General features: G+C 43.6%; 2 protein-coding genes across 3 annotated transcripts; one reads left to right on the forward strand and one right to left on the reverse strand.

Annotated features, from left to right (window-relative positions):
- Positions 1-28,426: 28,426 nt before the first annotated feature.
- On the reverse strand, positions 28,427-34,166 carry LOC129508676 (uncharacterized). Its single transcript, XM_055323606.1, has 3 exons — positions 33,879-34,166; positions 32,601-32,873; positions 28,427-28,798 (listed from the first exon to the last, which is right to left on the reverse strand). Exons 1-3 carry the CDS (start codon positions 34,164-34,166, stop codon positions 28,427-28,429), a joined length of 933 nt encoding a protein of 310 aa, XP_055179581.1.
- Positions 34,167-71,275: 37,109 nt separating this feature from the next.
- APCDD1 (APC down-regulated 1) lies at positions 71,276-102,547 on the forward strand. 2 transcript variants are annotated; one of them, XM_055323552.1, is made up of 5 exons: positions 71,276-71,414; positions 83,836-84,019; positions 86,898-87,429; positions 98,654-98,975; positions 100,439-102,547. In XM_055323552.1, exons 1-5 carry the CDS (start codon positions 71,357-71,359, stop codon positions 100,888-100,890), a joined length of 1,548 nt encoding a protein of 515 aa, XP_055179527.1. In that variant the 5' UTR covers positions 71,276-71,356; the 3' UTR covers positions 100,891-102,547. The 2 variants fall into 2 exon arrangements, with proteins under 2 accessions (XP_055179527.1, XP_055179528.1); XM_055323553.1 differs by lacking the exon at positions 71,276-71,414 and adding an exon at positions 71,475-71,997 and having other exon boundaries at positions 86,898-87,459.
- The last annotated feature ends 34,027 nt before the right edge of the window (positions 102,548-136,574 follow it).

Genomic DNA, 136,574 nt, shown 5'->3' on the forward strand with positions numbered 1-136,574 from the left:
GCTGGCTTTTGGTCACCCTAGGTTGGTGTTGGCTGGTACCCTGCAGCTTTGATCCGTGGGTCTTTGAGCTTCCCACAGGCTAACTCAGGTGCGTTCTCAAGACAGTGAAAGAACAATCAAGCCCAATCATCCAAGTGTCTTCCAAGCCTTTCATCTGTCCCATTGGCCAAGATAAGGCCAAGCTCAGAGTCCAGGATTGCAAATATACTTGAAGTCCCAATGGAAGAAGCTGCAGAGTCATGACAAGAAGCTGCACAGAAGAGAATGAAGCAGGCTGATGCAGGACTGCCACCCATGAGGGCTCCTTAGCCAGGGCATTTCTGGTCTCTTCCCTTTCCCCATTCAATCCCTGCTTTCAGAACAGGTGCTAAAGCGCATTCATAAGCAGAAACCAGTTTGTAAGGAGTAACAAAAGCTTAAAATACTGGCTTTGTGAGTAGTATTTAAAGTTTGGGAGCAAAGCGTGAGTTAGGGCATGTCACTCTGATGGTGGAATGTCAGGCAAGCTAGAGACAGTGGTTGGTAGGCAAACTGTAGAAGAAGAGAACCTGCCTCCTCATTTCCTTGGGGGGTATGCAACCTGGGTGGTCCCCCACTTGGCCAGCTGGCAGCCAGAGTGGAAATGGGAACTATTTACTCAGGGAACTCTGACCACACGACTGTTAAAATCCCTTGGAAACCCTGACAGTGCTCGCTACCATTAACATGGCTCGAGCTCCCTTGCCAGCTGGTGGGCCTGGGAGTGACCCTCTTTTCCCACCTCTTCCCACTTCAGAATTCTGCCAAAAAATACATTTGTTTTCCAATTGTCATAGAATTCACTGATCTTAGAAAACTCTCCAGACATTCAATTCACCCACTCTTTCAAAACCAATCTCTTTGTGTGGCTGAAGCAGTGTTCAAGCTACATTATGTTTCTCTGCAGTGTCTCTTTCTCTGTATATGTTCTGCATCTATATGGGTAATACTGCTGCTCTTTTGCATATTCACGTCCAGTAGTGGGAGTAGCAATAACTGGGTCTCAGAATTCTGTGTGTAAGACCGGGAAATCATGTGCCTATCGGTAAATAATTTTTCTTACTCACATGGCTGAGAGGTCCCCTGCAACTATTCTTGTGTGTTCTCTATCCCACCCTGAGCCATTCACTTTTTTGGATTCATTAAAATTAAGCACACTTTTATTGTGCAACTAGCATGATTAGCCTGTTCTGTGCTAGTGATCCGGAGACAGAAAAAGGTGTGGATTTGTTTCCTAGAAACGCAGCCCACTGAGCACAGCCAACAAAAGAGAAGTTTTTAGACTATCTCTTCCTATGCAGCCAATAGCTCTCCATCTTTCTGATGTTGGGAGATGCTTACTCAAATGAAACCATAGCCTTGCTGAAAAGATGGCCCATTTCTTTTCCTTTCCTCTTGAGGAAGATGGAGGCTTTTTTGATTGTCACAGGTTGTCCTGTAAATCTGTCTCTGTCTCAGGTATCCATCCAGTTCCCTTCACTGCTTCTATGAGAAGATTAAAATCTCCACCCCTGTATCCAAACTCAGCCAGAGTGCAGCCCCGGTCCAGCAAGTGAACACTCATTGTGCTACGTGCTGGGTCCAGGTGCACAAGACATTCTCTTCATCATCACAAAGCTCAGAATCCATGGGGGAGACCCAGTGTCCTTTAGTAAGTTCAGTGCTGCATATGTGCATAAAGTCCTGTGTAGGGACATAGATGAGGGAGGGGTTGGTGCAGATGGAGAATTAAGGACTTAGCAAAGTTCCACAAAGCCTTTGGAATCAGCTCTGATTGTTTCCTTTAGTGAAATTCACTCAAACATGCAAGCATTTATATAAACATCAGTGTTTCAGTGATTCTGTGGGATTTCTAAAATGTGCATCTATTTAGTCTAAGATGAAATGCTCGTTATAGGATGAAAAAAATTAAACATGCATTCCTCAGTGCTCGGACCTCAACCACAAACTGAACTCCCAAAAAGAGTCATTAAATCACAATGTGTGCTTAAAATAACAAATTTGAAAGAAAAATGTTCCAAGACATTAAACTTCAAAATGATCGACCGTAATCCCTTCTGCTCATGAGTCTGGACATCATTTAGGCCCCCTTAAAACATCAAGGGAGAGATTGGCAGGGGGTCCTGGGAGGGAACACACATGGGTCGTGCTGAGTGGGAACATAAGCAGTTGGGCATTTGGTGTTCCCATGGGACACAACATTCCTAACAGTTTGTGTGTGGACATCAGAGCCCAGAATCAGCTTCAAAATTCACAGACAACTTTTTCTTTTTTTTTTCTTTCCTGAAGACTCTGAGAAAGTGGTTCAGTGAATATAAGTAGGTTCTGGTGGGTGAGAAGGATTCCTTCATGGGATCCAACCAATCAGTTGCCTTTCCTCCAAGGGGAGAACAATCTTTCCATCAGGAGTTCTCAATTCTTGCAAGGGGTACATGCGTATCAAGGTCACCGGAAGCCTTCCATGAATGTCTCCTCGCCTCCATCCCCCTAAAGAAATGGGCTTTCCAGCTGTTCCCTCACCTCACTTCACTTCACCTCCGCTGCAGGGTAATGCCAGCTGAGCCCATGCACACTACCTTTGCAGAAGGAGAAGTGATAGCAACTAAATCATATAAGATTTCAGAACACACATCTCTACCCAACTACGGATTAACCAGAAAATCATATACATTTCCATAACCTTTTAGTGATAATATTATGTTCCAATACAATTACTTTCTGACTTTAATTGGTGGCTAGGTACTTCTAGTCTATCAGAAGAAATTCAAGGTGAAGGGGAGCCCTTGTCTCTGGACCAGGCCAAACCCAAGGACAGGGCAGGATGCCCAGATTGTGCAAGAACTCGAAGCCATGTCTTAGAAGAATTGCTTAAAGAACTAAATGTTTACTAGAGACAAAAAACAAAGGGTGGATGACAGAGCTTCCTTCAAATGTTTGAAGCACTATTGTCTGGAGGAGGAAAAAGCTTTGTTTTGCTTGGCTCCAGATGATGGAATTAGAACAGATAGTAAGAAGCTATAAGGATCCAGACTTTGTATCAATGAAAAAGGACATTCTATCAGAATTGTTTAGAAAAACAATAATCTTTCTCTAAGGAGGAAGGGATCCTATCTTTGAACTTGTTCAGGAAGAGCTGGAGAAGAACCTGTAAAGGATGTTGGAGGACATACCTCTAATTTGGGACAGTCAGAGCTCCTTGTATGAGGCAAATTCAATGTTTACAAATTTCCCCAAAGAGCTGCAGCTACTTTTCATGATAATACACAGGGAGGGGGAGGAGGAGGTTGATTCATCTGTTTGTCTGCAGGGTAAGTCTTTTCTGAGTTGGCAAATGGGAATGCTATAAACATTTTCCTACTCTGTTCCATGTTTGTACAAACAAATGTGTTTTTACTGAAACTAATGTAAGTATGTGCTTACTAATGAATGCACTTGCCCCAAGCACTGACTAACCAAACAGGCTTCTTTCTTCAATCCAAGTATCTAAGCCCAGTTGTTTTAAACATTAACTAATTAAAAAACAGAGCCAGATTTGTCTTCATTTTTAACTTCAGAAATTACTGTTAACAAATCCAAAGCCATTGCAGTTTCCAGGTAAGCAGGACAGTAGATATAGTCAGGGGAGTAATGGTGTCTCATGAGCATACAGTACAAAGGAAGCCCAGCATTTAATGGAGAACTCCCATGTGGCACAATCCCACAGCATAAACGTGGTTGGCTCATCCCTCTAGGAAGCACAAAAATGCTCAACATCTAGGTCATTGCTAATCCTCTAGCACACCAGTCACCAGGAAGCCCAAGGTGTCATAAGGGTTATTTTTACCAAACGACACCTCAGTCTCCAAAAGAATATAGAGTAAAAGACCATTTGCCCAATAGGGTAAACACCAGAAGCATCCACACATTGGAACAATTCTAAGAGAGTTTCAAAAATGAACAGCAGTTTAAAAATTTGCACCACCATGATATTGAAAGAACAATGTGCTATGGTTTGTGACCCACATCACCCATGATGATGGCTTAATCCACAGGTTGTAAATGACTAGTCGTTGATGCCCAATTAAATCTGTCTAAGAGCCAGAGATCCAGTGAGGTGCCTCACAACAGACGAAAAGTGACTCCATCAAAGAATGCTTTGTGTATTAAGAATTTCACCCAGCAACAGTCATTTCGTACTGAATTGACAAGACTCCAGATTCACACAGAAAAACAGAAACTTGAAATGGGGAGTTGTAGCAAAAGCAAGCAGATGATATTGACAGATCTTTTCTATAAAGAAGTTCGACCATTTTCCACAAATGTTTTACAGCAGGTCCCGATGATAAGTGATTTTTGCCAAATCCTTCCCTACTCATTACAAAGATATCCTAGTGAATAAAATTTTCATACATCTTATGTTATTGCATGATGTTTTGGGGTCATGTTTCAGGAAGTAAGTGGGGGTTGCAAATTATGATTTTCAGAGCGGAAATCTATAAATCAACCTTGGTTATTGACTTGGCATGAGAGAAAGTGTGTACACCAGTTTAGAAAGAACTCTGGACTAGAAGGCCATCAATATGGATTCAAATTTAGGTTCCCTAGGGAATCTATTCAAATTCTTCACCTATTAAATGGAAAGTAACACCTAACCTACCCACATTTGCAGAGTTGCATGAAGCAATACTGCATGTAATGCAAAAGCGCACAGAAGACTACGATGAAAAGGAGGGCTGAGCACAGAGCCACAATAACCTAGGCTGGAATATTCCCACTGACCACTTACTCACTCCTGCTACTTCTATTAATGAGATTCGGGATTTCAATTTAAAACCTGAAGATTATAATCTCTAACTCTTTTGTGCATTAAATAAAGATAATTTTTTAGGTGCTTCCAGCAGGGGGACTTGAAAATGGAAGGCTCTGAACACTAACAGTGTATTAGCTAACATATATTAAGCACTTATTATATATTTCACGTACCATGTTAAATGCTTTCCATATGTTCTGACATTTAATCTTTGTGACGATATTGTAAGTAGGTAGTTTTATCAACTCCGCATCATATACGAAGACATTGAGTATTAGAAGAACTCTATAGCTCATTAAATATTATTTCCATTTTAAGGAAACACAGCAAGAATTCTTCAATTGAGGATAACCACCTTAGGAGCTGGTAAATGTATTTGAACAGTTTACCTCTCTTTTTCTTTGGAAAATATCATTAACATTGGGATATTAACAATACACAGAAAAATTTGTCTTATTGATACTTATTTCTCATATATTTTTTTGCCAAAAATGTTATCACCCAAATTGTTCCCCTATCCTTTATCACTAGACTGCTCAAAATGATTTTATTTTAAATCACGAAACTAGACACCAGTAAGAAAGATTTGTCAGCACTTTAGGCATTCAACAAAACCTACATTAAAGTCTAAAGATTTCTTCACAAAAGAAGTTTTGAGCAATGGAAGCATGACTAGAATAGGCATTAAAGTTTTCCAAGCTGATTTTGATTCCAAAGACCTGATTCTCTTAAAGTCACACATTTCAATTTTTAGCATTCGGGCCTCCTATTTTTCTGCAGGATGTTCTCAGTGACTCCTCCTCGGGGACTGGGCATCTTTCCCCTTTCATTTGTGGCTCTTGACAGGCGTCATTTCAAACACTGATATGAAACTTTTGCTTTGAGCACTATGGATGTTCTTGAGGCAACTATTTCACTTTCCCTACCATGTTCCATTGCTTGGTAGCTTTCTCTGAGATTTCTGTTGTATGGTGTTTATATTGCCATTCAGGGTATTTGTTCTCAGCCAGATATTTCAGTATTGTTTTTGCCCCCTTAGGCTCTCATTTATTATTTTATTCTATTTCCTACTGTCACTTTCTTATTTTATTTATTTGTTTATTTGTTTGTTTGCTTATTTATTTATTTATTTTTAAAGAGAAGTGTGAGTACAGAAGGGCAGAGGGAGAAGGGAGAGAGAGAGAGAGAGAGAGAGAGAGAGAGAGAGAGAGAATCTCAAGGAGGCTCCACACCCAGCACAGAGCCTGACATGGGGCTCCATCTCTTGACCCTGAGCCGAAATCAAGAGCCCAACACCTAACTGCCTAAGCCATTCAGTCACCTGTCATTTTTACTTTAAATTGTATAGACCATCTCGTCAGAATTCCAAATGAGATCAAACATTTAGCTTCAAGGAAACTCATTCCTAAGGTTAGGTATAATTATCTTCATTTTCTTGAGAGACTTGAATCTCAGAGACTTGAATCTCAGAGAGGTTAAGTGATCACCCTGGGTCACACAGCTTCCAACTGCAGGTTCAGAGTAAACTCCTTCCAGGACCCAAGGAAGAGTCCTAGAAATTTGGTATTCATAATTTTGTATTCTTCTCAAAGTCTCCCAAATTTGGAGTGGAACTTGAGCAGACTGTTTTCCTTTCCTTCTCCTACTCAGATCTGAGGACTTCCAACTCCCAGGACATGTGCAAATTCATCACACACTGGAGAGCTAGGATGCATCATCTTGTACACCACAGCACAGCTCCTTTTTGCATGGGGGTTTTTAGTTTACAAAACTCAATAGTGTTGCCTCATTTCATCCTTTCACCAATTCTGCAAAGTAGATTTAACAGATATCAGAATCACAGAGGTATTTTGGGAGGCACCAAGTGGTTCCATATTTAAGACTCAGCTTGGAATTATTCAGACAACTGTGGGTTCCTTAACTTGCTTGACCTCCCTCCCATCTCTGAAGCATACTATTTTTCTGAAGAAAACAGAGACATCAGTGGCACTGAGTGCAAGGTCAGTGTAGATTCATTCATAAGGCTCAGAGAGGCAAAGTAAGTTTTCTAGGACATCCAGATGATGATTGGTAATTCTTCTGGATAATAGCCAGTGCCCTTCCTCAGCAATCTGCTGTCTCTTCTGTCATGCCCACTTCTTTCGGAGGTGAGGAAGTGAAGGATGCCACAGGAGGAGGAAGTGATTTGTTCAGGTCCCAAGTAGGCATGGAGTACATTTACCTCAGTTCACATGCACGTGCATGAGAGGTAGCACTGAGTGATGGTGTCCTGCAGCTCTCAGGAAGTCTCCTGGGTTCACATCATACCTCACCCTTTACTATCAGAGATTGGACCTTGGATGAGTTACCCATTCCACCTCAGCTTCCTTGTATGGGGGACACTAAAAATGCTCACACCCCAGGACTGTTAAGAGCATTAAATGCATTATGGCCTGTGGGACGATTACAATAGTACCTGGCATAGAGCACCCGGTACACATCAGCAATTATTACTGATCACAGTTTTACCTACACCTGGGGCCACTGTCTGCTGGCTCCACAGGATGGCCCTTACCACCCAAGGACCCAAGGTCTGCCAACAAGGAGCTTTTATCTGAATCTGTCTCCATGCTATCTTTTTTTTTTTTTAATGGCAACCACTTTAGGATCTTCCAGAATTCTGGGGTGGGGGTGGAGGAATAAAATATAGTTATAGAAGTGAAGGGGGAGTAACTAATCCTAATTCATCATACTTCAAAAAATATTTGTCACAAACATGGTCAATAGCATTCATGTAACAATTGTGGTCATTATTAATGGGGCTAGGGGGCTACACTATACCCTGGTGCAGCCCAGTTCAGCCTCATGATTCTGGGTCTGCTGGTGTTGGAGAGCCCTGGGCACAGTGAATGTGCTCTGGTCCACTGAGGCCCTCTGTCCAGTTTTCCTTGGCCTCTGGTTGTGAAGGACTCAGGCTCTCAGTAGTCCACTGCCTAGAGTCACACGCCTCACCTTACCCAGGGCCACCTCCTGGCCCCAAGCTTGTGTTCCTGGGCAAAGGGCAAACTTGTGGCCAAATGAAGCAAGAACCACCAAGCTGGAAATTTTGGCTCTGGTTGCTTCAGCGGAGTCTTCTGTACCCCTATCCAAAGTGCCCAGACTCATGGAGATTGCCCAGGTAGCTAGATCCCCTCTTAAAGCTATCTCTTGCCTTCTATAAATAGACATGTGAATGTCAATTGAGTGAACCAGCCTTAACTTAGATGAAGATACTAATACTGCTCATTTTCTATGGCTTATTTTGACATAGGTAATTTATTGCTAATTTTACTATTTAGGGGAGAAGTTATGCCTTTTTTCTCTTATTTATTTAGTTTACTTTATTTTTTAAGAATTTTATTTGTTTATTCATGAGAGACAGAGAGAGGCAGAGACATAGGCAGAGGGAGAAGCAGGCTCCCCACAAAGACCCTGATGCGGAAGTCGATCCTGGATCCTGGGATCAGGCCCTGAGCCAAAGGCAAACGCTCAACCACTGAGCCACCCAGGTGTCCCTATTTGGCTTACTTTAAATGCACCCCTATGAAGGGATTGTTAGCTACAGCCCTATAAAGAATTCCTGCATATTTCCACATGGATGGTTATCTAACTTCTTCAAGTATGACTTCCTTGTCATGTTGAAAGTCTTTTCTCTAACTACTTAAAGAAACAAATAGCATAGGTCATGTTTCCTCCACATTAGCGTAGCCCTCATTTCTCTTAAGGATACTATCTTAGTCTGCTCAGGCCGCTCTAATAAATTACCATAGGCTGGATGGCTCAAGCAAGAAAACCGGAGGCTAGGAAGTCCAAGATCAAGGTGTCAGCTGATGTGCTGTCTGATGAGAACTCTGCAGTTAACAGATGGCCATCTTCTTGCTCACATGGTAGAAAAAGAGGGAGGAAAGGAGGGAGGGAGAGAGAGAGCTTCTGTTTCTTCTTATGTGGACACCAATCCCATCATGAGGGCTCCTCCCTTGTGATCTAATTACCTCCTAAAAAGCCCCACATCCTAATACCATCCCAACACATAAATTTGGGGGAGACATAGCATGCAGTCCATAACAAATGCCAAATACCACACAATATGCCTTTGTATAGAGTCAGGTCTAAATAAGTGTATGTAGGCATCCTGCTAGGCACTGGAGATACAATTAGGCCACTTCAAGTCTTTCAGGCACTTGCAGGGGCTCTGTATTCTCCTCTTGCTTTTAGGGGCCTGAAATCCCCAGACTGGAAATTGGTCATAGTTAGAACATAACGACCTCCCTCCTTTCTTTCTTTCTTTCTTTCTTTCTTTCTTTCTTTCTTTCTTTCTTTCTTCTTTCTTTTTTTTTTTTGCAAAGATTTTATTTATTCATTTGAGAGAGTGAGGGAGAGAGAGAAGGAGCAGAGGGAGGGGCAGAAGCGGACTCCTCATGAAGCAGGAGACTGATATGGGGCTTGATCCCAGCACTCCGGAATCAGACCAGAGTCAAAGGCAGACACTTAACCAACTGAGTCACCCATGTGCCCCTCCTTCTTTGCTCTTTTAGAGCAAAGATGCATAGAAGAGATAATACTTTTATTCTGAGAAGCTTCTTCAACTCTGAGAGTCTAACAAATATATTCTAACATGTTAGAAGAGGTCAAATATATGCAAGATCACTTAGAAACTGGTCCTGTCCCCAGAGTGGTTTTTAAAATGTGTGTAGATTGGGGTTGGGGTGGGAGAAAGAGTAGGAAAGGGACAAAAGGATACAGAGGCAATCAGAACCAGAAGGACTTGACATTGGGAGGAGAGAGATGTAGACAAAGCCTCCAAACAAAGTTGGAAGACCCAATACCCCATGGCCAGTGTCCTCGTTTGAAAGACAAGGTTGAAGGGCATAAAACCACTTTCTCTGACTCAACTCCTATGTGCTTGGACTTTCTTTTCCAATAATTACATCTCTTTAGATTTGTTCCTCTTTTGTCTCCAGGGAATCCTCCATCCATAATCATCACTTTTTTTAAAATCATCACTGAAATATCCAAATAATTAACCTCTTCTGTGATTTATTTGGTCTCTCTCCATTTCATTTATGTTGTCTGATATACAATAATCTGAAACCAATTTTGCAATCATCTCATCTCTAGCAACTCTTCTACTCCTAAGCTATTCATTAGGGGTCAGTGCCATTGTCCTCTTTAATGCATGACTAGAAATTCTAGCCAGAAGATTTCAACCAGTGAGCTCTTCCAAAGCAAATCATAATTGGTTCCATTGCAAAACATTCAAAGAATACATTATAATCCCAACAGCTGAATCATGGCATAAATACCCACAATGTAATACGCAAGATCTCTGTAACTATGGTTATCCTCAGGTAAATCTCCTATAAGGTGCAGCTGAGGTCCCTTCTGAATCTGAGCCTGATAAGTCTTGTACCAGGTGGCAGGAGCTGATTGTTGAACATTAAGAAATTTTGCAAGTTGGTTGTTAAATTGTTGGTAGTGTGAATTTGGCTGTGGTGGGAGTATTTATACTATGGTAATCAGCAAGTGCTATAATGTGAGTCTTTTTTTTTTTTCCTTTGGAGAGCTGGTTGGCCAATATACCACTGAAGTCATCTATTTAATCATCCTTTCTCTAGTGATCAGCTCCCACGTGCATAGGGACCTGTCCGAATGCTCTTTGCCACTTCATTGGCCTTTTATATCTTCTTGACTAGTGCCACACTGTATTTAGTATTGTGTTTGGAAGCTCTTGTAGAGCAAGATACCATTCTGTGCTCCTCTTTTTCTTTTTTCTTTTCTTTTCTTTTCTTTTTTTTTTTTTGCTCCTCTTTTTCGAAGTTGACTTAACTCTTCTTCATAGACAATTAAATATTAGAATATTATGCCACATACATTTTATTTTATTTTATTTTTTAAATATTTTATTTATTTATTCATGAGAGAAACAGAGAGAGAGGCAGAGACACAGGCAGAGGAAGAAGCAGGCTCCATGCAGAAGCCTGAGGTGGGACTGGATGTCGGGTCTCCAGGATCACGCCCTGGGTGGAAGGCAGACGCTAAACCGCTGAGTCACCCAGGGATCCCGGCCACATACATTTTAGAAAAAGTTTACCAAGTGTCTTAAAACTACGTATCTGACACTTTATTGAGATAGTTTTCACACTACAGAACACTGTTGGGAGAATTAATATCTTTTAAAAATTAGTCATTCCATGAATATGACTCATTCTCTATTTATTCAGATTATATTTTACAAAATTTAATTAAATTTTAAGATTTTTCTGAACAGTTTTTCTACATGATTTGTTAATTCTTAATGTTTTACAAATGTTGTTACAATTTTGAATTTCTTTTTTTCTAATATTTTCTAGTTGACTGTTGATCGGCTTGAAAAGTGGTATTGACTTTTGAAATTTGACATTACCAAGCTCTTTTATTATTTGTATTGGGTTTTGTTGAATTTTCTATTATCTTAGTGTCTGAAATAATCATAGGTTTATTTCTTCCTTTTCAATCATCATGCTGCTTTTCCCCACTTTCTTTCTTGATCATTATTGCCAGTACCTATAGCACCAGGTTAAGCTATAGCAAGGAAAATAAACAGTCGACAGACCTTGACCCAAAAATGATATTGGAACTATAGGAGAGTTATTAAATATTTAATTAATAAATATTTGAATAAAGATGTTAAATATGTTGCAAAATCTAGTAGAGCAGATAAACAACATATGTCAACAGATAGGGAATTTGGACAGAAAGATATAAACCATAAGAAGAGTGAAATGTGTGTGCTAGTAATAAGAAACATGATGCCAGGGATCCCTGGGTGGCACAGTGGTTTAGCGCCTGCCTTTGGCCCAGGGCGCGATCCTGGAGACCCGGGATCAAATCCCACGTTGGGCTCCCAGTGCATGGAGCCTGCTTCTCCCTCTGCCTGTGTCTCTGCGTCTCTCTCTCTCTGTGACTATCATGAATAAATAAATAAAAATTAAAAAAAAAAAGAAACATGATGCCAGAGATGAAGAAATCATTCAATGGGTTTATCAGCAAACTAGACATAATAGAATAATAAAAAAGTCAGTGAAAACATATAAGTAAATAGAAATTAAACAAAATGAAACACACAAAAAAAGAAAAAATAACTGAACAAACTATAAAAGTTGTAGGATAATATCAAAACCATATTTGTAGTATACAGTGAGTGGGCAGAAGAAATATTTGAAGAGACAATGCTTGAGAACTTTTTTAATTAATAAAAGTTAACAAACAAGAAGCCCAGGAAAACTGAAGCAAGATTAAAACAAACAAACAAACAAACAAACAAAACAACCTAAGTGCATCAAAATCAAACTGAAAAAAAAAGAAAAGATTAAATCTTGAAGGCAACCAGAGAATAAAGAAAACTTACACAGAGGGGAAAAATAAGAGTTAGAGCCAACGTCTCATCAGAAATTAATCAAGCCTAAAGAAAATTGAGAGACATTTTAAAGTATTGAAAGAAAAAAAAATCAATCAACCCAGCATTCTATGTATACAAAAAATATCTTAAAGAAATTAAGGCAGAACAAAGACTTTTTAGACAAACAAATGCTGAAAGAATTCATTGTCAACAAATACTGAAGAAAGTTTTTCAGGAAGAAAGAGTTGGATTGCAGATGGAAATTTGGATGTACATAAAGAAAAGAAGAGTGATGGATATAATAAAAATGATATTAAATACAACAGACACTTTCCTTTAATATCTATAAAAGATAAATGAATATCTAACACAAAAATATTAACAATGTGGGACTTGTATGTAGAAATAAACTGAATGGCAATAAACACACACACTATAACAGAAGGCTTAAATAAGATCTAGAATGTTATAATGTCCAAACTGTCCAGGATGTAGTTGAAAATTACTCTTCATATCATGAACACAGAAAATCTCAATTTGAATGAGAAAAAGTAATTAACAGACATTAATACTGAGGTGACACAGACGTTGAAATTATCTAAGGATTTTATAGCAGCCATCATAAAAATGCTTCATTGGGCAATTATGAACATGTTTGAATAAAATACAGAGTTTCAGCAAAGAAATAGAAAAAAATACCAAGAAATAAGGAGGAAACAAATGGAAATTTTAGAACTTAAGTATATAATAACTGAAATTAAAAACTTTATGGATAGGTTTAGTAGAAGAATAGAGAGGGCAAAAAAAGCAATCAATGACCTTGAAGATAGAACAATACAAATTACCCAATTCTAACAATAGAGAAAAACCTTTTGTTTTGTAAAAACAAAATAAACAGCGCCTCAGGGATTTGTGGTATTATGACAAACTAATACTTGTGTCATGAAAGTCTCAGAAGAAGAGAATAAAGAAAGTAGAAGAAGAGAATAAAGAAAGTAGAGCTGAATGGCACTCAAAGAAGTAATTAGTAAAATTTTTCTAATTTGGCAGAAGACATAAACCTAAAGATTTAAGAAGCAGAGCGAACTCCAAATAATAAAAACCCAAAGAAATTCATGCCAAGACACAATACAATCAAACTTCTGCAAATTAAAACAAAGAAAATATCTTGAAAGCAGCAAAAGAGGAATAACACCTTAGCTATAAGGAAAACAAATTAAATGACAATGGATTTCTCATTAGAAGCCTAGCAGGTTAGAAGGAAGCATCACAAGATTTCTCAAGTTTTGAAAGAAAAGAACTGTCAACCCGGAACCCTATATATGGCAAAAAATATCCTTCAGGAATATAAGGGAAAGCAACACATATTCAGATAAAGGAAAACTAAGAGAATTTGTTGCCAGTAGACCTACTTTAAGTAATGGTTAATGGAAATTCTTGAAACTGAAAGGAAATGATTTTTAATATATTTTTTAATTTTTATTTATTATTTATGATAGTCACAGAAAGAGAGAGAGAGAGAGGCAGAGACACAGGCAGAGGGAGAAGCAGGCTCCATGCACCGGGAGCCCAACGTGGGATTCGATCCCGGGTCTCCAGGATCGCGCGCTGGGCCAAAGGCAGGCGCCAAACCGCTGCGCCACCCAGGGATCCCAGGAAATGATTTTTTTAAAGGAATTTGGGAAATATTAAGAAAGTGCTCCATGATCTTTAAAAAGCAAAAATATAGGTAAATAGATTCTCCTTTTCCTTGAGTTTTCTAAATTATGTTTGATTTTGAAACAGAAATTATGACATTTTCTGATGTAGTTCTCAAGATATGTAGAGGAAATAATTTAAGTCAGTTCTATTATAAGTGGGAAAAAAGTAAAAGGACTGAAAGAGAGTAATGTTTCTACACATCATTCAAATTGATAAAATGTCAACATCAATAGACTATAATGTTATACATGCTTAATACAATACTCAGAACCACTAACAATTTTTATGAAGAGATACACTCAGTAACACTATAGACAAAAGGGGGAAAAAAAAACAGGAAACAAGGAGAAAACAAAAAAAAAAGGCAGACTTAAACTTTAACATATCAATAATTACACTAAATATAAATGGTTAAATATATAAATTAAAATGCAGATATTGGCAAATTACATTTAAAAAAGAAGAAACCTGCCCCAACGATAGATAGATAGATAGATAGATAGATAGATGATAGATAGATAGATAGATAGATAGATAGATAGATAGATAGATATAGAATAGAGATACACACACATAATCTGAAAGGAATTCTCTTCAAATATAGTATAGGTAGGTTAAAAATAAAAGTATGGAACATCTCTCAACAACTGTTAGGACAACTAGGCAGAAAATCAGAAAGGATATAAGCCACACAGCAATGCCATTAATCAACAGGATATAACCAACAATTATAGAATACACAGTGACAGCAGAAGACATATACTTTCCAAATACTCACAAAGCCCTTACCAAGACAAATCATATCTTGGACTGTAAAACAAACCTCAACAAATATTAAAGAACTGAAGCCATAGACAACACACTTCTAAATAATCCATGGGTTAAAAAAGAAGTCTCAAGGAAAATATTTTTAAAAATATGTTGAACTGAATAAAAATAAAGTAAAATATACCAAAATGTGTGGGACACAGATAAAGCAGTGCTGAGACAGAAATTAAGGCCACTAAAGTTTACACTGGAAAATAACAATTCAACAATAAATAGTTCTTAAAAAATCTTCCAAAAATGAGAACAAGGTGGTATTTCAAAGCTTGTGCAATTTTTATTCTTTCAAACCCCACAAATTTAAGAGATATTATTCTATCAAATGATCCTGTTCAATCATTTCTTTGTTTCAACTTAGAAAATGTTTTCTCTTAGGATTTATCAAAACTGAACAAGCAATAGGTTGTTTTTTTCCATAGTGATCTGGATCATAAGTAAACAAAGATGGAAAGATTGACTATGATTTGGTTTCTACTTGGTGATTTGTTTAAACATTTATTGAGTTACCAGCTCAGAGTATCATCTCCACTACTGTACCTTGCCAATGGTAAGAATGTGAAAGTGATTAATTCAAGGAGAATTTATCACAGTAACATGATGAGCATGAACTGAGAGTGAGTATCTTTATTATAATGAATGCATTTTCTATCTGATGACAGTTTCAAGGGCATTCACAGTCTCATAGGCCAAGATTTTCAATATGATTGTATATTTGTTTTTATTCCTCATCTAAATGGAGAAGGAAGGAATGATAAGTCTCATTTGAAGTGGTGGTCATGACACATTTTTAGGCCAGTTGAGAAGACAACCATCTCTGATTTTTGCTCTGTTTTGCAATTGGTTCCAAACCTGGTTTTTATCAAGAACTTATTATTCTTTAGGAATGCTATCTAAAATATAGAAGTATCTCAATAAATGAAAGCTCTCATTACAGCTGTGGTTGATATTGTTATCAAAGATAATTAGCACATGGAAAAAAAAAAACTCTTGGCCAACGAAACTAGCCTACTGGAAGAGGAAAAAAAAGGAGGAAGGGAGAAACTTGCCCAAGATCACACATGAGCTGAGATCTTAAGATGATGATAAAAATAGATCTAGAATGGTTGCTGCAAGGATGAAATGAAAATATGCATGGGGTGCATTTTTCTAAAAATTTTAATTCCAGTATAGTTAACATACTCTGTTATATTAGTTTTCAGGTATGCAATAGAGTGATTCAATCATTCTGTACATTACTCAGCACTCATCATGATAAGTGTACTGTTTCATCTTCATCACCTGTTTCACCCATCCTCCACCATCTCCCCTCTGGTAACACCAGTTTGTTCTCTATAATTAAGAGCCTGTTTTTTGGTTTGTCTCTTTTTTCCTTTGTTCATTTGTTTTTGTTTCTTAAAGTGTACATTTGAGTGAAATCATATGGTATTTTTCTCTCTCTGACTGACTTATTTCACTTCACATTATAACCTCCAGATCCACCCACATCTTGCATACAGTGTGGCAAATGGCAAGATTTCATTTTTGTTTATGGCTGAGTAATAGTCCATTTTATATATATTTCATATATCATATCTTCTTTATCCATTCATCTATTGATGGACATTTCACTGATTCCATAATTTAGCTGTTATAAATATAGAGGTAAATAATGCTGTTATAAACATAGAGGTGTGTGTGTATATATATATGTATATGAATTAGTGTTTTCATATCCTTTGGGTAAATACTGGATCATAGAGTAGTTCTATTTTTAACTTTTTGAGAAACTTCCATACTGTTTTTCTTAGTGGCTGCACCAATTTACATTTCTACCAGTAGTGCACAATTGTTCCTTTCTCTCCACATCTTCACTAACACTTGTTGTTTCTTTTGATTTTAGTCATCCTGACAGATGTGATGTGGTATCTCATTGTGATTTTGATTTGCGTTTCTCCAATGATTAGTGATGTCAAACATCTCTTTATAGGGGTGCACTTTTAATGAACTCACCACTTTAAACAAATGTAATGAATAAAAGTTAGAACATGTCTCAGAAAAAGCATGGTGAATGGAAAACATACATACAATTTTAGAAATAAATATAAATGTACCCAGTAATCACATGAACTAAAAGTTAATTTAATTTACATGTTAAAATACAAAGATTGAATTATTTTATTTATTTTTATTATTTTTTTCTTTTTTTAATAATAAATTTATTTTTTATTGGTGTTCAATTTGCCAACATACAGAATAACACCTAGCGCTCATCCCGTCAAGTGCACCCCTCAGTGCCTGTCACCCATTCACTCCCACCCCCGCCCTCCTCCTCCTCTTCCACCACCCCCAGTTCGTTTCCCAGAGTTAGGAGTCTTCATGTTCTGTCTCCCTTTCTGATATTTCCTACCCATTTCTTCTCCCTTTCTTTCTATTCCCTTTCACTATTATTTATATTCCCCAAATGAATGAGACCATATAATGTTTGTCCTTCTTCGATTGACTTATTTCACTCAGCATAATACCGTCCAGTTCCATCCACGTTGAAGCAAATGGTGGGTATTTGTCATTTCTAATGGCTGAGTAATATTCCATTGTATACATAAACCACATCTTCTTTGAATTTTAAAATTCAGCTATATATTAAGTATATAGGCGAAAATAAATAGATTTTGAAAATGTAATGCTGAATTTCAAAAATGAATTTTTTAAAAGATTTTATTTATTTATTTGAGAAAGAGAGAGAGCACAAAAAAGAGGGGCAAAGGGAGAGGGAGAAGCAGACTCTACACTAAGCAGGGACCACCCCACCATCCCAATGTGGGGCTCTACCCCCAGGACTCTGGGATCATGGCCTGAGCCAAAAGCAGATGCTTAACCAACTAAGCTACCCAGATGCCCCTAAGAAATGAAATTTTTTCCTAAGATAATATCACTTATACATAATTTTAAAACACAGAGCATTTACTATATACTGTTTATGAGAAATATATATAATGAAAATGTAAAATATAGAAACTAGGGGGACACCTACCAAATTTGTGACTGTGGTTCTCTGTAGAGGTGGTAAGCAGGTTTGTACTTGAGTGTCAAAGCCAGATGCAACACTATCATCTTCCACACATTCCATTTTAATAAAATCCAGAACAACAACAACAGCAAAATGACTAAATATTAACCTCTTAACTTTTAAAGTGAGGATTCAGTTGCTTGTATATTCTGCTTTAAAAAAATCAAAAAGGGAGGAAAAAGACCTCAAGCAGGCAGGTACTTGTGTACTGTCATGGTAAAGAATGCTTACTGTGCTGGGATGATAATCTCAGTAATGCTGAAAATTGGATGTCCTTCTAGAATCTCACCTAAAAATGGGCATAAATTTGCCCTTTTATTGCCCCAGACATTAATACAACCATGTACTATGTACAAAAGGGCACTGTGCTCCCTAGGAATAAAATGTATGCAAGAAAAATGTAGAGTCAGGGTCCTGCCAATTTTAAAATTTCATATCAAGGTATAACACACACTGCAGTAAAGATCGTGTGATCCAGACAAAAGGCACTCACCACTGTGAAACTTGGGAAACTCAATAACCATTCCAAGATAGTTTTGTCATCTGAAAAACAGTAACATCAATAGTTTGTAGGGTTGTATGAGGATCAGGTGACATACTTGCTGAGTTTTCTTTATTTTATAAGCTAACCTGTGTAGGTGAGCAGCAGTCTGACTGATTACTAAGGATTAAGAAGAACATGATGATAGAATAGCCAAGTCCCTAATTTCATTTGTATTCTTTTTTTAAAATTGTATTTATTTATTTGAAAGAGAGAGATTGAGCATGAGCGGGGGGAGGGGCAGAGGGAGAGGGAGAAGCAGGCTTCCCACTGGGCAGGGTGCCCAATACAGGATTGTCTCCCAGGACCCCTGGATTGTGACCTGAGCCAAAGGCAGACACTTAACCGACTGAGTCACCCAGGCACCCTGCATTGATTTTGTTTTCACCTGATAATTTGAAACTATGGCCTTGAAGAAATTTATAAAGCATAGGAAAACTGGTATTTTGGGGGTTGGTATGGAGTACCTACAGTTAATAAGGGAATCATTTGTAATGACTAAGTCACTGGTATTTCTGGGTTCCTAAGAAAATGAAGTTGGAAAATCATATGTAAATGAGAACTCAGGGAAAGCTGCTTCTCAGGTCAGAGCCAACTTTTCCTGGTTGAATGATTTTTCAGAATCACATTAAAGCCTATTCATTATTTTGATATTGAAGGCCAACTTCTCAGACTCATCCACCCTGGGAGTCCTCCCCATCAGCTGTGAGAGCTGGAAGGACCAGGAGGTCTGAGAATTGCTGAGAGTGGATATTATTATCTCTGGCAAAGCATGAGTGTGGACACCATCTGTCTCCTTAGGGCAAGAGATGTAATGAAGAATGCCAAGTGAAGATGCTCCTGGGGATGAGAGAGCCGCTGAAGAGCCAGCTCCTACTATGGGGCTCTTCAGACACACATCCACTCACACACTCACACCTATTCACACACTTCCAAATGTCCACGTGTAAAGCACTATTATGCAAATTGTCTAGTGTGTCTCTGCTTGCACGTCTGTTCTAATAATTTGGTTAAATAACATCAACTTCTATGATCATTTCTTAATAAATAAAACCTATTCATTTTCATGAAGATGTTTAAATGTTACAACGCTTGTATTTCATGTGAATAAGTTAAGCTCTTAAAAGAGCTTCACATCTCCTCTGAAACAGGGATCAGAGGTCTCTTTCCCTCTTTTGGAGGCACAGTGAATGAATATGTGCACTTCAGAAAAGATTATAGGACCTCCTCCCCTCCCCCATGCCCTGAGCACAGTAAGAAGTCAGTGTACATTTCTCACATTTCTCAACTTGGGCTGCTCATGCCAATAAGAAACACATAACAGAAAAATCACTCAGATCAGTAGCCAACCTCAAAACAATTTACATTTGGGTATGAAATAAATTAAAAGACGCCCATGCCATTTCCTAGTGACATGCTCTTTGTATCTATGAAAACAAAATATATCAATGGATGTTGGACTTCATCTATGTAATAATGATCAGAAATGAAAATCTTGAGATCTGAAACCCCTAACATTTCTAGACTTTAATTGTCCTACTTTATCTTTCTCCTCTCCTTTATCTACTAATCTAGTGAATCTGTTTTAGGAAGAAAGTGCCTTGGGGTCAACATCTCTGCCCTCTGCTTCCAGGTTAGGGGAGGGGTTGGTTTCCATCTCCCCTCTCCAGTCTCAATTCCAATCTTTTTTTAAACAAGATTTTATTTATTTATTTGGAAAAAGAGAGAGAGAGAGAGAGAGAGAGAGAGAGAGAGCTCAAGTATAGGAGGGAGGGGGAAGAGGCAGAGGGAGAGGGAGAAGCAGACTCTCTACTGAGCAAGGAGTCTGATGCAGGGCTCTATCTCAGGACCCTGAGATCATGACCTGAGCTGAAGGCAGCTGCTTAACCAGCTGAGTCACTTAGGCACCCCCCACCCCCTGAAAGCATTATCTTTGAGACCAAGTTGGGAGTGGAGGTAGGATCTTTGACATAGGATCAAAGCCAATGCCTGGAGGGCTGCTAAGATATCAAAAATTAGACCACAACACTTTGAGCTACCATAAATCACCAACAATCTGTAACTCTCCAGCATTTTCTGCAACAAATGTTATTTCTAGTGACTTTTTCTTTTTCTTCTTTTTTTTCCTTATTAAAAAGAAAAATTTATCACCCAGTAATCCCCCCCCTCCTCTCCCCTCCAGTGACCCTAGTTCGTTTCCTATGATTAAGAGTCTATTATGGATTATGTCCCTCTCTGATTTCATCTTGTTTTATTTTTTTATCTCCCCTATGATCCTCTGTTTTGTTTCTTAAATTCCACATATGAGTGAGAGCACATGATAATTATCTTTCTCTGATTGACTTATTTCTCTTAGCATAATATCCTCTAGCTTCATCCACATCATTGCAAATGGCAAGATTTCATTTTTTTATGGCTGAGTAGTATATACATATACATATCACATCTTCTTTATCCATTCATCTTCAATAGACACCTGAGCTCTTTCCATACTTTGGCTATTGTGAACACTGCTTCTACAAACACTGGGGTGCAGGTGCTCTTTTGGATCACTACATCTGTATCTTTGGGGGAAATAACCAGAAGTGCAATTGTTGGGTCATAGGGTAGCTCTATTTTCAACTTTTTGAGGAACACTCACACTGTTTTCCAGAGGGGTTGCACCAGCTTGCATTCCCACCGACAGTAGAAGAGGGTTCCCCTTTCCTGGAATCTTCACCAACATCTGATTTTTTTTAAGATGTTCTGCTTGTTAATATAAATTTATATATTATGTCTGGGACACAGCAGTGAACATTGCACTAGCAGTTGGGGGTAATCAAGATATTGATTTTATATCCAGTAACTTGCTGTTATTGCCCATACCGGGTAGAACTGTCCAAACTCCTTGACCTGGCATTCAAAGCCCTCCATAATCTAGTTCCATCTTAGGGCCCTAGTCCCATGTGCCACCTCATGGGACCTGTGGTTCTGTCATACAGACATGATCCATTTGCAAACAAGCCATGGAATATCAAAGTTCTGTGTCTTTGCTTGGCCATTCCTTCACTTGAGGATGCCATTCCTTCCCTCTGTCAATGGGACTCATGCTCACTCATGACCCACACTGCTAAGTGCTTTGTTCCTGGTAACAACACAAAGGATGCGTGAACTCCTGATGTCAACCTCAGAAATGATTAGGGCATGACTCCAAAGCATCCTGCTTCTCTTGAGCAGTACATTATCCATCACTCAGATAATGAGTTAAAAGGAGGAGGTGATGCAAACAAGGAACAAAAAAGTGCACATTAAACATAAGAAGAAACAGTCTCACTCATAGAAATGCTAAATAAAACGCCATTAAGATGCAATTTCTAACTTAGTAGTGTGACAAAAATAAAGTTTGATAAAACACCTATGTTAAGGCTGTGTATGCCACAGACCCTTTGCATGTAGAATTGTGGATATATAAATATGTGCAATGACTGGGAATGGCTATTTGGAAATATCTAGTAAATTGTACATACCTCCATTCTTGCCCTTGGAATTAGACTTCCAGGAAAGTATCCTACAGATACATTGTTGGTATACATAGGAGAAAAAAAATATATATGACATCATATAATATATCACTGTAACTCCAAAAGAGTGTAACAAATCTGAATGTCCATTAGTACGTGGTTGGTGCATTCATCAATTATATTAAATAAATTCCAGTGCTTGCATTCAATGCAATATGACACAACTGCCAATGAAATAAGGGAGCTCTGTATGTGTTGATGGGGGAAAGTCTGTGAGATATATTGTCACATTAGATACCGACATATAGTCTACATTTCAAAAGGGGAGAATGTATATCTGTATTTGCTTATGGAAGGGTGAAGAAAATCTCTAAGAGGATACACAGGAGGCCAATAATTATGGTTACTTGTTGCTTTGCTCTAATTCGGTAAAGGAGAAAACTGGGTAGATGTGGATGTGCTGGGAAGAAAGTACTGGCCATAATTTTTAATATTTTTGGATGTATAAAACATGTTAATGTGTAACCTAATAAAAATTAAAGAAATAAATTTTGAATTATTAAAGTGGATTGGCCAATTTGGAGGCTAACTTGAAACACTAGAAATAGCTGCCTAAAAGGGAAGGAGGAAGAGAAGAGGGGAAGGGAGAGGCGGGGAAGGAGGGGAGTGAAGGGGAGGAAAAATGAGAGGGAAGGGGACGGGGGAAGGGGGGGAAGGGGGGAACATAGCGTTTGCTTTCCTGATAAAGGCTTCTTCTAGGCTGAAATTGCTCCTGGAATAATGAATTAGATAAATTTATTACTACCTGATTTTCTTTTTATTTCAACAAAAGTGACCCATTTCTTGGGACACGATGGTATTACTTAATCATAGTGTTGGGTCATCTGAGCAACAAACATCCACCAATCCCTATAATTAACAATTGTAATAACAAGACCAAGAAACTGAAGGAAGAATGTTGGTTTCGAATTCCAGCACAACTCTTGTGAGCCTCTGTCATGTCGGAAGTCACTCCAACCATCTAAGTCTTCCGTTCTGTTATGAAAAATGGAGCCAAGCCATATTGTTCTTGCTCTTCCTCCCAGGTTGTTGTAGATTCCATTGTAGAGCAGCGGTGAACACCCTGATCCTGGTGTCGCCCCCCAGGGCAGCAGTGCCTTCGGTGCTCCAGCACAGACCCCCTCCTCCCTCCCTCGAAGTCCTCAGGACCCCTCAGCTGTGCTGCCCAGGGCTATGCAGTCTCCACAAGGGGTGCTGTTCCCAGCTTCAAGTTCTTCCAGGCCAAGGTCAGCCCCCAGGCTGCCTCCAGTCTGCCTTCCACAGGACAGCAGAACAAGGGGCTGATGACTTCCAGAAGCACATCTACAGTAGTTCCTGAGGCCTGGGCTCCGAACCCATCATCTCAGAAGAAAACTGTTCCCCAAAGGCATTACTATAGCCTTTGCACACAAAGACTCATTTGCCGTAGTCTCTCGATTTCAGGAGCGGCCCTTTGGTCAGCCTTGGTCTTTCAACAGACATGGGTTCATACACAGGAGCAGCCACTACATAGCCTTCAAAACCAAACTTCTGAACACCCCTGATCAGGTCGGTGAGTTTCCAGCCACCTTGTTGAGTTACTTCACAGAAGTGGTCTCAGGGACTTCACGGTTGACAAAGCACGTAAAGAGGTGCACCCTTGTATCCCGATCACTAAGAGACGTAGACATTAAAGCAAGGGCTATCTCCAGAGAAGTTCAAGGCTCTCTGAATGCCTCTCTGGAGTGAGTGCCATTGGTAAGATGGAGCATCTGCCTGACGTTCCGAATTGCATTCTTATCTAAACCAAAAAGGGAGTAGTAACAATGAAAGATTTTATTTATTTATTCATGAGAGACACACAGAGAGAGGGAGAGGCAAAGACACAGGCAGAGGGAGAACCAGGCTCCATGCAGGGAGCCCGATGTGGGACTCGATCCCAGGACCCCAGGATCATGCCCTGAGCCAAAGGCTGACGCTCAACCACTGAGCCACCCAGGCATCCGGCACACATTACATATATTTTATTATTCTTTTGACTTGTACTTTATTATGTTGGCCTTCCAACAGATAGGCCCCTTGGGTTAAAAGAAACCAAACTGGCTAGAAGTGAACTGCTGAATAAAATAAACCCCTTGCACATTCTTCAAAGGAGCCCATGTATCTTGTCAAGAGAATGGACAGTCCCACCCAGCACACCAGGCATCCTTTGTTCCTCTAAGATGAACACAAGCTCCTTCTCCCCAGCGGCATCACAGGCCAGGGGCACGTCAGAGGGCAGCAGCCCACGACGCCTCTCAGAGAGATCCAGCCCTGGCAGGATCCTGAGGGAATGTTCTCATGTAGCCTGAGTTCTGAAACGGGCAGTGAAATGTCGGAGGCCGAAGAGTGATATTCCCATATGAGAAAGCTCTACCATCAAGAGAAAAAAATATCCCTTCATTCCAGCACGATGCCCTCCTCTGGTGGTAGGGTCACTGGGTGCACAATTTTGATTTTCAGATTAAAAGGTCCTGAAGCTTTTGTGACTGGCTGGGTAATCCTTTGCCACACAGACGCATTGTCCCACTTGAACTCGCCACAAATGGAGAATAAGCTGCTTCCATGAGCTCCTTAATTTCCGCAGAGGCTGAAAAATCTCCCTGGCAACTCGGGGGCAGATTTGCATCCATGCAGGGGGATTTGCACAGCCGGTCCCACCCCCACTGGTCCCAGGCACACAAAAAGACTTCTATTTTTTTTTTTTTCAGGGATTACATGGAGGACAGAGAAAAGAGCAGCCAACGCACGTGACCCAGGGCACGGTGTGAATAGCTGGGCCGAAGCTGGCGCTGTGATTCTGTGGCTCATTTACTGCATGGGGTTCCTTTCCTGAGGCTCCAAAGGACTTGGTTGCACTCCACCCATCAAAATCCTAATAACGCTGCATATCCTTGAATGCTCAGAGCACCTTCCGTGCAAGAACTCAAAAGCACTTTGACTTATTAGGAATGAAATAAAGAGGATGCTCAAAGAAACCCTTAACCCTAAGGTCTACTGTGTTGAGCCAAAGTTTCAGACAAGGCCTTCTAAGAAAATCATCTTATTCCAGCCCTTAGAGCCACTTCCACTTTGACGCTTTGGCCCTGTGCTCAGGCACCCTGGGCTGGCCGGGCTCATCCACTGGAGGGACCAGCCTGCAGCAGCCCCAATCTGTCCAGCCCCCACATGGTGCCCCAAAGTCCCCCCCACCTCTCCAGACGTTTTGCTGAGCGTGGAGTCCTGAGCAGGATAATGAGCCCCGTCTTGTCTTCTTGCCAATTGATGTGATCGGAGCCAATTCCTTCCTCTGTTCCCAGAGGTTCAGGGCAACCCGAGAGAATGGGAGCCTAAGAGGATTAAATGTCCACTGAGGAGGGACTCCAAAAACAAATGGGGCAGGCATTGGAGAGGGCAACGTGGGGCGGGGGGCTTGTACATGTTGAAGGCTGTAGGTTTTTGTGACATAATCTCATCTCCAATTCTAGGGGCAAAGGAGGAAGATGGAGATGCTGAGTTTTAAGTAAGTTCTAACATCATGTGTGGGGGCCAGAGTCCCTAACCCCTTCTTTTGCTCCCAGATGTGACAACTAGGAAAAATGGCTTAAAAATGTGCCAGGCCTCCAGGGTAACTTAAAATATAATATTTACTCATAGGTGCCATCAGTTTTCAAATCGGCACATTTACAACATGAAGCAAAGTCAGACTATATCATATTGCTTCAGAGGTGCAACTAGAATGAGTCGGATGCCTTGTACCTGAGAGCTGTGTCCTACCCTACACTGTCCTCTAGCTTGGAAATGGATTTTAAATATTACATGACTTATTATTTATTAAAGAAATATGAATTTGGAAGCTAAAGACGGCTGGTTTCACATTGATATGAACAGCCCTGTAGTTATCATTGAGTGTGCTATTTCATTCCATTCCTCATATCTGTGAACAGGCCAGCATCTGTCGGTTCCGAGACTATGATTTTTGACAAAAATGAACCCCCCCAGCAGTCTGATTAAAATGGTGCATGGTATTACTGTTTTTTGTTTTGTTTTTTGTTTGTTTGTTTTTAACTAGGAGATAAGACTCGACAGCAGAGTGGTAGGACTTCACACACTGTTGATCATCCCCCTCATTTCCACCTCATCCCATGCTTTGAATGTGGATTCTGGAAAACAGAGTCCTGGTTACATGAGTAATGGGATGCCAGGGCCTGCAGCCTCGTTCAGTTCTCCTGACAACTGCCTGCATCTGGAAAACATTAAATAGCCTCATCCTTTATGTGGATCCATTATGTTCTATCAAACTCATTATCAATTATCAGCTGATGGTGAAGAATGTTTGAAATCAAAATGAAGGAAATAATTAAAGATGAAGAAAGGGATCTAAAATGAAAGCTGAAGTTCTCCGGTTGATATGACAAGGAGACTAGTGCTGTATGTTCTCTTAAATGCAATGGCTTTTGATATACTTTTTTTAAACCAGAAGATAAGAAATTTGGCTCTATTTTACATGATAAGAAGCAAAGCCAAAGTCTAAGTTGATACATATCTTAAACAGCACTTAGAAGGTTTGTGTCATGGCCACAAAGCCCGGTTTTTGGCATATTGCTATCTACAAGGGGAAAACTTAAATAAGCACCACTTCTCTCAGAATGGAACCCCAAAGCAGCAGGAAAATCTTTCCCATGGACACTACCCATGGCACCCAACTCCCTTACAAACCACCGACTTAAGTGCTAGGACCCTGTCAACCTGGGATGGATATCGACCTTCACCAGATGGCTGTTCCTGTGTGAGTTTCGAACACCTTAGAAACTGGTGCTCAGGATGTGTAGTCCTACACTAGGCAGGGAGGCTGGTTTCTGTGCCACGAGGGCCTCTGCCCCATCAGCAGCCCAGCAGAAACAGAAGGTCCATCCATCAGAAGGTACCAGCCCTGAGATTCCAGAGCCTCTACCTGTGTTAACTAACAGGTGTGCACATGATCGATCACATGTGATCACCAGGGTGGGGAGAGGGGACCATCATGTTCCCCTCTTGAGCAGGTCAGAAAGGCAAGACTAAAGTGCTTGAACCTTTCAGGCCAGAAATACAAATCATCAGAGTGGGGGGGGGGGGAGGGGAGAGACTGAGGGTGGAGGAGAGAGAGCCCTGAGCTCATTATCAAGAGGTCTTTCTTCTCTAGCCAGCTTCAGAGAACCATCTGTTAATGTGGCCAGGAAACGCTGGCTGGGAACTCCACAGAGGAGCTGAGAGGTGCTGGCAGCCTGGCACCTGTGTAAATGTCTGTCACAGCAAGAGTGACCCCATAATCACCTCGACCTGTTTAAGCAGAAGCTTCCCATCAACCTGAGCCTGATTTTAGCGCAGTCCACTAACCCCCCGCCCAGGAGAAAGCCAGCACCAGGGTGCGCCATGGAAGTTTCAGCTCTTCCCTGAGGGAGGGGAGAACATCCCACTCACTGGGTCCTGACATCAAGGACTTTACTGGAAGTACCCCAGCTGGGTGCTTTCTTCTGATTCATCAGCACTTTCAGCCAGAATGCTTGGGATCCATTGTTTGTAAAGTAAACTCAGAATCCAAGTTTAAACATCAGGGGAAAGGAGTGTTTGAAGCCCCTCTGGAGTCCAAGCAGCTCTCAAAAGCTCCCATTTCAATATTCCCACCTGCCCTGCATCCCCTTTCCTGCTTCCTCAATCCCCCCATGATGTGCTGTGTTGTTTTCAACTTGTATGAGAAGGAATTGTTATGCACTGAATTTATGCTAGAAGCCAATTTCAGTAAGTCAGTTGATTATCAGGTACGTGTAAGTGCTCGAAAAGCCACACAATGCCTGGGGGACCTCTTGTGTTTTAGCTTTCCTGTAGCCCAAAGTCCAAAGCTCTGTTTGAGCATCGTATAACCTATATGGGGATAAGGCGCATGCTACCATACAGATTGGTACTGCTAGTTTCAAGTTAAATGTTGATTGAATAACATTAATTAACATTAATTAATTAATATTAGTTAAATGAGTACACAAGGGGATCCCTGGGTGGCGCAGCGGTTTGGCGCCTGCCTTTGGCCCAGAGCGCGATCCTGGAGACCCGGGATCGAATCCCACATCGGGCTCCCGGTGCATGGAGCCTGCTTCTCCCTCTGCCTGTGTCTCTGCCTCTCTCTCTCTCTCTGTGACTATCATAAATAAATAAAAATTTAAAAAAATAAATAAATGAGTACACAAGGAAATGATTTCAAAAAGTAAAAACATCACCCTACAGGTGCACACTCACCATGTCCCTGATAATAAAGGCAACACTAACTAAGGTAATTCTAAGGTAGCACTATACTCATTATAACCCTAACAGAAAAATCTAAGAAACATAAAGCCTAGCATTGGCGGGATAGTCAGTAAGCCATTCAATTTTCTGTGGCAGTGTGAATTGCTCTGATATTTCTGGCGCTGTATGCATGAAAGTAAAGCTTGCTGTTCAGATTTAGCCTTTATCATTCCAAATATCAGCCTCCCCATCCAGAAATAGCCTAAGAAAAAAATTAAATGACTTGTGAAAAAGTAGAGGAAAATTAAAATCAACTTCAATGCATTCCGGGCCATTTTTGTACATGATATTTTGCACCATCGAACTGTCTGAATGAAGGTGACGTCATGGAGCTTTCACAGTAATGACGGCGTGCAGTTTCAAGGCCGAGGACGGTGGAGTGTCCAGGTGAAAGCATGAGCTGATGTGGGGAGTGTCCAGGAGCTCTGCTTTCCCCAGCCAGGCCCCTCCCACAGTTGGAATTGAGGCCTAACCCGCAGTGCCCGCAGGGGAAGGCCTCACCCACCAGGGCGGACAGGTAAGGCAGTGCGCACAGGGGTGAAGGGCATACACTTGAACTCGGGCTGCGCGTGCTTGCTTCGTAATTGTGTGACCGACCTATCTTCTTCTGCGCCGCAGTGCTTCCCATCTGTAAAAGAGCAATAATAATCTTGGCCACCTCCTAATATCTTGTGTAGGATTAAATGAGTTAATATTTGTGAAGCTCCTAAAAATCTGCCAAGCTTCTTTTATGAGCTTGTTTAAAAATGTTCATCTTATAAATAAACACTCTTAAGGTACAAACTGGACTTTTCCAGATCTCCACGTGCTGGCCAGGAACTGTGGCAGCCTCTGGGCAGCTGGGAGTGGTCTCTAGCCCATGGCTAGCCATGAAACAGGGACCTCAGTCCTACCAGATGAGGAATTCCATTCTGCCATGAGGCTGAAAGAGCTGGGATGATGACCCTGGGCTCTGATAGAGCTGTGGGGTGGCCGACGCCCTGACTGGGGTCTTGTGAGATCCAGAGCAAAGGGCCCAGCCAAGGAATGCCCTGACTGGTGTGTACAGAAATGCAAGGCAATAAATGGGTTTTGCTTTCAGCCACTACGTTTGTGGTGATTTGTTACACGGCAATAGATAGCTCATAAAGACAAGAAAAAAGTCCACTTCATCAGCAGATATGATCTTTGAGTTGCTTCAAGGGGTATTAATTTTTCTTTTCCATATGGTGTAAAAGCTGGCTGCTTTAGTGACTGAATATGTTCCACGATGAGATGCACACCTAACTACGTTCTTTCTTGGAAATACAATTTGCTAGCATGAAGGTACAGAGACTTTGGATGGTTCGAGTTCCCCAATTAGAGAGGGATTTTGCAAGTGACACATCAATTCTTATTTCTTTTCCCCATAGAATATGAGGGAGAGAGAAAACAAGAAATCCCAGGAAGCTAATCAGGAAAACAGAACCATTTAGTAACCCATGTCTGTAAGATGAAACTTTATATACAAACATTTGTTTAAGATGGACATGTGCAAAGTTTAATAAGAAGTAAGAGCAAATGATCACTGAATTCTGTTTTTATCACTTCCATTTCCCTCTTACTTTTATCAATGCCCAGCCGTGTACTCCTGCATACTGCACTCTGGCTCTAGACTATATGTGAATTTTGCTTCTTTAATTAATGTTATTTCACATACATATGCTGCTCCATATCTCATTACCACCCCCCACTGTGGAATGCCTAAAGAACATGGATTCTGGGTCATAAAACTTGGCTTCACGGATGCTTCTTGATGGCTGTGATCTTTTCAAGCTGGTAACTTAATAGCTCTGAGCTCCCTTCTCCTGAGCAGTAAAAGGGAGCGTCAGTAATACCACACTCAGAGGCGTGAGCATCAAGTCAAATGTGGACGTAACGGATCTCCAGCCTTGTGAACTGGTAAGAGGTCTGCAAGGTTGATTCCAAGTCCCCTTTCTCTGACAGCCTTGCACCTACGCTCACATCGGAGCAGAGTAAGTTCGGCCAACTACTACGGCCTCCGAGCAGCTCTGCACACGTGCCTCACAGTCTGAGGAATGAAGAGAGTGACAGGCCAGCCCCACGAGAGCTGGGGGAGCAGCTCCTGGGACAGGGCCCGGCGCTGTAGGGTGTAGCCTGTACTGAAGGCCAACTGAACAGCTCGTATGGCAGCCACTGGAAACAGGACGGGAGCCCACACTCATCAGCACTGTAAGGACTCCTTTCCTTTCAGGCCAATTCAACTCTGCAATTCTGGCCAAAAAAAAAAAAAAAAATACAAAACAGCCCCTAGAAGAATTCCTCCTCTCCTCTCCAGAAGGTCCATAGGGTGAAGGGGAGAAGGCTGTGATTCTGGGTGAGGGAGATAGCTCCGGCTGCAGGTCTCAGTCCTGCCCCTTTGTGACCGGGCCTTGCCCTGCTTCATGACACCCATCCCATACTCTCCCATATGCCCCGCACCTATGAACCCAGGCTGGTGGCACTGGTTCCCATCCCATCCAAGTGAGGGAGGATATGGGGGTTTACTGGTAACCACGACGTCATTCTAACTTGTTTTAAGAACCATGTAACTTGTAAGGTTTGATGAAGTCCAGCTCCGAGATCAGATTCCGAAGTTTTCTTGCCAGCTCCCTACCACTGGCCACCTGTGCTGGGTAAACAGCTTCAACTCCTCACGCTCCATTTCCTCCACAGTAGGTGGCAAAAAGGATGGACTGTCTTCACAGGGTCCTTGTGAATACCCATCGAAACATAGACATAAAGTGTTCACGGGTCTGCAGTACAGTGGTGCTTTATAAGTGTCACCAACCAGCAGTAGTGACAGCAGTGTGAAAAGGGGGGTCTTGACCCACTGGCGCATCACTGAGCAGCGGTCCAGATGCTGTTCTGAGGAGCATCACTGAAGTGGAACAGAAACTCTTCCCACGTGGAACATTTGAGTCTTCCCTCATCCTCCAGCCCTTGGACTATGTCTCAGCCACCCCACTGCCTCAGGTCCATACGTCCAAGCACTGCACAGTGTTACCCTCATCCTCAGGCTTCACGATGCAGATGACAAAGCCCAGAACAGAGGACGGGACTGCCCCTTGTCTCAGCTCTCTGCCTGGTACTGAAGCATACATAAACAACAGCACGTAGAAGCTAAGAAGGATGCGAGTGACAGTTTGCACCAGGCCAAAAGAGAAACCCGAATTCTTAGTGCACCCCACCTAGCTAATGGAAGCCTTCCTGACGCATTCACACCTCAGCTGTCACCCTGCTGAGCAACAAATCCTCCCTTGACATTGATAATGATAACCCTTAAAGCTTCGCTAGCGCTAGCGAGGCTTCCGTCCTTCATCATCTCGCTCTCGGGTGGCCTGAAGGTCCACACCCACACCATCGACACAATCAGCCCTTTGCCGGAGGCAGGACTTTCTTTAGGGTGGCAGGGTAATATTTTGGAGCGAGCCTCCTCTTGGCTGGTTGTGCATTCTCACTCTGTCCAAGTGCTTACTCTGCATCTCCAGCGCTCCACAACGGCACGGCCGATGGATGGGTCCTGTTCCTCAGGGGGACGCACTTACACACACTAGCTGGTTGTCACTTACATAGCACCTGCTGCGTGCTGCACACCGCTGTGAGCGAGCCACACTGGCTCACTTACTCCTGATACTACATTTTCAAGAAGAGAGAAGTAACTTCCCCATGTCACACAGTGAACGGCATCACGGGCTCAACAGCCTTTCCATTGTTGGATAGGACAGGAAAGAGTCTAGTTTTTATTGTTTACCATGTGTTGAGGGCTTTCGATGCATGTGTTTCCATTCAGTCTTAACACCTCAGGAGGTAGAGATGTTTACTATCACCATACACATCCACAAGCCCACCCACTCTTTACATTCTGTTTTTTGCTTTCATTATACTCTGTGCTCCGCAGCATAGTGCAAATTTTACTTTGTTGCTTGTTCTTTCTCCCCCTTAGAATGCAAATGGTGGGACTCTACCCCTTTTTCCCACTCTACCTAGAACATGGTATGTAATTGGTGCTCCATAGGAAACTATTGAACAAATACCCGTTTTACAGATGGGAAAACAAACTCAGCAGCTGTCTAACTTACTCAGGGTGGCAGAGCTGGTTAGTCACAGGCCTGGGTTTTGAACTCTGGACATCCTCACCCAGAGCCCACACTCTTCACTGCTCTTATCATCAGAAAACATATATATTGAGAGGCACCTTTTCTCTAGTATTTTCACTTATCAATCCACTTCCCATTCATTGATAAAAAATAAGTCTCATCTCCATTCTCCTTAACCATCTTCCACATTTGCGAACAATTATCATTTCCTCTTATCCACCCCTGGGTCTTCAACACAAAGCAGCTTTTCCACCTCTCTCTCTCTCTCCCGGACGTGTTTTTGTCCTTCTAGAAGCATGATGCTGATCTCACCTCAGGGTGCGGAGAAGTAGAAGAACAAGCAAATGGAAGCCCCATTGCACAAGGGGCACTCGCACACTCCTGCTCCCCACTGTCACCTGCTGCTGGCACCCCAACAAGGGGCCCAGCCAACTTGTCTTCCTCCTGCCGATTGACATGGCGAACTCCAGGTCGCAAGTGTGTGTCCACATCCTCCGCGAAGACACCGCCACGTGGGCAGAGGGAAGAAGGGCCACGAGCAGCCTGGCTATCCCCTCCGCGAGGCAGAGGAAGGAGGCCAACCTCCTGCAGCTGAAATCAAGACTGAACAGGCCTGCGCCCACGTCCCGTCCTCTGTGTTCAGGCTGGGTGCTATCACATTCCTCACATAATTTCCCGTCCTCGTGCCTGCAAGGGGCACCACTTTGTGGGAAGTGCACACTTGCCTAATAGCACGCAGTGCCTCGCGGCCATGTGGGCACCCTTTGCCCGGGGCTCCCATAGACTGTGGCGGCTGGAACAGAGCAGACGCAGGTAGGAGACCGGGAACCTGTCCATTAGGTCCCAACCCCAGAAACCCCGAATGGCGTCTGTCATTCTGACTTATATATATTAAAAAACAAAACAAAACAAAACTGAGAAATCTCTCCTTCACGTCTATCTCAGGGCAGCATGGTAGATTTTGCTGAGGGCCAATCTGCACGTAAGTCATCTGCAAAACCTGGAAGGCAAGGCTGCCTGGCCACCACTCATGTATCCAAGATCAGACCCTCCTATCAAGCCTTTCACCATCACCATTCTGGAGACAATCATGCCCATCTGCTCTCCTGCACCAAATCGAGGGTGGCTCAGTTCCTCCTCCATCACCAACAGTGAGCCAGGCTGGAGCAATTTGGGGTGCTATGGGGCATATCGTGACAAAGCACTTCTCTCCATGCTACTATTTATCTTTGAGCCTTGCCTTTCTTGGAGGTAGCCTGCATGACTTTACTAAGTTCTGGCCCTTAGAGATCTCTCTTCTGGAAGCTTCCAGAACATTCTGTACACTATCACACCTCATGGAATTGTGGCTTGGCAGACATTAAAATACCCATTTTCCAAAAGGGTTCTTTGACATTAGCAGCATTCAGAAGCGCTTGGAAATGGCACCAAAGCAAATATTCTAAGTACAAATGACCATTTTGATCTTGACGGTCACCTTCGCAGACCCCGCCGGCAGCTCTGCTGACTGGCTGGTAGTTAGGCACCAACGAGTAAGGGCCGCGGCCCGCCCCAGGCCCCCACGTAGCCACGGTAGCTCTAAGCTCCAACCCAAAGGCTGCCTGGCATGGGAATAGTGCCTGTCCCTTTGCTGAGCAGCGGGTGCACTGGGCGTCCCCCGTTCCCCTCAAAGGTGGTGTTCGTCCAGCACCAGGTAGCTTGACTCATCCTAAGGCAACGGGCTTTGGCTTTCCCTTTGGAAAGAAAACTGTAGGGAGGCCGTGGAGAAGAGTCCCGATGGTGTCCATAGAAGGCAAGCATCACTGCCACTGCTTGACCTGGAGACGAGGCTTTGGCTTCTGCCAGCGTGGACGGGGAAGCAGGTGCCCTCTCAGGCATGGCTGGTCTCCCTCCTCAGCGGGGCTTCTCCGCAGTCCCTTTTACATCCAGCAGCCAGAGTCATTCTCTTGGCACTTGTCTTCTCAGGTCCCTTTTTGCTTTAGCCTGCAAAGGCTTCATACTCCTGTCAGAACACAATTCAAACTCTCTGCCCTGATGCCCATGGTCCTCCTGGCCATGGCCCTGCCACAAATGCCTGCCCCTGTCCTGGGGCTCCTTCTCTTGCCCCCTGCCCCAGCACACAGGCCTGCTTTCTTTTTTCCTGAACTTGCCAAGCATATTCTCACCTTACAGCTTTAACTCACTCTTCCCTTAGCCTGTAGTATTCTTCTCCTTGATTTTATTTATTTTAAATGTATTCAATCAACACTAACATAGCAAGGGATGTAGGGACACAAATCATAAATACCTACTCATCTTCCCTGATCTTCTGGTAATTGTTCCTCTTGCTTTCTCCTTTCTTTTTTTTTTTTAAGATTTGTTTATTTAAAAAAAAAAAGATTTGTTTATTTATTTATTTGAGAGAGAGCAAGAGAGAGAAAGCATGCCAGCAGGGGAAAGGGCAGAGGGGGAGGAAATTCTCAAGCAGACTCTGTTCTGAGCATGGAGCCTGATGCAGGGCTCGATCTCACAACCCTGAGATCATGACCTGAGCCAAAACCAAGAGTCAGATGCTTAACCAACTGTACCACCCAGGTGCCCGTTCTTACTTTTCACATCTCAGCTTATAATGTTAAGCCATCAGAGAGGCCCTTCTGGATCATCAGCACTAGCACTGGATCAGTATCCAGTCCCTAAACCCTGTTTTCATTCTTTGCTTTGCAGCTACTGCTGCTTGCTGGTTTCTTTCTTACTGTCTATCTCTCCTATTGGGATGTAAGCTCCAGGAGGACAGGCCAGTTGTGTCCTTAGAGTCTAGGATGGTCCTGGGGGCATATCCTCAATCATTCATTTTTGTATAATGAATGAATGTATAGAACACTGAGAATTTCCCCCCTAAATTTCAGTGCCCATACGACTTTCAACATAGGCACAATTATTTCTTCACAAACTTGTAGGAATGTGATGGTCTTCTGGTCACACATGGGAAAGAAATTCAGTTGCATAATATAAATGACCATTTGAACCCAGAAAGAGAAAAATATGTCCCAAGAACCCAGTCATAAGAACAATGTTTTTGCCTTCAATGTTTGCTTAACACCACTGTTCTATTCCTTTGGGTCTCCTACTAGATACCCAATTCCTCTGACATTTAAAAACAAAACATGCTTCTATGACAAAAATATCATCCATTCCCTACGTCACCCATCTTTGAAGATCCAAAAGGTATCTTTGTCCTATATATTGATAACTAAAGAAAAATTAATTCTTAGGTCTTAAATTATCATTAAACATATACACAGAACTGGAAAGAAACTTGGGATTGTCTATTTCGCTCAGAGACTTTTTAATACCTTTTTTCTTAACCAAGACCCACAATATAAATTATATTTTATATCAGAATCTGTTACTCATACAAATACATAGCTAAACTGAGCAATTCATAGAACACTCCACACCCTAACCACATACAATGTTCTCCTATATTTATGTTCTATTCTATTCTATTCTGTTCTATTCTACTCTATTCTATTCTTCTATTCCATTCTATCACATCCTTCAAAAGGCTGGCTCTACTCACCAAGCTGATTTCACAACCCACTAAGTTTATAAACTAAAGTTTGAAAATGCTGATTCTAATCCTAACCCCCTTTTTCTTTGCGCAGAAGAAAACACAGCCCAGAAGGTTGTGAATTGCCCAGGGCCCAATAGCTAGTACAGAACTGGGATGGAGCCCAGCATCTGATTAATGCTTCCTATCTGAACAATTGCTTCAACTCTCCAGTGTGAACCTCTGATCACCTGGGAAGAAATTCCATCTGTTAACGCATTGTCTTTTGTAAAGTTTGAAATTTAAGCAGTACTTAGATATTAGCAGTTCATAGACAAGGTCCAGTTGCTGACACTACATCACAAATAGGATGCCATTTCCACTCCAATGTGATCAGTCCATCTGCTGACCTAGTAGACCATCCCCCTACCCAGAGTGAAAGACACTCCTGAAAGGCACACCCTCAGCCTGACAAAGTATGTGTATATGTATAGACTATTGTGCCCCAGAGGGCTAATTACATTGCAAAACAAGTTGTTTTCTCACGTTTTTCTCAAAGAGAAATGACCTGCTCATCTAAGATCTTACATACAGAGGAAAGATGTTTCATGAGATGATAATTCCAAAGGAGGATTTCAGGCTCAAAGTTAAATGGCTAAATACACACTGGAATTAATATCTTCATTCATTCTAAATATGAGGTAAGCTCTAGAACTCAAAAGGAAAGGTTTTAGACATTCCAAGAAGGGATCTGAGCCAATAATGTACGATATTTTTTCTAGGTTTAAGGAAAAGAATAAGAAATACCAAACTTTACATGTACACTCTTGGTGGATGGTTTTGAGAAAGAGTAGCAAGGCCCTCAGAGAGAGACAGAAGTTGCCCCTGATTTATCAGTAAGAATGTACTGAGCTAGGTAAGAGCAGCACCTGCATCTGTGACAACTTTGCACACAGTGTATAAACAGTAAACTAAAAATACAAGCAAGTGGGGCACCTGGGTGGCTCAGTGGTTCAGTGTCTGCCTTTGGCTCGGGTCATGATCCTGGGGTCCTGGGATTGAGTCCCCACATCAGGCTCCCCGCAGGGAAGCAAGCTGGCAGTTGAAACACTCCCAAAGGACAAGTCAACCGGGGCAGACAGGCAGCATGAAAATCCCAAACCAATGAATGGGATGAATTTGGCCCAGACAATGGTGGTCAGTTCACCTGGTCTTTGTACCTTTATTTTTGGCTACTGTCCTCTTCCAGGGTCCCAGACAATGAGCCATCATGCTCAGGGTCAGGAATACTGCTTGCCCTGACTCAGGAAGCAGCAACTAGACTCGCCGTTTGTTCAGCCCATAAGTCACGTCTCCTGCTGTCTGAGCCTTCTTCCCACACAGCAGAACCTGGGGCACCGCACCTGAGCTGGAGTGGGAGGGCCACATGCCAAGACTGGGTGTGGCCCTTCAGGTGGAACTTGCCCCTGGGCTCTGATGCTTAGAGACAAGGGAACCAAGCTGGAGAAAACACCTCAGGTAGAAACCAAAATTAGGAGCAAGGTAGTCCTTCCGAGGGAGGATCAGACTGAAGAAGCCAGGCACAAGGGGAATGGGGCTTGAGGCAGTAGGACAAGAGTATGGTGAGTAGTTAAACTTGGAGGAATTCCTTGAGCTATTCCAAGGCCAGCTCTTTGAAGGATAGGCTAACACAGCATGGTAGAGTATTTTATGTAGTAAAGGTATGGCTTGTCCAGTGAAAAATTTTTTCATGTAAGTGTATGGGTGCTGGGTTGTGACGGCAAACACAACTTCTCCTGGAGGTCTTGGTTAAAGAGATGGACTTTGGTTACCCACTGCCGCATGCCCGGGAAGTTGCTAGGGTACACAGTTCCACCAACAGCACTTCCCCAAGAGGTGACCCAAGTTTGCCCAACACAACACTCCTCACAGCCCCAGGGGCCTTTGCTTGGTGTCGGCTACATTGCCTCCTATACCTCAAAGGGCAATTTTCTGGGTCGGCCTGGCCTGAATAAAGTGTGCTTGGCCCCGTAGACCCTGCCCTGCACCCACCACCCCACCCTAACCCCACGTGGCTACTTTTTCTCAAATTAAGAGCTATGACGTTAGCCAGGAATGGTGATCTGAACAATAAAGAACACGGAGAGGTGGTGCCTGGAGCCCACGAAGCATATTCATTCACAGACAATAATCCAGCAAATTATTATTCTCTCCATTATTCTCAATCATTATTGATAAATCACTATACCTCTTATGGACCCATGAATTTTGTAATACATATTTATTTTTTAAAATATTTTATTTATTTATTCATGGGGGTGGGGCAGAGACATAGGCAGAGGAAGAAGCAGGCTCCCTGTGGGATGCCTGAAGCCGATGAAGTGGAACTCCACCCCAGTCATACCCTGAGCCAAAGGTAGACGCTCAATCACTGATCCACCCAGGTGCTCCTGTAATACATATTTAAATCAAGTTGTACAAATAGGGACCTCATGAAAAATGTTGGTCCAGAGCCCTTCAAACCCCGAAACCAGCCCTAGTGAAAAGGGTGGCTGTCCGATCTTGGCCTTGATCTTATATTTAATCCTTCGCCTTGGTGGCCTCCTTCAAATTGTGTCCATAGTGCCCACATGGTGCTAGACCTAGAGGCAGTCCTCAATAAATATGTTCTGGAAAAAAAGAGAGTTGGTAACACTGGTAATGCCCCCAGTGTTTCATTTCTGACTTTTGCAAAAGCAGGGTATGATAGGGAATTGCCCTAAACAGTGAAATAATAAAAGTACTTTCAGACGGTGAATGTGAAGGTCAGATTATAGGCAGACTCCAGATGGAAGTTCAGTTTCAGAAAAGTAAGGTTCTCAGCATAGAGCCTCTCAGAGAGGCCACCACGAGGCAGAGGGCATGGGGGCCGGGTGTGGGCAGTGGGACACGGGAGCTCTGTCTTTGACCTCCGCCGGGTGGCCGACTCTACTACAGATTAGCAAGCATGCAGGAAACCACAGGGGCAGCCACTTCGGCTAAGAAGGGACACGCTCTCAAATGGTAAACCCACAAATGAACGTACAAGTTCAGAATTCATAAGTGTTCCAGAAAGACAGCACAGTTTAAAAGCAGTATGCATTTCATTATGAAGCAAGTTTACTGATTTGTTTCAGTTTTATGCCACTGGAAGGATATATCTTGGCAGGATTTCCATGTTCAGATCGCTCCCTCATGCTGCTTTTGAGTTTTTCCTTCCTTAGTTATGACCTCTACCAGAACCCTTGACACCAAACTGAGATGTTCTTCAACATGCTGCAAATGCCAAGCCAAGGCACTTAATCAAACAATTGCACTTGAAATTTCTGATCTCTTTTGTTTTTGAAATTTGGGTTAGAAGTGAGGTTTGAGGGCAAAGTATTCTTTTTAAGTAGGGGCCTAACCAGCACCAACTTAAACTGCTGAAATGGCTGTTCTGCCTAAAAATCTGCATTTATAAACACGTGTGGTAGGTAACAAAAACACAACTAGACCTACTGTCACATTCCTCCTTACAGCCCAACTGTATTTCTGATGATCCCGTCTTCCTTCATCTCCCCTCATCTCAAATCCTGGGAAACACTTAGCTTCTCAGAATTAAAGGATTGAATATCTCCTGTTAGACACAGTTTCTTCCCAACTTAGGAAAATGGTGATGCAGACTATTGCCTTTACCAGACTGGGAAATGGCAGCAAAAGCATCCCCAGTGTTTGTCCGCCCCAGTGCCCACAGCCACCTTGAGCCCTGCTCATTGAGGCCACAAATATTCACTGTGCCTGGCCCCATAAGCAGGCACCATTCTGGGTGTCTTTGCTCACCATGATGGTTGTAATCGATATTCCTGCATCCCTGAGGGCTTCCTCTGCAGTGACCAAGGAGGTGAGCATGCGCCTTTTTCTTGGATGAATTAATACATGCACGAAGGCTGCAATAGGCAATTCTCTGCTCCCTGGGGGACAGCCTCTTTGAACTACTGTTACATGACCCAGTAGGTACACTCAGAACAGAGGTGGAGTGGGTGAAGAAGCCCCATGCATAAGGAAGAGCAAACCGTAGCAGCCTTGACTTTCAGAGATTCCTGGGGGAAGAGCTTACTCCTCTGACCCTGTCCTTACTCCTCCATGTGAGGCCACCGAGATACATGTTACCCAATTCTCTTCTTTGGTTTTCATAAGAGGCAGCAAAATGTCCTCTGAAGTAGGAGTGCCAGAGGGTTATTTTCCCCCCAAAGAAAGTCACCTACTGGTGTTGAAGAGTCATGGTGATAGCGAGGCAAGAGGCAGACACAGCAACACAAGTATCCCAAGTGAGTGGGACAAAAAGGGAGTAATTCTGGAGCCCAGTAGTATTTCAGTTCTGCCTGGGAATTGTGGCTTTGTACAAGGTCAAGAATCATGGAATCTTGGAGCTGGAAGAGATTTTTAGATCATCTACTCCAACATTCAGGCAGTCCAGGAATTTCTCTCTAAAATATCCCTGGCAAGATGTACAAAACCTTTGCAAGGATGAGGGATTTTCCAAATGAAGAGGTATCAAGGGCATGACCCTAAAGAGCCTTTACAAAACTAGTAGCTTCCCTCTGAGGGCACATGAGGTGTCACACAGCATGCTAAGTGTCTCACATACATATTCTGTTAGTCTTCATAACAATTTTGTTAGGGACAAACTCCAATGTCCCCATTTTGTTGATGAGGAAACGAGTTAGACATGCTCATTAACTTGCCCTTGGTCACACAACTGATAGCTGGCATAGCCAAGATTCAATAACAGGTCTGGTTGATATCAGAGCTAAACAGGTGACATAAACTGTCCTTTCTCTGTGGCTTCCTATGTCATTTAACAAAATGCCAATTTCCTCTTGAGGTCAAGTGGAGCCTTTAAAGGCTGAGAGAACAAGGATATATCTGTTTCCCAAATATGCTTCAAAATAGCAAGAAATTTGCCCAGAATGGGCTACTCAGAACTGTCTGCCATCCTACATATATGGTATCCCCTGGAACTATGACTTCTTTTGTCTAAGAAATACTCATAATGTAACTCTTGAATAACTTGGTGTTGAGTTTTGCCGTCAACCTTTCTCCCTTCTTTTGAAAGTTGGGGCCAATGAACATCTCTAAATTTTCAGCACTTCTCATATGTTTTTGTAAGATATTGCTAGTAACATTACTAGTGATGATGGCAAAATCCTACCTTCAAGTTTTATATTTTGTGTCATTAGAATCATGAGGGAAAACAAGTTCCAGGGATGGATTTTCCTATCAGTCATTTAAGACTTTCCTAGTAGATTTTAAACCAACTTCCCATTGTGCCGATAAATAAGGGTAAAATCGCACTTATGAGTGGACCATTGCTTTTTAGTTAAGTATTTGAAAACATATTTTACTGAAAATTTTATTCAGGAAATGTGTTGTAAACCAACTTCATTTTGGGCAGCTTGGTTTAACGAGGACTTGAGTGGGACACTTACATTTAAGTGGAGACCATGGTAATAGAACCCACAGTTTCTGTTCGAGGGCACTCCCCTCATCCATACCAATCGGCTTCCCTCTTACCTGCAGGATTCTGCAGAGCAGAATGGTTGATATTTTGAAGATTACTAATAATCCTCAGGAATCAGAACTTCTTTACAATTTGTAGTACACATAGAACCTCAGCAAACATCAGATATAATTAATAGGGCCACCCAAACTAGCTCAGGTGATAAAAGCCCCATATGGTAAGTAGGAGGAGCCCAGGAGAATTTTAGGGCAGGGAGACTATTCTGTGTAATACTGTAACGGTAGATACATTTGTCCAAACCCATAGAGTGTACAACACAAAGAGAGAACCGTGATGTAAATCAGAGACTTTGGTTACTAATAATGTATCAATATCGGCCAGTCAGTTGTAGCAAATGCAGCATACACCAGTGCAAGATATTAATAATGGGAAATTGGGGCACAGAGTGAGCAAGGATGTGGGAACTCTGTACTTCCCCTTAATTTTCCCAATAAACTTAAAACTGATTTTAGGGGCACCTGGGTGGCTTAGTTGGTTAAGTGTCTGCCTTTGGCTCAGGTCATGATCTCAGGGTCCTGGGATCAAGCCCTGCAGTGGGCTCCTACTCTGCTTCTCCCTCTTGCTCTGCCCCTCTCCCTTCTTCTCCTTCTCCTTCTCCTTCCTCTCTCTTTCTCTCTCTTACCTCACAAATAAATAAAATCTTTTCAATAAAAAATCCGATTTTTTAAAGAAGTATTTTAATTAAGAAATCCTCCTTTTAGTATACAAGTCTGCTGCAACAAAGTAATAAGAAGAGAGAAGAGAGAAAGGGAGAAGAAAAAGAGGGGGGGGGGAGGAAGGAAAGAAGCATTACATGACAAAGAGCCCAATCAGGAAAAACACATAACTTAAGAAATGGAAGAGATTTAAATATAACTTAAAGGAAAAGAAGAAATTCCTCAGGTGCTTTACACTATGGGAACTTTGAAAACATACTGTTAACAAATGACTAAAGAATGGCGATGATTGGGATCCCTGGGTGGCACAGCGGTTTGGCGCCTGCCTTTGGCCTAGGGCGCGATCCTGGAGACCCGGGATCGAATCCCACGTCGGGCTCCCGGTGCATGGAACCTGCTTCTTCCTCTGCCTATGTCTCTGCCTCTCTCTCTTTCTCTCTCTGTGACTATCATAAATAAATAAAAATTAAAAAAAAAAGAATGGCGATGATCTAACCAAAAAGAAAGAAAGAAAGGAAGAAAAAAAGAAAGCCAGCCAGCCAGAGAATCCAACAAGTCAGTAGAGAGGTAAACTGAATCGATCACGTCACAAAAAAAATTGGCAGTAAGGTAAGTGCGGAGCAGAATTCCATTTACCAAGGCAGAGATTACCACTTCACATACCAGCGGGACTGGACACCAGAACAGTGTGCACAGGAGGCGCTGGCTGTAAATCTGAATTCCACCTAAAAGTGAGGGTTTGGGGTTCTCTGCTAACCCAAAGCCTTCAGAGAGGAGGCAACACATTCATCTGCGGCTTGGGGCTGCCACTAGCACTCGACCCCCTAAAGCAGCTTTGTACAAGTCAGAAGAAGGCAGGAGCAATAGGAGACAGTTGATGAATAAAGAGAGTGCCCCTCTGGCTGTACAAGTGAGAAAAAGGCAAGGGGCACCTGGCTGGCTCAGTGGGAAGAGCATGGCAACTCTTGATCTTGGGATTTGTGAGTTCAAGCCCCACGTTGGGGGTAGAGATTACTTAAAATTAAGACAAACAAACAAACAGCTACAAGAAAAAGGCAGTCGCCCTGGGCAGAAGGATTAGCGCCGGGGCCCTTCCTCCAACTGACAGCACACCCTTGCTGAGGCCAGGGCTTAGTGTGCAGGCCAGATTTCAACCCCATAAGGCTCCCTTAAAGATACCCTGGTGCTGGGCACAGTGCACAATTGTGTCTTCTGCTCTACTTGCATAAATTTACTCTGCAAGTGTACACCCGGTTCCTGCATCCTCACTCGGATTCCTGGTTGAGAAACAACAGCTCCGACCGATGCCTAGAGTTGTCTGATCCTGGAAACCCCAGTCCACCCGAGGAGGCAAAACCACTCCTCTTGGTTGTCTATGGAAATATATCAATACACGGGGCTTTGAAAAATATAAAGCATAGAGATGTAAAAATATAGAGAAAAGTAGAGACACAAAGTATTTCAAATTTATATGATTAGTTTTTGTGTGAAGTAGATTTGTGGATTAAACTTGAAGTAGAAATTAGATTTTAATATTTGCAATTAGGTCAAATATTCATATTAATCCAAATAACTCATGAATAATCCTTTCTGTATATAAAGTCACTATTTTAACATTAAAAAGAACTCCAGAAAACAATAGGCAAAATAGGATTTGGAAAAAATGCAGACTGAGGTTTATAGAATTGCAGAACTGAAAAAAATAAATTGTGCATGGAAATAATACCATTCCAGAACAAATAAATAGATTAAAAATAGCAAGAAACAAAATAGTTAAAGTCAGAAGTCAATTACTAACATAAAATAACAGATTCAAATAAACAAAGTAAATGGAGAGGAAAAAGACAAATCGCAGTAAAGAGAATGTAATAGAGATAAAAGTTAGTATCTTACTGGAGGGTATTATGCTGAGTGAAATAAGTCCATTGGAGAAGGACAAACATTATATGGTCTCATTCATTTGGGGAATATAAAAAATAATGAAAGGGAATAAAGGGGAAAGGAGAAAAAAATAAGTGGAAATATCAGAAAGGGAGACAGAACATGAAAGACTTCTAACTCTGGGAACGAACTAGGGGTGGTAGAAGGGGAGGTGGGTGGGGGGTGGGGGTGACTGGGTGGCAGGCACTGAGGTGGGCACTTGATGGGATGAGCACTGTGTGTTATTCTGTATGTTGACAAATTGAACACCAATAAAAATAAAATTATTTTTAAAAAGTTAGTATCTTTAAAGGAAAAAAAGTCAGCAAATGAAAACTAAAGGTATTCAAAGCAAGAAATGAATTTTCCTGAAATGTAGGATCAAGGGAACCTCCTATTGATGTGGACACATTTTCCAGAAAATCGATACAAAAATTATGACTGTTGGGATGTCTGGGTGGCTCAGCAGTTGAGCGTCTGCCTTCGGCTCAGGTCATGATCCCAGGGTCCTAGGATCAAGTCCCTCATTGGGCTCCCTGCATGGAGCCTGCTTCTCCCTCTGCCTGTGTCTCTGCCTCTCTCTCTGTGTCTCTCATGAATAAGTAAATAAAATCTTTAAAAAAAGAATTATGACTTTTGAGACTTATCCTGGTTGTTATTAATCTTCCATGCAAAAATCAAGAATTCTTCAGTCATCCAAATAGAGAAGCTTCTAGAGAATATCTGGCCGGCCTCAGACTTGTCCACAACAACATTCATAGCCAAATTGCATTGGAGCAATCTTATAAGGGAAAGAAGGCATGATCCAGGAATGTCACACCCAACCAAGATGTCATTCAAGTACAAAAAGTCCCAAACATGAAAAAACTCAAGAAATACAGCACCCTGGAGTCCTTCTCGAAAAACTATGTATTGATGAAACCAAGGGAAAAATGGACAAACCAAGGTCCAATGTTTAATGCCAGAAAACAGTGAAGCAATGTTTACAAGATTCTAAAGGAAAGTGATCCAGGAATATGATATCCGGCCAAGTTTTCCTTTCAAGCATTTAAGAATGAAATCCAGCCAATTAAGTGATAAATCAAAGTAAAGAAACAAGGAATAGAATAACCACAGTAAGAGAACTGATGGTAAGGACTCACAAAGAGAACTATGGTTACAAAATGAAATAACAATGTTAAAAAATTTAAACTCATATAGGACCTAAGAGAGGAGAAGAAGAAGAAAAGTACACAAATATCCTACTTTTCTCAAGAGAGTATCTATCCCATCTAAAAGTGGGATACTTTAAAATAGTCAATGCCTCCTGCCATTTATAGTTTCATGGTCTTTTTCATCAATCATAGAAGGATCTCTTCAGGAAAGACTCTTTCATGTAGAAAAAATTTGATCCGAATTCCTGAAATCCTTTTTTTTTTTACATATGTTTCTGCTTCATTTAAGAAAGATGATTTTTATTTTTTATAAAAAATAGAACATACACCATGATCTCATGTTTATAAGACAATGTTGTGAGCCTATGTTTTTATTTTTTTTATTTTTTTAATTTATGATAGTCACACACGAGAGAGGAGAGAGAGAGAGAGAGGCAGAGACACAGGCAGAGGGAGAAGCAGGCTCCATGCACCGGGAGCCCGACGTGGGATTCGATCCCGGGTCTCCAGGATCGCGCCCTGGGCCAAAGGCAGGCGCCAAACCTCTGCGCCACCCAGGGATCCCCTATGTTTTTATTTGTATATGTTCCTAGAAAGACCGTTAGAAATTTGCTCACATAATGCTAATAATGCTTAATTCTTTATGAGGAGATTTAGGATATTTTTCCATTTCTTTTTTTTTAAAGATTTTATTTATTTATTCATGAGAGACACACAGAGAGAGAGGCACAGACACAGGCAGAGGGAGAAGCAGGCCCCATGCAGGGAGCCCGACGTGGGACTCTATCTGGGGTCTCCAGGATCATACCCCGGGCCAAAGGTGGCGCTAAACCACTGAGCCACTCGGGCTGCCCATTTTTTCCATTTCTTTAGGTTTTTCTACATTGCTTAGACTTTTATATCAACTGTGAACCATTTTCATAAGAAATATAAAGAAGTCATTTTTAGAGGAAAATAAATTGGCCTCTGGGGGTGAAAAATTAGCAAATCTGGAGGGAGAGGGCTGTGTACACCAATACCCAGTTTAAAAGGAGCTCCCGCAGGCACAGAATCAACCTTACAGACAAGTAGAGAAGACACTTGCCTATATTGTGTGATTTAAAGGACACAAAAAGACACTAGCCCATCAAAAATTATCATCCCTTTGAATTGTCAATTATGGTTACATCCACATGAATTCATTTACCAAATTTCCTATCAGCCGGCTGGTAGGTGAAAGACAAAGATCCAAAGCGATGATAAATATATGCTGGAAGCCTGGACTGAGCTAGGAAAAGCAATAGCCAAAGTCAGCAGCAGATGCCTGGGGGAATGAAGATGCAAGAAAACAGAGCTGGTGGGCAGAAGAGAAACTGGCCATAGAACAGGTGTTCGTAAAGCATAGACTCCGAAGGCTGAATATGTCAGCAACAGAGTCAGTTTGAGAACCAAAATCAATGAGGAACTAAGGGATAGATAGGATGGAAGAATAAATCTGAGATGGGGACACAATGAGTAATTTCCTTTGGGCTAGAGTTGTTGCCAGACCCTTCTTTGGGAGGTCTCTGGCACACATTATAGGCTCAAGTTGCCGAGTAGGGGCCCCAAGGAGTGCAGTCATAAGGCTCAAATATTAGGCATAGTCTGAATTGGCTGACCAGGGCAGGGTCCCACAGAAGCCTCGGAACAGCAGGGGACATTGGAGTCTCCACTGCAAGTGGGGCACAGTGTAGTCTGAAAAAGAGGGGTGTTTATAGAGAAGGACGATATGTAGTCAAGCCCCAAAGAGCAACCTCATAGTCTCCAGGCTTTCCCCTATCTCCAGCTAGCCCTGGCCCTGTTGAAACCATAGGACATGTCCCTCGAAATAAACCAAAACATAAATACCTAAGAGCTACTAGAAAAAGTCTGTTTAGGTAGCAAGCACTGGTCTCCTTTCGATCAGGGGAAGGGGCATATCCGTGCTGGTCACTCTGTACACACAGCCGTTTCCAAGACCTTCACCTGTTTCTGGATTTCAAACTGGTTAACCCTAGCCAAAGGCAAAAAGCCTGCCTGGCCCCTGTTTGCACAGCAGTGGTATAGAAATGGCCCTGAGCTCCTATTAAGCTAGCTGACTCACTCTGAAACTCGGGATTTATTTCCAATTAGCAGGGATGTTAAGTAGAAGGTGCTCCTCAGGCAGCCTTAAAACACTCCCACTGTGTCAACATGGTTCACAAAGGTTGTGTTTGAAAGCATTATTACCCAGTGGGCCAAAATGGAGAAGGGATTAATTCGGAGCAATAGAAATTCATTTAGAAACCAATATTAGTCACTTGAGTGTACACCCAAAAGCTGACAAAGCCTGAGTCTGCATGCTGCCCCACTGATGTGAAACTTGGAACAAAGAGGAGAAGAAACCAGCACGCACAGGGTCACATTAGGAGTAAAAAATCCATAAATGATGTATGATAAATGACGTTCCCTGAAGGGGCAAGAAACCTCCCCTAAATGAAGTCGAGGAACAGAGAGTATTCTGGGCACAGCTGCTGAAACAGCTCCTTACTTCCTCCCCGGCCTGGTACTCCACGAAGAAGGGGCACTGGGGCCCCCGACAGCGACAGCGAGGAGGATGTCCAAGTCACTGCCTAAATGCTCCTAGTGTGGGATCCCTGGGTGACTCAGCGGTTTGGTGCCTGCCTTGGGCCCAGGGCGTGATCCTGGGGTCCCAGGCTCGAGTCCCACATCAGGCTCCCTGCATGGAGCCTGCCTCTCCCTCTGCCTGTGTCTCTGCCTCTGTGTGTGTGTGTGTGTGTGTGTTGCTCATGAATAAATAAATAAAATCTTAAAAAAAAATACTCCTAGCGAACAGCGAGGTGGAGTAGCGTGGTAGCAAATTCATCCTGGGGCGTGGGGGGAGGGGCGGGTGGTAACTCAGTTCTAGCTCTTTCCCAGGTGCACATGGTAACAGGGGCCACTCATTTAAGCGTTCACAGTCTCCCATCCCAGCCTGTGAAGTGATGCTCTCAGCTCCCAGCCACATACCTGGGAGCCACCCTCCCATCTTCAGTGCCTGGAAGCCAGGGAGCGGTCCACTGAGCCTGCCTGCTGGCATACTTGGCATCTTTCCCCTTTACCCATCACAACTCACACATCTTGCCTCAGGTCCTGCCAACTCTCACTGGATCCCCGAATTCACCACAGTAGCTTCCCCTCCGTTTGCCTTCCATTTCTCCCTCTTTTAATCGAGACCATCCACCTGACTTTCGACGTGATTTTCCTAAAACGTGAACGTTTTTAAAATTCTCTGCTGAAGGTCCTTTTATGGCTGCTGTGGCTTCCCGGTTGGAGTTAAAATCCTGTGACTTGGCTCCAGGGAAGATTGGGGTGTGAATTATGCCCACCTGTCTGGCTTCATCCCCTGCGGTTCCCAGGCAAACAACAGTCTAGGTTCACCCAGGTGTGTCCTGGTTTTTAGTCCTGCATCCTGGGACCCTCTCAGTCACTAGACAACCAGAAGGATTAGTGTTCCGACTGGGGCCCTTCTCTATAACCCTAAGGGCTATTTATAGCTCCTCAGAGGCCCCCTCTGGGGGCCTTCACCCTTGGTATTTTATAAGCCTAGAATGATCCTCTCTTTCTCCTACAAAACCCAGCCAAGCCCTTCATCATGTGGGACAGTATCTCTCGAAGGGTGGGCCCCTAACCAGCAGGTTTGGCATCCCTGTGAACATGTCAGAAATGCATACCCTTGGGCTCCACCCAGGCCTACATAGGGAATCAGAAACTCTGGGGCGGAGCCTGGCAATCTGTGTTATAACAAGCCTCTGGCGGGATTCTAATGCTCCCTGAAGTATAAGAACTACTATTCCAGTATAAGAACCACCTTCCCTGAGTGAGGGCCTGTCCCCAAGCAGCCTTGCCAACTACCGGCTCTGTATTACCAGGAGGCCAGTTCATATTTCTATCACTGAACTTAGACACTAAATTGCAATTATCTACCTCCCCAGTTTGACTACAAGGTCTTTGAAGGTAGCCTTGCCACTTTCTGTTGCTTACCAGGTAGTATCAGTCTGTTTATAAATTTGGGGCAGTTTTATTAACTCTTTTATGAAGTGAACAGACTTACTAAATTATATTTAGTTCCCTAAGTCGAACCATGTTATAGAGAAGCATGTAATCCTAGGAGAAAGAATGTCAGAGAATGACAAAGAAGCAGGTGTTTGCATGCTGCCTGGAAGCATCTGTATGAGTACATTTTGCCTTAACTCTCATTAAAAGCCACAGTTCTTGGCTACCCTCATTTAATTGTAATGATAGACTTTCTTTTCCTGCTCAAAGGATTATCACTACTTTTCAAAATATCTTATTCCTTGAGCTCTAAGGCTGCACACTAAATTTTTAGGCTTTAAAAAAAACCTCTAGGGGACTAAAAATTGATTTTAAATATTTCACAGCCTCTGAGTTTGCACCGTCTTTGTGCTATGAAGAACCCACACTTTTGGTCTCAATTAAAAACACTGCCACATGTCTGCTATTAATAATGAGTGCAATTTACTTCTGTTGAAATTAAAAGCCTTCAATTCTCTTTGAAAAGCCTAAATGCAATTCACATGGTTTACAGACATGTTTCAAAGCTTTCTTCCCCTTTATAGTTCTTTTCTTCTTTTTGTTTTTTTTTTTTTATAGACTTAATCTTCCAAGTTTATGATTGCCATTTGGTGTCTGAAGATACAGATCTAAACACACACATAAGCATATTGCGTGTGTGCGTTTACATTGATACTGATATTTGTATGTTGTGGTCAAACAGTCTGCCTTCTGCGGCAACTTGTTATTTGTTCATGTGAATATAATTTAACTGATTTTTTTCCTTAGTGCTTTTACTTGACATTTTAAGAGTCAGTGAAACTATGAAAAAAAAAAAAAAAGAAAAGAAGAAAGAAAAAAAACTTTCAATGAAGAAACATAATTGTTTTCAGCAAACCACATGTGACATTTCAGATGTATGTTTCATATGGTATTGTCTTGAAGTAGTATACATTAGGGGAGATTTTTTTTTTAAGTAAATCATTAGAAGAAAACTTAAAACAACTAATTAACATTCATCAAATACGTAAGACGAAGAGATGCAATTTGGACCACATCAAATGTCCAAATCTTAATGGTCCAGTTTCATACACTGAACATTAGAAAAACAGATTCTGATTCAAAAGGATTATTCCCTCCCCCAAACAAGTGCATATGTTCCAGACTTACTGGTATGGGTTAGGGAGACACATCTGGAAGCAATCGGGGTAAGACTTCCCCAATACTCAATAGGAAGCAAATCCTATGCCAGGGCCCTGGATCTCTGAAGGCCTAGGAAAATTTAGGGTCAAAATTAAGTGGAAAGCTTTTAAGGCAATAATATGAAAAGTTCATTTAAAAAGTATCTTAAAGCCATTAATAGCAATGCTTGAGATTTTGTTTGACATTTGTTCAGCTTGACCCCTGTTCGTTGATATTTGTTGAAAGAGCTTATCTGTCCCATTTTGCTGAACAGATACAAAATAAACTCATATGCAATCATGTAATTACCCACAATATAGCTCATACAGAAAATGTTCTATATCGATGATTGCTCAAATGAGCATTTTGGGGTTTGTTGTCCCTCCCCACCGATAGTTTGATTGATTGGTTAGTTGATTGATTGATCTTCCAAGATTTTCTTTAAATTGAAGCTAGTTAACATGTAGTGTAGTACTAGTTTCAGGTCAAATGAGCATTTTGACTTACTCGTTTATTTGCTCATTGTTGAAACAGTGGTTGGTTTATTATATAGATGCTTGATAGATTGGATATTTCAGCAATTGTTCAATCACTACTGTTAATCCCTAACAGATATTCTCTTGGATTATATATTGCCTTTTTTTCTTTTTCTTTTTTCTTTTTTATTATTATTATTTTTTAAATAAATTTATTTTTTATTGGTGTTCAATTTGCCAACATATAGAATAACACCCAGTGCTCATCCCATCAAGTGCCCTCCTCAGTGTCCGTCACCCAGTCACCCCCAGCCCCCACCCACCTCCCTTTCCACCACCCCTAGTTCGTTTCCCAGAGTTAGGAGTCTCTCATGTTCCGTCTCCGTTTCTGATATTTCCCACTCATTTTTCTCCTTTATTCCCTTTCACTTTTTTTTAAATTTTTATTTATTTATGATACTCACAGAGAGAGAGAGAGAGAGAGGCAGAGACACAGGCAGAGGGAGAAGCAGGCTCCATGTACCGGGAGCCCGACGTGGGATTCGATCCCGGTCTCCAGGAATGCGCCCTGGGCCAAAGGCAGGCGCCAAACCGCTGCGCCACCCAGGGATCCCTCTTTCACTATTTTTTATATTCCCCAAATGAATGAGACCATATAATGTTTGCCCTTCTCTCATTGACTTACTTCACTCAGCATAATACCCTCCAGTTCCATCCACGTTGAAGCAAATGGTGGGTATTTGTCATTTCTAATGGCTGAGTAATATTCCATTGTATACATAAACCACATCTTCTTTATCCATTCATCTTTCGATGGGCACCGAGGCTCCTTCCACAGTTTGGCTATTGTGGACATTGCTGCTAGAAACATCGGGGTGCAGGTGTCCTGGTGTTTCATTGCATCTGTATCTTTGGGGTAAATCCCCAGCAGTGCAATTGCTGGGTCGTAGGGTAGGTCTATTTTGAACTCTTTGAGGAACCTCCACACAGTTTTCCAGAGTGGCTGCACCAGTTCACATTCCCACCAACAGTGCAGGAGGGTTCCCCTTTCTCCACATCCTCTCCAACATTATATATTGCCTTTTTAACCTCGCTTTGTCTGTAGCAGGTGAACAGACTGGGTATTTTGGGTTTATCCAGTTTGGCTATACTTGGAGATACGATATGAAAAGAGCATATAGATATATAGAAGTGGGTGGTGACTAATGAGAAACTAGTTGGAAGTGACAATGAATTGATGGATCAAAAGTAAGCAGGTAAATAGACCAAAAACCCAAATGCTGCTTTTACTAGCTCCATAGAATTCTGTAATTAAAATCAAGTAAAATGCTAATCCTGAATAGCTAAATTACCATAAGTAGATTTCACTGAACCTGCAAAATATATAAATCTTTGTGATGAAGTTTTTTTTTAATTTTTATTTATTTATGATAGTCACACACACAGAGAGAGAGAGAGAGGCAGAGACATAGGCAGAGGGAGAAGCAGGCTCCATGCACCGGGAGCCCACTGTGGGATTCGATCCTGGGTCTCCAGGATCGCGCCCTGGGTCAAAGGCAGGCGCCAAACCACTGCGCCACCCAGGGATCCCTTTGTGATGAAGTTAATGTGGCATAAACATTCCCCAAACTTCCACTTTAGAGCATATTATTTATAAGAACCCTTTTTAAAAAAAAACAGCTCTGATATTTAGTAAACCATAATCTAAAATGTATGGAAGGTAGAAGCTGAAAATAAGTGTTTTAAAGATAAATAGAAATTAAATAGGCTAAAATTCTTCTTATTGTATGCAATTGGTCAATTATATGTGTATTATTATAGCTTGTAATCTACTACCAGTTATTTTGACCCTCACTTGTTTGAACAATGTTTAAAAATATTTAATAACCAACATATTTAGAAATAGTTTGACATGTAAAATTATATGCATTTTCTCGAGTTAATACTCTAAACTTTGTCCTTAACTTTATTTAAGACACAAAATTAGCAGACTTCAGTAAACCCCCTGAGGTTTTAAATTTAGCTTTACATGGTACATGCCTATAATGGACGGGGAGAAAACTATCTTCCATTTGGCTTTTTCCTATAGAAAGGGATCCAATTTCTGCCAGTTTTAGGAAACATCTAAAGCTGAGGTCTTTAAACTTTTTGATCTTACACCCCTATCGGTAAAAAAGAAAATAAAAAGAAAAAAAAAGGTATCACTCTATTACATCCTTGAAAGAACATACATAAAAACGATTTTTTAACAGGATGAAATAAGGTTAAACTAAATAGCATCTTAAAACCATTATTAATGGTATTAATATCTTTTTGCTCTATGATTGTGGGGTTTTTTTGACCATGCTTTTTTGAAAAATCTTTGAAAATCTTGCTTTAATACTTTATGATAAAGACAGTTATATGGTTCTCTTCACCTTGGCTATAATAGCCCTGGCGGCTGAAGAAGGCAATACTCAAAGTTACATGGCTCCAAATGGAAGAAACTTTGTATCAGTTGGGAGTTCTAAATCATGACATTCATTTTTCAATCCTGTCTACCAATTTTATCAAGGTTTCCACTGAAATTGGCTAAAAAATTTCCACTTTATGTCAATCAAGACTTTGAACTATTCGGTTTCACTGCAAACTAATCAGAAAGTTTTGCACTTTAATGTTTGGGCATTTAATTGGAAAAGTTTAGAAACTTTTCTTTCCAAGTGTTTTAGGGATAGAGATATGAGGGTGTTTATACTATTTTAGCAACAAATCATATAGTGATGGAAACAATTGCAAGGATATATTTCCAATATTTGAGGGTAGAATAATCTCTTTTGAAAACCAGTTTCTCCTTCATTTATTATTTTTTAAAGTCACCTTTGCTTTAAGGGTAATAAGTAACTGCTGATTACTTATTTTTGAGTCTCCACTCTCCCCACCTGCTCCCCTCCCCGCTGCCAAAAAAAACTCTGCTAGGCAGCTTTCCACTGACATGGATTTATGGTTAAAGAAAAGGTCTGAGTTTCTGAAGCCCACTGTCCCTTACTAATAAGAAAGATACTGCTTATTTTATAATAGATAACTTTCCAGGGACGCCTGGGTGGCTCAGTGGTTGAGCGTCTGCCTTGGGCTCAGGGGCGGATCCTGGGATCTGGGATCGGGATCGAGTTCCGCATTGGGCTCCCTCCAGGGAGCCTGCTTCTCCCTCTGCCTCTGTCTCTGCTTCTCTCTCTGGGTCTCTCGTGAATAAATAAATAAAATCTTAAAAAAAAATAGATAACTTTCCTAAGAACATTCCCATAAGACTAACAATAAACCTCAGGGTTGTATCAAGGATATGTTAACTCACAATCTTGTTACAGAGTTTTATGAACAATTACCATCTGAAGTTCTTAGTTTGTGAAAATCAAAGGAAATTGAAGATTCCTAGGATGTGAACAGCTGCGCTGCACTGGGCTGCAGCCAGCACCTGTGAGGGTGCTGCCAAGGCTCTGTGTTTGAGACCTGAGACCCCTCACCACACAGACCAAATGAGGGTGAAAGTTCAGCCTCTGTATAAAACGTTAGGAAACCTTAATCTTCTTTCTTATTTTAAACACAAGAGTAAAAGTAAGTTAGAAATGCTGCTATCTAAAAATTTTTTTAAAAAAAAAGGAAAAAAAAAAAGAAAAATGCTGCTATCTTCTTTCTGTCCCCTGATGAGGCAGGAAGTACATAGGGCCCACTTTGGAAATCACTGTCTTGTGGCTTTCCCAATCATGCTTGTATATTCCATCCTCCCGTCTCCAATCTAGGGTCTGGAATTGGCAAAGGTATAACCATGCTGTATGATGGTAAATCAACCCCTGCCAGTTATATCTGGAGAAAGCTGATGTTGGTAACTCTTTCCTCTCCACCTAAGGGACCTGGGAGTAGGGAAAACGTTGGTGATCTTTCATGGCTTTTCCTGGCTCTGCTGGAGTAGGAGTAAAAGTTCCCTGAGCACCCAGTAGGGGCATGGGGAGCTTCTTCAGCCCTCATCAGTACTGCAGGATTGAGACTTAATCCATGCTGGAGCCATGTGACAAGGCATAAACTGCTCTGAGCTGACCTGCTTGCAACCCGGGTGCTCTCCGCCTACATGGGAGCGTAGCCAGTGATGTGCTGGGGATTTTGAGCCTCCCCTGACTTCCTCTCTCAAAATCCAGTGATGTCGTCTTCCATATTCATATTCCCACACATTGCTTTCTATTCCCACTGTTTTCCATCATTTAACCCCCTAGATATCTTCTGCAAGGAGACTCACCAACCAGTTCCCACTTTCTGAGCTTCAGGGAAAATTGAGACCATCACAGATGGGTGGGCTGAAACATCCAGAACCCAGCCACAGTCCAGTCCTCAAACATCATTTCACAGTTCCCAGGTGCTGGATGGACTTGATCCCCACTGCAGAGTTAGGCGGCCCCTAGGGGGGCAGTAGTGCAGACAGCCTGAATAAGAGTGACTTCAAGGGGCACCAAGGATGCCAATCCAACTCACCCACTCCAGATTTGAGGCTGGAGCTCATGGTGTAGGTGGAGCCAGCAGGCGAAGTCAGTCTCTGCTTCAGAGGGGCAGGGCAGCAGTTCTAGTGGCCATTCTCAGGGTCCAGTGGCAGTGGTATCCACAGGGCAATCTTCATGGTCTGGTCCAGTGACAGTAGTGGCTGTGTCTTTACCAGCCCAGCTCTGTGCTTTCTGTTTAAATGAACTAAAGTTGATCTGTGTTGCTTTAGAGCCAAGAACCCTAGCTTGTTCAATTAGTGATTCAAATAGATTTCAAGGAAAATGTGAAGAGTTGCCATGGACTCTCAGACTGGCTGCTGGCACGAGCTAGCACCATTAGGAACTCATCTGCTCATTTTATCTCAAAGGCCGCTCAGCTCTTACCACTAAAGACTCATTTATTGACATTCACTAGGTGCCAGGCACAGTGCACAGAGCTTTTTGTATCATCTCAGCTAATCCTCAGACGATGCTATGAGATCCATACTGCCATCATTACCATTTTGCAAACGAGACAGCAGGGTTTTCAAGAGATTGAACAATGTGCCAAAGCCCCACAGCTATAGTAAAGATTCGAAGCCAGGCCCATCACACACCAAAGTCCACACATTTGCCTCCAGTCCTGCATGTCTCTTTCTCCCTGGACACACAATTATTTACCACCATGCAGACCAGCAACACGTTTCTGACCCCAACTGAACCTCACAACTTGATCTATCTTGTGGCTAATTTTAAAACTGTGAGCAGTTTTCAACCTTGACTATTCAGACCTTTGCCACCAAAATGCAGGTTTGAGAAACAGCCGTTAACTTGCCTAGTTGGTCACTGTAGACATGGGCATGACTTTTGGTGTCACTGAAAAAAAGATTAAATGGCAGAAGAGAAACCTGTCTCCCACCATGCAGTGATCTGTGGTACTCTCTGCTGGGATAGATGACTCCCTTTGGAGAGAACTGCCTCAGGGTCAGATATTCCATCAATAAATAAAGTGGTTGAGTGATCTTATCTGATCCAGTGTTGGAGACATTATCAGAATTTTTCCTAAGCATCTAATCTACAGCCTTCCTGCCTTGTCTGAGCCAGTCCCAACCACGTTGACACTACCTAACTGAACATCTCTTTTATCATCTGTCTTGAGCCGAGCAATGCCATCACTGAAGTTGGGACAATAGAAAATATGCACACTGACTGCTCATTCATTGCAGATATAAGCCCCAGTCATGCCTCCCCATGTACCGGTCTTGCCGAGCAGATGGTTTAGTTTACTTTTATAAAGCAGTGTTGTCTAATCTAGTGACACCATCTACACTTCATACGCTTCGTAAAAGGAGTTGGTTCTCTTCACTATGGTTTTAATATTTTCCCTCTTTGTGTGAATGTTAGTGCCAAAATGCTCACAGGAGATTGTCAACCGGCTGGCATATTAACTTCATCCGGTTCTGTTTTGTTTTTCTCCAGTTTATTCATACAGCCATGTGTATTCTGTGAATGTATTAGGCGGGAGCCCCAACCCTCGCACCCACACAAAGCTTAATTGTTTAGCAGCTGCCTGAAGATGGCTTCATTGTGTAGTAAGATACAATGTCATTTAATATGATTATTATTTTTCTTTGTGTGTGTAATTTCAGGCTAGCTTTTAGCCATGCTGTGCACTCAATGGATTATAAGTAAAACGGAACCCCCAAAAGCAAAGGGGTTCAAGCTAAACAACTCCATTTCTCCGTTGTAACAACTTCGGTTTCCACTTGAAATTACCTGAATAAACTGAAGATGCTATATCTTCAAATTCCTAGAAGCTGTTCTACTTTGAAAGAAGAAAAAACAAAACAAAACAAAAGGGAAATCTTAAAAAAAACATGGACAGCCCACCTCCCAGTGGGAAACAACAACAATAATGACCACACTCTGCTTTGCATTTCCTATCTCATAAAGAATCACGAGGCTTAGTGCAATCCAGAGAAATGTTTTTTGTTTTGTTTTGTTTTACTGGTTTTTTCTGTCTTCTTATTTCTATTTATTTTAACCGCAAAGAGCTTTGCAACCAAAAAGAATAGAAATTGTAAAAAGTTATTTTGGAGCTCTGATATAAAAATGTCTCTGCTTTTATCCTCAAAAGGGCAAACTGCTTTCCAAATGAAAGAAATGATAGTAACTTGTTTGCTAGAGTCTGTTGTTTATTTATCCACTTAAGCCAGGTACACTCATTTTCATAATGAGTTTTAAATAAGTTTGTTATAGCTGATGTTTATCATACTGAGTCCCACATGTAAAAATAGACTCTTATTTTCCTTAGCTAATACTGAAATAGATTGATTTTTTTTTTTTTTTTTTTTTAAGGTTTCGGGCCAGGCAAACCCCAGTCCCAGATTACATCACCACTTTCAGGGTCTTTGACCCATCTTGCCATCCACCAGGAGCCTGCAAAGTCCATCCTGACACAACGTGCTTCTTCCAGGGGTCATTTCCCCATTTCTTAAAATGCTCTCGGACAACAAGAAAGACCATCAGTTTATTCAATGATGGGACCATGGACCTGCTCTTGAAATGCACCAGCTTCCCATCGTTAGAGGAGACCTCATGTGTGACGCCACTGGCCAAAGAGAACAGGAGCTGAGAATCTCAATCCCAGCTTGCCCATGATGGAGAAATTGACACTGGGAAACGTACAATATGGCAATCTGACCAAAGCATGGAGTGAAAACCAGGCGGAGCTTTAGGTTAGGCCGGGTATGTCAATACTTTATAGAAAATAGTGACTAGCCAAGCGATAGTAAAGGGGAGGAGAGGAGAGAACCATCTCGCATGTAAAAAGCAAATGTTTTTTTTTTCATTGTGGAAATGATCCCACAAATCTAACTAAATATGGGGGCACCTGGGTGGCTCAGTTGTTTAAGTTTCTGCCTTCAACTCAGGTCGTGATCCCAGAGTCCTGCCATAGAGCCCTGCTTTGGGCTCCTTGCTCAGAGGGGAGTCTCCTTCTCCCTCTGCCTCTCCCCCTGTGTTCTCTCTCTCTCTCTCTCTCTCTCTCTCTCTCTCTCTCTCTCCCTCCCTCCCTCTCCCTCTCTCTCTCTCCCTCTCTCTCCCCCTCTCTCAAATAAATAAAGCCTTAAAAAAACAAATCTAACTAAATATGTATGGCAACTATCTATAGCCATGTCTTCTCTTCCTCTCTGCTTTCACGTGGGAAAGAGAAGGGTTTTGCAACCCAATTAATGGTTCAGGCAATCTAGATACTGAAGTTATATTACATAAAGTGGAAAACAGTACAGAACTAGATAGCATTTACAAGTTAGAACAGAACCAGAAGACAACACTCCTGTGGTGTCACCGAATTCTCCACCCCCAGCTAGAAATAATACATAAAACAACCTGAGCCATCATGTAAATGAAAGAGAAATCTGGCTTCCCCTGGAGTTCAAAACAAACACAGCAAAGCCAAGTCTCCACCACTCCCTCACTCACACCCCCACAAGGGAGTGAGCAGCCTCTTAAATACAAGCACAGAGGCTCATGGGCAATATGAGTGCTTTGAGGAAGTGGGATGCTCTGGGATATCTGGTAGTTACTCAAAATGGTGCTTGGATAACTCTCTACTTCCAACTGAGAGGCTCTGGGGTCGAGGTGGTCACTCAAGATAGTACTTGGATGGCTCTCTGTACTTCCAAGTGAGAGGCTCTAGGGTCAGGGTAGTTACTCAAGATAGTACTTGGATATCCTTCTACTTCCAACAGAGATGCTCTGGGGTCAGGGTGGTCACTCAAGATAGTGCTTGGCTAGCCCTCTACTTCCTACTGATTTCTAAAATTCCACCTCTCCGGTTTCATCCTGGGTTAGGGTTTTATATGCAATTTAAATGCTGACACTTCAGACTGATTACTTTTTTGCATTTTAGTACGAATGCAATCAATGAGATCAATTCTTGTTTTGTTAGGGAATAAGGGCAGAGGACATAAGAGCACTCTGGTATCTTTAGGGAGGATGGGGCAAAGGAAAGAAGGAAGACGAGTCAGATGAGTGCTGAACATGACCCAGAGCAGCACCAGGGAGAAGGGGATCTTTTTGAAACTCCTTCATCTAATCCCGATGCTCTTCTGTGTTTTTCTGGTGAAAATCGTGGTGCATTTATGTAGACAGTGTCTGAAATACAGTGGATGCTAAGTAAGTGTTTAGTGAATGAATGCTTGATTTAAAGTAGACACAGAAGGGCCTTAGGCTGTTCAAGCAATAGTTATAATAGGAAGCCCGGAATGTGGTGCGCCTTGGTGCCTAGGGGAACATCATTGAGGCTCATCTGAGGACCAGGCACCTTTACATAATTCACATACCTCACCTACCCACCAGCATCAAGAATTGGTGAGCAGTCACAGCCATAGTTATTTCACTATTATGACCATTTCCCAGATGAGAAGCCTAAGACTTGGTTTGTATAAGGGCTTACAGATGATAGAGTCAGAACTGAAATCTCATCTGCCGGGACCCAAAGCCCACCTTCTACATACTCTGCTGCCTCTGTTGTTGTGGAAAAGGTGGAAATATGCCATCACATGTATCAGTATGGTTCTTTCCACTCTTATCACATGTGTTTGGAAGGGTTTAGATATAATGTAGTGGATCTTCATGGGAAATTCTAGGAAACCAATGGTTTTCAAATACGGAGTGTACCTGCCAGCAGTGATTCCCACACATGTGCAGCTACACTTATAACTCCAGGACTTTAATTTTCAAAAGTATTCTCAAAGCCACATATATTTACGTGTATACTAGTGTGTGCATATGTGTATGTGTATGTGTGACATGCATGTGTGTTGTTGTACGCGTGTGAAAAGAGGGAGGCGAGAACAGAGAGGACAAATGCCTTGTGCCTTTGGGTACCATGCGGGGCTAGCCTCTGCCCTCACCTCTCACAAAGCGAGTGTTCACCAGCACATGAGGGAATCTTGGGGTGCTAGCATGGGCTGGTAGACAGTGGCATGGATCTTCTTCAGGGGCACTCTTAGCCTTCCTTCTGTCCTGTGCTGCAGCAGCCCCTTGTTTCAACACACCATTTCCCCTGGGTGTGCTTCTGTTCCTTGCTGCCCTGCAGACAGGCAGGGTGTCACCCTGTCTCCCAGGGAAGGGCGCATACCTGTTCAACTTCATCTGCACCTCTTTGGTGAGGCTCTCCCTGACTATCCCCTGCCCCACTTCTTCTCTGCATCACTAGTTTGGCCTTCTGGTCTTGTTGATCCCAGTAGAGCACTGCAGTCGGGAACATAGGATCTAAACTTAAAAATGCTTGCATCTGAATCCCTGTGCACCCTCTTTCTAGCCTTGGAGCCTTGGTACTCAGTTTCTTTGAGGGTAGGATGGGGATGATAGCTCACTGCTCACCAGTGAGAAGAACTGGATGAGTTAATTCAGGTAATGCTGGAGCACAGCATTGAGAGGAATGTGAAGGGCAAGGGACGGAGATTGTTTTCCCAGACCTTCATCTGATGTAACCTGAAATCTCACTACCATTCTTCTCCGCCAGGAACGCTGGGAAATGCAGGACCTCAACTGGTCAAATTTCCACCCCAAATGCAAGGATGCACTAAATCCAAAGGCTAGGATGGGTGTTGGACAAGGTATCAGCCACTGTCCCACTGGGTTATGTACTTTCCGTACCTCAAATGCATGCCCTTGCCATGTATGTCCTGGTTGCAAAGTTAGAGATGATGAATAAAAAGTGTCATTACCTCATGACAAAAGTTAATATCCTTTGGAGACTGTATGTCTTAAGATCAATTTCACAAGCTATGCTTTCAGTGCCTTCTGAACAGTACATAGTAGCATGGTGCTGGGAAATCAACAATGATTATTTAGAGTTTCCCCTGGCTCCATTTTCTCCTTCCAGCAAAGCCCAGTAGATATAAAAATTCTCCTTCCCCTCCTTCAGGACAGGACTCAATCCTGGGAGGGGCCTAAAAGAGCATTAACTGGCAGGAACAGAATTGAAAATAAACGTCCTGACCCACCTCCTTATGATATCCCAGATTCCCTGTGGTCTCACGTTGCCCTGGGTCAGATTATCAACAGAACGTGTGCAGGAGAAGTTATGATTCTCAACACACTCTTCATGCTGGCTGTGAGCTTGCAGAGGCAGGATTCTGTTCGACTCACATTTATGTTTCTAGCCCCCAGCTGGATGTGTAGAACATGGTATTCATCCTCTTAATCATTCAGCAAAAACTTATTTAATGCATGTTGTGCCATGCCTGTCCTGGATGCTGGCCTGAGGCCCTGCCTTCCCACAGTCATCAAGTCAAGTGGATTGGCATCACTTGATGAGGTCCGGGCTGCTGTGCGGGCTGTGGTCTGAGGTCCAGGAAGTCTTCCAGGAGGAAGTGACATCTGAATTAAGATCTGAGGGCTGTGTGAGAGGACAGATAAGACTCGATGCTTAGTAACTGTTTGCTGATCAAAGAGAAAAAGGTTTTTAATGTTTTCCTTTCTTTGTGTTTGGCTCTCTGTATATGTCAGCTTTATTCTAAGATTTTTCAGTTAATGTTTCTTGTCCTGTTCTTCTTTATTGTTAGATTGTTCCTGTTCTTTGGCTTATTGGATAGAGCTGCTATATGTTTTCAAATAATTTTGTTATAATAGGATGTTAGTGACCGCTGGTCAGAGACATGCTTAACCACCAACTTACCTCTTTGGGCTGAGGAATTTATTATCCAAGGTGAGGGTTTTGAGGGCTTTTTGTTATTTTTTTAAATTAAGTTTTTAATTTTAATTCCAGCATAGTCAAAATACAATGTTACATGAGTTTCAGGTGTACAATATAGTGATGTAGCACTTCCAGACATCACCCAGTACTTATTAGAATGAATGCACTCCTTAGTCCCTGTCACCTATTCAACCCGGCCCCCCTCTGGTAACCACCAGTTTGTTCTCTATAGTTCAGAGTATGTTTTTTGGTTTGCATCTTTTTTCCCCCTTTTGTTCATTTGCTTTGTTACTTAAATTCCATATATGACTGCAATTATTTGGTATTTGTCATTCTCTGATTTAGCTTAGTATTATATTCTGTGGTTCCATCCATGTTGTTGCAAATGGCAAGAGTTCATTCTTCTTGATGACTGAGTATATATATGTATATAAATACATATCCATTAATTTATTGATGGGCACTTGAAGATGAAGATTTTTAAAGTGTTGAGCCAGACAACTGCATTTGTAGACTCGTCCCCTGGCAGTCATTGTAATAATGACTGCTGTCTGTGAATTGCTTTAGAGCTCCTATGCTCCAGCACCCACCTCCTACAGCCAGGCTCAGCTCTGCACAAATGCTTGGGCTCCATAGGAAGGTCCTATCTCTAGGGCAGAGCAGTGGATGTGTGTGCGTGTGCGAAGGGGGAATGGAGTGTCTTCTGTGCAAAACTGTGTATAGGGGAGTAGATGAAGATTTTAAACCTGAGTTACTAAATTCAAGAATAATATGTGGGGTCAGCTTCTTCAAATGGCCTTCTAACAAGCTGTTCCGACTCTAAAAAGCATCAGGTCTCAGAAAGTCTGTCTGCCACAGTGGCTTCCATGGGTTTGATGGCAACCTAGCACCATGTTAAATTCAGGGTGGGCCGGGAAAGCCTTAGCCTCTCCTCTGGGAAGCAGGGAGTCAGCCCCTGCTCCTTCCTCTACCTGTCAGTCCTTAGAGAGCTACCATGTCTTGGCATACTTGCCAGTTATGCAACAGCAAAGAAAACATCTTTGTACTTCATTCTGCATTAAAATATTAGAAAGATGTGTTGGAGGATCTAGGAAAGTATGTCAGAATCGGTATCAAAATGTAGATTCTATTTTCCCTCCTTTATCCATCTCTCCCCAGGCCTGCTTTGCAACATGAATGAATTTTTCAGGAATGGTTTTCCCCAGTGGCTCATCTCATTGAATCACAATGGCCATCCTGCACAGAAGAGCACGGAGTCAACAGCTACCATGATGGAGACAAACAACAACAGCAACAACAACAACATAAGTACCACAGATAAAATTCAAATCACTTAGTTTACAATGTTAAAACTTACATGATTAGAAAACAGGAGCTTTTTGTGAAGTAGAAATTATTTGGATCTTGGATAGAAGAACCTAATTGTGGCTCCGGAAGCAACAAAGGCAGAATCAATGCAGTGAAGGAGAGAATTAATGATGCAGAATATATATTTAAGAGGAAATCCAAAGTATAATTAATTTAACAAACATAATGCCTCATAAGGTCATGCTCTCCAAGTTTTGGAGAATTATGAGACAGAAAATACACATCTGAATCACCAGGTGGAAGTGCAGGATGCTCTGAAATGAGATGGGAGACCCAGAATCTGGTCCCAGCTCTGGATCTGGACCCCAGTTTGTGTGACCCTGGGACTCAGTCCTTCTGTGGCCATGAACGCTCTGGCTAAACTCAAGGCTCCTCACCACCCATCATAGGCAAACTCCATCTCTCCAAATGTGAGCGTACCAATTTGGCATTTCTACCATCTGCTTTATGGTCAGTTGTTTCACTTTGACTTTTAGAGTTACTCAACCCTTCTCCCATCCCATCACGAAAGGAATGAGTTCTGGCCTCAAGCCTAACTTATGCCTTGACCACCTGCTTAATTAACTCTACCTGCATACACTGTGGGTGCCATGCAGTCATCCTAGAGGTGCTGTCCTGCCCCATGGCTAGATGGTATCCCCACTGGTGTAGGGTCAACCAAAAGGTCCATGTTAGACTTTTACAACCAGAGACTCCTTCCTAAGCACACTGTTTTGTTCTGGATGAACTTACTGCCTGCTGGCCTCTTGTTGTATGAGGTTGGTTAGTATACATGACTCGGTTTCTTGCCTTCTTGTCTATTTTCCAGCATGATTTGCTAGCATACTGGCTGTTTTTCATTTGACTCAATTGGTCCATTACAGTAAAATATTAGGTCCTGTCTAATTAATTGAGAGGTTGTGAATAAGTACTAATTTAGGCACCAGTCTAAAGCTTATGAAAAATGTGGAGATAAAATGTGAGAAAATAAACTATATACCCTTAAAGTTTTCCTAGATTAATATGATTATTTTTAACCAAACTCTGATACTTTTTGAGTGCTGTGTCTATTTATAAAAGATTCTCTCAGCTGCCTGCCTAAGGATAGAGGATAGAGCAAGGACACCAAGTTCTGTATAAAAAACAAAATGGTGAGGGCCTAAGTTAGGGCCTGCTATGTCCTGATATAATTAAAGTAATATTGTCAGTGCATGGAGATAAAAGATTGTGAAGTGTTCTGTGTCATGAAATCTTAGTCAGAACAGCCCTCGGCAGTCTTCTGGCCATTGCAAAACGGCACGAAGATCCAAAGAGACCATGTATTTGGAAGTCTTTTGAGAATTACAAAATGTTACACAAATGCGGAGGCTAGGCATCGGTCTGGACCTGGTGATGTTGCAGTGGGTGGCCCGGATGACTGTTTTGTTTAAACTCAACACTGCTGGGATCCCTGGGTGGCGCAGCGGTTTGGCGCCTGCCTTTGGCCCAGGGCACGATCCTGGAGACCCGGGATCGAATCCCACGTCGGGCTCCCGGTGCATGGAGCCTGCTTCTCCCTCTGCCTGTGTCTCTGCGTCTCTCTCTCTCTCTCTGTCTCTCTGTGACTATCACAAATTAAAAAAAAAAAAAACTTTAAAAAAATAAATAAACTCAACACTGCTTTAGAGACCTGTTCTTTATGGAGATGAAATCAGATTACATGTAGTCATGCCTACACAGCTCATCACTCCGCATATACATAACCAAAAGCACAGTAAACACAGATGTGTAGTTCTGATAGGGCTGGCCACGTCCTAATACTGAGGAGTTCAGAGACTCACAGCAGCGGGCTGCACTTTTGTGACCATCTGCTCAACCCTCTCATTTTATAGACTTCAACCATTCATTCTAGAAATTGGACTGTTCAGATATTTTACATGTAAAACAGTAAAACTGCAGCACCAACCACCTAGATGACAGTTGCAAGAAATGTCCAAATAGCCTCTATGGTGTTGCTTTTTTAGCTTGAATGTCTCCAAACACATCTAACGCAAAGTTGTGTTTGTTGTTGTTTTCATCTGAGAGGTAAAAGGCACTTATTTTTGGTGGTGTGGCCTTAGAGATGAAAGTACACCTTCGTTGGAAGTTAGGAGATTCTATCCCTGGAAAGTCGTATGACTTTTAGGCAAACCTTGATCTGTTTGGCCTCAGCTTTCCCATCTGTGAAGAGAAGCTAGTAATTGCTAAAGTATCTGTATCAAAGATAAACAATTTGGATGTGATATTATGATGATATATAATCAGATGGTAGATTGTCACACCAGATGGTCAGCTGAAGTGAAACACGTTTGGTTTCATGCAATCAAAACATATCAAGTGAGTTAAAGAAGTGAAGTTATTATAAATGTTTTCTCTGTGATTAATTATAATAGAACTACTGTTACTTTATTCCTCTAGAACTGTTATTCAAACTCTTCTCATTATTGGCCTACAGGGAGCCTTTTAGACATTTAGTCCTAATTGTCCCCTTACCCCCATTAAATTATAAGTAATGTCGATATACAGTACTGTGCCCCTTTGGAGAGTTGTTGTGGGTTTTTTTTTTCCACACCCTCTCCCACCAAAACTCAATTTTTCCCCTCTTGGGGGTGTCTTCACCATCATTGCAACTGTATGGTCTAGTCTGAGGTCAATATTGTCAGCGAGTCATTTTTTAGGGTGTGCTTACATAGTGCTTGACTACATGCAGGGTATATGCTACTCTTGCCCCCATTTCAAAGCCATGTTAAGTAACTTGCCCAAGGTCCTCTAGCTGAAAGATCTGAGCCTGGTGAGTCTGGCTCCTTAGCGAGTGTGCCACACTGCCTCTCCTTTGACAAACATGTTTGAGCGTTGCTATGTGTGCCCTAACAACACAGGGCATGCTCGGATTGAATACTAGCGTTTCTGTGTCTTCCTGTTTCTGTAGTTGTGTGCCGCAGTGGCTTAGGGTGGTGTAGGCCTCATAAAGACTCTTTCTTGAGGGGCTGATCTTATCCTGCCTCATCTAACAGCCCAACAAATGCCCATTATGGAAAGACTTGTGAAGGGATTGGGGGGGAGGAGAGGCAAACATAATACCCAATTTTCTTCCTGCCCTCAAAGAGCCAAGTAATCTCGTTAAGCAGATAAAGCAGTTAGGGCAACCAGCACTACAAGAAAGAATATTATAAGAGGCACATGAAAGTATAGACAAAAATGTTACTGAGGTCCTTTATTGCCTCCTGTCCCCGTTGATCTCATATTTTCCTTCAGGGTTAAGGGTCCCAAGTCTTGTCATCCCAGCCCCTCAAATGGATTTGTGACATAGGGTGAATGGGTGGGTAAGCTGGGCCATCCTCATGCATATCTCTCTCTACTTCGGGATGGGTGTACATACATATCTATATTCAGCAGTGGTCACTGTGTGTCAGATGAATGGATGAATGGATGAATGCTAAGCTCACATTTTAGTGCTTTCCTCTGATAACTGTCATGAGTATACAATGGCATATGACCTTTAATTTCTGAAGCTCAGAAGACCATGTCACTCAGAAACGCACCTAAACCCCACTTTATTTTCAAAATTGAGTTTTTCCTAAATAACATATTTTAAAAATGTAACTCAGATTTATATCCCTTTCTAAGGACACCTCAGGATGACTTAATTAGCTCTGACTATGAGGAAGCTATAGAAGATTATTAAAATGTAATGTAATGTCTTTTTAAAATTTTTTATTAATTTACTCATGAGAGACACAGAGAGAGGCAGAGACATAGGCAAAGGGAGAAGCAGGCTCCATGCGGGGAGCCCGGTGCAGGACTCGATCCAGGACCCTGGGATCACAACCTGAGACAAAGGCAAACACTTGACCACTAAGCCACCCAGGCATCCCTAAAATGTAATGTCTTAATCAACTACTGAAGTCCTCGTGGGGGCAAAAGACAGAAACCTTGACACAGGTGCCTTTTTAAAGGGGTTGAGTTGTGATAGACACCATTCCTGTCCCGAGGCTCTGATACTCAGAGGCATTTCCACGTGTCACAACCTGGTTACTGATGTCCAGCAAGTGTCAAAAAAAGTCTGTTCCTAGTGACACTTCCTATCCTCTGAAGACGCAGCAGTAGTAAAACGCTTTCAACCTTATTCATAGTTGAATACATTTCAGAATTCATGTTTTCATTCCTCTGAGCCTTCTTAAAACTATCTTTTTTTTTTCAAGGACTGAAAGACATGGAATCTCTAAATTTGCAATGACTTTCATGATTGTATACCTTTAATCAATTTTCCAAAGACTGATTAGAAAACCAAGTTGTAGCATAGGCTTTAAAGGACACTGGTCCCTGTCCCTCCCAGGGTAACCATGCAGGTGAGCTGCCCACTACTCTGCTCACTAATACTTGAGACACCCTCCTAAGAAAACCAAGCCAAGGTGATCACTCAAGCTATGTGGCCAGCCCAGTCCCTTCTAGAAAATATGCTCATGACTCAGTTACTGGGCAAAAGCAAAGGGCTGGTCCTGACTCCGAGACGGAGCCAACCGTAGAGGCTCTGAGTTAGGATCAGCAGTGTCCGTGGGAAAAGACCACTTGCCAAGCATGTGAGAGGTCCTGTGAGCTGGTGACGGAACAATCAGAGGAGTTCTGAGCGTGCCTCTGATTTGCCGTGTGGCTGGGAAGTCAGCCCCTTTGAGTTTCCTCTTCCCCATCAACATGCCAAAGGTTAGTCATGAGTAGCTCTGACTAGTGGAACGTACTTGCTGATACTGCTGAGGGTACCTTGTCCAGCCGCCCAGGGCCAAGGACTCCTGCCATTATCACCAGGGCCTAACTACACACGCTCCTGCTCCAAGCTCGGTCCTTGTAGGAGGCTTGGAGGAATTCCTTGTGCAGGTTGCAGGGAGCGGCGGCGGGGGGGGGGGGGGGGGCAGCTACTGAGCTGGTGCTCACAGCCGCCTTATTACCACCCCCTGAAAAGGTCCTCATCCCAATTCCAAGCAGATAGCCACGTACTATGTAATCACTCTAAGACAAATACCCACTATTTTCATTATTCTCTCTCAAAAGTCCACACACTCTGAGCAAGAGTAAAAAACTAATACAGAGAGTGAACCCTACAGCCAGGACAAGGCAGAGGCAATGAGGGAATTTCTGGGAGTAGCAACTCTGACTGGAAATCATGTTGAGGGTTGAGGGTCGAGCCTTTAAATCGATGACACTACATAGGGAAAGTAAACTGGCAAAACACATTTTATGCTGATGACATCATTCTGGCTATGTTTATAGCACACCAGTAAAACCAGTTGGAAAAACAAATACGGAATCAACTTGACTGTCAAAACACCAAATTATTGGCTGGCCTGCTAGTTTTCTTCTTTTTAAATAACTGAATCAAATAATTATTTAACTAAATGTATTACCTAATTCTTCTGCTAACATGTGATGACCTTAACATTTTTCAATTACTATCAACTCAGTTGCTTATTCATGAACGCTCCATCCCTAGCATTCTCTCCTGTTGTTTCAAGTATTCGCTGATAGACTAAAAAAGCACCAAATGACTAGAAGGCATAGAAAAGCTAAACACTGCCTAGTATGTGTTCCTGGTGACAAGGCTAATGTTCTGCTTTAAGCCGCCAAGTATGCTGTTTACATCATTTCCAACTGCCCAACATTCGTGAGGAAACCAAGTTCCCACTTTAAACACGACTGACCTTTGGGCAACATTCAAATGCAACAAATCATAACCTGCTACCCAAACCCTGTAAAAGGGACAAGCCAGAGACCAGGAACAAAGTGGGTCCAGAGAGATGCTGCAGAGCAAACCTAGCACAAAAGAATGCTCCTGCTCAATCTTCCCTTTCTCTCACACACAGTGAGAGTCTTTCATCTCTGAGATTTGCAAACATTGGCTCATAATCCTCACAACATCCTTGTGAGCCAGGCAGGTGGTACAAGTTATGATCCCTCATATTAAAGATGGAAAGATGATAATGATGGTGATAAAAATTGAAGCACATCAAACAGAATCAGCACCATCTCATCAAAAGACCCATGGCTTTCCCAGAAAAAGAAAAAAAAGAAAAAAGAAAAAAAATGGAACAGTTAGAAACTGTCAAATGTATTCTTGTCTGTTCTTACTAAGTTTTACGCCTATGCTTAAGGTCCCACTAGTTTTGAAAGTCTAGAGCGTAAGGAGTTGAATTGTTACATTGTTCAAAGGGGCAGAGAACTCTCTGGGGAAATGAGGCATTCTTTTTAAGTGTTTTACTTCTGAAAAACCCTAGCAGAGTCAAGAAATGTTCTCGATTCCATCTGGTCCCGTGGCTGCTCCTTATCCCCGAGGAGGAGGTGACATTTACCCCCTGGGGGCTGGTGAACGGCCCAGGGAGGAGCTCTGCAGAGGAGAGGCCCCCGGAGAAGCCCGGAGCCTGGCACCGCGCGCGGCCCAGCGGCCCAGCGGCCCGGACCGGACCGGAACGTACCCGCGCCCGGGGGAATTGAGGGAGTGGAAGCCTGTCCTGCCCTCGGGTCTCAAAAGCCACCGTCAAAGTGACCAGACCTGCACAGACCTGCACTGGGCCACAGAACGCAAATAAAGTCAAGACTGGGGCTGGGAGAGCGCAGGAACCCTGGACCCGGCCTGGCGCACTTTCTTGGGGCATTGACGGCGCGTGGTTCCCCGAGAGTTGTCCCTTGTCTCAACAAGTCCTTTGCCTCCTGGAAGGAGAAGAGCGCGGGCTCCGGTTGCCTCCGCCGGTGCCCTCACAGGTTGGGGCCTGTGACCGGGTCCTGGCTCGCGGGGAGCCCGGGCTCTGGCGTGTGGTCACGATCGTCGCTTAGGGCGCGTCCTGCCCCACCCCCCCACCCCGAGAGCCGCCGCAGCGTCCCCGCCGCGAGCAGTTTTCCCGAACTCCACTGGGTCTGGCGGCGGGTCCCGTCTCTCCGGGTCTCCCTCTCTCTCCTGCGCCGGGACGCGCGCCCCCCAGTCCCGCAAGCCGGCGTCTCTCACACCGCCCCCGGGCGCCCCCGCCCCCGTCCCCCGCCCCGCTGCGCCCCCCGCCCCGCTGCGCCCCCGCCCCGCTGCGCCCCGCTGCGCCCCCCGCCCCGCTGCGCCCCCAGCCCCGCTGAGCCCCGCTGCGCCCCCCGCCCAGCTGCGCCCCCGCCCCGCTGCGCCCCGCGCCCCCTTCGGAACGGCTTTCAAGCGGTGCCCCCATCCCCGCGGAGGGAAGGAAAGGGGTCCGGGGCCCCGGGCGGAGGCCGGGAGGGCGAAGGGCACGGCTCTCCTGGCCGGCGGGGAGCGCGGAGGAGGGGGAGGAGGGGGAGGGGGAGGGGGAGGAGGACGGAGGGGTAGAGGGAGAGGGGCGCGGAGCCCGGGACGGGACGGGGGGATGCTGGCGGGACCGAGGAGGTTAAGAACCTGGAGGGGAGGGGAAGGGAAGGTGGGGGCGAGCCGAGGCCGCAGGGCGCGGGAAGAGGAGGCGGGAGGAGGGGCGGGGCCGGGGCCGGGGCCGGGGCCGGGAGGGGGACCCGGTAGGAGGCTGCGGAGGGAGGCGGGGGAGGCGGCGCCCCGCGCGCCCTTTCATGTCCCCGCGCCCCCGGCCCCCGCGTCCCCGCCCCGGCCCCGCCCCCGGCCCCTCCCCCGGCCCGCGGCCCGGCCGCCCCGCCGGCGGCGCTCGGGAAATATGAAGAGACGCTGCAGCTGCGGCGGCGGCGGCGGTGGCGGACTCGGCGGCTCGGAGCGGCGCGCGCGGCGGCGGGGGCGGCCGGGGCGGCCGGGGCGGGACGCGGAGCGCCCGGGTGCGGGGAGGCCGGGAGGGCGGGCAGGCCGGGCCGGGAGCGCGCGCCCCGCAGCCCCCGCGCCGCGCCCCCCGGGCATGGGGCGCGCCGTGGCCGCCTGACGCGCGGGGCCTGGGCCGGCCGCCGGTGTCCCCGCGCCGCCGCCTGGTCGCGTCCCCCGGGCCGAGGCGTCCCCGGACGGCGGTGGAGATGTCCGGGCCGAGCCGCCTCCTGCTCGCGTACCTGTCCGCGGCCCTCCTGCTTCACGGTGAGTTCCCCGCGGGCCCCCGGCGGCCGGGGCTTGCTCTCCGGAGGGGTGCGGCGCGCGCACACGCACACACGCGCACACACACCCCTACATTTCGGCTCCTGGAGACACTGCATCCAGGTCCAGGAAGACTTTTACGCGCGGTCGCACTTTCCGAGCGCAGACGGCCCCGAACCCGCGCGCCTGGCGCTCCGGGGTCCCGAGTGTCCGGGCGCGAGCGCGCGCGGGAGGGGCTCGCGCTGTGGCCCCGGCCCCGTGCGGCTGCGGAGCGAGCGGGGTGGGCGGAGGGGCAGCCCGCGAGGTGCCGGGGCCCACCGCGGCTGGTGGTGGCCGCGGGGCTGAGGGGCGCCCTCCCAGGCGCTCTCCCAAGCGCACTGCGCGCAGTTGCAAGGAGCAGGCGGCTCGGAGCAGCCCGGGTGTCAGCATCCCCGGGGCCCGGAGCCGGACACCGGCTTCCTTCGTGCCCCTGCCGGGCGGTTCCGTTCCTGCGCGTCGCGTGCCGCCTTTTCTCCGGGGCCCCGGCGAGCCCTTAGCCAGGGAACATCGGCGCTTCCACCGAGTTCCAGGACTCGCTCTGGGAAAGGTAAGGCAGATTTTGTGGTAGGTCGGTGTGGATCCTCGCTGCCGGCGGCGGCAGAACACGCTGTGCTGATTCAGAAGCCCCGAGCGAACTTTCCCTCCTGGCGGACACCTGACGTTTGGGCAGAGCCGCTCTGCCGGGAGCGTGGCCCTGCTCCCTCAGCACCACCAAACCTCCAGAAGCCCCGCGGGCCCGACGAGCACCCTCAAGGACGCTCCGTTTCTGAGCAGGACCCGCAGCCGGGTGGAGCTTCAGAATGCTTGGACGCTTGGTCAGGGCCGGGCTGTGATCCCCCACCCCCACCCCACCAGCCCTGTAATCTAGGAAGGCAGGAGCCATGAACCCTGCAGCTCTACCCGAGTGGCTCTTTTCCGGGGAGTCCTGCCCCAGGACAGACGTCTCCGGCCCTGTGGGCCCTGCTGAGGTGTCCGGTGGGGCCAGACCTGCCTGAATTGCCAGGGTGTGTACACGGAGCCCCAGTGATCCCAGACTTTAAAACTTCGGATGGAAGGCTTGCAGTTTGAGGGCCAAGGAGAGAAGGTATAATTATAGGGTTGCACTCCCAGGCCCATCTGCTTAGAATTACAGAGCAGTTTTAATCTTTGGCTGAAACATGAAACAAATCGGAGCCAATGAACAGATCAAACAGCAGCTGCCACATGCACCAGAAGAAAGAGGGTGAGAGAGATGAAATAGAGAAAATTGTCCCCTTAAAAAAATCTGTTGTGATATATGCAAACAAAAACGGCAGTAGGGTCAAATGGTTTTAAAATGAGAAATGACTTGGAAATTTGGCATAAGCAGGATCGTTTTTTGCGTGTTGGACTACAAAAGTGGGTCCTCAGATGGGCAGCTTGGAGAAGCTTATTATGAACTTTTTCTCCCTCTTTTCAGAAGTGGGTGTTGTGATTATACTTCCTACCCTGCCCGCCAGGCCATGCTGGGATAGTGACTAATAGTTGGTAATAAAAGGCCAGTATATCCTCGTGAGCATAGCTATCCGCATCTCCAAATTTGAGTCTGTGCTGGCCTGAACTTCTTGGGATGAGAGATTTACCCAGACCCTGTTGTGCTGGGAGGGAGGAAGGAAGGGGGCAGTATACCCCAAGGTAGGGGTGGGAGGCAGGCCCCTTGCACATGTGTATGTGCCTGTGTGGCCAAGAGAATGTAAGATAAAAAAGGGGTTTGCAAATTTTAATTGAATGACATGGATACCCTGCAAAAAATTATCCAATTTCAAAGTGAATCTGCAATGGCAAAATTATTGACACTGAAGTTGCTCAAAGACCAGTTTGGATCCTGCAGGGAGTGTTGGACTGGAGCACAAAAAGTAAACAGATGGAATGGTTGTTCAGTGTATAAGTCCTTGAGATTTAAGAAAGGCTCGTCATAATTCATTAGGATAATGTAAAACACTAGGAAAGAATTGAGTATTCTCATGTTCCTCTTTTTCCTCCTGATATTCCCCAATTGAAGTAATTTTAACTGAGTATTAATCATCTTAACCCAAGAGAATGGCTTGAGGACTGTGTTCTACTCTAGAGTTGGGGGGTTTACAAGCATGTAAAAATTCTGTAATGACAGACAAGCTTGATCATGTATTTTAATGGTTATGAGTCCAAAAGAGAGTACCTGAAATCTTCTTAGAATGGCTTAATCCTGGTATCAGGATTTTTTTTCCCTGATGCCGAGGCGTCTTGTATTGCCAAACATAGGATACTATTTGTCTATTTATGGTAGCAATTACCAGGCAACAACACACTTTCTGGGATTAGGAATGTATTTGTGACAAATTTTAATAAATGTAGTTTTGGACATCATTTATAGATTGTTACACTAGCAAGCCACATTAATAAGACTAAAAAGTGCACGAGGCCTTCATGAAGAGTCTGTGCAAGGATGCTATAGAAACTATGATATTTGGTCTCCAGCCTTTGCTGTTTGTTGGTTACTTTCATTTCAACTCACTGCAAGTCATAAATCACCCCTATGTCCTGCTGGTGAGTAAATTAGGCTCTGGCTGGATTTGAACCTGTTGTTTGTTTTTTCTGTTTTTCAAAACTGTAAATGTAGTGCAAGACTCAAGTTCAAAATTTAATGGCATAAAAGTATACATGTCAATTTTACTTTCGTCTCCTTCAACTTCTGAAAACAATTGCATTTCTTAATCCAAATAAAACCTATTGAATGTCACAGAGGTATGCAGCTGGAAGATGTCCATTATCACTGTTTTCTTTGCTTAGATGAAAAGCCACAAAAATCATTCGGCTCCAGAAACACAGATTAGCATGAGGTATTCCAGAATAAGTGGTGCTTTAATGCTCAGCAAAGTGCTGACCTTCTTTGCTAATGGAAACATTTAAGTTTTGGAACTGATGCTGGGGGAGATGTTCTACTCCTCCCCCCACCCCCCACCCCCGCCAGTGCAGTTTACTTGCGTAGAACTCGTTGACTTTTCTGAAAGGAGAAGGTACTTTTGAGCTATTCCTTTTCATTCAAGCATATTCTAGCAAAACGTTAAAAAAAAAAAAACTGTAGATTTCCAAATGAGAGCTTACCCAACAAAATCAGAGGAAACACTTAAACAGGGTAAATTACGAATCTTTGAAATACTGTTGTACTGAAGACAGTTTTTGTAACCAAGAAAACAACATGTTTCCCGTACCCTTTCCCCCTTGGTCATAAAGTGGAATCTTGAAAAGAAATATGACTCATTGGTACATAAGCAGGGAGCAAGGGTCTTACATGTTAAATATTCTCTTGCGAAATCAATTGACTTGCTTCAAACATGTGGCTGGGCAGATCTATAAGAGTCACGTTCACTCTTTTTCTCCCCAAATGAGAAAAGAACTAAACCTTAAGTGGATGATATGACTGTGTAATTACATACTGTTTAGGGACACTCTGATGGCAACTATAATCAATTAAAGTGAAGCATGAGACATTTAAGACTAGAAGCACAAAATTGTATACATCTGCCGAAAGCTCACTAGCAGGACATGCCTTCAATGGACGCTGGTGTATGGTGTTGAAGTGACGAAACTGCCATCATTGTCCATGCACATCTTCTCACATGTGTCAAGATGTCATGCGTACTGGTCCTTGTTTGGTTCTAATTTGGGAATAGAATTATTCTGGAAAGTCACGAGATAGGAATCGAGGCTCGAGAAATAATGTGGTATCACCCTAAAATTATTAAGGGTATTCTGTTCCATAAGGGTTTTCCAGTTTTATTCATTCAGCAGGTACATTTATGAGGCCCTACTGTGTGCCAAGTACCACTGCATGCCAGGGACAGGAGCCGTGAGGAGGCGCATGCTCCCTCTCCTGCAGAACCCCAGAGAATATCGAGGGGTAAAGAAGAAAAGCTTGTTGCTGAGCCCCTGAGCTGGGAGGATGGCATGCTCTGTGTGACTGCAGTACTTTCTCTGCTGAGAATTCCACCAACCCCACGCACACCATGCACACACACACCATGCGTGAACGCACATGCACACGACCATGCTAAAGAGCATGGCTGTGGCCTCAGCAGTCAGCTACAGACACAACATGTATATTGTATAGTTTGTGGCTCAACCCCACTGTCTAGCCTGGGGACCATGGCTTTAGAAGAAAATGACATAGAAAATTACCTCATTTTCAGCTACGGTTGAATGGGGCCAAGAATTTGAAATCTTCACTTTATTGTGTTTCTCATAAAGGGAAAAATATTTTTAGATAAAAAGGTTTGAAGAGTGGTGAAAGCAGCTCTTCTAGCTTTTACCTCAAAAAACAATTTGGAAATAAAAATAAGAGCTTCGTAGGCATAGCTGCCCACATGGTAGTAAAATCCAGTTTGTCTGCAATGCATACAAGTTTTTATTCCAGCACATGGAAAGCTGTGCTGGAGTTTATCTAGCAGAATCCATGGTAAAGCATACATTTACAGTAATGACTGCTTATTTAATTGGGCAGGGCAATTTCATGGCTAAGTAATTACCTGCATTTAATCTAATCAGTCACATTTTATCTGTTTTGGGTTTTTACATATCATACCAGTTCTAACTTGAGAATACTTTCTCATTCTGTTTATCCAAGTAATACATGTCACATTATTTAAAACAGAAGCATGTGAAATGAGCAAGAAAATGAGCAAGATTATTCAGGATCCCCTACCCAGAGACAACCATTGCTAATATTTTTACGTTATGTTTATTTAGCCATTTTTGATTTTTTTTAAGCATTGAACTACATATTATAGAGACTGACCTGATCAAAGATTCAGTCCCAAGAGTGCTTGAAAATTGTCTCTTTCCCCACTAATTTTCCATTTTATTACACGTAAAATGGTTTGGAGCTTTTGGTTCTCAATCTTGATCGGCAGGTGAGAAACTCTGGAATATAGCTAGATAATTCAAAAATTTTAAGACGTTTTTTTAAAAAATGGTATATGCATGAGAGAGAACCTCACACATAGTAGGCACTCAGCTAGTCGGTGAATGAATGAATATTGACTTTCAAAAGGCAAGTAGTCACCGCTCTGTCTGCATGTTCCCCCACCCTTCACTGTTCTGTTTCATCCCTCCCTGTCCTTGGATTGGTTGCTTCCTGAAAACACGGTGGGTCGAGGAGCAAGCTTTGCTGCGGAGGGCTGTAGCAGAAGTGGTATATTCATTCCCTTTGACAACTAACTGTGCTAAGGACTGCTTTCTGAATGCACAGTCTGGTGAATTCAGGTGTGTCAACAGTCATCTGGTCACAGGGCTTTGTATTTAGGATGTAAATCTCTGTATAAATGGTCAACCCTATGCTTCCTTTCATTTCAGGGATTCTGGGTTTTGTTTTGTTTTGTTTTTTTATTGGTATCTTTGAGAGTTCTCAGTCTCTGAACAGTAGACTACTACAATTATGATAGTGGTTAAGGTCACTGTGCAGTCATTTTGAACTTCTGTTACAGAATGTCTTATTCCCTGGGAGTTAATCACTCGCACGTGCGCACATGCACACACATGCATACATACGCGTGAATAAACCATCCAGAGCTCTAGGATCTCATTTAGTTCTCTAGAAGTGGTAATCTAGAGAATTATACCCTAAACCCTTCAGGAATTAATTTTCGTTTACAACAGGTAAATAATTCCCTTCCAAAGTCTACTATTTTCTGCCACACTTACTTGAAAGGAATACCCACCCACTTGTCATAATTTTATCCGAGCCCAGGCTATGAGACCCCCAGTGTTGGAGACCATTTTATGGTAAAGTCATTTTCCCGATTCAGAACTCTGCTGGATAGGGAACAGTGCTATGAAGAGCTTCCAGTTCAGTTGGTATCTTTTGACTGGCAGCTTATATAACACCTCACATTAAAGAGTACTTCTTTAAAAGAAAGAAGTGGTTCTAAAGAATGGTTCTCCATTTGTAACTTTCTACACCCAGGTAGTAACTGGCATTTGATAAATGAGATCACATATGTATAAAGTAAATTGTAAAGTGTTACACAAACTTTATTATTACTAGTATTATAAGTTTTACTTTTATGCAGGTAAAAGGCATGTACGTAATTGGATGAACTACCAAAGCCACCTTGAGGACTAAATTTTCATTTACTTTCCTACTGTATAGTTGTTTTTTAAGACTTTGAGATCCTCTTTTCCTTGGATTCATTTATAGCAAAATCTTAATAAATGAGAACCCAATTTACTAGCCTTCTCAATTATAATATCTAGATCTATAATCTGTAATATCCAAATCTATAATATCCAAAATATCTAGAATCCTCAGTTAACCAAATGTCGATGTTATTTGTGCCTATGCTCCCACACACAGCCTTCATCATTCTGGATACAGGGACTCTGCGGCCCTTATAGGGACCAGTGTTCCTAATAATGACCTTGAACTACTTTGAGAACCTGAACCATCAAAGAACGCCCATAAATGTCAACTGCATTCAACATACAATGGCAGAATTTTCAGCAATGAGCTATTGTGACTAGTCAACATGTCCAGTTACATAGGTAGTCCACAATTACTTGGAGGTTTTAAAAAGTGATTACATATAACAAGCAAATTTATTATGAATAATAGGGATACTCAGACAGCAACTATTCTAATAGTCACCACCCCTGAGTATTGCATTGCTAAGTACCAGGATGATGGATTTCCACAATTTAAGATTAAGATATATAAATATTTTGCGCAAGTTTCTTTTCAGATGTAGTGCTAAATTAGTGTAAGTTCTGCTTTCCTTTCTCTCTCGCTTCCTCCCTCCCTCTTTCCTTTCTTTGACTATAACTTCTTGTATCCACAACATTCAGAAGATGGTCAGGACAGAAAACTCAGAGGCTATAAGAGAGATTTACTGCTCTTTGTTCAGACTGTTCCCATCTCATCTCTTCCTCATTTATTCAGGCAAAAATGATATACTGAACCATCATCATAGAAGCTTCAAGATGGATCTTCCTGTATCCCATCTGCTTCCCATGCCTCCAAAAATGGGAAAATCGGTCTTCCCCAAAAGGAATTCTATTGTGCTGTTACATTGCTTAAAATCTTTTTGGGGATTCCCTGGGTGGCTCAGCGGTTTAGCACCTGCCTTCAGCCCAGGGTGTGATCCTGGAGTCCCAGGATCGAATCTTACATCGGGCTCCCTGCATGGAGCCTGCTTCTCCCTCTGCCTATGTCTCTGCCTCTCTCTCTCTCTCTCTCTCTCTCTCTCTCATAAATAAAATCTTTAAAAAAAATCTTTTGCTGGTTTCTCTTTGCCTTTCCAGTGAAATGCACTCAGTATGATTCATGGCACTCCTGATTGTGGTCCTGCCTCTCTTCTTCTGTTCCTCTGTTGTGAACCACCCTATGATCCCTCCTCCCTGAGCCCAGCCCCAGTTCCTCCTATATGAACCCTTCCTGTCCACCTGTTTATGTTGGATATGCTGTATACTCTGCCTAAACCACTTCTATTCAGTGTTCCAGGCATGGTTGGCCCTCCATGAATCCTTGTAGGATAAATTCAGAGCCTGCTCTTTCTGTCCTATGAGTCCCTCTACAAGCCCACTTGGGATCTGGTGTCCAGCCCATTGGATACTCCCTCAGTGCATAATGTTTGTAGCTTCCATGCTTAGACTAGATCCTTGTCCTTCAGAACTTTTCTGATGGTTTGAATGAATGAGTTGCTAGTTTCAGGCCCAAATTGGAGTTGATGTACTCTGAGTGGCACAGTGAACACAGAGGTCCCTGGGTTGACCAGAAGTCTAAGGCTGTTCTCCCTGGAGGGCACAGGATGGCTGATCCTGAGACACAAGTCTTAGGGATAAGGAAAGCTGTTCAACTTGCCCCTTTTTGCAGCTAGACTTGATGCTTCAAATGACCTTTTAATTCTAAGCCATTTAATAGAAGTAGCACTCATGAGAAGGTCAACTGGAGCTTCCACACAAGCCAAGCCAAGTAAATAATGGAGACTACTGTTGGCGGTTGACTGCAGACCCGAGACAGTTTGTCCAACTGTACATCAGTTCCTGCTTTCACATAACCCATTTAATTTTGCTACCTAAGAGTAAGGTGGTGGGTACTTCAAAGGGCAAAGATAGAAAGAGAACAATCCTATTTTTTCTACCCTAAAAATATAGTAGCAGCCTCGTGTGCAAACCATAACTCTCTGTATGCTGAGGAGCCATGCTTACTATAGAGTTCTTCTCCACCTGGCTGCTCATGCTGCTGATCTTCTGCACTGAGCCTTACCAGGTCTCTAATTTTTGCTTATTGTCTGATAAGAGTGATGGCCAAGTGGAGATTTGTCTCTAGAAACCCAAGTGATGTAATGATCTTTTGCCTCTTTCTGAATGATTGCCATATTGGTGGTTCTGGTTGTGGGATTTTATTTCTTCCACCCCTGGTTAAAAAGCATCACTATGGGCTCCCTTCCTCTGTGACTGGCCTTCTGAATGACCCATGCAGATTCTGACCACCACTCCCTCTTCCTCTGCCTTTGAACTCCCAGCTTCCTTCCCAGAACCCTCCTTCATCATCTCCACCCTTGTTCTTTGACATACAGGCCAATGAATCCTTGCGAGCCTCAAGGTCAGAAAAACTTATCTTCATTCTTCTTCATGCTTCCAGCTCCTAAAATATACAAAGTAAGAGTGAATAGGTATTTGTTAAACTGAGTAGAACTTGTCAACAACCACAGAGCCTGGTGCTTTGGGTTCCGCCCTCTTCTGTATCAGGATCTCCAGTTAACTGTTGGGGAGCCCTGTATCTTTCTTTATTCTGAGCACTCTGTCCTGCTCAGAGCTCAGAGGGAACCTGGCTCTGGACAACTTTCCCATTATTTTAACTGTGCTGTTAGGAAGGATTTTCTGAAGGCAGTCTAAAAGCCTGATCATTATTTAAAATAATAACACATTTAATGAGAACTGTGTGTCTGTGCTAACGAAGACAGGCTCAGTGAATCCTGAGACCAACCCTAAGAGATAGGTAATGTTATCCCCTCTTTACAAATGAGTAGATGGAAGCTTGAAGAGATTGAGTCATTTGTTTAAGATCACCATGCTAATGGTGTGTTTCATCAATTGGAAGATACAGCTTTTTTCCTATTTTAAGATCTCTGCATTGGATGTGCATTTTAGGGTTGATGGGGGTCCCAGCCCCGGTTAGCTTCCCTGATACAGTCTTTGCCTGTGAACCTGGACACAACAGCTCCTACAGTCATCACATCACTTCTTTTATGTGTCTCCTTGTTACTCCATGTCGATGGATTAGTTGCAAATAGGTCGGTTTTGAAAATAGAGTAAATGTTTGAGCCACGCGTGGTTGGTTATTTTCTCCATTACCCACTTATAAATTACACTCTCCAGAATCAGTGTGGCCTTGTAACAGAGCAGTGGAGTGTTAATTTGACATCAGTGAGGAAAATGTTTATCACTGGAACAATAAACTGCAATTCCATATTTTCTCACATAGCAGCAATCAGTTACATAGAAAGGATGATACCCGTAGAAAGATGTGGCTCCTGGGGGGCTCAGTCGGTTAAGCATCTGTCTTCGGCTCAGGTCATGATTCCAGAGTCCTGGAATCTAGCCCCACATGGGTCTCCCTGCTCAAGTGGAGAGTCTGCTTCTCCCTCTTCCCTATGCCCTCCCCCCTCACCTCACTCCAGCTCTCTCTATATATAAATATATACAATCTTAAAAAAAAAAAAAGATGTGGCCGTGTTTGTTTGCTATTGAGATACAGGCAAAACAAACACTTGTCACAGGTGAAGCATTGCAACTGAAGGCAAGAATCATTGTCAAATCTCCTTGAACAGATAAAAGCAAGAGAGAGCAGTAGGGCACTGCTGTGCAGGATTCGGTGGTATCTCAGGACTATTGTTCAAGCATGGTGTCATCGTTGAACTGCGAGTGTTTTTGTCACTGGTACTAAAATAATGATGCATCTTAACAATCCTTGAAGTCTTGGATTCGATGAAATCCTTTAAGTGGCAGATCCAGTTTCAGACTCAGGCAGCCTAGCTCGAGCCTTGCCTATATCCACTATCCTTCCGGCTTTTATTATCTTTACGGGAAAGCAGTTCCAGGGTGTAAAGGAGTTTACAAATCAATTTTCAGAACATAGCTTGATTGATAGTGAGATAATGGTCCTTTACCACCTGCTTAGTGTCACATTTAAAGCAGAATCTTCCCCAACCCCCAGCGCTTCATAAGTTGAATTAAAATCTATTTTGTTAGCCACATTGTAATTGGTCACACAGTCATTGACCTATTAGACTGCAAGCTGTGATATCTTTCATTGCTTGATCCCCTAATTCAGGAACTGCCTCCCATCATCAAGATAATTACAACTCTTGGGATTGGTGGAGGTACAGTCCATAGTACCCCCTCTCCCTTCTCTAGTTCAGAGCCAGCTGAGAGATCCACAGAGTCCTCAGACAAATGGGGATGAAAACATGAGAACTGTGATAACTACTCAATCAGAAGACACAGTATAGACAGATGTCCACGGTGAGGTTGCTAATAGTTCACCCCTGAATTTTTCAGACTTTCCACCTGGCCTAGTGCCACAGCCAAACAACTAAAGGGTCAGGGCCCTTACTACATGGCAGGGGTAGGCACTGATCCAAATCCATGTGCAGTTGGCCCTTGAACAACATAGTTTAAACTGTGTGAGTCTACTTACTTAAATGTGGATTTTTTTTTATAAAGACAGCACAGTACTGTAAGTGTATTTATTCTTCCTTATAATTTTCTTGGTAATATTTTCTTTATCCTAGCTTACTTTATTGTGAGAATACAATATATAACACATATAACACGTTGTTCAAGGGCGAACTATATTTTGAAAAGAGGCCAGTTTGGCAGAGAGAACTGAATGGCATAGTCACGCACGCCTGTTTCCAACTTGCACAAAGCTTCACTGGGGAAGGTTGAATGAGGGATGGGGAGAGAATACCTAGAAATGTCACTCTTCCTCCATGGAAGCAGGGGCCACTGGAAGGAAGGGCCTCACTGAACCACTGTGAGCACCACCACCACCACCAGACGTGGATTTTGGAGATTTAACATTTCTCTCATTCTTGCTGGGGTCCAAAGCACCTGGCTGGGCTAAACAAGGTTGGTGGTGAGGTTGCATTTCATGTGAATGATCCCTCATAAGTCCTGGCTTCTCTATGAAGTTAATTAGGTGTTGATTACAAAATATTTAACTACCTCTTCATAGGTAGCATTCTGATGGGTGTATTTTATTAATTCTGTGTATATTTTTATTTTATTTTTTTGTATATCTAGTGTTTTTTGGTTTTGAGCTTTTTATTTTGGGGTTTGTTTTGGGGTTTTTGTTTTGTTTTGTTTTTACTAACACAGTACAGATTATTTAATAGGTCCACAATAGAGGTGTGTTGATGTGATAATTACTTCAGGAGTGAATCTTCAAGAAAACAGTGGGCTTTCAGATTACAACTCCATTTGCTGGTGTCATGCTTTATTCTGAACACCGGCTGGTGGTTATTTTGCATGTTTAAGTGTCTGTCGACCTAAACTGCTTATACTGAAGATGAACTTGTTCCTGATATTCCTTTATCTGTGGAAAATAAAAATAGGCTTCCTGTAGTTATTTTTTTTTTTCTTGTAGTTCTTCTTAATTGAGAACCCTATATTAGCAATGACTTTGTGGGTGTGAGAGGCTGGAGTGGAAAAGGGATTGGGGAAACGTGTCCCACACATACCCCGCTGGAGGGGGGCGGTCTGTGACTTGCATACCCCCCCGCCATGGGCAGCCCTGTAGAGGGTGGCCATCCAGCGATGAAGAGAACCAGAAGATACGTGGCTTGGTAGGAGCAGATGTCAGTTAGTCCTCCAAGTTGTTCCTGGGCCTCCTCCATTCCCTCAGAATTCCCCTTCCACTGAGTCTGGTCCCCGTGCTCCCCCCAACCCCCAGATGTGCCACTGCATGAGCCCATCCTTCCTGCTGACTCCTTTCTTACACCTCCCTTGGGTGACTTTGGAACAATGTTCATTTGTCTCTTCGTAACATTCATCAGTCTGCACTGTAAGCTCTCCCCTGGATGCGCCACCTGATTTACCATTTCACAGATGCGGGGATTGGAGCTCAGGCTTTGCCAGGAGATAGCCAAGAGATCTCCCGAGAGACAAGTTGTCTCTATGGGTCTCGGCTTTCTCCCCTGGGAAGTGGTCTCCCGGGACACAGGCCCCTTTGAGATGTGAACTCCTGGAGAGCAGAGACAGTGATACACCCGTGGGGTAGGAGTGCATTTCCCATTTGCGGTGATTCCTTGCCAAGGAGGCAGCCCCTCAGCCCCACTCCTGTCTGCCCCAAGCTCTCCTTTCAGCGAACTTCCCGCTTTTCTTCCAGGGCTGGGAGAGGGTTCAGCCCTCCTTCATCCAGACAGCAGATCCCATCCCAGGTCCTTAGAGAAAAGCGCCTGGCGGGCTTTCAAGGAATCACAGTGCCATCACATGCTCAAACATCTCCACAATGGTGCAAGGATCACCGTGCAGATGCCACCAGCTATTGAGGGCCACTGGGTGTCCACCGGGTAAGAGGGCCGCGACCAGACCGGGGCGGGGTGGGAGGGGAAGGCCTTCCTTGAGGCTTCTCGGATGCTCAGAGACTGTATCCTCTCTGCAATGGTCTGGGTGTTATCTAAGTTCTAACTAAAAGCCAAGCAACACTTTGAAACTCTGGTTGGGAAAGAAACGGAGCTAAAGACTGTAGAAATGTTAGCTAAAGCAAAGATGCCTACCACTGTTAACCACAGGCGGGGAGTGAATGGGTCCTTGTTTACCGAAGTCTGTGGGACCACTGGTGTATAAAAAGAAGCCATTAGCAAGTGAAATTAGGAGTCTGTGTTTCACCAACCCTGAAACATAACTTGCAAGATTCTGAGGATCTGAATATTCTAGCCGTGTTCTGGTAATTTAATATATGGCTTCAGGGTTCTAAGAGTAAGTGAAAAGGTACTCAAGCTACCTCTACTAGCAAGGGCATAGTTCTTGGACTCATTTTCAGGCTACAGAGCTGAGATTTATCCCAGTTTGAGCTCTGGCTTATCTTCCAATAGAGCTTTTAAAAATAGCCTAGAGGCAAACCTGTGATTTTTTTTTCCCCCTACCCATTAAACTGTTGAGATTTAACAAGGCTCACTCTGGGATCTGATCACTTCTCCAGGTACCTTGGGAAGGGATTAAATGCACACAGAAAAGAGAAAAAAAAGGAATTTTTATAAGATGTTGAAGACCCAGAGGTTTTTTTTTTTTCTAAAGATGTGGTTTCATAAAATAACCGTGGGATAAATATTTGCACAATCTTAATATGATGTACTTTTAAATAATTTATCATTTTATTCAAACAAATATTTATGGAGTGTACAAATATTTACGGTGTGCCTAGCACTGTTCTAGATTTTGTGTATATAGCAGTGAACAAAACAAGACATGGTCCCTGTCTTCAGGAATTTTACAAATAAACATACAAAGAAGTACTATGAAGAGGGGAAAAAAACAACAGGTGCTCAAGGAGAATACCAGGGCCTTATTTTAGGATGAGGGTGGGGTCCTTACCAAAGGAAAGGACACTTGAACTGGGATGTCCTTAGCTGTGCGAAGACCCAGGGAAGAACTTTCCATCTGGAAGAACTGGGAAAGACTGGGTTGGAGAAACAACTGATCCAGAGCCCTTGTAGTCAGGGTATAGTAAACCCAGGTGTTTACTCCAGATGAGGAGTATATACTCATCAGTTCCAGATGAGGCTCCAGATGGGGCAGGGAGGGGCAGCTCCAGATGAGGCTGCTGGGGTGGGGAGGGTCAGCTCCAGGGCAGGTCTGGCCAGATTGGAGTTAGATCTGAGAGAACTAGAAAGTCATCGAAGAGTTAGCAGCAAGGACAATGCTTAAGACATGAGTCAGCTTTTGCACAAGGCACTCTGGCTGCTGTGCAGCAAATGGGTGGTAGAAAAAGTGAGAATGACCAATTAAAAGATGGTTGCAACATGTGCATCTAGAGGTGATGAGGCCTAGGTGAGGGGGGTGGCTGGCCCAGTGGAGTGTGTGAGGACTTGAGATATGTTGAGTCCTGAGGCCAAGCAGCACACTTACAGTGCCCTTATAGACAGACCACAATGACCACTCACGCTGGACGAGGCCTTCTTGAAGGGGAGGACCTCTGTGGCTCCTCTGACAGACCACAGGGCCCAGGGTTCCCCTGAGTGCCTTCTGTGCACGTGCCCTCATTGAACTTCCACTGACAGCCTTTCCCAGAGGTGCCCACTTGGAGTAATGTTTACCTTGTACCAGTGTGTTAAGGGAAAAATGGAAATGTCAGTGATTTTGAGAGTAATAGGCCTTTGGGATTTCAGCTCCACTGCTTCATTTAGCAATGCTGAGTCTGCTCAAATTATATTGTCAATAATATATAGTAAATATTATATATGTGGTACATGTGTATATTATATATTCTATTGAGTTCAGACTCAAGCAGAGTTATAAGGCCAAACCTGATGGATGTAAGTCATGATATAACTGAGATTAGCATCTAGTGGAGAGTTACAGAGGTCGGATTCATTGGCCGATGTGTTGAAGAAACCCTCTGGCGTTTCCCTGGTGCTAGCTGTGCTGCACAGCTAGGAACTGGCCTTGGGTAGGGCAGTGATCAATTCCTGTCAACCATTTGTGCCCGGTAGACCTAGTCCAAGTATCTCTGGCCTACGAATCTAGCATTTATCTAAAGCCACAGCAAAAAAACATTTTGTCGTCATTTTGTCAGTCAGCATAAACAAAAGGAGCCCTTACTTCTGTTACGTTAGCTTTGCTTTCACTAATGGACTCTTTTCCCCAGTAGAGGGAAAATTAATTTTCAGTAGATGGGAGGGTGAATTTCTAATTCCCCTAAGTGACTTCTCCCCAGACTAGATTCCATTTCAGGATGACAGACATCCAGCACCTGTCTGCTCTAGACAAGGTCCATAGAAGAGAAGTGTTCAGGAAATCAGCTGGTCTTGGACTAGCCTAAGGAGACTTCCTTCATAGGCCAGCACTACTCTCTTCTCTCTTCCCACCGGAAAGAGAGACGCTTACTTCCCTGGAGTTAGGCCCCCAGGTGGAAGTGAGAAGGGCAGGTTTGGGCTCCCTTAGCTTGTTCATACAATGAATAAGGACTGTGGTGTAGAGAGACTAGGAACACAGCCCGGAGCCAGACTGCCTGGTTTCTCCTGGGTGCTTATGCGGCTGGGGGCACCTTCCCTAATCCCTCATGCCTCGGTTTCTCCAGCTGTAAAATGGAGCCATGGGGTTTGCAGCGAGGATTCAATAAGTGGTAGGCACAAGAACGGTGGCTCAGAGTGAACATTTGTTGCTATGGCCATAATTTCTTGACACTGCCACGAATCTCTTCCTATGCCTTCTCCTTTCCTCCTTCAGCTGTGAGGTGAGGTCAGGCCCAGAGTTCATCACGCGGTCCTACAGATTTTACCATAATAACACCTTCAAGGCCTACCAGTTCTATTATGGTGGCAACCGGTGCACAAGCCCCACCTACACGCTGGTCATCCGGGGCAAGGTCCGCCTGCGCCAGGCCTCCTGGATCATCCGCGGGGGCACGGAGGCCGACTACCAGCTGCACAACGTGCAGGTGGTCTGCCACACGGAGGCCGTGGCCGAGAGGCTGAGCCAGCGGGTGAACCGCACGTGCCCTGGGTTCGTGCCCGCTGGGGGCCCCTGGCTGCAGGACGTGCCCTATGACCTGTGGCGGGCAGAGAACGGTTGTGAGTGCACGAAGGCCGTGAACTTCGCCATGCACGAGCTGCAGCTCATCCGCGTAGAGAAGCAGTACCTGCAGCACAACCTGGACCGCCTGGTGGAGGAGCTCTTCCTTGGGGACATCCACACCGACGCCTCGCAGAGGATGTTCTACCGGCCGTCCAGTTACCAGCCGCCCCTGCAGAATGCCAAGGTAGCCCGCAGCTCTCTACTCAGGGCCCAAGTAAGACGAGTAACCCGCGGGGAGGCTTGTGGGTGCGGTCAAAGGGACCCAGGAAGCCCCATGCATCAAGGTGCAGAGGTGGGGCCTGCCCAGGGAGGGGTAGGACGGCGGGGTGGGGGTGGGGGCTCTGGTTTTCCTAATGACCTACGTTGTGGCCGCAGGGCGGTGGTTCCAGAAGGTTCCTAAGGCTCTTCTCAGCTCTAACCCTCCACCAACATCACCTTTGATCTCAGAGGAAATCATAAAGGAAATGCGGAGATGTCATAGCCACACGTGAAAGGGATGTCACAATAGCAATTATCCCAGCCTTGGAGGAGGTGGAGAGGTGCCTGAGGGGAAGGGGGTGCTGCTGTAGGCTGTGGGGCTTGTGGTCTCCCACCGGCACTGCTGCTTTCAGAGTTCACAAGGACCCCCTGAGGCAGGTATTGCCTCTCTTGCAAGCAGAAAGGGGAGGTAGCTGAAACTCTGGGGGTTTTCTTTTGCCCCAGGTCATGCACTTGATGATGTTCTGAACTGGAACTTGAACCCAGACCTCTTTCTCCAGACCCCCCATTCATTCCATTCGACTAAGTGAAATGTAAAGTCACTGTGATCACAAGGGAGAATGGAGAGGGGCAGGAAACAATTAAAACCTTATAATGTTCCTTTTTTTGAATGATAGTCCAGTAATTATATTTGGAATTCACAAAGCATTTCCTTCCCATGGGCTCAGAATCCGTGTCAGCCTGTAACATGATCTTCCACCACAGAAGCTGGGGAAGCTCCAGGTAGGGAGGGGTGTGCGGGGAGGGGTGGAAGGAGATTTCTCCAGTAACCGCCCCCCATCAGATTGGCTTCTGTGGACTCCTCTCTAGAACAATGACTCTCTAAATGAGGGGCCCCATTTGACTTTTGTTTGATAGTTTATTCATTTTTTTAATATATTGCTTTTCTTTGTCCTTTGAGCTTCTTATGACTGGTAGAGATATCCCAGGGTACTTCCCCTGCCAAGGACCACTTGGTGTTATCTTCTGTTTATCTGTGCTGTTGTGAGCTCCTGTAATGAAAGTCGCCTTTATTATAATTGTGGGAAATCTGCTGAGGAAGCCCACTTGGCGGGCGCTGCTTCCTCTAGATGCGCCTCACCAGGGACTGTCCCCATGTGTGAGGTGAAGCCAGACAGCCCGGGGCCCCAGATCCAGCCCCTCCCTGGGCTCACAGCATGTCCCAAAGCACAGAACAGGGAGCCAGGCCTACTGGGTCTAGCCGTGAGGTTTCAGAGGCCCTGAGGAGCAAGAGGTAAGTTAGGGCAGTGAAGCAGAAGGTGGCCTTTCTTGCCAGGCCTCCTCAGGTTGGGTGAGGAGCAGAGTTGAAGCTCTGCAGGCCCTGTGCATCACACCAAGCCATACGTGGCACCTAGGCAAGGGTGGCTTATGAGACGACGGCTAGGAATCATGGGCTCCCCATCCCTTCAAGGGACCCTTCTGGGTGGAAGCATCATCCACAGTCGGTGCTGATCAACATGGCTGAACAGCACTTCTCTTGAAATCTCTGGTATGAGGGAACAGCCAGGTAAGGGAGCTTTTCTTCTGAACATCTGGCTTCCTCTGAGTACAGTCTAGCCAACTTTTAAATTATCTCTGGGAATGGGGGGTAAAAATGTCATGAATAAAAACAGCCCACAGATAATCCAGAAACATTTGGTAAGCCAAGAGCACCAGCCAGGTCCCACCCTGAACCCTTAGGAAGCTATGCTAAGCATGGTGCCTGCTGGCTCTCCAGCAGAGACACTAATAAGCAGCAAACAGCCCAGAGGCGGGAGCAGTGAGGCGGGGAACTGGGTGAGGAGGAGGAAGTCTGAGGGAGGAGGCAGGTGCAGTCCTGGAGCTGCCTGGGCTGGTGTCTGGTCGCTGTCCCCTCCTTCGGCTGGTCCTTTGCCCACACACAGGTTCCGATTCCTTTTCGTCAACTACACACACCCATGGAGGCTGCTTTTAGTCCTGAATCAAAAGAAAGGATTAGCCATGCACTTTCTTTTTTTTAACCTCTATTCCCTCACTCTGAATTTGCCCTTGTATTTCTTGTGGCATGGCTCATCAGGAGGCCAGATAGGTGAAATCAGTATTCCTAGGACCTGTAGCTCTGGAAGATTCCTACTCCCTCCCCAGGCCTGTAGGAGGGATTTCTTATGTTGTCAGTGGACTCACTGAACAGAGCCTTCTGTTGAGAGAGCAAAGGCACACACTTGTGGTTCCTGGAGGAGAAATGTCTTGACCATGAGTTATTACCATTGGCATGAGGACTGAGGATGACAGTTGTAAGGCTGACCTTAGAATTTTTATAAACAAAAAAGTGGGAGACATGTTTGTTTGTTTGTTTGTTTGTTTGTTAACACTGTCTGGATAAATTGGCGAGAATATGGACTTTGAAGATGGTAGTCAATCCTGGAATTCACTTCTCCTGTGGCCATCAGCTGCAGGTGATGGTGGTGTCATCTGCTTCTGAAACCTAATCTTCCTTCAGTAAAATGATAAGACTATAAGACTCAGTTGCATTAGTGTGCAGAATGCTGCCTGCCATCTGGGTAGGGCCCTTCACCAAAGCCCCCTTCTCCCCACACCTGAAGTAGGTAGCCCTTCTGGGCGGGTGTCTCCTAGAGGGATGACAATGACAATCACATCGACTGGGGCCTCAAAGTGTTTGATGATTCATCATCATGAATCATTGCCTCCCGTTTTCTCCTCCCTCCCCTGCCACGGCAATTGTGAGGACATTTACCCAGATACTTAAGAGGTAGACCCTCTAAGCCCTAGGCCTGATGCCCTGATTTAAGAAATTTTAAGGGTGGAAAGAACCTTGGGCATTCTGTTAAGTACAAAAAAAAGAAAAAGATATAGAATAGCATGACCAGCATGATACTACTGTGTGAAACTAATAATGAAAGAAGTATAAGATGAACTTACAAAGGAGTCCGTATTTCCAGAAGGGTCCAGGAGAAATGTAGCAACTGCCTCTGAGGGAACATGGTTGGACTGAGACTCATCGCCCTATCTTTGTACCTTTTGTGCCACGATCTTACATTTATCTGAACAGTCACTATGCAAAATTAGAGTAAATTTCGGAAGTGAGGACTCTGAGGCTCAGAGGAGGGCTGTGGCTACAGCTGGAGATGGTGGCAGGGCTGAGAGAAGGACCCAGGCAGGCGTCCAGGGCTGGTGTGTGCTGTCCACCATTGCGACTGCCAGCCTGCATGGCCATGGGCGTCCTTCGAAGGCCAGTGAGGTCTGCATGGCTCTGGGAGCTGAAAGGGCCCGTTCTTCTCTTGTTGTCCCTGGCATGATCAGCCTGGCGCGCAGTGTGCCACCGATTCCTCAGGAAGTGTTTAGATCCTTCCCCAGGACAGCTATGAGAAGGAATAAATGGACTTGGCCAGTGGTGCCCTTCCAGACTCAGGGCAGGCACATCCCTGGGTGCTCCCTGGCCACTGGCTGGTGGCAGGTCACCTCACCCTCCGGGAAGGGGAAGGAGGAGGGCTGGGAAGCATCCGGAGAGACCACACTCCCCCCACCCCGCCTCTTTGAACTCTTTGCCTCCCTTAATTGCCAGTCCATAGAGACCTGGCTGAAAATTAGTTTAAATGCTAAATTGAGTTTGAAACCACTAGTCTCAGCCCCTCTGGAAACGGGACACCACGTAAAAATAGAAACTTTAAATCAACTTGTTTTTCTAAGCTTTATACAGCTTCGCTGTGAGGTTCAGAGTCCTTTGGCAAATGCGCTGCGTTTGAAGAGAATCAGGTGTGCCGGGAGGATTTTTTCAGGATGAAATTGGCTAGTCTTCAGTACAAAAAAAAAAAAAAAAAAAAAAAAAATCAAGACCACATAAAATAACCCTGAAAGAAGATGCTTTCCCTGAATTGAATTTAACATCAGGGCAGCCGTCACCCTCTGCTTAGATTTTCGTGCAGTTGAAGGGTTAGCAAACCAAATTCTTTCAGTGGTAGAATCAAATAGTAATTAAAAGCAAATGATCGCCCGGTTGTTGGAAATGCCAGAGCCTCAGGATCAGACTTGTAAGCAAATGGAATTGATCTTTCTCCAAAATCCTGCACTGATTTAGCCACAGGGCCGTAAATCAAAGGGGTTGTCTAAAACCAGACACTTTCCCCAAGCCATGTATCTCAAATATTGTACCCCTGCACATTCATAGCACATCAGAGGGAGACAGGCACCCAAATGCTTTTTTAAAAAGTAGCTGAGCTCTGAAAATGAAGAAGGCGATACTCATGTGCTTTCTCTCTTGAATTCTGTAGAAATGTCTAGATTGCCAACCGGCCTTTGTTTATGAGGGAGCTTGCCTTCCTGAGCCTTTTCAGAGTCCGTGAGACTTTCTGGTATCTGTGACAGCCGAGAGACTGTGGGCCAGGTGGCCACGGGCAGCGCACTTTTCAGCCCAGGCCCAGGAGATGGCTCTGCCGCAGACGAGCCCCTCCTCAGGCATGAGTGTGGTGGGGCTCCCAGTGGCTGGGTCAGTGGGTGTCAAAGGAGCCATGGAAGGTGGGTTGTGGAAGAATTGGCCTTCCTTCTCTTCCCGCCACTGGCGGGAAAGGAGATGGAATCCTGGAGGTGACAGGAGGTGATAGAGGACTGGGGAGTTCAAGGAGTCATCACTTAAAAAGCCCATCTTACACTGAGGATGAGTCCTAAAGAAAAGTGTGGCCCTGCTGGCCGGAGCTGGGTGTTTACTGTGGAGCAGCAAACGTTGCCCATTGTATGAGAAGACGGAGCTGACGATTGGGATTGGATGATGGGGTCTTGATGCTGAAAGGATTGCCGGTGTGGACCTTTTATTGGGGCCAGAGTATGAAGTGTCAGGCAATTGCTGCACCACGCACCTGCTGGCACGTACTTTTATTGCAGAAACAGTTCATTATACTCCTTGACTCTGGAGTATTTCAGCAGATAAACAGACATGCAAGGTTGATTTATTTAAGGAGTTTGCAGACCAGGAAATACTTGTTGTCAGGGACAGTGTAAGTGGTAAACAGTTGATCCCTTAAAAGGCAAGAGAGCCCAGAGGACAGAGTGAGAGCCTGGGCATGCCAGAAATCAACCATTCAGAAAGTCTGTAGTAAGCCCGCAGTGTGTAGGGGCGTCTGCTCAGCGCTGCAGGGAGAGTGGAGGAGGGGGATGGGCCAGACCTGATGGGGGCTTTGGATTTCTAGCAGATTTAGTGTGATTATTAAAACGAATCTACTTTAGCTATTGAAATGAATTTAGATTGATAGAAGTGGAAGAAACAAGTCAAAATGTCAATCAGAAATTTTGTTCTGAAACCATCCTTGAAGTCATTTATTTTAAAGAACTGGCTTCTGAGGGCCCTTTCTATCTGGCTGTTGAGTCTGCACATTGTGTGTGTGTGTGTGTGTGGTGTGTGTATGCGAGGGGGAGGCAAACTTATCTTTGGTGTGCCTTTCTAATGTTTTATAAACCAGAAAGGTCTTTGTGAGCTAACCTTTAGGTTCAAAACTTCTTAGAAAGCCTCTTTCTAGAAAATGAAGAGCTGCTCCCAGGGACCCCCATCCCCCAAGAAGCGCCTCCTCCACTTCTTAACTCCAGGACAGTGTTGAATTGACCATTGTCTCACTAAGTGGTCAGGGGAGTCAGGGGACAAATGCAAAGCCTGAGGAGTCGGCAGCCTAGCTTTCTTGTGTCCTTCCATCATCCTTTCATCCCTCATGGTTCCTGCCAGCTACCTCCAGCCCCTAAAGCTACTGTTTGGGGGACACAGCATGTGTGACCGTGGCTAGTCCACATACTGCTTCCTGAAAGTGGAATCATCATGACTCATTGAGGTGGTCAAAATGAGCCCAAGTACATCAAGTCCTGGGACCCCGGATCTGAAAAGCACCCCGAGAGGCCCCTTCCACAAGGCAGTCAGCTCTCATCATTTGTGATGAATGCTAGCCTACTCTATTCATTTTGGTAAATAGCCAGTGACAGCATCCTAGCAATTAGTCTGCCACAGGTGAGACTTTTTCATATCTGTCACGCTCCCCCAGGGTCATGGGAAGTAGGAAAAAGGGAGAGACGTCTGGTCTTGGCCTCCAAGAACTTGACAAAGTTCTTCTCCAGTGGAATGGAGAGGCCCCAGGAAGGCTGTATGTGTAGGAATACCTACAATAGAAATTGAATCAAATGCATGGAGAATTGCGGTTATGGAAAAAAAAAAAAGTGTTCAGCTTCAGTCATTGGCAGGTTTTTTCCTGAGAAACATGAATGTGTTTTTTATCCCATGGAAGAAAACTGTGAAAGGAAGTTTCCATCATCTGTTCCCATTTCTCCTCCTTGGGCAAAACTTTTAGCCCAAGAAATGTTTTATTCATCCTGCTTCTCTAGTTGATCTGTTCACAGCAAGATGATATCAAGTAATTTCTTCCATTCTGGGAAGACACTGGAAACAAGTGGATACTGTCACCAAATGTTGTTGACGAACCAACTCTCCAGAAATAAATGTTGGCTGGGACCGGGGAGAAAGCCTGGAGAATCCCTATCAGTCATCGGTCAGAGAAAACCTGTTCCTGGGACCAGAGTCTTTGATAGGGAGACATCTGTTCTTTGCAGGACGTCAGCCTAAGGGTAACCAGGGGATAGCACTCAGCAAAGCCCCAAGGATAAATTATGTTCCAGACTCTACTTTTGGCTTGTAGGATCCTTTTTTTTTTTTTTTGGCTTGTAGAATCCTCTGGGCCATGTTATTCTACCTCTCTGTGCCATGGTGGCCTCATCTGTAAAGTGTGCCCATGGTCTCTTTGAGAGATCAAAAGCTAAGGGAATGATTTACTTGACCTTCCTCAGACTCAAATGTCCCATACATGCAGGCTGTGGTTAGCTGATGTGCAGGAATCAGAATGCACAGTGGGCAAAACCCCACTCTGCCTAGAACATTGCACACTTAGGAGGTTGAAGGCCGATTTTTCATTTTTAGAATAGGTTTGATTGTCTTCTTCTAGGAAATGAATTCCATAGGGATCTTTTTTCTCTCCTCCTCCTTCAGAGCTAAAACATTTTATAGGTGGTGTAAAGAGTTGCAACAAGAAAACACATTCTGGTCCCTCTGCTTTAACCTTCAGATCTTCTCTGGACCCTCACTTTAAAGTAGTCCTTTCTACGATTCAGGGAAGGGAGTGATTTGAAACCCCAATGGTAGAGCCTACAAAAGGACAGCTTCTCAGAGGAGAAAATGGATCAGAGCTGGGGACCAAGAATCATAAAGCACCTGATATTTCAGAGTACACATCGCTTTTCATGTCAAAAAGCTCTTCCCATTTATTTGTTTTGAAAAGCTGCTATTCAAGAAATGCATCCCGAAGAAGAAAAATTTTAGAGCCAATACAGAGTATAGGCCTTAATTTCTGCTTCCACATAATTGTCGCTATGGGTCTTGCGGGTTTTATTCAAGCCAAGGATGATAGGAATAAAGAGCACAAATTAGACTTTAAAAATCTGTCTGTACAACAGAAAGGTTTCCCCCTTATCTAACCATGGCTAAACTTTCCCCTTGATGACGTTATTCGCAGAGAGGCCAAAAATCCCACCCTTGTTTATGACATCTTGGTTTCTTAATGCCTGCTTAAGAGTTGTTATAAAAAGTTACTAGTCCATTCAACAACAAAAACAACCCTATTAAAAAAAATGGTGAAAGGACTTGAGTAGACATGTCTCCAGAGAAGATATACAAAGAGCCCATAAGCATATGTAAAGATGCTCAGTATCACTAATCCTTAGGGAAATGCAAATCAGAACTACAGTAGGACACTGCACCATACCCATCAGATTGGCTATTATCAAAAAGAGAAAAAAAAAAAAACTGTTGGTGAGGATGTGGAGAGATTGGAACCCTGTGCACCATGGGTGGGAATGTAAAGTATGCAGCTGCTATGGAAAAACGGTATGGTGATTCCTCTAAAAGTCAAACATAGAATTATGGTATGATCCGGAAATTTAGCTTCTGAGGGTATGCCCAAAATAGTCAGGTCTTAAATAGATTGTGCACCTGTGCTCATAGCATCATTATTCACAGTAGCCAAAAACTGGAGTGTTCATCAACTGATGAATGGATAAACAAAATGTGGTGCATTCATACATTGAAATACTATTCAGCCTTAAAATGAAATTCTGACACAAGCTACAATGTGAATAAACCTTGAGGACATTATGCTAAGTGAAATAAGCCTGTCACAAAAAGGACAAATTCTGCATGCTTTCACTTCTATGAGGTGCCTTGAGTAGACAAGCCCATAGAGACAGAAAGTAGAGTAGTGGTTGCCAAGGGCTGCGATTAAAAGAATGAGGGGTTGGTGTTTATTGAGTACAGAGTTTCAATGTGGAAAGATGAAAAAGTCCTAGTAATGGATGGTAGTAATGGTTGCACAAGAGTATGAATGTGCTTAGTGCCACTGAACTGTGCACTTAAAATGGTTAAGATGGTAAGTTTTACATTATGTACATATGTATTTACATTATGTATTTTACCACAATAAAATAAGTAGGAATTTGGTAAGGCCAATACCCAAGGGCCAGGTTCCTCTCACTCTGTCCCTCAATTCTCACAGACCCAAATGATGGACGGCAAGCCTTCCTTGCCTGTGGCCTACTTTTCTCCGCTGATAAACGGAAATGCTTCAGCCAGGTCCCCATCTCAAAGCTCAGGCCTCTATGCCATTGACCTTAAAAGCACCACATGAACTCCAGATGCTACCATGGCACGTCTCCGGAGCACCCTGGGCCTGCAGGCTGTGCCTACCTCTCATCACCAAGCTGGTTCCTGTTCTGATGGAAGAGCACTTGATCCCTGATATTATGCTGGAGCAGTCTTGTGAGAGCTAAGACCCCTATTCTCCTACCCACCTCCACCCCATCCAAGAAGCTTTCTGGGAGGTTCTTGACTTGATGTTGGTATTTGAGCAGACAAATCTTGTCAGGGAATGAGACTCCTACCTAAGAATGGCCAGCAATGAAGTGGCCACATACGATGTTTTTAAAATTCCCAAATTATAGATCTCAAAGCAGTTTGTGGGGAATGAGACTCTGTGGCAGCCCACTTGATCTTATCATCTACAAACCACAAACAAAGCTGAACAAAGGAAGCCTTCTCTCCCCTAGTTCCAACTCTAGACTCATCTGATGAGCACAGCAACAAGTTAGCAAGCCTGGTGTTCTCTTTGGAGGAGAATGTAGGGGGAATGTAGAGGCATGGTGACCGAAAAGCCTTTTCCTGCTCTCCTACCCTCGGAGATCTCCCAGCCCCTAACCAAACAACCGTAGGTCACACTGAGCCACTGCTAGACAAGAAAAGGCATTGGAAATCTGGGTTTCTGACTCCAGGAAGCATATACATAGGTTCCTGGGAGTTCCTGTCAGTGCCCACTCTCAGGCCTGAGGCCACACCACTGAGCTGCTGCACACCATGGCCCCCATGGTTAGGGGAGCCCCCGGCCAGTGTCCACGAGCTGCCCTCCTGACTGTGGGCTACAACTGTTACCCTCCCTCCACAGCACTGATCAGATTTGCCTTGTGCTTCTGTTAGCCCAGTTAGCTTTAGCCAAGCTGGTGTGGGAGGAGAATACCAGAAAGGGCATCCCCTAATCCAGGGGCACGCAGCTCAGGGCACGCAGGTGTCCCATGGCTTCGGTGGAACACCCAGCAATGGCAGATGCAACCCAGAACCCAGTTGTTTTGTCTTCCAGACTGTAGCGTTTTGAGAGGAGCCCCAAGCTCTCTGGACAAACAGCATTTACATGGCTGGCATGGGTGGCAGTATCTGGCCACCTCTACTCTTGGAAGGCTTTCTCAGCCACAACCCTAGACAGACAGCCCTTGTCCAGCGGCTGTGGTAGTGTTCTCAAGCAGGTGCACAACGAGGCGCCCCTGAAAGAGCTGCAGCTATCTTGCACTAATTAAATGGCTGAAAGCTAAAAAGCAGGAAGCAAATTAAGAGCCCATAGGCCTTCAAACCTCGAGGCGGGCAGACACAAATGGATGACAGGTGTGCAGGCTGGCTTCGCGGAGGCTCTGCTCTTGCCCTCTTGCCAGCCGCCTCCTTTGAAAGGACCCCTGCTTTACTACGCAACTCCCTTTGTCATTCCAGCAATTGGAATGCTGTCCTTTTTTTCAGTTTTGTGTGTCTCATAATTGTTTTTAAAAGTGAAAAAAAAACTAATTGTAAAATACACAGAAGCATTTTCATCCTAACCATTTTAGGCGCCCGGTGCAATAGCATTAAGCACATTCACGTTATTGGGCACCCATCTCCCCCATCCATCTGCAGAACTTTTTCATCTTCCTGAACTGAAGCTGTGTCCCCATTAAACACAAACTCTTCTTCCCCCCTCCCCCAGCCCCTGGTAACCACCATTCTACTTTCTGTCTCTGAATTAGATCACTCTGGGTGTCTCATATAAGTGGGATCATGCAGTATTTGTCCTTTGGTGTCTGGCTTATTTCACTGAGCATCGTGTCATCAAGGTTCATCTGTTGTAGCCTGGGTCAGAGCTTTTCTTTTTTTCAAGATTGAATCATCTTTCACTGTATGGATGGACCACATCTTGTTTCTCCATTTGCCCGTCTATGTGATTGGGTTGTTAGCGTCACCGGGCCTTCTGAATAATACTGCGAGGAACGTGGGTGAACAGCTGTCTCTTCAAGACCCTGGTGTCAGTTCCTTTGTGCAGAAACCAGAGGGGGCACAGAAACTGCTGGATCGTATAGGAGGTCTTTTCCTCAGTAACTGCACCATTTTACATTCCCACAAGCAGAGTACGAGGCTTCCAGCTTCCCCACATCCTTGTCCACACTGTTCTTTTCACATTTTTTTCATACTAGCCATCCCAATGGGTATGATGTGAAGCCAGGCTTGCCAAAGTCAAGTGTCTGGGACATATGATAGGATTCTAAAGAGAGTACACATCACAGCTGAAATATTTAGACACGTCCCTGATGTCAGCCTAACACATGTGTGCGCTTGTGAGCCCCTCCCTGCACACACACAACACTCTCCCATCTGTGCCCGAGGGCTTGGCTCCAGGTGCCTCTTGGGTGCCCAGGTGACAAGCGATGTCGCCCAGTCCCACTGTGAGCCTGACTTGAAGGAAGCGTGCGTGCACTGCTCTGTCATGAAGACCAAGTTCTCTCGTGTGTTTGTTTTCTGTCTCTAGAACCATGACCATGCCTGCATAGCCTGCCGCATCATCCACAGGTCAGACGAGCACCGCCCGCCCCTCCTGCCCCCCAAGGCTGACCTGACCGTCGGCCTGCATGGCGAGTGGGTGAGCCAGCGCTGCGAGGTGCGGCCCGAAGTCCTGTTCCTCACGCGCCACTTCATCTTCCATGACAACAACAACACCTGGGAAGGGCACTACTACCACTACTCCGACCCCGTCTGCAAGCACCCCACCTTCACCATCTACGCTAAGGGCCGCTACAGCCGGGGCGTGCACTCCTCCAGGGTCATGGGAGGAACGGAGTTTGTGTTCAAAGGTAGGGCTCCCACCTCAGCAACCAGGGTAACAGCCCACCGGGTGACAAACTTGAGCGGCTTGGGTACCTTTTTGTCGAGACAGAGCCTGAAGGAAGGAAAGGGCTTTTATTTTTTTTCCGGTAGAGATGTTGGGTGAGAGACTAGGGAATACTTTCTGCTTTTAGTTCATCATTTACATCGGCCTCTGAGGCTCCCCTCTGCTCAGAATGGGGCCGACAGGGGTGGCTCAGCCTGTGGGCCAAGGTGGGGGAGCGCCCCCCTCCCCACTGTGCATGGTGTCACATGTGGCCACGGGGTGCGTTACTGCAGATGAAACCTTGCATCTGCACGTTCCTGTCGTGTGTGCAGCTGGGGGCAATTTGGAGCTGCCCCTGGGATGACGTCACACATACTTGCTGCATTCAGGGTGCTCTCTTGAGTGGGCAGTAAAGAGGAGATGGTAGTTACACGCCTCAGGGGCTCCGAAGGGTCCTTTCCAGCGCTGAGTTTGTCATGCGCTTGCAAGTTGTCATGCGCTTGGAGGTGGGAAGTTTGGGATTCGTAATGAGGATCAAAGTGAGAAAGGTTAAGGGGTAGAAATTCACCAGGCTGTTACAAGTGAGGGAGGTCTTGTGGCCTCTTTTTTTCTAGAATTTCTTTTGAAGCTTATGCATCTTTAAGAGATGGTGTCAGTCACATCACAGATAAATAAAAGAGAGGTGGTGCAGAGACTGGGTGTGACCCCCTGATTCAAGATATTTAACATGAAATATTTCTGCTGACCCAGATAAGTCCTAGGGCATCTTAGCCCATGTTGCCCCCCCCACCTTAGCAAGGAAGATTTTTCTCCAGGGAGGATGGACCTTTGCTAGGTGTGGCTAAGAGAACAACAATCTCTGACTCCACCCTGGAGCTGTGGCAGCAGACATAAAATACGGTCCCCTGGGCTCCTTCAAAAACAGCCCTCTATAAGTGCTGGGGTTTCTATTTAATTACTCATATTTTACTTGCCTGCAGCCTAATTTGTTTTAGATACCTGATATATGGGCCAGTATTAATTTGCCAGACTGCTAAATAACTAGGAAAGGTATTCAACACCAAAGCTACTTAAAAACTTCAAAATGCTTTCATAAAAACAGCATTCCAGTTTGTGTTGAATATTTCGTCAATCCCCAAGAGTCTGTCACCAAAGACAGCTCCTTGGAGATACTCTGTGTGACAGCTTGATGTCACGTCAACATGCAGTCAGTCAGCTGCAGCATTTCTACACCAAATGTGGTCTACCTACAGTGTGTTTGGTGTCATGACCCTTCAGATCGACTTGTTGAACTCTCCACTGGGGGACGCTTTTAGGCAAGCTGCGGCGAGGGGGGGGTGGTGGCTGGGCATGGTGGGGTTTAGAGCAGATGGCCAGCGCAGCTGGAGTGCTTTCTGCACCACACGCCACCCCTAGAGTCACCGACCTGTCCTCTCTCCTTCGCAGTGAACCACATGAAGGTCACCCCCATGGATGCGGCCACAGCCTCGCTCCTCAACGTCTTTAACGGGAATGAGTGTGGAGCTGAGGGCTCCTGGCAGGTGGGCGTCCAGCAGGACGTGACACACACCAATGGCTGCGTGGCGCTGGGGATCAAACTACCTCACACGGAATACGAGATCTTTAAAATGGAGCAGGATGCCCGTGGCCGCTATCTGCTGTTCAACGGCCAGAGGCCCAGCGATGGGTCTAGTCCAGACAGGCCCGAGAAGAGAGCCACCTCCTACCAGATGCCCTTAGTGCAGTGTGCATCCTCTGTGCCCAGAGCTGAGGACTTCTCCGAGAACTACCGGGGTCACCAGTATGGGAGCTGGGCGCCTGGAAGGAGCGCTTGTCCTCTGCTCCTTGCTGTACTCACCGGCCTTTTGACTCTACTGCACTGGAATGTCCTCAGATAGAAGTTTTTAAGAAGCTCTATTTTTCCAGACCAGGATTCCTTATAATTTACAGATTTACCAAAAGAAAGGACACTATTTCTTGTGATGCACTTGAATGCCCCAGAACTGAGGCTCCTTTTCTGCTGCCTGGCCCCCTCCCTCTCAGCCTGAGTCCTGAGCAGTGCTGTTTGAAGTTTATGCTTTGAACTCTGTCCAGTAGGATCCCCGGCCTGGGTGCCTTCTCAAGGGTAATTGCACTTTAAGACCGCAGAGAGTGTCGAGCTAGTGTGTTTGGTAGAGGGGGCAGGGTGACAACGAAGTCCTCTTCTTTTCTTCCTCATAATTATTATTATATTTCTGAGTTAAACTTAGATGAGTATCAAGCTCCAGCTTTTCCTGCCACTGTATCGCGGTTGCTTCCTGTCCTCCCTTGAAACTGTTTTGCAACCTGGAATCCAATGCAGAGTTGGTTTGGGACTGCAATCAAGACACCTCTTATTAATAAAGAAAAGACTTGAGTGTAGATATGTATATAGGGAAAGACACAGGGTTTAGCTTAACCATCCTGACAGCCTTTATGCAAAAAAAAAAAAAAAAAAAAAGGGAATCCAAGTTTTCAAATGTTGAGTGGAAAAACATCTGTAATTAAAGTTTTAACGTAATTTAAACTATCGTTGTTTTAACTTATGGGGAGAGGAGACTTGGTTATGTGCTGGTTTCTGGCTGGTTGCGGAATGCACGCTGCTTTACTGCTGCTCAGTTGACAAGGGTAGTCAAGCAAATATCAAAAGCAAGACAGGCAGGCCCAGCAATGTACGGGGTGGTGACAGTGTGTCATGTGCCACCCGAATGACAAAAAGTGCCTGTTCATTCCACACTTTCCTCCCCGTGGAACCCTCGTCCTCGCTCATGCTGTATCTTGCTGGGGTGAGTAGATGGAACCTCACCTGGCCATCTCTGCTACCCTCAAAGATGACTATTCAGAGACCATGCTTTCCTGTTCGGGGGCTGGGATGTTCAGAGAGCGTGCCATGGGGGCGTCCTCACCAGGCCTGCACTAGATACTCGATGTGTGTGCAACCCAGGCTTTGGATAAAGCCCCCGTATCATCGGATGTGCCAGCTTGAGTTGGTTTCTGCTCTGCTGTTGTTGCCTTTGCTCTGTGACTGCAGAAGGTCTCAGGGTCACCTTCTAGAGCGCCTGTGAGCTTCTCTCTCTCTCAGACACTGGGAGGATGCATGAGGCATGTCTGCCCATTACTTTGGATTATTACAGATGGTGCTATCTGAACACCAAGTGCTGTTGCCAATAGAGACCGACAGAAGGAAATAGCAAGGCATCCAAAGCCTGGATGGAATCAGGAGTGAGCATGGAAACCGTGATCAAGGTCGAGAGTCATACTTGTATTTAAAAATTAACTTTATGAAATGCTGTAGCATTCAGTGTGGTGATAAGTTATAAGGATAGCATGGAGTACCAAAGCGCTTTATCTTTAGAATATATTTTAAGTTGTGGTGCATACTGAAGGGGTTTATTCAAATGAAAATACTAACTTAATGTCTGCCAAGTTTAATAAAGATGTCAAAAGTACTCCCACAGAATACATTTTACCTGTGGATCTATTTAATCAATACTAATGCTATCTTTAAAGGATATAATAAAATTATGTGAAAAACTATGTTCACTGCTAAAGAATACCTCAGTGATTTGCCATAAAAGTGATAGATTTATAGCCATTGAATTCACAGGCGCTCACCTAGACTTAGCTACTCACACTTTTAAAAAGTACACTACGTACACACACACACGTATATGCAAATATGTAGATATTAACGTGTATGTAATGTATGTGTTTATGTCTTAGAGATAACACGATATTCGTGGGGTCATAGCACTTCCTGATACACTATACATCACTACAGAGAATGGCTGGTATAATTTACTCACGAATTATCCACACCGATATATGCCTGTTGCTTGCTGTATCACCCACGTGTATCACATCTTGTCTTGGTTATGTCATGTTAATGCAAATAAGGGTCAGTAAGTTAATAGCAGATAGTTCCACTTGTAAAAACTGGGTTTGGTGAAAGAAGTAAGTAAATAAAAGATGGCTCTTCTAGACTTCCCTGTCCTGGAACTAGACTTCCCTGGCCTGGAACTAGACTTCCTGTTTTCCTGGGTAGTAGGCTGATGGTGGTCAGGGTCAGAAAGTTGTTCCTTGGGTGAACCTTGTAAAATCCAGGTGGACCCTGGACTCAGAAAGGAGTTTCCTGGAGCCTCCATCACTCAGTGTGGAATAAAGGTAATTTGTGCAGACATGACAAATCTGGTCATCTGCTTAGGTGCCCAGTGTCTGTGACATCCAGGTGATGTCCATCCTGCCATCCTGAACAGTCCGCCAGGGGGTCCCGGTGCTGTGGCAGCCCACTAGTGTAACTCTTAGCAGTGCCCAGTCTCCGGGATCCCTGCAAGAGGAGCTGAGGGTCAGGGCATCCTCCACAGGGCTTTACACACATCTTGTAAAAACGACTGGAACGTAAGACCTGTGGTTCCTGGTTGAAGGGAAAGCTTTCACAATAATAGAAGAGCCATTCTCCATCCCACCAACTCTTTAAATATATCTTGAAAGCAAAGATTATGTTAAGTAGTCCACACACATATAGCAATATTATATTTTAAAATGGTATCCCTGCCATCCCTATAAGACTTAAAGCAGGCACGTAGCAATGGAGTGCCCAAACCAACAGATAGCATCTAACGAGGCATTTCTGGACACTGTCCTCAAAAGAAAATGCAGACCGTCCTGAGGGTATTGGGGGAGTAGGGATGGTGGGTGGAAATACACAGAGAGGAACCCACTCTGACACAATTTCTCTACTTGACAGATTTTTCTGGCCTTCTCAAGACATCTAAGCTTTTGTGAATCCAAACATCTTTCATAAGAATATATCTGTGTGAAGAACAAATAAAAGTAGCTTGGATAAATGTTTCTCACTGATTTCTAGATTCTTGACAAAATGTGTAAGCATTCTCAAGTAAGAGAATCATATGTCCTAAAATACTAGTTGAATTCTTTAAATCCCTGTAATGATCCAAGAGTTTTGGGCTCACAGGGCAAACAAACCATCTCTGAGTGTCCGTGGGGCTCCTATGTTTTCACAACCCCATCTCCCTGGTGTTTCAGTAGGTAGAAGTAACACTATCATAAGAAAAAAAAAAACTACTGGTTAAGACTTCAACTTCAACGTTGGCTGAGGCCTGGTGAAGCGGACGCTTGACACAACCACGTTTCTCCAGGGGGTACCCAACTGACGCCCAGTTGTACCCACAAGAGGTGCCACACCGGGCAAACACACATCTCCTTTACTCAACTGCACAGCTCACTGGGCGACAGGTTGTGGGATATGACCCGTGGCCTCCCGTGGTTTCCATGGATTCATTCTGGTCTCTTGGTTTCTGACATCTGCTATACCACCACCTCTATGACCCCTATGCCCTGTGGAACACCACCCGAGCAACTCCATGCCCCCTTGACTTAATCAATCTGGTATAGCTATTACGTTAGAATCCGGAGGCCCGAGGATTTGGGAGCAGAGAGAGCAGCACTTTGCAGCCCCGTGCCCCCAAGCCTTGTCACCTACTAGCTGCCTCTTCATCCTCCTGAGCTGGAGGGGCACCTGGCAGCTTTGCTGCTTAGGAACTGCTTCAGCCTTTCCCTTCCCCATGAAGTCTCTCCTTCTCGAGTGATACGAAAATCTGAGAAAGATCCTCAGCAGTTCAGGAACTGTACTTGCCAAGGACTTCAGGCACTGGGGGCTCAGACATTTTTCTGCAGCAGATGAGGCCAATACAGAGGACTATTGATAGGGCGTGACCTTCAGAAAATCAAGGTTATAATAAACAAGTGAGGGACGCCGTGTATTAAGAAAGCTCATTTGCAGAATGTCTTTCTGTTCCCTAAATAACACAGTCCACATTCTCACAGGCTGGGCCCTGGGTAATACGACTGCCCTGGAATCAGTTTGAAACATTAAGATATCTCATAGACTGAAAAATGGAAATATCTGTTGCATGTTGCAGTCTTATCCTCCAATTTATTTGGGAAATGGAGCTATGTTACATCTGAGTCCCAGCATCACTTACGTGAAAGAATAATCAGCCTCATAGTATTCTCAACTCAGAGCAACTAATTAGAACATTCAAAGAAAAAAGGCTCCTGTAAAGAGTGTGTCGTCTCGAAGCAGAAGAGAGTATATTGCGTTGTATTAGAAACAAGCAGCTTGGCAGGGGAAACTCGCATTAGGCAAGAAGACAGTTCTCTTACTCCATTACTGCCTTGCGATCCCTGGAAATAAGACACCTTAGTAACACATAAGGCCACTTTGCCTTAAAAGCCCTTTGCATAAATTACGCTTTTGAAATGAATTCTCTTCCCAATATCAGAGAGCACAGCAAGACAAGTACGATGGTCCAGTAAAAAGAAATAGCATCCTTTATAGGGTTTCATGCCACTTACGTAGAAAGAGAAGCAGTCCGTATCCAATTGCAGCGGGCATCCATATCCACCTCAACGCTGTTTCCACCCTTTGTCAGTGTGAAGATCCTTCTGGTTTTTAATTATATGTATATTTCATCAGTGTGCAAATCTTCTTTCCTACTACATGTTCCAGATTAAATTTGACCAATTGGTAAAATCTTGAAATAAGTCTTGCAGATAGAGCATTAAATTCCTTGTAAACTTCAACTGGCTCCAGAGAAGACCAAAAAGGCATCACTAATTTCATGTTAATAAATGATGAAGGTGAAGCTCCCTGAGGTCAGGGATTAGGGAATCAAAGAGCTTTTATGGAGCCGTTCTTATCACGCTCCAGAATTTCAGCCTGACCTCCCCCAGCCCCGCAGCCGTTTCTTGAATGCACACTGAATATGTGACATCATAACTGGTTCTTCACATACATTAACTCGTTTCATCTTCACTACAACCTAGCATGGTTGTAGTGAATTCTTTACAGTTTTGAATTCTTGCTGGAAAATCTGGTTATGGTTTGCAGCGTGCTTGTCCTAACTCCCCACAAACAAGCCAGTTTTTCTTTGGAGGCTTTGTCCCTTCCAGAACATGTGGAGATACAGCAAAGCTGGTGAAACATATGTGAGTCCCGGATTTCAGGGGAGAGAGAGTGGAAACTAGGGCAGTGTCAGTCTCCGCTTTTAACTTTGAGAGTGGAACTTCCAATCATTACCCTCTGGATCAGGCTTGGGGAAGCTGAGGGAGCCTCCTTCCTCTCAGAAAGCTTCGGAAACCGTCTGGACAGAACAGTGCGTGCCCTCTTTGCATCAAGTGGGCATTTTCAACTTCCAAACATTGTCAGGCTTCAGTGACACTCGGTTCCTCAGCCGGCCCAAGAGGACTCCATCCAGATCTTTCCTGGTCCAAGGTCTCCAGACCAGTGAGTGAAGTGCCTTCATAATGGTCTTTGGCACACAGGAGCACACACTGGATATTTAAAGCTCAAGGGACAGACATTTGAGCAGCTTGGTTCAAGCTGGAGAGAGATGTAATGCCCTCAGTGAAACTCCTTAGGAGAAGCATGTTGTGCAGTGTGAGGGATCCTTTGGGTGGAAGTATGTGTACGAGTGTCTGCACTCTTTGGGGCTGAAGTGTGTTTTAGTGAATTTTTCTAGCAGGCTAGCTTTCATCTTGGCCCTGACTTAGCACATCGTCCCGGTAAGGCCTGTCTGCCTGTGGTCATTAGATATTGATCCTTCCCCATTTCACTCCACCAACCCCTGGCAACCTTGGATCTTTTTACTATCTCCATAGTTTTGCATTTTCCAGAAGGCCCTGTAGTTGGAATGATACAATATGCGGTGTTTTCAGGTTGGCTTCTTTCACTTGGTGATACGCATTTAAGCTTCCTCCATTTTGTTCTCATGGCTTGATAGATCATTTCTTTTTAGCACCGAATAATATTTCAGTCTCTGGATGTACCACAGTTTGTTTAGCAGTTCACACACTGAAAGGCATCTTGATTGCTTCTGAGTTTTGGCAATTATGAATAAAATTGTTATAAACATCCATATGCAAGTTTTCACGTGGGTTTTCAACTACTTTGGCTATGTGCCAAGGTGCGTTCTTGCTGGATGGTATGGTAAAGGTTGTTTAGTTTTGTAAGAAACCACCAGACTGTCTTGCAAGTGGCTGTACCATTTTGCATTCCCACCAGCAACAAATGAGAGTTCCTGCTGCTCCACATCATCACCAGCATTTAGTGTTGTCTTTCCTAATAGGTGTGCAGTGGTATCTCATTTCCCTGATGACATATGATACAGAGCATCTTTTAACGTGCTTATTTTCCTTTCCAATCCATACATCTTCTTTGCTGAGGTGTCCCTTCAGGTCTCTACCCCATTTTAAAATTGGGTTGTTTTCTTATTGTTGGATTTTTAAGATTCTTTATATATTGTGAATAGCAGTTCTTTATCAGATGTTTATTTGGTAGATATTTTCTCCCAGTCTGCAGCTTGTCTTCTTATTCTCTTGACATTGTATTTCACAAAGCAGAAGTTTTTAATTTAATGAAGTCCATCTTATAGTTTTCATGTATCATGTCTTTGATATTGTATCTAAAAAGTCTTTGCCATACCCAAGGTCATCTAGGGCTCTTTACTATGTTGTCTTCTAGGAGTTTTGTGTTTTACATTTAGGTCTATGATTCGTATTGAGTTAATTTTTGTAAAGGGTGAAAGGTCTGTGTCTAAATTAACTTTTCAGATGTGGGTGTCCACTTTTCCCCATAATTTGTTGATCCATTGTGTTGCCTTTGTTCTTTTGTCAAAGATCAGTTGAGTACAACAATGTGGGTCTATTTCTTTTCCGTTGATCTATTTGTCTATTCTTTTGCCAATACTATACTGTTTTGATGACCGTAACTTTAAAGTAAATCTTAGAGTTCAGGGTTGTCAGCTCTCCAACTTTGTTCCTCTTCAATATTGTGTTGGTTATTCTGGGTCTTTTGTCCCTCTATATAAATTTAGAACCCGTTTGTCAATATCCACAAATTAACTTGCTGAGATGTTGATTGGGAATACATTGAACCTAAGATCAAGTTGAGAATTACTGAGTTCTTGAAAATATTGAGTCTTCCTATCCATGAATGTGGAATGTTTCTTCATTTATGTAGTTACCATATTTCTTTCATCAGAGGTTTGTAGTTTTCCTCATATAGATCTTGTACGTATTTTGTTTCATTTATAGCTAAGTATTAGTTTTTAGGGTGCTAATGTAAATGGTATTGTGGGGCAGCCTGGGTGGCTCAGAGGTTTGGCGCTGACTTGGGCCCAGGGTGTGATCCTGGAGACCCGGGATCGAGTCCTGCATCAGGCTCCCTGCATGGAGCCTGCTTCTCCCTCTGCCTGTGTCTCTGCCTCTCTCTCTCTCTCTCTCTCTCTCTCTCTCTCTCTGTGTGTGTGTCTCTCATGAGTAAATAAATAAAATCTTTTTTAAAAAATGGTATTGTGTTTTTAATTTTAAATTCCACTTGCTCATTGCTAGTATATAGGTAAGTGACTGACTTTTGTCCTGCAAATCTTGCTATAATCACCTATTAGTTCTGAAAGGTTTTTTTGTTGATTCTTTTAGATTTTCTACATAAATGATCATGGGAGCTGTGAACAGTTTTATTCTTCCTTCCTAATCTGTATACCTTTTGTTTCCTTTTCTTGCCTTTTTGCATTAGCCATAACTTCTAGTATGATATTGAAAAGTGATGATGAGGGGGGATATGCTTGCCTTGTACGTGATTTTAGTGGGAATGCTTCCATTTCTTACCATTAGGTATGATGTTAGCTGTCAGTTTTTATAGATAGTCTTTATCCAATTGGGGACTTAATTAAGTCCTCTATTCCTAGTTTAGTGAAAATCTTTATCATGAATGGTTGTTGGATTTTGTTAAATATTTTTACTGCACCTACACCTATTGATTGCTCATTGTGATTTTTCTTTTTTACCCTATTGATATGATGATTTGCATTTATTGATTTTCAAATATTGAACCAGACTTGCGTACCTGAAATAAATTCCCCTTAGTCATTGTGCATAATTATTTTCATTATTCATTGTATAATCAGGATATATATATGTATATATATATACACATATATATACATATATATATATACTTGCTCTTGAGTAATAAGAGTTCCTTATATTTTTTTATTACTCCCTTATCAGATACATAGTTTGCAAATATTTTCTCCAATTCCATAATTTGCTTTCCACATTAGAATGAACTTAACTAAAAAAGTCAAAGGCTTGTACACTGAAAACTACAAAGCATTGATGAAAGAAATTAAAAAAGACATAGATAAATGGAAACACATCCATGTTCATGAACTGGACAAATTCATGTTGTTAAAATGTCCATACTACCCAGAGAGATCTATAGATTCAATGTAATTCTTTCAAAATCTCAATGGCATTTTTTGCAGAAATAGAAAAAATAATTCTAAAATTTATATGGAACCACAAAGGACTCTGAAGAGCCAAAGCTATCTTGAGAAAGAAGAACAAAACTGGAGGCATCATACTCCCTGATTTCAAAATAATTACAAAGCTATAGTAATTAAACGGTATGGCATTGACATAAAGACATACATCAGTAGAACAAAATAGAGAGCCCAGAAATAAACTCAGATTTATAAAGTCAATTGATCTTTGACAAGGGTACTAAGAATACATGGGAACAGTCTCTTCAACAAATGGTGTTGGGAAAACTGTATATCCACACCCAAAAGAATGAAATTGGATTCTTCATCATTACAAAAATCCAATCAAAATAAATTAGAAGCTTAAATTCTGAAACTGTAAGATTTCTATGAAAAAAAAAAAACCAAAAGAATAGCTTCACAGACATTGGTCTTGGCAATGATTTCTTGAATATGACTCCAAAAGCAAAGGCAACAAGAGGAAAAATAAACAAATGAGCATATATCAAACCAAAGCGCTTCTGCACACCAAAATCAATAGAATAAAAAGGCAACCTATGGAATGGGAGAAAATATCATGTATCTGACAAGGGGTTAATACCCAAGAAATATGAGGTATAAGGAACCACTACAACTCAATAGCCAAACACAAAAGAAATAACTCAATTTTCAAAATGGATGAAGGACTTGAATAGGCATTTCTCCAAAAATAGTGTTATATTTTATATTGTTTCTTCCTTGGCTTTTTCTAGACTTTTTAAAATTATTTTTTTGTGTTTTTTTTTTTGCCATGGTAAAAACTGAATAATGTCACAGACAGATTCCATAAACATGGAAGTTCAGACTTCACAAAAGAGTTGGTCAAAGATGAGAAATAGCTCTGATTTCCAAATACAGATCATTTCAATAGCCAAAAAAACAAAGTCTCTGGTACGATAAAATGCATTCTCTAAAGAAACTTCTTTGAGTGTGTTCCAGTACAAATGTCTATCTACAGTATTCACAGCAAACTCTAGTCAACCTCTGCATTTCCTTATTAGCTTGAAACTAAATGGTAGGAAACACCCAGGGGTACCAATAACATTTCAGAATCTTGTGCCAGTTCCAAACTGGGTAGACACTACTATGGAGCTAGCTTCTTAATACTTTGAAAAATTCCATTGAAATGAGAGATAACAAACTTGAAAGGCAAGTCCCTTTTTTGCATCAATAAATAAAACATCAAAGTGATTATTGAGCCAAAGATCCAAAGCAGTCATGTGCAATTTTCAGCATAATAAAGCAGTGAATATGAATTCAAATGAGCAGCCTGATTGAAAAAAAAGAAAACAACCAACAACAATACTTTCTATTTCTGGAACAACCTTTCTTCTAAGGAATGATGTAGGCACTAACATCACTGTACAATGCCCAGTTGTTGATTTGTGCCTAGCTTCTGATCAGTTTTCCAGACAACAGAGAGCCAATAAGTTAACTTTCCAGTTGCAATTCACTCGAAGAGCACCAGGATATTGGACAAAATTGTGGTGATAAAAATAATTAAAAACCCATAGGAACTCTGCAAGCCTCAAATGTTTGTGACAATACATACATTTAAGGAAGAGAATGTGAAGTCTCTCATCTTTAGCTGACCCATCTAATGATATGTATAAGATCCAGAAAGTCACCAATCTTGCGCCGGAAACTGTTTCTCCTTTTTGCTGTTTCCTCTGAGCAGGCTGGGCAGAGCTGCCATCATTGCCTACAGCCCTTCCCCGGGCATCTTGTGCAGGACCTCCAGCAGTCCTTGGAGCCAAGCAGATCTGTTTGAGTCCCTGCTCACCCACTGCCCACTTGCCCTCTTTGGCTAAGTCCTTCAGCCTCTGTGTTCAGCTTCTGCACTTATATAATGAATAGAAGCTTTTACAGCCGACCGGCACTTCTCAGCGATCTGCATTCATGGACTCTCCCATTCCCTCCAGAAGATACTCAGGCTGATGCCACGGCCTGCTTCAGCACCTTGCTTGTCAGAGCGGGGGACTGTGAATCAGTGGCACTGTGTCACCTGGAAGTTTGTTAGAAATGTACAATCCCAGGTCCCATTCCAGACCTGCTGAATCAGAATCTGCATTTCAGTAGGATCTCTCTGTGGGTGGCTCGTGCACACATTCAAGTCTGAGAAGTGTGACTTTGGCTTACTCTCTGGTACACTCAGCACTTCCACTGCCACCAACTGACCGAATGCCCATTGCAAAGTTGTTTTAATTCCCACCCTTATTTATGCTTGCTCTTCTTTTTATTGTCATTATATAAATGACTTCAGAGCTGATTTTTAAAATGATAGAAAAGAGAAAATTAATAAACAAAATAATGACTTAAAAAATTTTTAAAAGAGAATTGTCTCCATGAAATCCACATTGAATGCATCGGGAAGACAGTACAAAAAGGGAATGAAAATGTTCCTGTTGCGTGAGGTGTAAATAAGACAACTGTGAGTTGCTGGCTGGGCTGGTGGGACATAACGACGCAAAAAGAATCTGAGCTTTAATGATTTCATAAGTGTTTCGAAGTTCTCCCTTCTCTTTGAAGAAAGACAAACTGGAAATTGGGAAACTGGGTCATGTGTTATAAGTGAGATGTACAAAAGAAATAGATGAACCGATGGGCAAAGGAGTTTCTAGTTCCTTATGAAAAAACTAATGAGTAAATGTACGCTTATATGTTTTCAGTTAAAATGTTCAAGGATATATTGGGATTATCATCTAGAATATTCTCATTTTAACACACTCTTGGTATTAGCTGACCTACTGTCATCCCCCACCGACCCCCCATGGCATGGTACCCTGTGGTACCCACGTTGCAGAATTGTTGTAAAGATTAGAAATGATGAATGTGCATGGTTCAGGGTAGGTGCACAAGAATTTAAATTATTACAGTGGTCGTGCTGCTGTCATTGTGCATCTTGGGGATTTGAGGCTTTCATGCATTAAGGGGGCCTCTTTCCTCTTCATGAAGCATTTTACTTTAAGGATGTTAAAATCAACTTGTGAAAAATTCAAAGATGTTACTACACTGACTGGCTTCCAAGTATTTGCAATTGAATATTTTCTTCCGGATTTCTTTTTTTCTTTTTCTTTCTTTCTTTTTCTTTTTTTTTTTTTTGTATATTTTTTATTGGAGTTCGATTTGCCAACATATAGTATAAACACCCAGTGCTCATCCCATCAAGTGCCCCCCTCAGTGCCCGTCACCCAGTCACCCCATTCCCCTGCCCACCTCCCCTTTCACTACCCCTTTTTCGTTTCCCAGAATTAGGAATCTCTCATGGTTTGTCACCCTCTCTGATTTTTCCCACTCATTTTCTCTCCTTTCCCCTATAATCCCTTTCACTGTTTTTTATATTCTCCGAATGAATGAGACCATATAATGTTTGTCCTTCTCCGACTGACTTATTTCACTCAGCATAAACCCTCCAGTTCCATCCACGTCAAAGCAAATGGTGGGTATTTGTCATTTCTAATGGCTGAGTAATATTCCATTGTATACATAGACCACAGCTTCTTTATCCATTCATCTTTCGGTGGACACCGAGGCTCCTTCCACAGTTTGGCTATTGTGGACATGGCTGCTAGAAACATCGGGGTGCAGGTGTCCCGGCATTTCATTGCATCTGTATCTTTGGGGTAAATCCCCCAGCAGTGCAATTGCTGGGTCGTAGGGCAGGTCTATTTTGAACTCTTTGAGGAACCTCCACACAGTTTTCCAGAGTGGCTGCACCAGTTCACATTCCCACCAACAGTGTAAGAGGGTTCCCCTTTCTCCACATCCTCTCCAACATTTGTGGTTTCCTGCCTTGTTAATTTTCCCCATTCTCACTGGAGTGAGGTGGGATCTCATTGTGGTTTTGATTTGTATTTCCCTGATGGCCAGTGATGCGGAGCATTTTCTCATGTGCGTGTTGGCCATGTCTGTGTCTTCCTCTGTGAGATTTCTGTTCATGTCTTTTGCCCATTTCATGATTGGATTGTTTGTTTCTTGGGTGTTGGGTTTAATAAGTTCTTTATAGATCTTGGATACTAGCCCTTTATCTGGTAGGCCATTTGCAGATATCTTCTCCCATTCTGTAGGCTGTCTTTTAGTTTTGTTGACTGTTTCTTCTGCTGTGCAGAAGCTTTTTATCTTGATGAAGTCCCAATAGTTTATTTTTGCTTTTGTTTCTTTTGCCTTTGTGGATGTATCTTGCAAGAAGTTACTGTGGCCGAGTTCAAAAAGGGTGTTGCCTGTGTTCTCCTCTAGGATTTTGATGGATTCTTGTCTCACATTTAGATCTTTCGGGGATCTCTGGGTGACTCAGTGGTTTGGCACCTGCCTTTGGCCCAGGGCGCGATCCTGGAGTCCTGGGATCGAGTCCTGCATTGGGCTCCCGGCATGGAGCCTGCTTCTCCCTCCTCCTGTGTCTCTGCCTCTCTCTCTGTGTCTATCATAAATGAATAAATGGATTAAAAAAAAAGATCAATGGAACAGAATAGAGAACCCAGAAATGGGCCCTTAACTCTATGGTCAACTAATGTTTGAGAAAGCAGTAAAGACTATCCACTGGAAAAAAGGACAGTCTCTTCAATAAATGGTGCTGGGAAAGTTGGACAGCCACGTGCAAAAGAATGAAACAAGACCATTCTCTTACACCAGACCAAAGATAAACTCAAAATGGGTGAATTGATCTATGTGTCTGTTTTTGTACCAGTACCACACTGTCTTGATGATCACAGCTTTGTAGTACAACCTGAAATCCGGCATTGTGATGCTCCCAGCTTTGGTTTTCTTTCTCAATATTCCCCTGGCTATGCAAGGTCTTTTCTGATTCCACACAAATCTTTAAGATGATTTCTTCCAACTCTCGGAAGAAAGTCCATGGTATTTTGATAGCGATTGCCTTGAACATGTGAATTGCCCTGGGTAGCATAGACATTTTCAAAATATTAATTCTTCCAATTCATGAGCATGGAATGTTTTTCCATCTCTTCGTGTCTTCCTCAATTTCTTTCAAAAGACTCCACCCCAAGATTGCTAGAACTCATACAGCAATTCGGCAGTGTGGCAGGATACAAAATCAATGCCCAGAAGTCAGTGATGTTTCGATACACTAACAATGAGACTGAAGAAAGAGAAATTAAGGAGTCAATCCCATTTACAATGGCACCCAAAAGCATCAGATACCTAGGAATGAATCTAACCAAAGAGGTTACCTCTTTGCAAACTGCAAAAAATTGCAGTTTTACCCTAAAAACTGCAATTGAATATTGATAAAACATAAATTACATTCCTTTAAGGCAAGCTATTATCTGTGCATTTTGATGGTCACTTTCAGAAAAATGTGACACTCAATGAAGTACAGACAATGTCTATAAATTACCATTTGAATAATTATTATTTCTATTGTGTTTAAAGTCACATAACTTGAAATTCACCACTTTAACCACTTTAAAGTGCGTTGTTCAGTGGTTTTCAGTACATTCACAATGTTTGGCATCCATCATGGCCATTGAGTTCCTGAGCATTCTCATCACCTTCAAAAGGACACAACACCCTTTAAGTAGTCACTCCCATTACCCACTACCCCCAACCCCAAGAAATCACTAATCTACTTTCTATCTCTATGAATTTGCCTATTCTGGATATTACATTTGAATGGAATCACACAATATGTTGCTGTTTCTGTCTGGCTCCTTCACCCACCATATTTTCTATGTTTATCTATGTTGTGACATTTATCAGTACTTCATTCCTTCTTATGGCTGCAGCATTTTGTTTATTCATTCATTAGCTCATGAACATTTGAGTTGTTTCCAATTTTGATCTATTGAGAATAGTGCTGTTTGAGCATTTGTGTACAAGTTTTTCTCTGAACTCCTGTTTTCAATTCTCCCCCCGCCCCACCCTGGGAGTAGAATTGCTAGGTCGTAGAGTAATGTTTAACTTATTGAGAGACAGCTGTATCATTTTATGTTCCAACCAGCAGTGTATGAATATTTCACTTTCTCTACACCCTTGCCAACACTGGTTATTTCCCTTTGTTGTTATAGCCATCCCAGTGGTTGTGAATTTGTATCTCATCGTAGTTTTAGTTTGCATTTCCCTAATGACTATTGATGTTGAGCATCTTTTCATATATCTCTGTATCTTCTCCAGAGAGATGTCTCTTCCAGTCTTTGGCACCTTTTGAATTGGTTTATTTGTCTTTTAGTTGTTGAGTTATAAGAGTTCTTTACATATTTTAGTCCTAGACCATGATCGAATATATTATTTACAAATATCTTCTCTGCTACTGTGGCTTTTCCTTTTTTGTTGTCTGTGTCCTTTGATGCATGGAAGTTTTTTTTTACCATTGATGAAGTTCAATTTATGTTTTTTGTTCTTTTCTCAAATATATTTTTGACATTATATGTAAGAAATCGTTGCCAAATCTAAGGTTATAAAGATTTACTCCTATTTTTTCTTCTAAGAATTTGGTAGTTTAAAACACTCTTATATTTAGGTCTTCAGACCATTTTGCATTAACTCTTGCATATGAGGTGGGATAAAGGTCCACTGTCCTCCTTTTATACTTCAATATCCAGTTGTTTTAGTACAATTTTTTCAGGAGGCTATTCTTTTCCCATTGAATGATCTTGATAGACTTGTTGAAAAATAGATGTATAGGTAATTTATAAAGTCTAAATTCTATTCCATGATGTATAAGAAGAATATGATCTCCTGTATACTTTACCTTCTAGAGTATCTTCAGGCTATTACCACGTTATTTTGATTACTGTAGCTTTGTAGTCTTAAAACTGATAAATATAAATACTGCAACTCTTCTCATCTTTTTCAATATTGTTTGGCTATGTAGGGTGCTCTGCAAATCTGTATGAGCTTCAGGATTGGCTTTTCCATTGCTGTAAATAAAGGCTTTTGGAATTTTGATAGGAATTGCAATGGATCTGCAAATTGCTTTGGGGAGGACAGCCATCTTAACAGTATTTAGCCTTTTTTTTTTTTTAAGATGTATTTATTTGAGAGAGAGAGAGAATCTTACACAGACTTATGGCTGATCATGGATCCTGATGCAGGGCTCTATCTCACAACCCTGAGATCATGACCTGAGCCAAAATCAAGAGCCAGTCAGGTGCCCCATCAGTATTAAGTCTTCTAACCCATATGGACACAGATGACTTTGCATTTACCTAGGTCTTCTTGAATTTCTTTCAACAATGTTTTGTGGTCTTCAGTGTACAAGTCTTATACCTTTTCAGTTTATTCTGAACTATTTTATTCTTTTAATGCTATTGTAAAAATGCAATTGCTTTCTTAATTTCTCTTTAGATTGTTCATTGCTAGTGTGTAGAAATACAACTGATTTTTGTGTGATCTTGAGTCTTGCAACTTGCTGAATTTATCTATTAGCTCTAATAGTTTTTATATAAGGATATTGTAGGATTTTATATAAGATGTCATATGTGAATATAGATAGTTTTATTTCCTTCTTTATAATTGGATATATTTTGTTTCTTTTTTCTTCTTAATTATTCTGGATAGAAGTAATCAGTAAAATTTTGAATATAAGTGGCAAAAGTAGGCATCTTTGTCTTGTTCCTGATATTAACAGCAAAGATTTCAGTTTTTCATCTAGTATGATGTTAGCTGTGGGGTTTTTCAGAAATACCCATTGCCATTTTGAGGAAGTTCATTCTATTCCTAGTCTGTTGAGTGTTTTTATGGTGAAAAGATATTGGATTTCATCTAATGATTTTTCTCCATCAATTGAGGTAACTGAGGGGTTTTTCTTCCTTCTTTGTTCTATTAATGTAGTGTTTTGAATTGACTGATTTTTTAAAATTTTTATTTACTTATGATTGTCACAGAGAGAGAGAGAGGCAGAGACACAGGCAGAGGGAGAAGCAGGCTCCATGCACCGGGAGCCTGACGTGGGATTCGATCCCGGGTCTCCAGGATCGCGCCCTGGGCGGCCAAAGGCAGGCGCCAAACCGCTGCACCACCCAGGGATCCCAAATTGACTGATTTTCTTATCCCTTTCATTTCTGGGATAAATCCCACTTGGTCATTATGTATAATATGTTCATTATGCTACTGGGTTCAGTTTGCTAGCATTTAGTTTAGGAATTTTTAGTCTATATTCATTGGGGATGTTAGTGTATCATTTTCAATTTCTTGCAATGTCCTTGTCTGGCTTTGGTATCAGGGTGATGCTGGCCTCATAGAACAGGTTAAGAAGTGTTTCTTCCTTTACTACTTTTTTTAAAGCATTTGGGGAAAGCTTAGGTTTAATTTTCTAAATATTTGGTAGAGGTCACCATCCTGGGATTCTCTTTGTTGGCAGGTTTTTGGTTACTGATTTAATCTCTTTGCTTACTATAGGCCATTGATATTTTCTATTTCTTCTTTAGTCAGTTTTGGTAGTGTGTTGTTTCTAGGAGTTTGTTCATTTTGTCTAGGTTATCTCATTTGTGATGGACAAGTTTTCATAGTATTGTTTTATAACCCTTTTATTTCTGTAAAGTTGGTACTTTATTTCAGTAATTTAAATCTTTTTTCTTAGATTTTAAATTTTGTTGATCTTTTCAAAGAACTAATTTCTAACCTATTTGTTTTTCTACTCTCTATTTCATTTATCTCTATACTAATCTTGATTATTTCCTCCTTATTGCTAGCTTTGGTTTTAGTTTGCTCTTCCGTTTCTAGTTCCTAAAGGTGGACAGTTAAGTTATTGATTTGAGATCTACCTTCCTTTTTTTAAAAAAAAAATTTATTTATGATAGAGAGAGAGAGAGAGAGAGATAGGCAGAGAGAGAAGCAGGCTCCATGCACCGGGAGCCCGATGTGGGACTCGATCCCGGGTCTCCAGGAACGTGCCCTGGGCCAAAGGCAGGCGCTAAACCGCTGCGCCACCCAGGGATCCCTCTACCTTCCTTTTTAATGTCACTATCCATAGTTATAAATTTCTCTCTGAGCGCTGCTTTCCCTGCAACCCATAAGTTTTGCTATATTGTGTTTTTGTTTTCATTTGTCTCAAAATATTTTCCTACTCTCTCTTGCAATTTCTTCTTTGATCCGTTAGTGGTTTAAGAATGTGTTGTTTAATTTTCCTTATCCTTCCCTGGATTTTTGGTCTGCTGCTTGCCCTTTGGTGGGTGGCTTCTGCTAGTGTGAACGTATTTGACAAATACTACATAGGAGGCCATCCAGCCCTGAGAAAGCTCCAAGGTAGAAAAACAGTTTATCTGCCCCCTACTCCTGCCCCAGCCTCCCTGGGGCCAATCCTCAGACAGATCAAAGCCCACAAACACAATCCTCTGATAACAAGGCCTGCTCTGCTCCCACTGGTTCTAGCAAGCTGCATTATGGATTCCTGGTTACTGCCATGCTGGGGCAGGAGGATCATAGGCAGGTAGAGAGAAAAATGCCACCATTATCTCTTATTGAATTTCAGTAGTTTCTTTCTTCTTTAATCATTCCCCAGTTGTCGTAAGTTTTTAAATTATATTCCAGGGATCCAAAAAGTTAATTCTGACAGGTTTTGTTAGCTTAATCATTGCTTTAGATGGGGGGGGGGGAGCAGGAGGTAGTTTTGAAGTTCTCTATACTACCATTTCAGTCATGTAATAATGTTTTAACTTAAACTTTTCTACAACTGTTACTTATGTTTCATATTTAATAGCATAATTTATGCTAATCCCAGAAAGGACATTTGTGCAGAAAGTCCAAGACCTTGCTACACCTGTGAATCAAATTTTCTTTACATATTTTCTTTCATTTAAAATTTTAAATTTACATTCAATTTAGTTGACATATAGTGTGTATTATTAGTTTCAGGGGTAGCATTTAGTGATTCATCAGTTGCATATAATACCCAGTGCTCATCACAAGTGCCCTCCTTAATGCCCATCACCCAATTACCCCATCCCCCCACTTACCCCCCTTCAGCAACCCTGTTTGTTCCCTATAGTTAAGAGTCTCTTATGTCTTACCTCTTTCGCCGTTTTTATCTTATTTTATTTTTCCTTCCCTTCTCCTTTGTTCATCTGCTTTGTTTCTTAAATTCCATATATGAGTGAAATCATATGGTATTTGTCCTTCTCTGACTGACTTATTTCACTTAGCATAATACCCTCTAGTTCCATCCACGTCATGGGAAATAATAAGATTTCATTTTTTTGATGGCTGAGTAACATTCCGTTTTATATATATACCACATCTTCTTTATTTATTCATCTATCAATGGACATCTCGGTTCTTTGCATATTTTGGCTATTGTGGACGTTGCTGCTATAAATACTGGGCTGCATGTGCCCCTTCGAATCACTATGTTTATATCCTTTGGATAAATACTTAGTAGTACAATTACTCGGTTGTAGGGTAGCTTTATGTTTAACTCTTTGAGGAACCTCCATATTGTTTTCCAGAGTGGCGGCACCAGGTTGCATCCCCACCAATAGCATAAGAGTGTTCCCCTTTCTCTGCATCCTCACCAACATCTGTTGTTTCCTGGGCTATTAGTTAATTTTAGCCATTCTGACTGGTGGGAGGTAGAATCTCATTGTGGTGTTGATTTGTGTTTCCCTGATGTTGAGTGATGTTGAACATTTTTTTCATGTGTCTGTTGGCCATTCGCGTGTCCTCTTTGGAGAAATTTCTGTTCATATTTTGTGTCCATTTCTTGACTGGATTTTTTTGTTTTGTGGATGTTGAGTTTGATAAGTTCTTTGGATACTAGCTCTTTATCTGATATCTTTACATATTTTCTTGACGGGCATTGAAGTAGGGTCTAGTCCATATTTTCTTATGGAATAAAAGATACGGAAAAAAATTTATGGCAATCCTTTATTGCCTCAAAATAAAATTTATTTATTTATTGACTGTGTCTTAAAAATTTAGGCCTTCCTTTTTTCTAATAAATGTTAGGACCTGGTCCTTTACAATAATATTATCTGTGAACAACAAGCTGGATACTAATATTTTTTTATTATGTTCTATCTTTCAGAATTATCTCAAGAATAACTGTTGGGACTGGGAACTTGGCTCTTCATAGTTTTCAGATTATTTTTGGCACATTTTGTGACTTGTGACTTCACAGCCTTGCCCGACAATCTGTGATTCTATAGTCTTATTACCAGACATTCTGGTAAAATGAAAGTAGTTCTCACGCAAAATTCTGCTGCACGTGCAAGTATCTATTAAGAAATATAAATAGTTATTCAACCTGTTCTTGTAGGGTCTGTGAAATCCCAGCATCTTCCTGCATGCAAATTACATATTCTAACTGCTTCTTACTAGAAGTTATGCTACAAAACAGTGGTGAGGGCAGATTAGCTAATCTTAGATGGGATGACTTAAGTTAATTATTCTAAAGTTCACATATTTATTTTGATAGTTTTTCACTTATTTTTACGTGACCAACATTATGCAAACCAATTATTGGGCTACGCCCTTCCTCCATTTAGCAATAGCAAATATGTTGCAACAAACAGAATTTTACACCCAAAGAGACTTTGAATCTATCTAGTCCTGCTATATACCCAATGCGGTGATCCTCTCAATGCTGTAACTGATGGGGACACCCACTCCAACACTTCCAGAAGCATTGCTTAAATCTTCAAAGCATGTCATTCTGTTTCTAAACACTTGCAAGTTTCAAAAGCTTTTTAACATTGAGTTAAAATTTCTTTCTACCTATGGCCCTTGTTTTGTCAGAATAAGACTTCTTAGACTTCCTTCATTTGATAGGCTTCCAAATAACTGTTCTTTCCAATTCTGTTCTTTGGTAATTTCTTCACACTTCCTAATATGACTTGGATACAGTGCTAGAAATCACTTCTCTATTCTATCTCTTTTAGCTGGCTTCAGTCTGACAAATTAACATTTCTCTTAAAATACTAAATAAAATATCATAAATATTTAAATGAGCAGACCAATCAATTAGATGAATGAAAATAATGTTAGTACCAGTAATTTCCCTATTCTAAACTAATTCTGGTCATATCAGTAATTTATAGTTTTAAATCTAAGGCTTGCGCTTATTTTTGGCATTGTATCCTTAAAGATTTAGAAGCTAAAGTTGTCTCTGTTATGTTGTATGGTATAAAAATGTGAGAGCTCAGTTGCTCTAAGAACTTGAGAAGATTCAAAGTTTTTCATACAGAAATAATTTATGTATTTGTTGTGTCTGTCTAGAAGCTCTTCCAGTACAACATCAACTCACTTCCTTCATGTCTGGCAGCCGAGGCATGCATTATATATGATCCACAAAATAACAGATATTGCACGATGATATTGGTTAAAATAGTTTACCTTTGACAGACTCAGTGCTTATCAAAACTCACAGACAATACTTAATTGCAATGTCTACAGGACTAGACACTAGGGCATGTTTGGGAATCCCTGGAGGCCGGACCTTTGAGCTTCATTTCCATTAAGGACCAGGAAGTTTTAATAATTTGATGTATTTTCAAGGGAAGATAAAATAAGGAACATCACCTTGGCCTGATAGCAAATGGTTGTAGGTAGAGTAGTTATAAACTTTTATTTTGTTTATCTTCATGCTTTATTATATCTCCTTTTGAAGGGTTGATCTCTGTTCGTGGCTTTGATCTTACTGCATTACTTTAGTAGACTTTAATTGCTTGAGTTTTTTAATTTGCAATCAGTGTTTCTTTACTTACTTATTTACATCCCACTTTATTCCCAAAATAATTCAAGGCAGCTAACGGGTATACCTACAATTCAACAAGACAAATAAAATATCAAAATAGCTTAGTGCATCTGAGCAAACAGAATGTAGGGCTACAAAAACAAGAACAATCCAGACATGACCTGGTGTTCTCAAGAGGTGCTGGCAAACCTCAGCCCCTCACTTAGAGGAGAGCCATACTTAATATCAGGCTCTCCAGAAGCCAAAGTGGCAACATGACTTAAAATTTCATATGACTTAAAAAAAATTCATATGACTTAAACAAATTCATTGCTCAGAAAAAAGAAGAATATTTATGAAAGCAGAGATTCTTCTTTGGAAAACTTATTCAGCAAAGAAACATCCACTTGTTTGTTCTTCAGTCTAGTCACTTCTACTAGGAATTTGAAAGTGACACAATCTTTGCACCCACTGAACTGGATGCCCTTTTGTGTATTTTTTAGAAGATGCAGTAAGGACGCCTGTGTTGCATACCGCAGGTCTGCACAACATTTAGTCCCAGGATGGAAGCTTTCACTTAAATTTAAAACCCTGGGCCCATCTGAAATTAGCCTTTACTGGTCCAGGGATCTTTTGAAAACATACTTCTCTTATTTGTGTGTACCTTTGAAGTATGTGGCTTTCATGTTCAATTACTGTGTTAAACACAGTGGTCTTCCTTTCCAGGGCTTTGTGTAGCAAAAGTTGACTTTCATCCTTCAGTTTAATCTAATTAAAAATCAACTGAAGGAACTTCCCATAAAAGTGAGATGTTATTATGTGCTAATGAAAGGCAGATTGTCTCCTTGTTACCCCAGTCATAAACACGAGGCTGCATTCCCATCAAAGGGACTTAATTAACTGTCCCCCAGAGCACTCCCATAATTATGGTACGCTATTATCAGGTGTCAATGAATGCCCAAACATGCAGTCTGTATGCAGAGAACATTCTGCGGAGTATTTGACAGGATGGTCTTTGTTAAGCTAATCCAACTTTAAAACCCTAAATTGCTCTACTTCTTTATAGCAAAACTGTTTATCATGTAACCTCCGTGTGGAAGGGTCCTTGCCTTTTTTATGTATCCAAAGTTGTTTTTGGAAAAAGTGTTTTGGAGGGAGGTGTGGGAGTAAGCGGTAACTGGGAGTTCTGCTTACTGTCCCCACCACTGGAGGGTCTTGATGAGGCCGGCAAGTGGGTCTACTTCTCTCTGCACCCATATTAATGGCATCAGCCTTGCCCTCCTTCACCCGAGCTCACTCACCAAATGGTTGGCAGTAAGAGAGTTTTTTTTTTTTAATTTTTTTTCCAGGATACCTCTGGCCTAAACCATCTATCTACACCAGACCAATGACATCAGACCTTGTTGGTACTTCTTTAAGAGTCAGAGATACCGGCCTTAAGTATCTCAGAGCCGTGGCACAGCACCTGAAACACTAAGCACAGAATTTTTCTTTCTCTTGGGCACAGATCATTCTTTTGTCCTACTGATAGGTGATGGGCCTTCAAGGGCTGAGCCCCTCAGATTACCACTATATCTATCCTCTTACCTTGCTTTCTTCAGTTGTCCCTTATCTACTTTCAGGGGGTTATTTTTTTAAGTCCTCAATCTGGGCCAACTTCTTTTCAGAGAAATCCCTGCTCTCCCTGAGAGAGGTATGTGTATGTGTCTCTGTGTGTCTGTGTGTATCTGTGTGTGTGTCTGTGTTTTGCATCACAACACTTTTCTTTTGTCTTGTAAACCAGTGTCCTGGGCCTTAAATGGAAGTTGTGTTCTTGTCTGGGTCACAGCTGCTCCCAAATAGCAGGAGAAGGCAGTGGTCCCTAAATGAGTCCAAAATGAGTTACAAAGAGACTGCTCCAAATCCTCCTCACCATTGGCAGTGGCATGAACTTGGGCAGATTTCATCAGCAGAAGCAAGCGTGGCACCACCAGATGAGAACTATTTTTTCAACTGTAGCATCCAACCCTTCCCTGGAATTGCTTCCAATCCAAGAGTAATACAAGTTAGACTCTGTCTTTCATTCTTTTCTCCTCATAAAAGCATTTCCTCTGCTCATCTTCATAAAATGATAATATTCACATATAAATAACCAATCACTTAAAAGTCAATCATTCTGAAGAATAGCCTTCAAATGTGACAAATACCAGACTTACCAGAATGTTTCTTTTTCTCTAATTCTTATATTATAATTTCTCAACCTCTTCAACCTCTTCAGTCAACTTTTCAGTATTTGTGATTTAACTCATAATGTGCCGATGAAGCCATCAGTTGGTAGGCACTGAGTGCCTGGCTGCTCGGAGGTCCACATCCACACCCAAAGTATAGCTGGGGCTCGTGGGCACCAGGGCTTGTCTCAGTAGCTCACTCAGTTATCAGTGTGCCCTCTTTCTTAGAATCTCATCTCCCTAACTTTTCCCTGAGCTGTTTGAGGTTGCACCTATGCCCACCCTTCCCTAACCTCCCACATCCAGCCTCCTTACAGGCTCTACCTCCCCCACAGCAGCATCCATATTTGTAATTCTTTAAAATGTTATTTCGTATCTGTTGCTTTTGCTACAGAGTGAGCTCCTCCAGGCAAGGAAGGTGCCTGACTTGCCCACTCTGTGTCTACGTGGTGGACCTCAGTACCTCCCAAACATGTTCTAGATGAATAAGTGAACATTGAATGCACTGTCTGGTTTCCCCACCAGCCATAAAGCCTGGCTTCATTAAAAACTGTCCAAAGAAGAATTCAAAGTCACAGGATGTTACAAAATTTGAACATAAACAGATTTCATCATAGCTCTGGCAATGAAATTAGCAGAACTCTAGCTTCAAAAAATGATCTTTTGATTCAAATCAGAATGTTCAGTTCTGTATAAAACATGCAGACTTTTTCCTAAGACGAATGTTATTCTAATTATCTACCTAAAACTATTGTCAGAAGCAAACTGAACTGTCAGTGCTCCTCTATATAAAGACAGCCAATGCTTGCCTAAGACACAGAAAGGGAACCCATTATTCCGGAGGCAGAAAAAAGAATCTTGTCTGGGAAAATTACACACAGATAGTTACAGCAACAAGTGTGAAGATCTATGTCTATTCTGTTCAGTGCCTGGCGAGCAAGGCAGCTGAAGGTCTCTGGGAACCAAGAGCAGCAACTTGGCTGACCTCGACCTGGACCCAGCCCAAGGCAGGGGAGGCAGGGGGCCACCTGTACTGTAAGAGCTTCTAACAACAACAGAAGAGTCTTGATATATTGATAAAGGAAAAGTTACTGAGTTCATCCACTTTTATAAATTTTTATTTTTAATAAGTGAGATATAAAGATTGTAATTCAGTAAGAGGGTTGATTTGAGAGCTGATTCTGAATATCGAAAACTTAAACTATAGCTTAAACCATAAGCTGCCTGCCAGTCGATGTTTACCTAAATCATAGGTTTGGTCTTGAACTAAAAAGTCAAAACCATAAAACAAAATTTTTACAGTGATGAGACAGCTTGTCAAGAAAGGGTGACTCTGAAACGAAGCTTTAGCAGTGCCATGGGATCTATTTGTTCAGGTGCATTGCCGCTGTCTCTTCACACTGTGCCAGAGCAGGATCTTTCCCTGTTCATCTGCAGGACCAGCACTGACCCCCGGAAATGGAGAGAGTTCAAACAAATCACAGCTGATGTAGAAGCGCTTTTTAGAACCACCCACAAACACCCTGCACACTCATAACTGCCTGTGTGTACGGGCTCCCTTGTTAAACACAGAGCCCACCAGGTGGAAATTGCCAGCCTCTTTGTCTTTCTGTCCCCCGTGCGATACTTAGTAGGTAAGAAAGCGAGCAAGAGCAACAAGATGCCACCCAGGGAGTGTCCTTCGAAGGTAATGAGGCCCGGGGGAGAAGAGAAGTGAGCGGGGGCTGTGTGCCAGGTCAACAGAAGAAACCAGGGTCAATCCTGTGGGAATACCATGGAGCTGTGTGCTATGACCCTGAGGGAGGAACTAAAAACACGAGTTCCTATGACAAGAGAGATCAGAAACACAAAAAATAGAAGCTTCTTTTCTTTTTCTTTCTTTCTTTTTATTTTTTTTAAAGTAGGCTCCATGCCCGGCATAGAGACTAATGTGGGGCTTTAATTCACAATCAAGATCATGCTGAGAGATCAAGCATTGGATGCTTAACTGCTGAGCCACCCAGGAGCCCTGAAGCTTGGTTTCCAAGTGGGAACAGAGGAGGTCATGAGGGCTGCATGGGAGCCTTAGTGCAGAGCTGCAGTCCTTGGGGGAGCAGAGGGGTTTGGAAGCATTAGCAGGAGAACTGAAGTGCCCGGTCCCAGTCTGCTGGGGAACATGGGAGCTTTGGCCAGAAGTCTTCTCTTTTCAGTTTTTGCTTTTTTACTTTTTGATTTTAGTTAAGCCTGCCTTGTTTCAAGCAGTTCCAAAACACCAATGGGGTGAAGCGTATCATCCAAAGTTAGTTATTCCATTCTTAGTCATTTGAATGATCTTGAGATTCCCAGTTTACAATCCAGAGGTGGATTGTGAGAAATACAAAGTCCTTACACAAAAGATCCTTACCTCACCTCAAACTGAGTCATCAGCTTCTGTCACCTTTGGACGGTGTCATCCCTACCTTCATTGCCCACTCCTCCCTACTTCCCCAGCTGTCTGGGAATGGGCATAATATTGGCCTGAGCCATGAGTCAGAGCAGGTGGGGTAAACACAGAGCCTGGGCCAGGAAACCTGGGCTCCAGACCCTGGACTTGCTATGTTTTCTTCTGTCTGCCGAGGAACTACTGAAGTCCTTGAAAGAGGGAGTGGTGTGCCCATACCGTGACACTGGTGCTTCCAGAAGGCTGCAGAGAAGATGACGGCTTCTACAGAAGTCAGAGTGGTGGCAGAAGAGGTTGACCAGTGGTCTTGGCCAGAGAAGCAGCCAGTAGCAGTAGGGATGGGGAGCTGTAGGCTCATGCCGGATCAGCATATGCCATTTCTTGGGATTCTGAGTTCTTTTTAAGTTCACTACATTAAGGGTACTTTATATCCCAACATTACTACTGCCTTGATGGTCCCAGGATGTCTAGTGTCATCACCAGGAGTATCCCCTAAATACCTGTCACCAAATGATAAAGTCACTTGGAGGCCATGGGGAGGGTGAATGCTTGAGAGGCTCTCAGGCTGGCTGGCAAGCCCTCGATTTCTCCATGAAGCCCAGTATCATCAGCTGCATTTAAAGACAATCTCTTGCCACCATGCCTTCTCTAAACCCGGTTGTATTTGGTTGCCTTCTGAGTTTGGGTAGTTAAGGAGATTTGCAGGAGAAAAAGCAAAAGGCAAGCACAGAGCTGCACTGTATGCCCTGTGGTGTCCCTGGAATGCAGGGCCAGCACGTCCTGCTCACCGACAGAGCATGTGCTTAAGGCAAGTGCCAGCAAAGGCTGGACTCAGTGGCTCTCTTGTGCCTGACTTGCTTAGACTCCGGAGGATTTGCAGTCGTGAAGCCTGTGGACTCCCAGGCAAGTCAGCTGTGAGGGATTTTGTTGTCCTCTTGAGCTCAGAGAGGATTCTCAGCCCACAGTTGAAAAAAAAAAAAAAAAGTCCTATGGAAAGAAAATGCAAACAGCGAGAATGATGATGATGCTATTTACTGAGCACTCACTGCGTGTCAGTTCTGGGCTGGGTGCCTTGGAGGTATTTGTTATGGGAAAATTGACAACAGCTCCCCAAGATAGGCACTTGGTGCGCTCACCTGCTGTTCAGGGCTCCAGGAGTGGCAGGCAGTGGGAGCTGCTCAGAACCACATGGCTCCCTGCATATTCTTTTGGTCAAGGCAGCCTGGGTCTGCCTCCCCACCCTGGGTGCAAGGTAGGGCGCTGAGGCTCCACCTCTCAATGGGAGGAGGGTTGGAGACTTGACTGCCATTTTGAATCCACCACATTATTATCATCTCTATTTTATAGAAGAGGAAACAGAAGCTCGAAGAAGTGAAATCATTTACATCCTCCGAGGAACCCAGCTGAGACTGGAACGTGGGACTGCCTTAAGCCTTTTATCCCTTTCCAGCACATGACCCTGCTCTCTCAAGGTATGAACATGTGGTATCATTAGATAAAACCTGGTGAGGGGCAAACTACCTTTCCCAACCCACACAGATCACAGCAAAACAAGTCATTTTGCTGTCATCCCCCATCCTCTAGCACTAGCTAGAGGCCCCCAGTCCCATACACAGCTCTAGAATCTAACGCATCTCTCCAGTTTGAGAGGTTGTTCAAGGTAAAAGAAGAGGAAGAAATACAAATGGACAAAATCACCAATTTAAATGAGAACTACCTGGCTCGGGATAGGTTTCTTTCCCCAGAGGATAGAAATATATTTACATTATGAAATAAGCTGGAGTCCAATGGGAACCCCTTGTTATTATTAGATTTCCTCTTGAGAAGGATTCATAAATGAAAACATAACTTGCTATTTTAGTATTTTGTTTTTCAGGGAAGAAAAAAACCCTTTGCAAAAACAAATTTAAGGAAAAACTTATCCATTTCAAGCACTTGTTTATTTTTTTATTTGCCATGCTAAAACCGTCTGCTTTCATCTCTGACTTTGTTGGGAGCTAGGGAGATGTTTTGCTTTGTTTTGTCCCCTGCTCTTTTTGCCAAACGTGGAAGGTCTCCTTCGGAGCCACGCACAGCCCCCTCCCCCGCTCCCCCGCTCCCCCGCTCCCCGCTCCCCCGCTCCCCCGCTCCCCGGAGTCCCGCCCTCCGCCGGCGCCGGCCGCGGGCCTCGCGCGCCCCCCAGCGGGAGCAGCGAGGACGGCGGGCAGGGAGGACCGCGGGGCCGCGGCGCCGAGCCCCTGGGACCCCGGGTCCTGCTGCTGCTGCCCGGGAGCAGGCGTCCTCTCTGGACCTTTGCCGTCTCCTTTCCAGCGTGGGGCTGTGCCGTCTTCGTCTCGTTGGCCTCTCTCCGCAGCGGCACGACAATGTGGAGAAAAGGGGTCTCGTGGCCGCTTTGCACCCAGAGCGCCCTTTGGGGGTCTGAAATTTTCATGTTTGAGTGAACTTTCCATCACGGAAGGTGAGCACTTTTTTTTTTCTTTTTACCTCCTTTATTAACGGGTGTTCATTTCCAATCACATGAGCAGAAGGAAGTTGCATGTAAGCAAGAGGCGTGTTCCTGAAGATTTTCAAACATAAGCCAAACTCTGCCTGATTTTAGAGGGGACTTGACGAAGGAAAGCGTGTTGGCTGGTTTGCTAAGGGGCTGCCCTCCTGCCCCTCCTGCCCTCCTGTGTGGCCCGGGCCTCGCGGGTCCTTACGTTCGTTCGTTCGTGGAATAGGCCAGGCGCACCGTGCTGTGCTTCACTTTCTCGCTGTCATCCGCGCCCCCGTCCAGATAGCCTACTGGCTCAAGCTGTCACACCTGCATGTCTTCCTTCAGCTGTCACCTTGCCCAGCCAGGTAACTGCCTCCACCCTTGGGTGTGCGCCACCTCGGCCCTCTTCCTGCTTTAGTTTCCAGGAAGCACGGATCCCACTAGGCTCCCCAGCCCCACCCCCCGCACCCCCCTCCCCCCAACAGGTAAACTCCATGAGCGCCAGGCAGGATTTCTGACTGTTGTAAGCACATCTGTACCCCCAGGACCTGGAACAGTGCCTGGCATGGAGAAGCAGCTCCACAAACAAATGTCGAAAGACTAAATAGCATGACCCCGGTCTGCAACTCTTAGTTCTCGACAGCTTCAAATTATGCGATTCTTGAGGAATTTTTAATGTAGAAGATGCATGTTATTTATAGAATTTCATTGATAAGTCTGGGGATTATTAATATTTATGTTGTATTTAAAATACGTGTGATTTTTATTTACACAAAACATAACCACAGAATTAGACTATTGCAATCGGGGCATCCTTGGGTGGCTCAGCGGTTTGGCGCCTGCCTTCAGCCCAGGGCATGATGCCCAGTCCCGGGATCGAGTCCCGTGTCGGGCTCCTTGCGTGGACCTGCTTCTCCCTCTGCCTGTGTCTCTGCTTCTCTCTCTCCTCTCTCTCTGTCTCTCATGAATAAATAAAATCTTTTAAAAAATAGTGAGAGGCAGCACTTTTATGTGGAAAGGTCAGTTATGAATGCAAAATGTTGCCAGCATCTGACTCCCCGCGAAAGCAGCGATCGCGGCGGAGGCGGCGCGGGGCGAACCCGGGTGAGAGCCTGCGCGGTGCTGCCACCACGTGTTTCCTGGCGAGAACCACGAGACCATGAGCAAAGGGGATGAGCTCGGCCGAATCTCGGCAGGATCCTCGTCCCGCCTCTGGAGGGGATGCTCCTTCTTCCCAGATCCTCGTCCGCCTCTGGAGGGGATGCTTCCTTCCTTCCCGCCATTTGGCACCTTAAGTCACACCTAACAAATTCCCGACTCCATGTTCCAACTACTAGTGCAATTCACAAACACCAGTAGATGTGTAGTAAAGTGCACTCTGATTTTTTTTTCGAGAATATTTGAACCTGTGTAGTTGACCCATACAACTAAGGGGAGGTATTGTGTGAGTTGTTATTAAACTACTGCAAAACAGGGACCCCTTTTCAGTCCATTACAGTAGCTCAACTATACACTTTGGAGTCAAATGGTCCTGGTTTAAATTCTTCCTTCCCATTGACTGACTGGGATCTTAAGAAAGTTCCTTAGCTTCTTTGAGCCTCAGTCTACCTGTATGTGAGATGGGATAGTTATGGTGCTCTTAAGATGGCACACAAAACACTTAGTAGACAGATTGTAGTTGCTCTACTGAGCCATTGCTCTCGTGACTGCCAGCGACCCCCCAGGATGGGGGTGTCAGGGGCTGGCTTCCGGGGGGGGGTGCTGAGGGTCAGGCAAGCTGGCCAGTGTGGGGTCCCCTGTCAGCACCACTGTCCCCTCCTCCTCCTCACTGAAGCAGAGGCCACCGTCCGCCTGTGGCTCTGTTGGAAGCTACGCTCTGGCTTGAGCTACTTTGGCCTGCGCTGCCTTGTGTTGAGGTAAGAGAAGTGGCCACGTGGATGTGTCTTGCTCCAGTCTCACAGACTTAATCTCTTGCTCTCTTTTTGGAATTATTTTGAAAATATAAAGAAATTAACAGTGACGATTCCATGCAAGGTTAAGATGGGAGAGACCAAGGGCACCAGGGAGAAAGCCCAGCGAATAGAGGCAGATTGCAAGCCAGAGAAGCCACCCTACGGAAGAGACAACACCAAGGCTCCGGAGGAGGCAGCTTCTGAATGTCCTAATGCACCTTTCTCTTCTGTAAAAATGTGAGAAGTTCAGGGCAGCACTGAGTGAGCTTTGTTCTGCACACGACAGTGTACAGAGTCCCCCGGAAGCCAGGGGCCCTGTCTCCTGAAGCTTACAGGTTGGTGGTGGGGCGGATAGAGCCAATCATCATACACAGCCCCATAGGGGTAAGGGAACAATTCAGCAGCTCACCCCATGTGTGCATGTTGTGTGTCTCCTAAGCGTCAGGGCTTGTTCTAAACACCAGCAAACAAGCCATACAAAGACGTCTAGCCCTGTGGGGCTTAACTTCCATGGGGAGAGATGAACAATAAACAAAGCCTTAATGAAACAAGAAATGACATCATGTAAGGAGATGATAGGGGAAAAGTAGGGCAATACTGAAACCATCATAGGGGAAGAGAGCGGGTCATAGCCTCAGTGGGGCAGGAATCGAGAGCAGGTGAGGTCTGAATAGATTTAAAGAAGATAGGGGGTTCCTGAAGCTCTGGGAGCGTGTTCCAGGTGAGGTAATACGAGAATAGGTGCTGAGGTAGGTGTGCCTGCGTGTTCAAGAACTGGCAGGGCGAGTGTGGCTGAGAGGCAGACGAAAGGCTGCAGGCTTTTCTGGTCCTGGTAGGTCTTGTAGGCCATGCTCAGGCCTTTGGCTTTTACCCGGAAAAAATGGGAGTCTTTGGAGCGTGTGGAGCTCCAAGTGACCTGATCTGATATATTCTAAAAGAATCCTCTTGCTGCTCTGCTGACAATAACCTGTGCAGACAAGGTGGGGACATTGTTCCAAAGGCCAGTGCAGTAACAGAGGATGGGGCCGTGGTCACAGCTACGGACAGAGTGAGAAGCCACTGGGTTCTGGATGTCTTTGGGAGGTAGAGTTACCCAAATGTTCTGATGGAGCACGTGTTGTGAGAGAGAGGAGGCCTGGGTCACTCCACGTGCTTGGGCAGTGAGCAAACAAAGTCGCCATCAACCAACGTGGGTAAGACGAGGAAGAGCAGGTTTGCAGAACCCCGGGAGTTCAGATTTGCACAGGTTAAGTTTGAGATTTTCGATTTCTGAGTGGGGCTTTTGAACATATATTGGACATGGGAATCTGGAGGAGTAATTCTCAATCTTGATCTCTATATTGATCTCATTAATTTCATAGGTGCTTGGAAGTGACTTTTTTTTAATGTTTAATTTATTTATGATAGTCACACAGAGAGAGAGAGAGAGAGAGAGAGTCAGAGACATAGGCAGAAGGAGAAGCAGGCTCCATGCACCGGGAGCCCGATGTGGGATTCGATCCCGGGTCTCCAGGATCGCGCCCTGGGCCAAAGGCAGGCACCAAACCGCTGCGCCACCCAGGGATCCCTGGAAGTGACTTTTAAGGAGTGGATTCATTAATATTAACAAAAATATAGATTGTAGTGGCATCTATCAGTTTTATCCCAACAAAAGCTGAGAATAATTTTCTGAACTCCTATTCTGAGGATCCTGTCAAATTATGAGATTTGCCCTAAAAGTTTTTGAGCTTTTGTTTGTTTTTGTGCTTTTGAGAAATGTATCTTCCCAGAGAAATGGCTTTATGGCTCATGGTTAAACTCTTGGGCCAAGTCTCTCTATAAGGTAGCAATATGTTTGCAAAACCAAAACGAGAAATGAAACAAATTATTTAAAAAATCAGCACAGCTGAGATCCTGGTAATTTTTTTTAAGATTTTATTTATTCATTCATGACAGACACAGAGATAGAGAGGCAGAGACACAGGCAGATGGAGAAGCAGGTTCCATGCACGGAGCCCAACGCAGGACTCAATCCCAGGTCTCCAGGATCAGGCCCCAGGCTGAAGGCGGTGTGGCACTAAACCACTGGGCCACTGGGGCTGCCCGAGATCTTGGTAATTTAACAAGCACACAGAACTTAGTGATGTAGGAGCTTTTGTGCTTCCTCATTTATGGTTTTTGAGTCAAAACAGTCAGAGTTCATTGACCAAACTCTCTCCCAAGCTTCTCTTAATTTCCCTGAATGCTCAGCTGAGGAAGGTAGGTCCAAGAATCTTGCTTGTGGCAGCAGAGCAGACAGGGGAAGGGAGGGGAGGTTTGTGCACAGGAGGAAAGGGGACCGGGGCATGAAGAACTCTCCCAAGGCTGCAGCCCACCATCAGCCAGCCAAGGGGTAGCAAGCTCTCATTCACCCTTCAGTGAAAATCACTGTAGTCAGATCCAAAATAGGTACAGCCCTTGGTAATGTAAAAGTTTGTTGAGGCAGGAAAGAAGAGCTCTTAGGGATCCCTGGGTGGCTCAGTGGTTTAGCACCTGCCTTCAGCCCTGGGTGTGGTCCTGGAGTCCTGGAGTCCTGGGATTGAGTCCCGTGTCGGGCTCCCTGCATGGAGCCTGCTTCTCCTCTCTCTTCTTGTGTCTCTGCCTCTGTGTGTGTCTCTCCTGAATAAATAAAATAAAAAAAAGAACTTGTAGAATAAGAGGAGGGAATGAGTTCAATGGGGTCCCCTGAGCCAGCAGCCAGCCTGGGAAATGAATGGGACATTGAGTATCTGAAGGGACCCAAGAGAGGAGGTGAGAGATGTCCTTGAAGGAGGGGAAAGAAGCAGGAGATTGGTTGAAGGCAAAGATGACAGAGACACCAGCAGTGCTGGTGGAAGCTGCTGCTATAGCAAGAATTCTTTTCATGAGGTGTACCACAGTGTCTAGCTTGAAAAACTGTAGTGTTTCCTTATTTGCTGCAAGCTTTCCACTTTGGGCTCTTCCAAGCTGGCTTCCCAGTGTAAACATCCCTCCCTTAAGCCCTTCCTCAACCCTCATGTAGGAAGGGAAAGGGGGAGAAGAAGAAAATAGAGCATTGGTGTCCCCCCTTTACTGGCCCTGTTTGCTCCCTTTCCCAGGAAGGTGAGTTGGCTTGTACTTACAGCTTCCCTAGTCTAAGGTCTTTGGGAACAGAGAACCCTCCAATGCCACGGGGCTGCCATAACCTTCTTTCTCTTTTCCATTCTTTCTTTGTCAATTCTTAATAAAATTTAGGTTTAATATTTGTGTCCCCTCATTGATCACAAATTCCATGTAAGCAGACATCATGTCCTGATAGGGTTTAGAACAGGCTACCCCGAGCAGCCCAGGTGGCTCAGCGGTTTAGCACCACCTTCGGCCAAGGACATGATCCTGGAGTCCCAGGATCGAGTCCCACGTCGGGCTCCCTGCATGGAGCCTGCTTCTCCCTCTGCCTGTGTCTCTGCCTCTCTCTCTCTCTCTCTGTGTGTGTGTGTGTGTATCATGAATAAATAAAATCTTAAAAAAAGAGAACAGGCTACCCCAAATTATGGCACCTTGGAATACCAAGATGAAGGGATTTGAAAACAAAACAGGTGCAGGAAGGTCTCTCTGACCACCCCCTTCTCCCCTGAAGCAGGTCATAAGATCCTGTAGGGTGGGGAAAAGTTTTCCTCAACTCTCTTAGAAGCTCTGGCTAGGTCTGAAAATTAAACAAAGATGAACAGGAGCGAAGTCTGCAAGCATATTTCATGTAAGTTTTATCCTGGCGTGGGGGCCTTCCTAAGGAAAAGAGGACCCAAAGAACCACACCTGGTACTCTTATGCTGAGTTCAGTGAGGAGTGGGCAGGCACGGAGGAACATGACAGGTTAAGGAGCAGGAGGTAAGGGTAGTATAGTGGGGGAAGACTGGCAAGTACTGTCCGCTCAGATTCTTCTGTGTCCCTCCATCTTTGGAGATAAGGATGTTGCTTTCCACCAGGTATAGGGAAGCAGCTCTCGGGTAGGGTTTTATGACCTGTTTCAGGGCAGAAGGGCAATGGGCAAAGGAGGTCAGAGTGATCTTCCTGCTTCTGCTGTTTTCTCAAAGTTCCTCACCGCACAATAGTCAACAAGTCAAGGTGACATATTCTGGGGGAGCGTGTCCTGCACCTGTCAGTCCTCCTATGAGAAGTGTCCTCCCCGTATCTGGAAGAGATGATTTATCTCAGAAGATGGAGGAATTCAGGTCCCCTGCAGGGACCCTGAATTGCTTGTCCTTGCTAATTTTCCTTCCGTTTACTACCCTTAACGCATGCCCTTTGTACTATCGTGTTTCCTACAACTTCCCACTCTTCATCAAATCTAGCGTAACAACATTCAGGTTTAACCATTTTTGCAGGTCTTCTTTTCCTTAGGAAGGCTCTGCATCTTGTACGACTTATATCAAATAAATCTGTATGCGTTCCTCCTGTTGCTGTCTTTGCCAGTCTGATTTACAGAGCCCCAGCTGGAGAATCTAAGAAGGGTAGAGGAAGAGAATTCTTCCTCCCCCATACTCTCTTGCTTACAATTGCATCCTGTGAGGAACAGTGCCTTGTGCCGAGTAGGGGCTCAGAAAAGATTTAATAAATGGGTGTGTGAACAAGAGAGAGGGAGGAAGAGGCAACAGACTGGGTGTAGATCCCTTAGAAAAACTTCTGGCACTTTCAGTGGTTTTGGAGGTTGATAGCACTGGGTCACTGGGTGGACGTTAAGTCTCATTTCACTTAAAAATGTAAGACTTGCCCGTTTCCTGATAAAGGCCTCAGTTCTCTTATAAGGCATCAGTCATTCCAGAGCTATGGTGAGCTGGAGGTCACAGTCACAGTATTTTACAACTCCTTTATTTCCCGACCTCTTGAATCTGGACTTGCCTCATGACTTGGTTTGACCAATACAAGTGGCAGGAGTGATACTGAGTTGGTTGCCGGAGGCCTATAGCTTCCACCTCCACCCTCTTGGAACGCTGTGCCCTCATACAGGGAAGCTCAGGCTAGTGATGGGATGATGATGGGAAGCCTCGGGCATGGATGGCACTTATACCCATGAGACTAAATAAGGAAGTGAGGATAGATGAGACAGGATCACTAGAGAAAAGGCAGACTACTAGGAACAGATGCAGGTGATTGGTGGATGGGCTGATGAGGCCAAACGCAAGATCTCTCCTCAATTGCTGTTTCCTATTGAACAAGAAGTAAAAGCTGGCAGGCAGGCGGGGAGACTGTGTGGGAATTTTGAGGAGAAAGAGGGTGCAAACAGCCATCCAAGTGAATGGGTGAGTGATTTGACAGGAAAACCAAGTCCAGTTGCTCAGCAGCACCAAGCATCTCCTTGATGTTCACGACCATTACAATGAGTAATGTTAGCAGCGAGTCTGATACTTCTCCAGCCACACTTACTTGCCTAAGAGCAGTTCCAGGCTGGGTGGAGAGTTGGGGGTCCTCCAGGCAGGGAGGGCCAAGGAGGCCCAGCTATCAAAGTGCGGCTACTGTGAGGGACCGC

The sequence above is a fragment of the Nyctereutes procyonoides genome, unplaced genomic scaffold, assembly GCF_905146905.1.
Source record: "Nyctereutes procyonoides isolate TBG_1078 unplaced genomic scaffold, NYPRO_anot_genome, whole genome shotgun sequence".
NCBI lineage: Eukaryota > Metazoa > Chordata > Mammalia > Carnivora > Canidae > Nyctereutes > Nyctereutes procyonoides.

Coding starts and splice junctions, on each gene's coding strand:
- APCDD1 (XM_055323552.1), top strand. CDS start 71,357: ATGTCCGGGCCGAGCCGCCTCCTGCTCGCGTACCTGTCCGCGGCCCTC. Junction 84,020..86,897: donor GGCCACTGGGTGTCCACCGG/GTAAGAGGGCCG, acceptor TTCCTCCTTCAG/CTGTGAGGTGAGGTCAGGCC. Junction 87,430..98,653: donor CGCCCCTGCAGAATGCCAAG/GTAGCCCGCAGC, acceptor TTCTGTCTCTAG/AACCATGACCATGCCTGCAT.
- LOC129508676 (XM_055323606.1), bottom strand. CDS start 34,166: ATGCCTGAGAGGGCACCTGCTTCCCCGTCCACGCTGGCAGAAGCCAAA. Junction 32,874..33,878: donor CCATGCCAGGCAGCCTTTGG/GTTGGAGCTTAG, acceptor TTTCAGCTGCAG/GAGGTTGGCCTCCTTCCTCT. Junction 28,799..32,600: donor CTACTTCTCCGCACCCTGAG/GTGAGATCAGCA, acceptor GCTCTTTTACAG/ATGGGAAGCACTGCGGCGCA.